This window comes from Centrocercus urophasianus, unplaced genomic scaffold (assembly GCF_019232065.1).
Source record: "Centrocercus urophasianus isolate 14NV4802_14NV808 unplaced genomic scaffold, USGS_Curo_1.0 seq_11, whole genome shotgun sequence".
In the NCBI taxonomy this organism is placed as follows: Eukaryota; Metazoa; Chordata; class Aves; order Galliformes; family Phasianidae; genus Centrocercus; species Centrocercus urophasianus.
The window spans coordinates 82,326,058-82,470,044 of NW_024884253.1; the positions used below are offsets into that span (position 1 = coordinate 82,326,058).

The following is a 143,987-nucleotide window of genomic DNA, read 5'->3' on the forward strand; positions in this document are numbered from 1 at the left end:
TGCTTGGAACTGCACAGTTTCTCTCGTACATTTAGGATTATCATAGTGTACAGAAGTCCCAGCTGGGGATCATTGCCCAGCTGTGTTGAGACCTACATTAGGAACCACGTCCTTCTTCAAGGAGCTTATAGAATGAGGTAATGCAGAGGGAAAGTGGTGCACCCAAGCTCTTCTCTGTCTCCTTCCCTGGGAAATAGTACTGTATAATGTCAAAAGTCAGGGCATTCTGGGTAGAAGAAAGGGCTGCATTTTGCACTTTCTGCATGACCTATTACTACTCAGCCACCTTCTTGGGTAACTGGGTCAAATTTGCATTTGGTGTGGTTGCCAGTTACCTTTAAATACATTTCTTTTGCCAAGACAAGGATTTAAAAAATAGGACATGGTAGAACAAAAATTGCCTGGATTACTTTAGCTTGCTCATCTTGTGCATATTCATTTAAATAAGCCTTATTTACTTCAGTAGCCTTTGGCAAGACTCCTCCTTCATTAATGCACACAGTGTATGATAAATGAAAAGCAGGCTGTGAACGATGCAAGGGTGTTGAAAAGGAGAAAAGATAATCTCATTAAGTGTCTGAAATTCTTTAGGAGGACTAGAATACACTGATTATATAACATAATTTTCATATGATTATGGGTCAATCATTTAAATATTTTTATTTTCTAGAGCTAGTTAATGATTTTTTCTTCCTTCTGCTGTTGCCTTAGGGTAATTCAATGTAGATTTGTCAAAGTGCTGAGCACTTACAGCTGCAACTGACATCAGTGAAAGCTGTGCTACAAATAAATTAAATGCAAGCAAAACATAAAATTTTCCCCATATGTGAGCTGAAAAGAAGGCCAAAAGGGGCAAGTCCAAAAGCAGTTGATACTTAGAACATAAGTTTCATTCAACCTGATGAATGACAGGTGAGAACATCCCTCATCTTGTTTTGCAGCACAAACATAAGCACTGGTTAACTGATTGCTGTGAAGGAACTGGTTGGTCTGGGTGCATTGGCTTTCACACCCTTTAGATAAGAACTGTGCCTTCAGAAACTGGATTACAGCTAGTCTTTAGCTGGCTTATTTGCAACACTGCATGTCAGTGCTGCTCTGTGAAATCCATGCCAGATGCTGGGTTATTGTCAAGTTAGTTGTCCTGCCCCATGGTATATAATAAATACACACATACAATATTATTGGCTTGTTGTTGTTGTTGCTTGTTTGTTTTTCATTCAGATAGAAATCTTCATACGTGTTTCATTTGACACAAATGTGGCCCATAGGAAAGGCTTTATAGCCTTAGGTAAAAATCAGATAACTAAGATTCTATTCTCCAAATGATTGGAGGAGGAAGTGCTTCTCCTTTTATCTCGTGGCTTGGTTAAAATGTAACATCCACAGTTATCTCTTCTCTGTACCCATGGGGATTTGCTTGTTTAACCGTTTCAACCATAATGCCTTTTATACAGCCTTTTTTACTGGCTTGTTGTCAGTGCTGAGGACAACTTCAGTCCTACATCAGTATTGACCTCCAGCAACAACAGGCCACTGAAAGCAGAAAGTCTGGAGCACAGACTTGCTTCTAGTAAAGGAGGACCAACTTTGGGAGAGCATTTCTTGTAGTATAACTTGAGAAAGTTTTAATTGGCAGAAGATGAATGTTTCAGACCAGCTAGTACCAGCAACCAAAATGATATCAGCTTCAGTTTATGAGCTAGTTCTTTCAAACTAAGAGAATTTACTATTTGGAGCTGGCTTACGTTCAAGCCTGACACCCCTTCATTTTGTATGTTTGGCACGTTTAAATAAAGCCAAAGTTTTCCACACTGTAGACATGTTGATTAAAAAGCTGTCTGCCTGTGCAGTGTAATATGAAAAATGTAATTGTTATCTGCTTTCATCTTTATTTCCTAGCATACTGCCTTGGATGGTATCATTATGGTGTATATTTATCACTCCAGGATGACTTCATACCAGGATAATTTTTTTTCATCAGTCTGTGGGTGCTGAGGGGCTCTGTGATGTGGTTTGGGGACGTGATGTGAATTAATTAACTACTAATCATAAAACTGTTTGGAGCTGTATAACGATGTATACAGCATTTTTGAATAGCTCCAAAATGTGACAGCTGTTTTACAGGACAGAGAACATTCCAGTTCCATACCCATAGAATTTGCTCTAACCACTCATGAGAAGTAAGAAATTAGAGAAACAGAGCAGCGTAGCTAGGCGGGAACTTATTTGTTTCTTCAGAAGTTAATATGGTGGTAACTGTTACTGCCTTGTTTGTTTGCAATACAGAAGAAATCTTGCTTAAGCATGCGTGTAACAGTTTAGAATGAAAGATGAGGAGACATGTCACAGTATTGGGTTATTGAGACACATCAGGAAAGGTGTTTCAGGTAGGACAACGCTTGCAAGACATGACAGGTGGGTTTGGCAGGGCATTAACCAGGGCTGGGGCTGCTGGGAGAGAAAGGCTGAAATGGGAAGATGGAACTCAGGTGCTGAGCTGGTGAAGTGACAGCAGTTTGGGTAGCTGAGTGGGGGATTTCAAGGCCAGGCTGGATGTGGCTCTGGGCAGCCTGGTCTGCTGGTTGGTGACCCTGCACATAGCAGGGGGTTGGAACTGGATGAGCACTGTGGTCCTTTTCAACACAGGCTGTACTATGATTGCAAGGTATCCTGAAAGGGGGATGCAGGTGGGACACTCAATGGGCAGCAAAAGCACAAATTTTGGCTTCAGTTGGAAGGGGGGATTTTACGACAAACCATATAAGAAACACGAAGGGAAATGGACTGGCTTTCCTGTGACATCCCACTGCAGCAGTGACATCTTCACAGCATTGTACAGCAGTGGATTTAGCACACGTTTTATAAACGTTAGGAGTGCCTCCCGGGCTGGAAGGGAAGCTGATAACCGTACTGCGGTGCTAAGGGCGAGGTCAGAGCCGGCCAGGAGCACCGCCCTTATCGCAGGGCTCCTGGTAACCTGATTTCTCTGAGGGAAGGCAGCTGCAGCGTCAGCATTGGGCACAGGCACCAAGGTCACGCGGAACTGGAACCGCAGCGGGGTGGTGCGGGTGTAAAAACGCCCCGCTGTAACACCGCACACAAACGCCGCGCACCGAAGGCGGTGGCGATAACGCGGGCACACGCTCCGCCCGCGGGAGCTCGCTCGGCGTCGCGGGGCACGCTGGGAATTGTAGTCTGCCCTGCCTTCGGAGCCCGCCCGCCCCCGGGGAGCGGAACTACGTTTCCCGGCATGCTCCGCGCTCCGCGCGCGTCACCACGCCGCGCTCCAAAGCCCGCCCCGCCGCCGGCTCGGCTGGCGCTGGGCTCTGCCGGTTCTTCCTCCGGGGCGGCGGGCGGCCGTGTCAGGAGCTGCCTTCGGCCCGTATCCTTCGGGCTTTTGTCCGTGCCCAGCGGCGCCGCCGGTCCGGGTCGGGCCCTGCGTGAGGGGCGAGCGGGCCGCCGAGCCGCCGGCGTCGGGAGTCGGGCCCCGCTCGTGGCGGTGGGGAAGGGCCCGGCAGCATGTGGCAGAGCATCGGGCTGACCCTGCTGGTGATCGTGGCAACCCTGGCCTGCGTGCTGCTCTTCATGCTGTGCGGTGAGTGCCCAAAACGGGGCCGGCATCTCTGTGCGGCGTGGTCGGAGGCGTTGAAGAAATGTGTCGGTGTTGTACGGAGGGACGTGGTTCGGTGGGAAAATATCGATGAGCTGGGGGGGGACTTTTGCCAGCTCTGTGTTTCTGCGGCCTGTCTGCTGTGTTCTCAGCTCTCCTGGCTCATCTCTGTACCGTTGCGTGAGGGGATGAAAGGGTCTGATGGAGAGCTGCTGAGGGAATTGAGATTGTTTAGCTTGGAGAAGAAGAGGCTCAGGGGAGACCTTACTGCTCTCTACCGCTGAAAGGGCGTTGTGGCAAGGTGTGCCCTCTTCCCCCAGATAACTGGTGGTCAGACCGGTGGCGATGCACAATGCAGCAGAAGTTGTTCAGATTGGATATTAAGGAAGATTTCTTCTCGGAGAGAGCAATGAGGTTCTGAAGCAGATTGCCCAGGGAGGTGGTGGAGTCACCTGGAGGTGGTCAAAAGCTGTGTGGATGTGGCACTGCGGGGTATGGTTAGTGGGCATGGTGGGGTGGGTTGGCAGTTGAACTTAATGATCTCAGCAGTCTTTTCCAACCTTAACCATTCTGTGATTCTGTCTTGGCTGGTATAGGCTGAGAGCAATGCTTGGTTCCACTTATAGAAAATAAACAAAGAGGAAAAGAGGACTTTCTGGAACGTGTACTTTCTAGATGTAGAGAAAAAGGTTATTTAAATGGCAGGGACAACTTTTACAGGTCTTTTGGAGTTGTTGGAAGGAAGCATTGATGTAGTGTGGAGGTGATGTGATCAATGTGTTGAACATGGAATTCAAAAAGAAGTAAAAATGAAGGCCACCAACACTGAACCCAACTATGCTTCAATATGAAGCATTCCTGAGATTAAAAAAGTGACTGCTGGTGGATTTGTAAGTGATTTTTGAAAACAGAGTGAGGCAAATGAAGACTGCTGACACCTGATGCTTAAAAAAGTTGGTTGTACTCAAAGCTGTGAAGTACTGTGGAAAGATTTTGCAATATCAAGAGACTGGATAATGAAATGATAGGAGGAATGCAGTGTTAATATCTATGGCACTCTAAAAGTAATGCCTCTTATTTATTTCCATGGGAGCTACAACATAAACAAAGAGAACAATAACGCTATTTGATGGAGCAAATTCTTAGCTACAAACCACTGTTTTCTAATGTGGACACCACCATTAGCTGTGTGTTTTCACCAGTCATGAACAAGAGCCTGCGTGCTGCACTCACAAAGATCTACGTGGAAATCTGGAATGTGACTTGTCTTTCACATCACTGTTGGCAGTGCTGAAACTCATCACCCACCACCTCACTGTGCTCACATCCACTGTTCAGTCTCTAGGTGTGTTCAGCTAGCGTTGATGAGTGTCATGGGTGCCATGTTTCCTCTGCATGGAGGAATACAATGATGCACCTTTGCTTCATCTGCACTTCCGTGGTGTGAAGGTTAAACCACTGCTGCCACACCACCACCGTCTGCCTCTGATGTCAGGGGTCAACATCATAAAATAGGAGGCATTTCTTTTGGAACAGCGCTTGAACCTAAGCGTGCAGTACTTGCATCCATAAATTATGTGGGATAATTAATATAGCAGGTTCAAACAGAACAGTTACTATCCTGAAGAAAGGATTAGCAGGGGATTAATTTGTCACTGCAAGCATTCCTCTGAAATATGCTGATTCTTTGTAGAAAGAAAGTAGGGAAATCCAGTGTTAGATGTTCAGTGTAAAATAGGAAGTGCTGTTATACTGCTACAGGGATCTATCGTGTGCTTATGTCTCCACCAGTCTGTTTCACTATTTAAAGGAAAAAAAACAGGAGTTTTCTTATGGAGTTGTGAGAGCCATGTAATGATTTCTGCATGAAGGAGATTCTAAGTAGGTTAGACCTGTCTAGCCTGGTAAATACATGGCTGGGGGAGGATGACAGTAATAAAACCAAGGAGTGTGTAAAAGGTGATCGAGCAGCAGTTGTTCAGTTGCTTTATTACTGAGGAACTGGAGTGCATTATGTTAAATGATCAGCCAACGGGCTTAACTAAGGAAAAACAATTCTTTTACGCAAGGGGAAAATGGCAAGCTTGTTAACAAAGAGTATTTTGGAGGCCAAAACTTTCACCTTTGGAAGCTCATAGAAAAGAGGTTTATCAACTTATCTAAGCCATACTGTCAGTGTTACGATATCAGAGCTTCTTGCAGAGGCTGCCAAAACACACCTAGATGTTAAAGATACTAAGCACAGAAAGCTTTTAATGGTTTGGGGGTGGTGCACTTTGACTGTTGCCCTGTTAGAAGTGACTAGGTGGGGTTAGGTAGCAATTCATGCTGTGCTGCTGATGCTTTTTTTCCCGACAGTGTTACACTGCATTTACTAATTAGTAGTGGGATGCTTCTAGTTTTTGTGGCAAGACCATTAATGGGAAATATTTGAGCAGAGGTTGTGTCAAGGCTGCTGTTAGAATAACTGGAATATAAGCTACCTTCAAGCTAATTGTGGCTGTGATAGGTGGTTTCTTATTGCATTCTTAGCTATAGATCTCTGTTTTTTACAGCCTGCTGGTCTCCTGAGGAGATGAGTGCTCTGTGTGACAGGATATGAGTGCATGCCAGCCAGTGAGGCATAAAATTAGTTGACAAACCTGACACCACAGTGGTTGGATATAAGCTTGAGTAAACTTAAGCTGATAAGAATGTTTTATAGCCATCTGATGAGAGGTATTTCACAGTCTCAGAAAAGGGCTTACAGGTTCAAGAGACTGAAGAGCTGTCACTTGGGTTCTGAGTGGCCTATATAGAAGGACTTGAGGTGTGAATGCTTGCAGAGAGCAATGGACGGAAGCATCCAGGAGATGTCCCACGATGGTGTGAATTTGTTACGGATCACAAACGTGAAATCCTTCCCACTATTGAAGCTTTCACAGCACACATCCCATCGAGTTCCAAAGTTTTCTGAAGGTAAAAATTCAGTGCACAATATATTGGAAGTTATTAGGATCAGTTCATCAGCCACGTGAAAAGCAAATGTTTATGCCTGAATTAGGCTTTTGTCTCCAGAAATACTTTGAATAAGAGACTCGATTTCTTCTATTTAACGCTTCTGGATGCTTGCATTTGCCATTTTCCATGTGGATCTCAACTTGCTAAGGAAGCAGTGAGGGCTTGCAGCGAGTGGAATTTGTAAACTGAGCACATTTGACACAGAAACCATTCAGAGACTATAACCATAGCTGTTTTTCAGACGCTCTTCTGAAAGTGGGCCAAAGGTAAATTGCTTCTACTTGATTGCCATCCTGTCAGACTGCTTTGCTCTGGTTTCTCTCATGGTCTCATCAGTTCAGTGCTTTCCTTGCTCCTCTGCAGCTGCTAGGAGTTCATGCAGAGGGAAGGAGATGGGGTGAAACAGAAGACCAGCCGAGGTGAATTCCAGTACTGCTTACTGTGTGTTTGTTTTCCCAACGGATTAACATTAACACGTGGGGCCAGGTGAAAGCACACACATGCCTTCAGTGCAACAGACAGGTGTGCTGGTCTGGTCTGGGGAGCGAGACCAGAGGGGTGGTGTTGAAGAGATGCAGATGACCTTAAAACAAAGGTTGTGTGACTCAAATTGCAGGTACAGGAGTGCAACTTGGTTGCAAGTGGAAAAACATCAGTCTTAAATTCTGCCTCAGTAAGTTCAGTGCTTTTGTCTGGACAGTTTTGTGACGATGTGAAATGAGTCAATCTCAAAAGATGAGCAGAGCCGTGCCTGATTAGGCTAGCAATAGAGAGAAGGCATCTTTTTATTTCAAGCTGAGTTTTCAACCTGTTGAGAGTGGAAATGGGGCCAGAGCATGTTTCCTGGCTATCGGTCAGCAGAAGTGTGTTAGAGGATGCTAAACTAAGCAGGAGAGGGCTTAAGGAGCTGGGTGGACCAAGCACTAGATCAGCTGGCGTCTGCTGTGAGTGCTCTGAGCAGTGCATGCCTTCAATCTAATCAGCTTCATAGCTGAGTGCTCTGGGGCAGTGCATCTTTTTAAAAGGCACAGAATTAGCAACTTGGCTGTGTCACAGAGGATATTAAACACAGAGCATGAAGCAGAACTCTGCTTTCCTAAATGTCGTGTCAGCATCTAGAACTGTGCACTTTCTCTTCATGGATGTTAAGTTTTTCTGTCATGGACGTTTATGTATTTGAATGCAGGGCTCACTCAGCCTGATAACAGCACAGCCCTAAATTAGCCTTTGCTGCTGGAATAGTAGTATCCTATTTTTAAATCAGCGGGGACAGAGGTAAAACTATTTTGCAAGACTGCTCAGGAAGTTGATAGTGAAGGCAGAAATAGAAGCCAGACCTCTAAACTCATGCGCTGTTACCACATCACCTTTCTTGCCTTCTCAGCGAGCTGTATTTTGTCTGAGAAAGCAGAGGTTACTGCTCAGCAGTGCTCCATATCACTTGCTAGAATCATAGAATCATCGGAGTTGGAAGAGACCTTTAAAGATCACCTGGTCCAACTCCCTGCAATGAACAGGGACATCTACAGCTCAGTCAGGTGCTCAGAGCCCTGTGCAGCCTCACCTTGAATGTCTCAGGGATGGGACACCCCCACCTCTCTGGGCAATCTGTGCCAGTGCCTCACTACCTTTTTTTCTATTTTTTTTTTTTGTTTTTCCCAATTAGTATTACTCCTGTTCTGATCTTAGGCATCTCTTCTGTTTGAATCAGGAAGATGGGAATACACTCCAATAACGACATCCCTTTCCCTTCGAACTTCTGCTTACAGGCCCGCGTAAGGTGCATGAAATCAATGGGTCTGAGGCCAGTGCTCCTCACCTCCTGGGGAGAGTAGCTCAATATTTAGATCACATTGCTTCTCGCCTTTCTCCAACAAACTAGGAGTCATTGTGGGAAACACAGGAAAGGTGGCTTTATTGGTCAAATCATAAGATCTGTTCACATGGTTATACCACATAGATGCATACTTGGGAGCTGGGGACGGAGGTTTTGACTAGCAGTCCCAACTTTGCTAACAGAACACATTGCATCATGATTTACAGGAGGGGTTGATGTGCTGAGGGCATAGTGCCAAACGTGGCTTAAATGTCTTTGGGCAGCATCCAGCTGTGGCATTCAGAGCGAGACAGCTGCTCCCTGCTTAAAACTTGGCAGAGGCTGGGAGCTGCTGTTTTGCCTGAATGCAAAGTACCGGCTGTTGGCAGGGTGTCCAGGCTCTCTGGATTCAGATATGGGCTGTACCAAGAGTTGGAGCCCTGGCTTTGCATTGCGGTGATGTACGGTTGTCCTGGAGGACTGATTGTGATCAAGTATTTTGTGATGTAGTTAAATCACTTGGGCTTCTTGAAGCGGCCTGCCCAAACAGACCAGCAGTGTTGTATGTGCAAACTGCAGTGTCAGCCACTTGTCTTATGTCAGCTTTTTCATTTCTTTTTTTAAAAATACATCATGTAATTTACTAAGTGTGGAACGATGTCTGGTGTTACGATTCTGCTGCGTGCTTAAGAGACTGAAGAATCAATGCATTGTCATCAGATGTGGAAGTAATTTGGTACTTTGAATCTGCTTCCAGTCTTCAGTTCTTAGGGAGTCTCTTTATGTCTAAGAAGTTTCTGGTGTGCTGTGTTCAGTACCTCCCAGGCAGCAGGGTGTCGCAGCTGAATGGGCAGCTTTAACTGTGTTTTTCTTTTGGATGTAATTTTTTCTTTTAAACTTTCCGTGCAAGCTGGTACTGCAACGAGAACAAGTGAAAGAAAGGAATCTTTCTGCTTCGATTACCTTATACCTCCTCGTCTAGGAGATCTTGTGAGTCTTTGTGGAGGCAGTAGGTTGTTTTGGGGGGAGGGCCATGCCTTCATGGAGTGTAATGTTGGAAAGTTCAGAAAAGAAGATGGAGAAGCAACAGTGGATGGAGACATATAATCATAGAATGGCCTGGGTTGAAGAGGACCACAATGATCATAGAGTTTCAACCCCCTGCTGTGTGCGGGGTCACCAACCAGCAGACCAGGCTGCCCAGAGCCACATCCAGCCTGGCCTTGAATGCCTGCAGGGATGGGGCATCCACAGCCTCCTTGGGCAACCTGTTCCAGTGCCTCACCATCCTGTGAGTGGAAAAACTTCCTCCTAACATGGTGGAGATGGTAAACTGAACTTATTTAGCAATCTGGTCTAGTGAGAGGTGTCCCTGCCTGTGGCGGGGGGTTGGAACTTAAAGATGTGATATTAAAGGTCCCTTCCAGTCCCAGCCATTCTTTTCCAAGCCCAGCTGTCCTTCCTGCAGTCAGTGGAGAAGCCTCTTGTCCCTTTCTTTTCAGTGTGTGGCATCCAGGTTCAGTTCACTTGTCTCTTCCTGCTGGTCTGTTTGGTTGTTGGCTACAACCAGTTGTGCTGGCCGGTTGTCTGCAGTGTCCTGACTCTATCCTAAAGTAGCGAGCTCTGCAGTCTGTTTGTGATACTTGGTGCTTTGGGTTTCAGATGCTGTGACCTGTCTGAAACCAAACATGGGGGGGAAATGCTGCTGTTGTAAAGAGCCTGAAGAAAGAATACTTACCATCAGTGCTTCTTTTCTTCTGAGTTGTAATTCTGCATTTTAAATGGCTTGTTTGCAGTGATAAAGGAAGCATATAATGCACTTTAACCTGCCAAAGTTAAATGCCTTCCTTACTGGTGTATTTATTTACACCGACTATACTCAGGTCATGTTTCTGTACAGTGTCCTACAGCATCATTTTTGAAAGCTCCTGAGTATTTCTGCTTTGTTCCCCCGTTTTGTTCTCTGGCAGTAATGCATCTGTTTGACATCAATTCACCTTGCAGGTATCTTAGATAGGATTTTTTTGAAGTGGGCAGTTTGTGGCTGAGAGTTTCACCACTGCCGTAGGCTCAAATAGACTTGATAGGGCATCATGCTTTTCATTCACTTGTAATTGTAGCATCCCAGATCTGTCAGCAAGTTGTGGAGTCAGACACACTTGTGATGGTTTGTAATATTCTGCTTAGGTCTCACTTTCTTGTTTCTTGTGGTCATTTGTAGTAGTTTGTTTTGTTTTCTGTGTGGTCTGGAAATAAGTGTGGCTTTTGGGGATTTGATTCCTTCTTAATGAGTTCCAGAGCTATGAGAAAATGCATTGATTCTTCAGAATTTACAGAGCGCTGTGGATCCAAGAGACCTGAAATACATCTCAGTGAAAATGGTTTTCAAACAAACTATTTCAATTTTTACCCCTCGATGTGACACAAAGGCACCAGACCAGCCATTTGCTGCTTCTAGGTGCAGGGGTTTTTCATGCATTTGTCAGATATCAGATTTGGTTGAGTCAGAAATAATTTAAAGGATTGGATGTCAATGGAAAAGGAAGTACTTGGTGTAGGATTTGCAACTCCCCAATAGGAGAGAAGTTGAGGAAATGAAGTCTGCAGGATGTGAGTATTCTGGGGCAGAGGGAAAGGGTGGGATCTTGCTTTGTCCAAAGTAATGGCTGTTCGTGTTGGAATGACTCCGGCTGCAGAGGAAGAGGAGGAATCAGGGTGCTGTAGTTACACAAGTGCCACCTGTTAGTGCATCCCTTTGCTTTGTATGTTGCTGTTTGTCCACGCTCAGAAGACCTTGTGTTTGTGTAGATCAATAGCATAAGCTTGAACGGACCAACCTTCTGATAGGAAAATGAAGTATTAATTTACAGCTCAAAGATCAGTGGTTCCTGGTACTTCAAATTGTGCTTATGTATAGTGTACTTTTGGATCACAGCTTGAATCTTATCCCACTTGTCTGTGAAGGGACAGTTCATGTTAAGCGACATTTGAGGGCAGTTAAGGGACATTTATGTTGTTTAGATTATGAAAAGTTGACTTGCTAGCTAAAGGGGAAGGGATTAGCATTAGTTCTCAGTGTGGTGACACTTGAGCATCTCTATCAAAGAACTTAGATAAATGAGACTTTATTAGGAAGGTTCTGGGTTAGATTAAGATATAAATACATCTGCCTATGAACAGGAGGGGAATCAACTCTTTGAAAGGGTAGATAACAGCAGGACAAGGGGAAATGGTCTGAAATTGAAGGAGAGAAAATTTAGCTTGGATGACAAGGGAAGTTCTTTACTCTGAGAGTGGTGAGGTGCTGGAACAGCTGCCGAGAGAGGCTGTGGATGCCCTGTTCTTGGAGGTGTTCAAGGCCAGGTTGGATGGGGCCCTGGGCAGCCTGGTCTGGTATTAAATGGGGAGGTTGGTGGCCCTGCTTGTGGCAGTGGGGGTTAGAGATTCATGATCCTTGAGGTCCCTTCCAACCCTGGCCATTCTATGATTCTGTGTATTGAATCTAGCATCTGTATTTTAGATGTGTTCATGCAAGTTCGCTTCCTCCTAACAGTTGAGTCCTATGTGTATGCACTGGTGCAATTTCCTACTTGCTGTTTGCTGTGGCATTGCGTTTAAGTATATGTTCAGGTCCTAAGGGCTGGTCCTAACCTGGAGCTTAACCGTTTGCTTTGGGATGAGGGCACGATCATGGGATGAGAGACCTGATCAAACTGAATTGATGCTTATAGGACTGTAGGAAGGACTGTGTGTGTGTGTGTGCGTGTGCGTGTGTGTGTGTGGAGGGGCAGGACGCAAGGACTGTTGGGATGGAGAGTAATTAAGATGGCAGCCAATCTTTCTCTGTTTTTTCTTTTCCTCCTTGTGTTTCTGACACGCTCTGGCTGAGAGCTGACTCGGTGTGTGCGAAGTAACTGAGCGGTGCCTTCTTTCTTTGTTTCCTGCAGGCTGGTATGTGGTCTGGCAATTGTTTTTGTCTAAATTCAAGTTCCTGAGAGAATTGATAGGCGATACAGGTTCCCAGCAAGGGGACAACGAGCCTTCGGAGACAGAAGCTGAACAGGAGACTCCACCCTCACCACAGAGAGGTAGACAGAAATCTGCTCGGCAGCGAAGGGCACCTGCAGAAGAAACAACTTAAAATAGTCCTTCGAACTTCTGGCTAACTATGAATGGTTCAGCACCTCTGCACTGTGTTGTTCAGTGGTTTGCTCTTACTGAAAAACTGACGTAAGAGGTAATATTAATACCCGTGGACCTTTGTTCTGGGCTGTCAATACGTACTACTTTGGGTTCAGGGAGGGCTTCAGCAGCGAGTCAAAGAATACTGAAAGAAATGAGGTGGAGAGAAATCTCCTTCAGAAAAATGCTCAGCTGCTGTAGCTCTTGTCCCTGCACACAGATGAAAAACAGGTCCTGGACCATAGGCTTAGCCTCTGCAGTTGTCTGAACATAATATACATTTCAGACTTGAAACAGTTTCTAAATTATTTTTCTTTACAGCACTGCAACTACATATAGTGAAATTGAATTTTATTTCTTTAGGTATATATGAATATATATATTTTTTCAACCGTGAGAACACGTGATAACTTGAAAAGTGGTTGAAAGAATATCCTGCTTTAGAAAGTATTCTAAAGTGAAATTTTTTTACTTATATCTGTGTAAATGAAATATGAGAAAACAATGTTAGATTAACACAGTTAAGAAGTTTTGGCTATCTCCATTAAAAAAAGGAATTGGGTCAGGAGACCTGTTTTCTTGGTTTTGACACAAGAAGGGTTACAGGTAGAACATTTCTGATAGATTTCTTTGTTCCTCCTGAACCTTTTATTTGAAGTCCAACTTGTGCTGGAAAGGAGAAGGTGCCTAGATTATATACTTATTAGCGACCTGTAGTGTCATCCTTGGCTTTGGGATACGAAGTGTTTCTCTTTTGAACACTTTTACATCAGGTATCTGATACCAGGTGTAAGTCTTGCCCTGGAACCAATTAAGGCATTCTGACCAATTTAGTAGATATCACTTTAATGCTTTGGTAGTGTTACAGCAATGAATTTGGTACCTCATGTTTGGTGGAGGACTTACTGATGTTTATCAGTAACGAGCTGTTGCTCCTTTTTGAGAGTGAGTTCAACAGTGGTTCTGACATTGCACTTCAGGATTTGGAGATTTGGTTCTCTTCATCAACCTTGAAGACTGCATGAGATCTTTGGGAAGAGGACATGGAGGTCCCACCTCTCTGTGTGTGTGGAGGGGGAAAAACTACCAAAATGTCTGCTTCATTAACGGCTTCACTTCTCTCTCAAAACTAGATATTGCTTCACTGTGTAAAAACTACTGTTTATCAGGACAACAAAATTGTACTTTGAGCTGTTAAGGAGTTTAAACTATGTAACTTTCAAAGTTTGGTTTGCTTGCATAGCTAAAAGCAGCAACATTTAATCTTTCTCATTAAGTACACCTTTATTTGGCAAAAGACTATTTCTCTGGTGCCTTTGTTTTAATTTGTCGTCTGTGAATGAAAGTTAATGAGAGCATTCACTTTGCAAATGGTTTGGGTGTTTCAGCATTAAAGCACACAGAATTAGTCTGGACCTTCCTTGGAAGTCTAAAAGGTGTTGTTTTAGTTGCTAGCATGTATATATAAGCATGCTTTGTATTACAGGATTACACTTTCAAGCATGACTAGACAGTGCTACACTCACATCCTTGAAACACATGTAGAAATACAACAGTCTTATTCCTCTGTCCTCACTACTGACAAGGGAATTCCTAATAATGTTTCTTCACGACTAAAATTGCATCTGTTCAAACTGAACAGAAGCAATCCGACTCTTTTTTCCTGCTGCTTTCTGTTGTTTGCCCTGTGCAACTTAATGTCACTATATTCTTGTACCTGTTTATCTTCACACAATGAGGTTTTCAGCTCAGCAGTGATAACCAAGTTCTGGAGCACTTTTCTTAAGAAAAGTGTTTACCATTTCTGTCTTTGAGCTTTACTTATGTGGGCTTGCAAGTGAGATAGTTCTATTTTTGGTCTTGATGTGGAATGTTAACGCTCCACTGCACTTCTGCCTATATGTAAGTCCAGTGAAGATGGCAAAAGGCTCATGCTTTGAGTATCTTCAGCTGAGATAAGTAAGTTGACTCGGTCTCTGCTTCTCATAGCTGTGAAGAAATGTGAAGTTACAGCAATAAATATAGCTAGCCAGAGCAGCTCTAAGGGAATAAGAATCAAGACTCTGGAACAAGTTAATGAAGGAAAATCCATGCAGGTTTGAATGCTGACAATGATTAAATATGCAATTAGATAGTAGTTGAAAACAAATGGATGTGGAATCTTTGGATGGTTCATCTGCTCCAGCCAGACAAATCCCTTTGTGGTTTGTAAGTGTACATTTCATTCCCAAAAGCTATTTTCAGTCTTTTTTTTTTTTTTTTTTTAAACATCTGATGCTATTTTTTTAAAGCTGCTGTGACATAGCTGCCAATAATGGTATCTGCCTAGTGTATAACATTCACAATCTTATTAGTAGCAGCCCAAGGGCTTCTATTATGAGGTTAGGAAGGCTTTTGTAATACTGGTATTTTCTGTCAACACACAGTTTTTTTTTCTTTTTCTGGAGAGTCTGTAATAATATCTTTGTGCAGGGCACTTCATGCAAACCTGTAAAATGAAGCTGCGAGTGAAAGCACATTGTGATAAGACCTGGGTTGTGATTGCTGGCAGTCCAATATACTCATGTCTTTCAATATTTTTACTGGTGTACTTCTAAAATGTTACTGGTGAATAAGCACTTAACTTTGAATGGAACCATTCAAGTCCGAAACCTTATGAAGGCAGCAGGTTATGTATTTGAGCCTTTTTGTTTAGTAAAATCTATTTTTGAAACTGTTCATTGCCTTATTGTTGCAGCTGTTCTATTGAATGTACTTCGGGTTGATTATTTTAAATATATTCATATCACTTTTGTTGCAGGGGCTGTGTAACTATTGAATAAGCAGTGATTACTTGTATGTGGCAGTTAATTAAACAGTTAATGTCAGGAAGGCTGGAACAAATGCAGCTTGGACTGGTGGAACAAAGTAAGAAAAGTATTGTTAAAACATAAGAATGTAGACAATTGCTTCTGACTGAATTGCATAATTCAAACCTGTTAGTGAGCCACTATGGCTGTTATCATGGTGATCTGATGTTTGTTCATAAGGTTAATTCTGTGCAGTTCATCCACTTAGCACTGCTGCTGTAGCTATCTGCAGTAAACACCATATACTGTCCAGCAACTTGTGGGCAACTTGCTGCTTAACATCAGGTTTTACACTGAACTAGACCTCTGTATGTACTCCTGTCTTGTTTGGAAATGACCAGCATAAAAAAGGGTTCTATGTGGTCATTTGCTTCTTCAGTGTTAAGATACTGTACCTAAAGCTTCTGTGGTTATCTGTTTTCATCATGTTAACTGTTTTAACTGACTGTGCAAAGTAAAAAAAATAATAATAATAAAGTAACCAGACTTGATACAAGTACTTGATCAGAGTGACTTTCTGCCTTTTTTTTTAATAGCAGTTTTTCTTTAGACTGCAACACCACAAAAGAAGACTAGTCAGAAGCTGGATTTCAACTGGTGTGGCTCCTACAGTGACTTCATGATGAAAACCGGGTTAGTATGCATCTTTTTAGAGTGTGTGTGTTTGGAAGATGCTTATATGTAAGTGGGAATGTTCAGGGATTGATGACTGGTATCAGATGGTTGCAGAAAAGCAAGCAGGTGATTTAGTGGATGCTGATTGCAAGAAAGCATGGTGTAGCCTTTTCCAGAAGGATGGATCAAGCTGCTGCTGTGCAACTCTGCCCTGAATTCCACAGCAGGCTGTGCTAGCTGGTAGTGCTCCTTCCCCACAGGTACTGGTGTGCTGTCCTTGAGATTTTTGTGTGGCTCTTATCCTATACGATGAATACAGGTAGTTTCTGTAAAACAGGCTGTGCTTTATCTTGTTTGGGTTTCATATGAACATTTTGCCCTAGAATTAGGCTAGAAAAGAGTTGCATAAATATGCTGTGTTTTAATCCTTAAAGACATGTATTTTAGTCTATTCCTCATGAATCAGAAGCTCTTACGTTAGAATTGTAGAATCCTTAGAGTTGGAATGGGCCTTTAAAGATCACTTAGTCCAACTCTCCTGCAATGAACTGGGACATTCACAGCAACATTAGGTTGCCCAGGGCCTGATCCAGCCTGGCCTTGAAAGTCTCCTTGTTGTGAGTATATTATCTCTGGTATTTTTAATCACAAAACGAAATTTCATCATAGATTTCATAGTATGATTAAAATTTTTGAGTGGAATGGACAGACTGTATGTAGACTGTTTGTGAAAAGGAAGAGAAGGGCTTAGATCTAGTCTGGGGCTTCCATTGACAAGTAGCAGTGCTAGTCTTGCCCTGTAGGCAAAAAGAATTGTTAGAAGAACCTGTGGATGGAAAATCAGCATCATGGAGCAAATGGCAGAAAGTCAAGCTTCTTTAAACAACAGCTTTAAGCTTTAAACAACAGCTAGGAAAGCAGAGATGAAATAAAGGGGCCCTGCGATGAGGTCTTGACAAATTTTAGATCTGGGATGTTAACAACTGCATGAAGTTTAAGATGCAGTTAAACTGCACCTGAGATGTGACAGTTCTGACTGTACACACAGACTGGGGATGAGGCACAGCCCCACATAAGGGATCTGAAGGTTTTCTTTCACCAGTAGAACTCAAACCATTCGGAGGACAAACATCCAGTGGGTCTGTGCTTTGGTTTTGTCTGTTTTAGAAATGGGGACGTTGTGTTTGATGTCTTAGCTTTTATTCTCTTCCATCTCTGTTCACAAGGCTCTTCTGCTTTTGAAGTGGAAAATGGATCACAAGTACTCCTTTCTCTTAGTGTAGAGACCCTATTATCTAGAGGGGAATGACACCAATCATCTTGCTTTGGGGTCGTTGTCAAAGCACTGACCATCTATGCTGCTTGTGATGTACCTCTCTACTAGCATGGCTTATGCATACTGCCACCAGGGCTCTGGCAGTGTCCTTGAACAGAAGGAGGAGAGGACATGTCCTGTATCAGGGAGCTGTGGTTTGATAGCTGTTAGGTTTATTTAACAGTTGCAGCGTTTAATTACTAGAGATGACGTTCACTGCAACATCTGTTCTTACAGTTCCCAAAGGATTCAGATACAGAGAGCAGACTTAATTTTCCTTTTCCTTGTCTCTGGTTCCAGGGTGTACTTGTATTTCCCCTAAATGCTGCAGTAGCAGTGTGGATATCAGAGCTCATCCCTGGCTGGGCTTCTCAGGCAGGTGAATTGGTTGCAGGACGGGTTCTTGTTCAAAAGCCTGGCAGATTTTGTTTTTAGAGTTGGATGGAAAGGGAGCTCTGGGCCCAACTTTTCACCACTAGATGGCATGGGCCTTCAAGCTTTGCTCTAGTGGTCACACTGCAGGAGAACTATTGCGTGTGCCCATTGGGGCCAATGTAGTTGTGTTCCTTTTCATTTGCTGTGCCTGCTTTTAGCAATCCTCTTGGCTGGGAAGGATGAGGGAGTGGACGTTCTGATTTGGTTGCATACTTCGTGCCAAAAAAGCCATGAGCCACATGCAGAGCCCCAAGCCTAGGGAGGATCATGCTTTATTTGTGGCAGAGGACAAACACTGTGTTTGGTTTTGTCAAGGAAGGTGACCTTAAAAATGGATCATCTGCCTTGAAGGAGGAGATATCAAAGTACCCAGAGGTATCCGCTTTTCTTACCATTCACCACAAATAGAAGCAGCACTTCTTTACCTCTCAAGGTTATGAGCAATGTGTTGCATTGTGAAGACCAGCTTGAAGGAATGATCTTGTTCTGTTTTTTGGTTTTCTTTTTCTTATTTTCTGGCCTAATCGTAGGACCAAACTGTCTGCTATCCAGGTCCCTTCAGACACAGCCCACAGTTGCATCTCTCCCACTGCTCGCAGTTTCACTGCAGGGCTGTGAGGTGGAATGCTGGCCCACCAGGTCTGCCCTAAATCCTCCTTACTACTGAGCAGCTGCTCTCCAGCTGTAAAACAAAAGCTCACAATTAGCTCACTTAATGCTAACCTTGCAGGGAGGATTTTAATATTAGGCTTGGGGAGAGAGCCTTGTCATGTTTTGTTTGCATTGAAGACAGGAGTCCTTGAGAAGAGCGGTGAGATAAAGAGGTGGTGGGAGCTGTGCTGGCTGGTGAGTCATCCTGTTGGTTCAGGCTAGGGGAGAAGCAGGGAATGTTTTCTTGCAAAGAGTTTGGAGAAACCTGCATTTCCTTTGTGCCCTTTGTTTGTTAGACAGGAGTAATAACAAATCCCTTCTATCAAACGTAATGTTTACACTGAGAAACAGCCTCAAGCAGCTTATTGTAAGTAATTGTGCAGGGGTTTTGGCAATGGGACCTTGTGGTCAGCCTGGTACCAACAGCTGGGGGAGAGATGGGGGTGCTTATCTCATTAATGGATCACAGCAGGGCTGTGTTCACAGCTCTGGGACTCATTACAGCAATTCCTACAAAAGTGATGCCAGCTGCCAGTGGGGCTGTGCTCATCCCTTAGGTAGATCTGTGTATTGTGAGCAGTGACAATAGCTGCAGGTGAAGCACTGCGGTGCCATGTGCTTGTTCCTTATAAAAAATTAACTTTGACATACAGCATGATAAAAGCCAAGTGAGTTCTCCCTTTCTGGAATGCAGGTTAATTACAGGTACCAGTTTCCACCTCCTGAGATAAAAGGCTTTTATGTGGGTTGCTCCTACCATCCTTCCTAAAATCAAAGCGCAGGGTGGAAAAACAAGTCCATTCTTCTTATTCGTGGCTGCTCACTCTTGTGCCTTTTTATCTTTGAGCTCTCTGGCAATAAAGCCAGGCTAGAGGCACAGCATGGGGGTGTGCCCCAAAGCCTTATACCTGTACAAAAAGTTTTGATGTGTATTGCAGTTCCATTCTGTGAGACACTCTAGAACCAGAGCGGGCTCCTGCTCTCTTCCCCTCTCCTCCTCATCCCATCTCTTGCAGGTTTTTCTGCTTGCTGCTTCTGGCCTTGCACAAATACTGGGTGCTTCTGGGACATTGTTTGTGTGCCTTCCCAATCCCAAGTGGTTCAGGCAGTGCTGGCTGTGGGACTGAACAAGGCAAAGTCAGCTGAGCAGGGAGCTGTGAATGGCTGCTTGCTTTTCTGCTTCTGCATTAAAGAAACAGCTCCAATCATGTTTCTTGTTACTAAGAGAAATTGCAGTGAGCAATTAAAAAAAATAAATAGGCTGAGCTTTGTGTATCTCCTGACATGTTGTCTTCCCTTGTTCTGTGCTTGCTGCAGTCAGCTCTACATATCAAGTTGCTGCTTGCAGGGAAAGAAATAGGGTCCCTCTTTGAGCTCAGAAACCTTTGGCAGGGAGATGGTACATGTGCTGGATTCGCAGCAGCTGCAGCAGTGTTCTTTGTGCATGGGCTCTGCAGGTGCTGGGCTCTGCCCTCTGGGAAGTCATGGAGGCAGTAATAGAAGGAACACACCTCTAAAGGTAATGCTGGCTAGGAGGACTGAGCTTGGAGGAATGTAAGGGGACAGAGGAAAGCAAGCAAGCTGTGCTGGTTAAGGTAGAGCAGGCAGCCTGCATTTGAGGTTCAGCAGAGAGAACTGTGTGATCAGAGAATTTTTTAAGTTGGAAGGGACCCTTAAAGGTCATCTAGTCCAACTTCCCTGCAATGAACAGGGACAGCTACCCAGGGGACAACAGGGACAACTGCCCAGAGCCCTCTGGGCAGCCTGGTCTAGTGGTTGGTGACCCTGCACATTACAGGGGGGTTGAAACTAGATGATCCTTTTCAACCCAGGCCTTTCTATGATTCTATGAACTACAGCCATATCAGGTTGCTCAGAGCCCCATCCATCCTGACCTTGGATGTCTGCAGGTACAGGATCTTTCACCATCTCTTTGGATAAGTTGTTCCAGCCCCTCACTACCCTTACTGTAAAAAAAACCAAAACAAACAAATAAAAAACCAACAAACAAAACCCAAAAAAACTTATATCCTGTCTAAATCTCCCCTGGAGGCAGAATGGGCTCTGGCACTGTAGTGGGAACACTAAGTCACAGCTGGAATCAGTGATAGAACACCTGGTGGGAAGGCAGGGCCAACCCAGTGGAGCTCAGGTGCAAGCAATCACCTGAGTAAACAGAAGCTCCTGGCTCCACCCCTTCTCAGATCTCATTTAGGGGTTGGCAGTGGTGGTGAGGGTATCTCGTCTGGAGATCCCTGCCTGCTGGAGTACCTTCCAAAGGTAAGATTTCTTCATTTGTTTCTGTGGCTGTTGCATTTGGGCTCGTCCTCATTTACTGCAACCGCAGAGTGCCACCCCACTGTTATCACTGTACTTTCCATCACGTTATAGTGTTACAGGCACAGAGCAACTGCAGAGGCTTGGCTGTAAGCAGAAGGATGGTGCTTCTGGTGCAGGAATGCTCTGAAGTGTGCTGGCAGGAGATGTAGGAGGGATGTATCCCAGATGAACAGATCAGAGAATGCTCTGGAGTGTGAGGATGCTGGGGTGTGATCTGGTGAAAGTGTGAGAGCTTGACTCATATCTCCTGCGTTGTCTTTGCTAGAACGGCAGGCGGAAGATTTGCTGAAGCTGCAGCCATACAGTGCAGGCACAAATGTAGCAGCTGTGCAGTGGGAAATCCCAGAGGCAGCAGCAGGGCGTTGTTCAGGATGAGGTGCAGTGAAGTAGTTCCTGTGGGCCCTAAATATGGATATTATTATGGTGGACCAGAAAATGTCCTTGAAATCTGCTGTTTTCAAGAGTGACCTTTCTCCCTCAGACAGCTCTTTCTCATGGGCCATCACTTGGTTGCCAAACAGCAGCAGTTTGTTAGCAACAGCCCAGGGATGCCACGAACTTTTTGCCACAAGCATGCAGCCAATCCCTGCCAGTCATGAGCTTCATTGCTGTTTCTCTCACAGCTGTGGTGTTTGACAGGAGGGCAATGCCTCAACAGCAGGGAAATGGGGAAATAAGGTTTGGAAAAGATCATCATCCTTAGAGCCACATGGTTGTTTCAGGTGCTGTCTGGAACCTGGCATGCTCAACTCAGCACACATTAGGAGAAGTAAAAGCAAGAAAAAGACCAAATGTTGGCTTTTTTATTTAAAAAAACAAAACAAAACAAAAAAAAAAACCAACAACACCAAAACAACAACAAACCAACCTAGACATGTAATGATTTTAAAATGACTCTACAAAATAACAAACTGTACTACAGGCTTATGATTAATGTTCTCCTTTTGAAAGTACAAACTACTGACATAACAGGTATGCTTCAAAACGCCTTCTCAGTTTCTAAGAATATACAACGAAAAAATGAACAAGGAAAACCAAAGCAATCCCAAACAGCAAAAGTACAAAGTAGGTTCAGGCAGATGGTTTTTGGCAATTGGCTGTTGGTTACAGTAAGACAGCCAGCATGTGGCACTGGGGCTGACTTTGGTGCTGCTGCGACTGTACTACCTCCTATCTCCAGGCCTTGCTGGGGACCTTCTGCAGACTTGGGAAGGGATGGGATGGCAGTTAAGAGCAGTCTTCTCTCTGAGGCAACACATCAAGGCAGTAAAATATCACACACTGCTGGAATGGTTTTGTTTCAAGGCAACAAATCCCACTTGCAGTAAGGCACATGTTTAGATGCGGACAAGGAAGCTTGCGAAGTTAGACAGAAGTGCCTGTTCTCTTGGTGCTCTTGTGCAGTCTGAATGCATCAATGCAGGACTACCCTGACCTATCACAAGACAGTCGTGTTTCTCCTTCCAAGGTGCCAGAATCACCTGGCATTGATCTAAGCTAGTCTGTTCTGATTGCCTGCTTGGAAGAATGGCTTCTTCTACTTTGAGGACCAAGGACAGCTGGTGTTCCGGGACTTAGTTTTAGGGAATTCAAAAAGGAAAGCAAGAAAAAGGGTGATGCAAGTTTTGGAGCAGCCAGCATATATAGAATTTCTAAAGGAGCCTGTAACTCTGAATGGTTCTTTAAGGGTCTAAGTTAAAAGTTACAAGTTGGGATTGTGTACCCTACTGATGGAGTGGCCTCATTAAGACAGGAGGTAATTTCTGGCAACAGTGTAGTGCAGAAGGAACAGTAGCTCTGGAACAAGTTTTGGGGGAAGAAAGCCTAGTATTTGAATAGAAGACAAATCTGCAGTGGATGCAATTAATTAGCAAGAATGTCTTAGAAACTGTACTCTCTTTTTTTCCTTCATTAAACTCAGTTTGCTCTATACAGATGTTTAATTATTTAGTATTTCAAATTCAGTTATTTTCTTCCCATATGAATGACAATCCTTACTCTAATGCTTTTGGAGGGATTGGTATTTTAAGATGTTGCACATCTGCCACCTCAAAGATGAGCCCAAGTAATTTTCTCAGGATAACTGAGTCCACAATGAGCACAATGGCTACATTTAATTGCCAATGCAAGGATATGCAAGGTAAAAATGTAAGTTCATGTTGCTAAGACTCCGAGTTTTGAAAACTTATCTTGTATGATTATTAGAAACAGCAAAGTTTAAATGCCACGAGATAACAAAAATATACAATTCCTTCCTTTTTAGAAGGTTCTGCTTCTTACATGGCCTCGTATGGCCTTGAAATGCTTTTCTCCCAAATACCATACGCTTTGACTGTTGCTTGCTGCAGCTGTACATGTATGCTACTCAGAATGATTGTATCCTCTATATATAACAAAATAACAGCAAGAAGAGTTAATGAAATTAACCTAGTAATTTCTAACAAGGGAAAGGGGTTCTATGAGAACCATTATGATTCATGGATTGCTACAAGCAGGTTTCATAACTGAGTCCATGTGCCAAAATTAAGATGGAATGGATCTAGATGAGTGCAGCAGTTAAATATACTGAAGAAATAGCAGTATATACAAAAGATATGCACTGCTTACCCGACGCATACTTTTTAAGGTGCTTAATGATGTTTTGAAGAGTGTAGCAACATATACATATATGAAGGGTATACATAGCTAACTGTATGGTAGGAACATAATACAGAGCCAGATATTTTCCCAGATCCCTGATTTCATTAGATTCTCTAACTCATAAGAACGTATTTAAAGCATTTCATATAAAATATCTACACAATGTAAATGGGGATGTCCACATAAAAACACTCCAGTTTCTTTGATAGCTTGCCGTTCGCGGGTTGGGTTCAGCTTTGTTTCATAAAGATGCCATCTGGACGAGCGAGAGTTTGAACAGCTGTGCGTGGTAGGACAGCTCTGTCACTCGGTTCACCATCTCCTGCAGTGCTGCTGTGTGTGGGTAATGCAAGGCCGCCATCTTGGTAGCGGTCACGATGCTCTTCAGCAGTTCGCACAGCTGGTCGCTGGAGTTGCGCACCTTGTTGCGTATGTCCTGGGATGTCAGCTGCCTCGTGAGCGTGTCCCCGATGAACACCAGTTTGTGGGCGCTCAAAATGACAAGTTTGCTGTGAGCAACGAAGATCCGGGGGGGCTGCGAAGCGCTGACGCAACTGAAAAAGGCATCGATGGTGTTGAGGAGGGAATTGAAATGAGTCTCGTATTGGTCAGAATAGAACAAAAGCGGCTGTCTGTCGTGGGAGGCAATAGTGCTGTTGGCAGTCTGCAGGGCCTGCGGTGGCTTCCATTTTGAAATGTCGTTCTCCACAGGCTTTGTGATCTCCTGTTCCAGCCGCTGGAACTGATTGATCTGAAAGGTGAATAAGAAGTGTCTCTTTAAAGCCTGTTCCTGGAAGATGTTATGTATTGCAATTACATCTGCCTCAGAACAGCAGTGGGTACCCTAGGGTATCTTACGCTCCAAGAAAAATATCGTATGTCTTTTGAAACATACTGGAGAGTGAGGGGTGCTTTCATTAACAGAAGTCCAGGCAGAGGTCAGAAGACAAAAACGTCTACACCACTTCATCTGTGTTCAGAAGCCTACTGAATTTACAGGCTGCTGCTCATGTGGAGTATGCTGCAATCAGAAGTGAGAGCTGGATCGGAGCGGCACTGACACCTACGCAACCTTTAAAAGCCAGCCATCTCTGTGGGATTTTGAGATGACAAACCTTCAACTCTCAGCTCCTAATTACTTTTAATGGAAACAAAAACAAATGGGAAATTAAAGACAGAACGCTTAAAGTGATGATGAAGCTGAAGTTTAATATGCTCAGAAGGTAGGAGAAGTAGAACTGTCACTGTAGTCACTGTCCTCTCCTACAAAAGTGGGGGGAATGGCCATGTTCTCAGCTCTTTTGTTTCTTCCATGTAGAATTTTCTGCCGTGTGTGTGGCACTGCACGTTTTTGTTCTTTGCATTTCTAACTCCCTTAATTTTGGAGACTGATGGGCACAAATCTTGCTTGGAAAAAAACTAACCCAGGGCTACTTGTTAGCCAAGACCCAATACCTTCCATCTTCACAATATGGCACCTGGGACTTCCCAACTGTTTGTTCTGGCACTCATACACACCTCACAGCCACGCTGTTAACAGTCACACGCTGCTAAGGAAAGGGCCCCTCCTGCTTTATTTGACCAGTACTCCTTACGTGCAAGGAACATTACATTTCCATGTGATTATTGCACCTGAGCAAACATACCTGATGATGTTCTAGCTCCATTTTGCTCTGCTTGATGATATTTTCTTTTTCTAGTAGTTCTTTCTGTTGCCTTTCAAATTCTTCTTTCCCCTGTTTTGCATAATGTAAAAAGACAGTGTTAAATAAAAACCATTCCTGAGCTAAAAGACAACCTGTAGGCCAAACAGCAGGCTTCTTTGCGAGGGCTTTTTCACTGGGAGTACACCCCTGAGAGCTTAGAGGAATAAAAAGGATAGTGGGGCAAGGGCAAAAGGCTATTGCTATTGTCTGTGCAACAGATCTATTTGAGAACAAGTAATCACCCAGGTGATCTTACTCTTGAGTGTGTCTTAGTGTGACAATTTGATTGCAGCTTTCCTGCAAACAGCTCTTACTTGGTCTTGCACAGAATAAGTTGTTGGTTTTGCCTACCTGCAAGTGAACATAATCGTAGTCATCCATCCAGCTCTTTTCTGAGCTCTCGTTAACGATATTGTGAGGTTGTTGACCTTTACTCAGGATAGGAGGAAGAGAACTGAAGTGATTCTGTGTTTTTTCTCCATGACGCTGCACGTGAGGACTGTTGTATGCATACTCAGGAGTGTTCATATTCTCTGGGACGCTCCTGAAACGTGAGCTGCCTGACCCCTGTTTGAACAGGAGCTCTGCGTTGACGCTGATGGTGGTGGTCAGTTGCTTGGCGTCGTCTGGCACTGTCTTTGCCACCATAACAAACCGATCCAGGTCATCACACTTGTTCTGCAGTCTGTTGACAGCGAGAACGTTCAAAGACCAGTTGTAGCTGTTCAGGTCATGACTGGTTTGGGTAAGGATCTGGTGAGAGTCCTCCAACCTTTGCACCTCCCTTCTCATTTTGTTATGAAGGCTGATCTCGGAGAGAAAGGAAGCGTTGGCTGCTGATCCTTTTGCAAACTGAAGGTACTCCAGCAGTGACTGCTCTACCTTATCCACGGCAGCGTGAATTTCATTGATGTGTTTCTCCATGTAGCCGTAAGACCGCCAGTCTGCTGTAGTGAAGGCCATGAGGTTATTGACTGCTGTCTCCACCATCTGCTGAAGATGATAAAGCCTCTCTATAGCAGTGTCTGGATCAAGGATTAGTCTTTTGTCCTGTGCAGTTGTTGCTGAGAAAGAAGAATCCTTTGATGTTGTTGAAGATGTGGACATGTTACTCCTTGTGCTTCCCGTGCTAGAGAAAGACAACCTATTCATCCCATCAGTCACATCTTGTAAGCCTTTAGTGTCTTGGAGCATTGGTGGTGGCACATCATATACACCTTCTCTTCCCTCTGAGGCTAGACTTTCATTGAGTCCTGTCTGTTGTCCTGGGAAAGCAATTCCCCTGGGGGTATCATAAACATCTTTCTGAGGTGCAATCTGCTGTCCAAGAAAATGGTTTTGATGGTTTACGGGGATGTCATAAACACTCTGTTTGTGTGGCGCTCCATCAGTCAATACAAGACCCTCAGAAGTGTATTTCTTGATCAGTTCTTTCCCAGTTGTTTTGGTGATAGGAGGAGGAATATCATACACTCCTTCTTGTCTTGCACTGTTCCCCACTGGAGATGAAAAATCCTGCAAATTATCCCTCAGGCCTACGTCATCTCGGCATGCAGATGGGGGTGCAGCATACATCTGAAACACAAAAAGCAAACCATGAAAACTCTGGCTAGAACAGCAAAACAATTTTCCATTTTCCATGTGCCAAATAAAATGCCTGGATGGAAGATCTGCCATTGAATTCCATGGAGTCAGACACTTATCTCAAGTTTGAAGGAGCACCAGCTTTAATACTTCACATTTTAGGGTTGGTTTTTTTTTTTGATGCACGTTCTCACAAGCAGCAAAATCCAAGAAGGCAGGATGCTGCCACAAAGATAATCCAGGTCTAATGACCAAATCACATTACATAACACTAGAAGTTTTGATACAGTGCTTTGCTATATCAGTTTTAACGAGCACCTTAAAAGCTTAAGGAAATCTTTCAAGTTCTGAATCTCATTTTCCTTTGGGATCATACATAAACTTTGGTCACTCAAGGAAATACAGGATCTTGTGGAAACTTATGACACTTACTCCTTTGGCAGGTGGCACATCGTAGACTCCTAAAGCTTTTGCATCTCCGGTGGGAACTGGATGTGCAGTCCCTTTTGCTGATGTGGGGGGGATGTCATATATCTGAAGAAAAAATAAATTGGACAGTTAGGAAATACACTCTGCAACTGAGCGAATGGCAGGCTGGAGAGATGAAGTCACAACTGACTTCCATCCCAAAGGTTAAATCAAGGTCAGTTTATTACAGATGTCTGTTGGGGTAAAAAGGGAAGCAGTATGTTTGTGTGATTAGAACTGATGAGACTGATAGAGATCAGAGGGATGGAGGAATAAGCTTGTAGTAATACATGCTATTAAACTCTGAGATTAGGGCTGCCCATGCTAGGACCACATATCTGCTTCATCAGGTGTGGGTGCTCCTAACAGCAGGGGGTACAGCTGCTAGCTGTTTCAAGTATTCCACTTGGTGGCATGTCCTGCATTACAGTGGGTTCTCCGTGTGGTCCAAGGCTAACTAACACCTGAATGTCTCTCACTCAAGGTTTCTCAAAAGTTCCAGCCACTCAGTGCCAGGCTGTTATGTACTACTGGGCATCAGTGATGTTCCCTAGAGGAGCCGTGCTGTCAAAAGAGCCACAGAGAGTTGTGGAGCTGTTGAGTTACAGATCCTCCACGCGTTTACTTGGGATGTCCATGGTCTTGGGGACCATGTACCAAAGGTGTTCCCCAGAACGCAGATGTGTTTCAAGTTCAGTGACATGGTGCAGCAGACATATGATGAAAACAATTCCCTGCATGGTAGCTGTTCATCCAGGAGATAATTTTACCCTTACTGAGTGAATTACTGTCAACTATGCAACAACAAAGTAAGGGGAAAAAATGTTCCCAGGCATTAAGTTTATTCTGTTTAGATATTCTGTTTGATCAGAACACTGAAAACAAATGGGCTTTTTGTATTTGGTGTGCTGCCAGACCTTACTCAACATCAAATACGACTCTGAAACACTTTCTGCAATCTGTGAAAAAGCTAGTCAACCCAATTAAAACTTGTTTTCTCTCAGAGATAGCTCTGCTCATAAACTTCTGGTAGAAAATAATCATCTTTTGTGCCCTTTCAGTGTGCTTTATTGGTACTTACCCCTTGGAGAGGGCGAATAGGAGGGACATCGTAGGTATCCTTCTGGTATTTGGAAGGGAATTCATAAACATAACCTTGTCCTGACCTGACTGGAGTCACTACCTGTGAGATAGAAGAAGAGGAGGAAACATAAGCCTTTGAAGATGTTGGCATGTTCTCTCTGTAACTGCAAAGGGTTCTCAGTGTAAACATTCTAGTACTATTAACATTCACATTGTAGATGGCAGTGTTAGTAACACCAGTCTTCGTGTATGTCTGATAGCTGAACGCTGCAAAAAGCTACACCTGTACTGTTTTTTACTTTTAGGCCAGTTCTGACATGGCTGCTTGCTTATCTCCTATTTGTCAAGCATAGATTCTCCACCAGATCTAAGGGAACTTTGTCCCTTCGTCTCACTGACTGCCCTTTAGCACAGACCACACAATGTGATGGTCGCAGCACCCACTCACTGAGATCAGCACTTGGTACACCTTGCTAATCCTACTGAGGTGCCCTTCCATGCTGACAGAGGCTCAAAGTAACAAATCAGGCTCTGGAAGCATTCCTCCTTTGCTCATGGAAATGCTTCCCACCAACTCCAGCAGAATGTCCTGCATTACTGTGCCCCACAGGAGAACATCCCGGATGACAGAGTGTGAGCAATGGCTTTGAAAGTTCTTTACATAGAAAGGCTATGCTTTAGCTTACCAAAGTGAGACCTTCATTTATGCTGTCTCCATTTGGTTTGTCTTTATCAGTGGCTGAGAGGAAATGTTAAGTCATTCTTGAAGCATACAATGTAAGAACAGCCTCTGAAAAAAAGCTGAGAATTTACATTTTTGTCATTCTATAGACCATTAGCTCCCATAATGACTTCAAATAAAATTTGGTCAAAAATAAATGCCTTATGTTTTGGACAGCATCTGCGTGGCAGAATTTCAGTATAATGTGGTATATATAAAAAAAAAGATGTTACCTAACCTCTAGAAAGAGCTGGTTTTATAGTGGAAATGCTGACATCTTAACCTCTGCCACTGCTATTTAGCTCCAACAAGAACAAATATAAATACCATAACCTGGGGGCATAAAATGACAAATTACACAGGGCCATACAAGATGCGGTTTTGTGCTCAGCTGGGGAGAATTCTTTACCAGAGCTACTTAACTATCTTTAGAAACGTATGCAAGATGTGAAACTGAGTTTCTGACCACGTGCTCATAGCAGTTTTTGCTATAAGAGATCTTAGCATCCTGGCAAAATTTCAATGCGAGTATCTTTGCTACCTTAACAACGCAGGCTTTTCCTCTTTTCACTTGCTCTGCAAATATTGCTGTGTAGTTTTTGGCACTGTACCATGAAACAGTCACTGGATTTTTTTCCCCTTAGGGTGACTGTCGTTACCTGTTTGGAATATGGGTCCCATTCAATTGGGAGTAGCCCAAGGCAACGTTCTTCCCTGCAGTGCCAGCGCTGCACTGACTGTGAGGTTGTGGTAGGTGAGGGAGGAAGGACAGCTGTGGCAGGTGAGGAAATACAGCGCTTCACTGGAGCTGCTTCTCCTTGAATTAGCATCAGAGGACAGAGAAGACAGAACTGAAGCAATGCTGAGTAGGAGCGTCCCTGAGAGGAGTCCTGCTGAAGTGAGCGCGGGATTGATGGGGTTTAAAAAGAACCTAAAAATGCATTAAATTTACTGAGTTTATTTCTTCCCCTCAGACTTACTTACTGCATTGTAAGAGAGATGTAAGCACAAAACTTTAAAGCAAGTTCTCCCTTGTAGTACTGGAATTTTACCAAAATGGATCACTGCAGACACTGTCCCTCCCTGGCCTTCCTCATGTAATCCTGGGATTATGTTGTTTGCCTGAGAAACTTTTAGCTTATGTCAACACCTCTTCCTCATGATATTTCTGGCCTGTGAGGGCCAGAGATCAGACCAGCACAGCTTGCATCCCTTTTTCCTTCAGTTGGGTGCTGCCAGTCAAACACTTTCCACCCAAGTTAGGAACAGAAGGACTTGGCTTTAAGCAAAGTATACTGCAAAGATCCGAGGGTTTCAGAATTACAGCCGTGGCCTTACTTCAGTAATAAGCCACTGAACTCTTAAAGCAGGAAGCAATGTGCAGCACCTCTGTAGAAGCTTTATGGCACCTCAAGTTCTTCAACATTTACACAGCAGTATTACCATGCAGCTGCTGTTATTCTTGTTGATAGTCCTTGGAGATGATCCCATTTCTCAGAGAAGGCCGATGTACCAGATGCTGTATGAAAGGCTTCAACGGATACAAGGCTGCTGCTTTCATTTACTGTGCTAAAACAGCCTGAGAGCGGCCTTTCAGTATCTAAAAGGGGGCTGTAAGAAAGAAGGGAACAGACTCTTTAGCAGGGTCTGTGGTGACAGGATGAGGGGAAATGGTTTCAAACATACAGGGAAGATTTAGGTTGAATTTAAGGAATAAGCTGTTTGCAGTAAGGGTGGTGAGGCACTGGCACAGGTTGCCCAGAGAGGTGGTGGATGCCCCATTCCTGGAAGCATTTAAGGTCAGGCTGGACAGACCTGATGGAGCTGTAGGTGTCCGTGTTCATTGCAGGGGAGTTGGACTAGATGGCCTTTAAATGTCCCTTAGCTCAAACGATTCTATGATTCTTTGATCATGGAAGCCTAAATAACCACACTAAAGCTAGAGTGGTCAGATGAACACCAATTTCACTTAGATTTTTGACACTTTTGCATTTGCTCAGACTTGACTAAGCTGACACAGTAGTGCCCCAGGGCCACCCCTTTATTTGAGTGAAACAAGCCCCTGCTCTGGGTGTTTCTGGGTGACAACAGCAGTGAGAGTTATAAACATGACATACCTTATTTGGGGTATTCGTGAGCACAGCCTGCCTACGTGGGTGACTGTGAACACAAGACCTGAGCTGTCTGTAGAGCTGCGCTTAGCAGTGCACTGTACTTAAGGTGGCATTTATTTTCCAAATAAAATTGCCTGAGGCTTTTATGTCTGCTCATTTTTAGGCTTTTGAAATAGCAAAGACACAAAATACAGTTGTAAAAAAAAAACAGCAACACCCAGCAACAGCCAAGGTCTGTTGATAATATGAAAGACAACTCTGTTCTCCTAGTGACTCAGGTGTATTTTCCTGTGTGAGGATTATGATCTAGTAACAACATGTTCTGAGTGATTTCATCATAAAATTCCCCACAAATGCTGATATGTTCTGCGCTGAGTACAAGAACATTTCCTGTTGTACCCCCGCTCCTCTTCCCTCCCAACACTTTTAACTAGGTTAAACTTGCCTTCTGTTGGACTGCTTGTTCCCAGTCAGATCAGAACAGAAGCTGCTCATCACCAAAACATACCTTGAGGTAATGTTTTGTTACGCTAAGTAAAAGAATCATAGAATGACAGAATTGCTCAGGTTGGAAAAGACCTTCAAGATCCTCAAGTCCAACCACAACCTAACCATACTACCCTAACTCTAACAATCCTCCACTAAATCATGTCCCTGAGCACCACATCCAAACAGATTTTAAACACATTCAGGGATGGTGACTCAACCGCCTCCCTGGGGAGCCTGTTCCAGTGCTTAAAAGAATGCCCATGCTGCCTGATGAAATGAAAACATGGAACATTCCCTGCAACTCTCATGTTACCTGAAACACCAGTATCTCGTATGGGAAGCTGGGACATGGGGCTGTACTGCTTCTTCTGAAGGATGAAGAGGGAGGTAGCAGGGTGGATGAACTGAGAAAGCCATCAAACCCAGTATCTGCAGAAGCAACTTTTGATTTGGGGCTATTCACCCATAAATACGTTAAATGAACTTGCTGCTTCTGAATGGGATGCTCAAACCTTTCAGGGCATTGCTGAACTAGATAGCATGGTTTTGCATGTTTGATGGCACTTTAGTTTTGAAGATGGACTTCAGAAGGAAGGCTGTGGCTGCAAAAGGAAAGGTGCCCTTTCTCTCACTTGTGAAAAAGTACTAGCAGCCCTGCCTGGCATTTAGGGATTTGTTTCCCAACAAATGTCACTGAACTTCAGACCACAAGACAATTCCTTTTTGTCTTACCTCCTCTATTTTAAGAATGCCTGTGGTTATCTGAGTTTAAATAATCCTGCATTTCAAACCAGCAATTTTCCTTGTTTACGTGTTAAAGGAAACAGATGGTGTTCCCACAAACTATCCAGCCCAACATTCTCAAAACATTGTTAACCACTTAATCCATGCAGAGCAACTAACAGGGACCAGGTTTGGCTCTGGTGAAACATGTAATGGGCCCACTTTAAGCTTTCAGTACTGGAAAACAAAGGCAACTGAACAGAAAGTTTGTTCTGTTCTTGCTGTAGACCACACTCTTCCAAAGCAATTACTTGAGCCTTTTCCATGCCAACTGCATGCTTCTGACCAAGAAAAAGAGCTGAATGTGCAAGTACTTTGCAAAATATTGAGCCCTGTGGTTCACTATTAAAACCCTCTTCCTTAAACATAAGGAAAAAAAATAACATTCTATTTCTTCCGGAATTAAAATTGAAGTTAGGTTACAACAGAGAACATTCCTAACCAAAGCAGTAACAAAACAGTTCTTGTGTTTCCTGCAGGCACACAAAACTGTAGTTTACATTGTTTAAAGATTACATAGGACAAGTAAGCCTACTGAAGCCAGCTGAATTCCTCTGGATTTCAGCAGGACTGTGGAGGCAGAATGCAGCCTCTTCTCAAGAACTGCAGCACTCGATGTACAGAATGATGGGAAATGTGCTTTGCTGAGTTTCACAGGTAAGAAAACCAAAGCACAAGTATGCTGAACAACTTGCCCCAGAATCACCTGATTGCTTTTAAAATAGATGAGTGCTCTTCAGAGGTGAGGAACAGAAGGGATGTGTGGTAAGATGTTATAGTCATGCTTTCAATCTGGTGGTGGATAGTGATAGGACAAGGGGGAATGGTCTTAAACTGAGACAGAGGAGATTTAAATTAGATATTGGGAAGAAGTTTTTCACTCAGAGGGTGGTGAAGCACTGGAACAGGTTGCCCAAGGAGGCTGTGGATGCCCCATCCCTGGAGGCATTCACGGCCAGGCTGGATGTGTCTCTGGGCAGCCTGGTCTGGTGGTTGGTGACCCTGCATATAGCAGGGGGTTGGAACTAGGTGATCACTGTGGTCCTTTTCAACTCAGGCCATTCTGTGATTCATTCAAGACAATGTGTTACTTTTCAGCTCTTTCTGTTTTGCTTCACCTGTTTAGGAAGCCAGGTGTGTCTATTTAAGCTTTCTGGGGCAGGGGAACAGTTATATGGCTACATGGGACAGCAAGAATGTTGTGTTTCAAATGGTATCTGAACAAACTGGGAAGCAGGCGTAAGCTCTGTTCTTTCTGTTGAAAACACAGTGGTTTCCTCTCCTGGCTGTATCAGGATTTTCAGCAACTGATAATGCACTTCCTGTAAATAGCACCTGTCATATCACTCAGTATTGTCTGGTATTTTCAGTAAGCAATAGCTTTAACTTACTTACTTGCTATACATGATGATACCCAAACGTTTCCAGCTGTTTGTGAACAAAGGTTGTGTCTTCATTCTCACATGTGCTAAGTATGCTTGCACTTACTAGTGTTTGTTTCTGTGAGTTGCTATAGGTCTTACGATCAACAAACCGTAACACTTTAAGCTGGACAGTGAATAGCCACCAGGCCACTGTAAAATGTTGTGGTGAAGTATTTTCTGTCATCACCAAACTGCTGGAAAGCTTTTGATGAAAGCTAACAAGCCTTGAGAGGAGAGGATGCCTATAGAGACACTTCTAATGCGCTAGGTTTGTAGATACAGCTGTGAGTTGTTTTCTAGTGCTCTGAGCCCAACCATTTCTGCAAGGTGACATAAAATTGATAGCACTGACTGCGTTCTCCTTCCTGGGCTCTGCTAGGTAATGTGGTTATCAACACACACAGTGACACTGCAGCTTTTGTGCAGGCTGCCCACAAGTGGGTGCTTCCCAGTGAGTTTTCTAAGAAGTGAGATTGAGATGTGTGAAGATAAGGATGTGTGACAAACACAGCTCAAATACAGCTTTGATAGAGAATTTGTTTCTTGGTGTTGCATGCATCTTTACAATGCCTGCTTATGTCTCCTATCTTTTGTGTCTGTTTGTTGTCTATGAACCCTGCTTATGATGATCTCCTTTTCTGCTCTAACTGTATGGACTAAGGGCTAAAGCATGTCCAGATGTCACTGACTCACAGTGTGTGAAAATGCCTAACTTTACAGACTCAGGGCTTTAAATGGAAACTTTATGATGTGGCTTGGAGTGCCTCACCAGTAGATATCCAGTCTTAAAACAGTAAAAATAAAACTACTCCATGGTACTGTAATGCAAATAATAACAAGTTGAAGGAGGGAAGATTTAGGTTGGATGTTAGGGGGAAGTTCTATACAAGGAGAGTGGTTAGGCCCTGGAACGGGCTGCCCAGGGAGGTTGTGGATGCCCCGTCCTTGGATGTGTTTAAGGCCAGGTTGGACGGGGTCCTGGGCAACCTGATCTAAATGTGTATGTTTGGTGGCCCTGCTAGGCAGGGGGGTTGGAACTACATGATCCTTGAGGTCCCTTCCAAACCGGGTGATTCTGTGATTCTGTGATTCTGTGAAGTAACAAAAGTAGATGCTACTTTTTTTTTCTTTTGAGGTCACAGTGCTTCAACAGGGTTTAAGCAAGTTTTGGGTAGTGATTCCTGGCAATGTGAAACTGAAGTTGTGAAACCAATTTAAAAATAAAAAAAAAAGTGAAATCACAAGCTGGCCTTGATTCCAAGCATGAACTACTGGTGATATGGGTAGAGAAAACAGCTTTGCAGCTAGGCTGATTGTGACTTTTTAACTCCTGGTCTGAGCCTTTCCATAAACCAGCACACAGAAGTCCATTACGCTATTCTTCAGTTTTGTATTCTTTTCCTGTATCTGAAATACAGGTTTATTTAGTTTCCAAGTGACTTTGTTTTGGTTTTTGTTTGCTCTGTTTGTTTCTTAAGTTATGGAGTTACACAGATGACCTAAGTTTCCACTAGCATAAAATCACAGGGCTGCAGTAAGTGCAGTGGAATGGTGCTGATTTGCATCAGCTGTAGTTTTGGATCACAGCGCTGAATTTTCTGCTTGCCGCTGGTGTTCGTGATCACAAACTGAATGCAGTTGCAAAGCTCCATCTTTCTACAGACCCTACTGAGTTAGCAATAGAAGGCAGAATATAAGATCAGCAGTTTTATTTTTAATGATGCTTTCATGACTCAGTCCTGCCCTCACTCGCATCAGCTCTGGAGTTTTCTGCCAGTTGTGTTCTGAACAGCATTTCTGCTTGCTTCAGTGGAACAGGCTTGGTGCTGGCTGCCCTTGAACAGCAAAGCTGACTGGGAAGGGGTGATCCCAGCTTCTGAAGTCATTCTTGCTTACAAAATCTCATTAAAAAGAGCCAAACTAACACTTCTGGGGATATTCCACTTTAGAGAGGAGAGGAAGCACAGCATGTACCAGTTAGTAATAAACTATCAGCATTTTCAAGGGAACTGTGAAATAGGATACTTGTCCAAAGCTCTTAGCAAGAATTTTGCCAGTGCCATCCCCATGACATCTACTCACTTTAGACAGAGTGATGTAATTTCTGCATGTGATGGCCAACAAGGCCAAAGAGCTGATGTGTCACACCACTGGTGACACAACAACCGTGCGTTCTGGAGTGCTGAACTACTTGTTTGTGGAGAAAAAAGTCTGTCTAAATTATTGTGTAATAAGCTCTTCTGGTGGAGAAGTACACGTATTTGCTAAGGTGATCTTTGGAAACCTGTGATCAAATTTGAGCATGTGTTCTCATTAACAAAAAGCTCGTGGCGAAACTTGGCATCTCAGTGCTTCGGTAGCTTGCTCCTGCCAAATACCCGAAGCAGATTCTTGGTTTGTTCATCTCAATTTGTCTGGTCTTCTCATTTTATTGAGGTTCCAACATGAAGAACACTTCAGCAAATGCACGCTTGTTTCCTACGTTGGTGATACTTTCCCATCTCAAAGACAGAAGCCTAAATTTAGGGCAGGTTTGGAGGACAAGAAGGAACAAAGATGAAGCGCTGGGGCACCTTGGTGGAACAGAGAACAGTCTTGCTGTTGTGGATGACATGAAATCCTGAAGGCTTACAAACAATAAATCAGTTTGGTTAAGTCCAGACTATCTGTTTTAATTCTTTTGAGGACTTCCATCTCACAAGAAGGAGGAAATAATAGAAATATTAAATTTCTAGGTAGAAGGTAGGAGAAGGGGGAGAAAAACAGTCTTCATTTGGAATATGTTGAAATCAGATGTTTTAATGACATCGCTTCTCTTAAAATATTTCATTTCTTCATTTGAGACGTTTCTCAGAAAAGACTCTGTCAACAGTTTCAGTTTTGGCAAATTGGCATTTCCCAGTGGGAGGAAAAACTGGTTGTGATGAAGCCCTGTTGGTTTCAATTCCACAAGACCACTCTCAGGGGTACACATTAGCAGAATAGTGAAGTGTCCCTCCATCATTTAAACTGAGAATCATGCTTTTCTGAGAGAAGCAGGCAAATAAAAGCTCCCGTTAGGAAGAAGTTCAACGTAGTTCATTTGTAGATGTTCCCTGACTCATAATCTACATTCTGGCTCTATTTTTGTATTGGATTTCTTAGGGCAACTGTTCAGACAAGCTCTCCTACTGACTGGTTTTTACATTCACATAGGTTGTTTTGGCAAGTTAATGGGAAGTATAGACTCTTTGTAAACATACATTAATGCAACAGGCAATTAGGGATGTAGGTAATGCAGTGATTAGACTAGGCCTCAGACAGGTCTGACTGTGCATGTGAATAAAAAAGTTGTGATAAGACCCAACAGGAATATGTTAGTGCTCTTTAAGAAGTGAGGATGGACAGTTTTACGGAAGGGTTTTGTCTCGTAGGCCTAACTGCATTAATTTCACTTTAATTCTATTTTAGAGGTGTTTTGGTAGAAAGCTTCATTTAGATTTAGAGGTTTTTGAAGGAAAAAAAACCAAACACAATATTAACACTGCTATTTAAAAAACAAAAAATGCTAACATTTCATGCCAGATCTGGAACCATAATCAAGGATGATAATTATTTTCTGCCAAAACAAATACGTACAAAATCATGCAGGACCTGCAAAGCCTCCAGTTACCCATAGAACTGTATTTCCTGACCAAGATGAGTCTTCATCCATCCATTTCCCATCTCAGAAATAGTGCTTCCTCCTCATGATGACAGTTGCTTTTGGAATAATCAACTTTCCATTCAAGTTTTCCAAAATGCTCAACTGCTGTTCTGCTTGAGTGTTGGTATTTGCGGGGAAATGTTAATTACCCAGACATATTATTTGGCTAATCTGTTTTCAGATGTAACCAAAGATCCAGTTAGTTCTAACTATCAAGAGGGAACTCATAAGCCTATATTATTTACTTATTAAATTTAAGCTAAGGTTTGATCCTGTGCTTGTGCCTGTGCAGGCAGATTTGTGTCCCCAGGGAGCTCATCTGTTGGTTGAGGCAGCAGGACCGGCCTTGTTTCTGATGCTACAGGGAAAAAATGATGCCCTCTGGTCTACAAACAGAGCTGATTAAAAAGAGCCCTGTGCTTAGGGAGAAGCAGGGAGTAATGTTGAGCTCATATGTTTACTCAGCCTAATAAAATGCAGTTTTTTTCTTAACATAGTTCTCTAGAAATCACACTGGTGACTAACCACGGCTTACTCAGATGTGTGGATGAGGTTTTCTTCATTTGTTGCTTTGCATGGAGACTCCCACAGATAGATTACTGATACAGGGCCCGTGCAGTTAAAATGGCACTTCTCCTATTAATTCCACGTGGAAAGTTACAAGAGACATTCCCAAGTCTAAGGATGGAGCTGTGTGCTGCCTTTGCTGTTCAGTTTGCATTTAATCTGAGAGAATTTCATCCTTTAAAGCACACTTCATGAAAGAGAGCCGTGAGTGCCGAGGAATGCATTACAATTCTTGCAGCACTCAGCAATTCTGCTGTGCTCTCAGCACTTTAACACTGAAACAATATTTTGTTACGAAGGTTAAAAATCCCCAAAGTGGAATTTACAATGTGAAAGTAATAGGAAAAGAGAGATGGTAAGACGACTGCTTGGGCCCTTTGCAGGAACTGGATCACAGGACTTTTAGATTCAAGGGTAAATGGGGACATTATTCTGTCTTGGAATACAAAAACATTGTTTTTATGGGAGGAAGAAGAAAGCTTGTTGGCAAAATGTGTCTGCCACGCTTAAAGGCAGCCCTTTACTTTGCTAAATGGATGCATTTTCATGCTTTGTGAATGTGAAGCTAGGCAAGTAAAAGATGGTCAAGGAAAGGCAGGCTTATTTCTGGAGCACATTACACACAGCTGTTTGTACCCTCCCAGCTAAGACAGTACTTCTTTAACTGGAAGGAAAAACGTCATAGCACAGCTAACTGACTCTGCTACTGAAGTCTGTGCCAAAGCAGTCAGGGTGGTGCTACTTGTGGGGCTGCGTTTCCACTTTCTCATGGATCCATCCAGAGTGACTCTGATTTAAATAAAGACCATTGGGAAAGAAGGCCTATTCCCTCAGGCTGTGCTTTACCCAAACCTCCTGCTGAAGGCACTGAACTCTTGAAAAAGGTGAAGGACACAGGATGGTGGGGTGTGAAAGGGTCTGCCAAGGGTGTGTTTACATTTGGAAATAGGCCAGGGATGTTCATGTGTGAATATGAGCTCCTTCCTCGCCTGCTTCATCCACCTTTACAAAGGCGGATAAATCCAAGTGTTTCCTGAACTGTAGAGCTCTAGTTTAAAACAAACAAACAAAAGTACTGGAGAGTTCCAAGTTGGCATTTGTCTCCATTTATCTGAGTTACTCGGGTCCTTGTGGGAGCTGCACGTCAGGGCTGATGTCTGCTGCGGACCTGTCTCTCCCCCACTTGAGCAGCTGCGGTGTGTCAGCCTCGTGTTCTGTTTTACGCTGAATCCTGAAAGCTATTGGTTCCTACAGAAAACTTTCAGAATTTGTTGTAATGGCTTTCCAACGTGCAAAAAATTTCCCTGAAACTTTTGGCTAATGCTGTTTTCAGGATGGCTGGGACAGTAGAGTAGATCACTTAGGGAAACACTGAACTATGAAAAGAAAAACCCTGAGTTATGCTGGTGATGTCCTTTAATCATGACTTCTTGCAAGGACTTCAAACTAGGGAAAACTGTGTGTAATTGCAGATGCTAAAGACACTTGGTGCTTTGATAGCACCTTTCTCAAAGGATTTTTTGTACAGAATGAGTTCCCTTATAATTATAGCCACATGTTTTGTAGATGAGATCACTGAGGTGCAGAGATTCTCCAGACTATGTAGAACTCTGCAGCATGGATAAAACCCAGGTTTCCTGAATAGCAGGTGTGTCTGAAGGTTCCTTCTCCTTGCTTGCTGCAGTGAAAAGTGAGTAAGGCTGAGGGCTGAGCACAGATAGGAGAAATAAATTGCAAGATGCAGCTTTTGTATCCTTAAGCTCCCCAAATGCTTTTTATGCTTAAGGGTGTAACTGTTTTGTGACCGAACTTGCAGCAGAGCAACAGAAGTTTGCAGCTGAATAAGGCTAATTTTAAGTTACTCTTCCTTATCTGTGTCATTTGTAGAGTAAGTTTTAGAAGGTGGCATTTTTATTTGATAGAAGAAGCTGTTAAGAGCTGTGTTGTTATCAACTTGCTTGGCCAGAATCAATTCATCATTGTAATCACCTGCCTCAGGACTCCTTTTTGGTTTGCTTTGCCTTTCTGATTAACTAGATGTTTGTTACCTCAGTGCAGCTTTATAACATGCTTGCTGTTGATTTATTGTTACCTGAGGCTAGATAATTACTGCCTGACAGCAGTTCCTGAGCTTTGCCTATGAAAAACCCGTATGGCAGCCAAACCACACATTTGCACACACACACACAAAAAAAACAACAACAACAACAAAAATAACAGGCAAATGTGCACAGAAATGCATAGGATAGAAACTGCTTTTGGCCCTGCTTAGGGTGGTGTTTAGGACACAGTCTTCTTGAACTGCCACTGTGAGAAAGGAGAAGGCTTACATACGCAGTGAGTGTAAAGTAAAAGCCTTACAACTTCCATAGCCCTGCCAAGATGCACAGCTTGCTGACCAGCTGTTTCTGCTAATGGAAGAAAGCAGAGTGGCTCAATTACGCCGTTTGGGCATGTGTCACAAGTCTTGAGGAAAAACTATTAATCCCTGTGGAAGTCCAAGCAAAGTTTCCTTGAATCAAACGTTCAAGATTTTCCCTTTTCCTCAATACTACAGACTGTTCTTACAGATTCCTAGAGGAGGAGGATCAGGAGGACAGGCTGTTACCTTGTACATAGGAGGCAAGTGCTAAAGTGCTTCTCCTTGGTTAGATCTGCTTTCACAAAGGCATTAGCAGGGAGTTGCAGCAGCTGCTTTTGGTGAGCACAGCCGTAAACACAGCTTTGCAAGGTTAGGCTGATAAAGAATGGAGTATTTTCTTCTTTACTTTTTGCCTCGCTCTTCTGTTACTAATAAACCTACAGTTCTTTCTTGTTTATCATCATTTCAGTTCCAGTGGGCTCTTTTTAGTCTAAACCAGAGAATTCCAAGGGACTAGACAGATGTCTGCCTCTAATCAAAGCAGGACGCGGAATGAGGTTTGCCATCCAGCAAGCCTGCCACTACATACTGAGCACTGAGACTTGGGGCTCATACACCAAATTAACTGACTCAGGATCAAAGCAATCCCATCCTGAGCAACAAATGCTAGCCAGCACTAAGCACGTTGATAGCTGCTTTGCTCAGGGTAAACTGCTTTATAAATAGGCATTTAATTTATTCTAGAGTGGTCAATTCACTTGCTTTTGTGTAGCAGCTCACTTCTCATAGTTTGCAAAGAATTGAGTGAAACAAGTTGTAAGCCAGATAATTGGTCTTATTTTTCTATAGATAGTGACTTCAGAAAAATGCATATTCAGATTTTCTGAAAAGTTTCTAGGCATAAACTTAGAGAAAATAGGTGCGTTAGCATCTCTGATTTTTCATTTCCACTAAAAGTTTGCATGACTGCCATCTGTTTCAATTCTGTGTATCTAGGGTTTCAGCATGCTCCACGTTGCACCCAGGCTTATGCAGAATGCTGTAATAATTTTGGGGAGCTAGAGAAACAGAGGGAACATGGAACATGAAGAGATTTTTGTATGCAGAGTGACACAAACACATCCATTACACCATGTATGCTATGCCAGTGGTCATTTATATTTTCTAAAAGGAAAGTAGCTGGTCAGTACATAGCACTGCATGTGAGCTAGCATCCTGGGCTTCCCATCTTACTCTGCACAGCTCTGCAGTATGGTGCACCTTGTGTGGCCTGAGATAGCTAGCTGAGGTATCTCTGCACAGGACTGTGCTACTACATGCACACCAGCACTAAAATGCAAACTCTCCTTTGAGTCAGCTGACTGTTTGCTGGCTGTCTGGTGACTGCTTTGGTGGGTGTCTAAATACTAATGTGGATAGATAAACCACACTGCCCTGAGAAAGGTTTAACTGTGTCTAGCCTACAGAGAGAGGATGAGAGAGATGTGGATTTTCTTGGGTAATAATTGCTCCAACAAAGACGTCGCTTGCAGAAAGTGCAGTTTGCTCATCTTATTCTCCTGCATGTCCTACACAGCATAACTGTAGAAAAGCTGAGCAAACAAAACTCTCCTCTAACTTGATTTGGAATGATTCCATAGATTTTTTGCTCTTGCACAGGAGAAGGAAAACAGTCCATTTATTTTTATTAATGAAAATGAAATTATAACAAGGAAATAAAAGCATTAGAAGAACTCTTCCAAGTGCCTGACAGACCGAGTTTAGGGACTAAAAACAAACACAACAACCCAAAACAGACTGTCTTGCCAATATAAATCAGGAGTTGAAAATCTGAACTAGTCAACAAGTTGCTGACAGAGACATCCTCAGCTCATCTAACCTTAAGCTCTGTAGGTAAAGACGATGCTAATTGCCAGAGCTGCTGAGGAGGAAATGGAGGGCCAGTAGGGCAATTTCTTTTTGGCTGGAAGGAGCCTGGAAGGTTCCTCATACAGATTCCTCTGCTTCCTCATACAGACACACCTTCTCTAACACTTTCAGCCACCAACGCCCTGTTGCCACCTATGTAGGTGGCACTGTGTACCAATTTACCTGCAAAGGTAAAATGAGGTAAATACAGGAGATGAGGAGAGAGTGAGATGGACAACAAGCACAAGGAAGGGGCTCAAGTACTGGAAGGTCTCTCCTATGCTCACTGAAGCCTTTGGAGCTTTCTGCTGTTCCAGTAATAGCTGTACTGTGTAGCTGCTGCAGCTCCCACTTTTAGTGGAGAAATCTGCATTTTAGCTACAGATAAGCATCAAATTAATTTCTGTAAACTTCAGGCTCATTACTAAAACATCACTTGTTAACATCCTCATGCTCCTTCTCTCTTCCAAGTATCTCATCTCAGCAATCATTGCTCTATCTTTGAAGTTTAGGTCCACTGGGACTTCTCCAGCAAGGCAGTACATCATATTTAATTAAATAAAAATTACTGGGGCAGATGATGTTACTGTTCATTAACTTGTGGGAGAGTTAGTCTCATTGCAGCACCTCTCCTTTGAGTAGATAATGCAAGAGTGCCATATGCCAGAGGTGCTTCAGGCTCCTTAGAGAGAGCCTGTAAGGACATAGGATAACACACTTTCCTCACCTTCAGCAGCTGCATGCTTTACTGAGTTATGAAATAAGCAAGCCATTAAGAGCTGGGCCTTTTCCTCCCATAGCAGTAAAGTTACAAGCAGGGAGTGGGTAAGTAGTTCAATTTATTTATTTATCCTTCCTATGTCTTAAGTCCGTAGCCTAATCACTGTACAGTAACTACATCACTGGCAATCAGCACAAGCAACGCACCTTGGAGCTATGACATGAAAGTAAATGCACTCACCTTGTTAGTCAGAGGTGGACCATCAAGGCATCTCTGCGTGGAAGGTGGCACTTGGTAGATATCTTGCCCTGCTACACCGTGTCCAGTGGGTATTTGGTAAATTCCCTGATTCATATGGGAGGGAGGCACCTGGTAGACAGGGTCCCGTGCTGAGGCATGTGAGCTTGGCACTTGATAGATCTTCTGCTGGTTGAAGGATTGATGTGTCAGTCCTGAATTGGACATATCTTGGCTGGAAGGACTGTCCTGTACCACTGGACCTATCAAAAGCTTCACGCGGTTGCCTGGGACAATGCCTTGCCGGCCATGCAGGGAGCACAGCCACCATCCTTCGAGGCCTTCAGTGTTCTGCTCTATCACGGTCAAAATGTCTCCCTTGCGGAAGGCCAACTCTTCTGCACATTCGGGGACATTATCATAGAGAGCTCTTGCCATAAGATTCTGTGGAAAAAGATGGAGAAGAAGAACAAATGAACAAACATAGCAGACTCTCTCCAAAACTTCAAGCACGTTCCAGGTAGAGAGAAGAAAAGAACTGAATTTGACAAAGAAGTGTGTAGGAAACCAAAATAACAAAGAACATGATGCAACTTGACACAGGATTCCTCTTTCCAAAGTTGGAGAAGTGAGATGCTGATGTATTAGCAACTCTGCCAATTACAATCCAGTAATACAGTGTCCAGTGGAAGCTCTTCGAATGGTTTCTTTCTTGATTCTGTCCTTTCCAGCAGAGCACTGCTCTCAGCTCTGAGTGTTCTTGTTATTTGGGGCTTGCAGCCTCGCTTCCCTCCATGGATTTCCCTATTAATGTGTATGATCCATGTATTGCTACAGCTAGCTAGTTGATATTTTAAGTCCAACTTGAGCGAGACTCCAAGTGATATAAACTGTGGATCACATGATGAGGGGAAAAAAACAGCCTAAAATACAACAGAATCTACATCCACTTGAGGTCTGTGAGGTTCAGATGTCTTACTGAGAAGTGCCATGTCTTCTCATGGATTGAACTGGCTCCTTTCCACTCTTGCTGCAGGCCTGTATGGTGTGTTTCAGTTCCAAATTATTAGCCAAGCTTAGGTATTCAGTGGAAAGTAGGCAGGCAGTACATGCTGACATTCTTGGATTCCTCACAAAGGCTGCGAACATTTCATTTCTTGGCTCTGGTGATGTTTCCAAATGTCTTGGCAGGAACTGTTCTATGCCTGCCTGCTTTTTGGTGAAGGCAGTCAGCAGAGACAGTTATAAACTAATTGTAAGCACCTGAAAAAACACAGGGAGCCCCATATCTGGAGCGTTCCAGCTAAAGTATTTGGATGCAAGACACAAACCGAAATGGTGCTAATCCACTGTAAGATAGGATATGCAGCTGTCTTGAAAGTTTATCTATCATAGGGACAGTGGCAAGTACAGGTCAGTGTTTTATCTATCATATTTATCCTCCCTCTTGGACATAGCACTTTTATTTTCTTCTCCACTTGTTACATCTTTTCCTGTTGTTAAAAAATAGTTTAATGATTCCCCATCCTTTCTGTGCTTCATCCATTTGACCATGCTCAGTTCAGTGTTTCTTAAGTGTAGCATACACTTAAGCATACAAACAGGAGGCTGGACGATGGGGTGATTGGTGGGTGAAGAAAGGGAAGTTTGAGTATCACATAAAAGGTAGATGAGTATATTTTTCTCAAGACATGGTATTGAAACAGGGTGTATGAGATCAGTTTTTTCTTCTCTGACTGGGAGATCAGCTTTCAAACATATGAGAAACATTGGCTTTGCCTTTCACCAGCATCATTAAGGAGGTCAGTACAAATTAAGCTCTGGACTCTGGCAGGACTGCCGTTTTGAGCTCAGCACTACGAGCCACAATTCTGAGTGAAGTCTGCTCCATTCATCAATCAACAACACTGAGAAATACACATAGAGAAAAAAAGCACAAAGCAATTTTGCCCATGCCTTGGCAGAACTTCCTTAGCATGGTTAAAGACAGTCGTCCCACTCTTGCTCTCTTGCTGGGCTGAATTTGCTGCTCAGCTGAGCTTTTCAATACGGAAAAGCTCCTGTCTAGTCTGGATATTCAAGTTAATCTCTCATCTTCCTACATTTCTTTTGAATGCATCTTTCACACAAGAAAGCTACTAAGATGACTGGCTGTGTAACTGACCACTTTAAACAGGGCTTTTGCAGAGAATGGTGTTTAAAGGAGAACGAAAAACACAGCAGGTCCACAAAATGAGCAGGCTACACTTACGATAAATGCTTATTCTCCTATACTTTGTTGGTTTAGGGTATTAAAAATGCCCGATTAGCTTCTACATCACAGCAGTTCTCAGAACAAAGAATGGGACGGTGGTACAATTAGAGCAGATGAAAGTTCCCATGTGAATTTTTTTTTCCAGTTGCTCATTATCTCTGTCCCAGTGACCTTCTGGCCACCTGGCATACAGCATGTTAATACTTTCTGGATGCGTTTCAAGAACTTTGCTGCAAATAGCTTCAGATTCTTGTTGTCAGAGTTAACTTGGGCACCAGCATGTGAATTATACTAATTGGTTGCTGCTTGTTTCACAGCAATTTTCCCAAAGTCTTTTGAATGGTCATGTCACCAGCATCAGTCACTGATGGAGCAGAAAAGTAGGCTAAATATTTCTCCATGTAAGCACTGGGACCAAAAACAACACTGCTTCCTTGCCAATTACACAGTGCTCGTGCTAAGCAAACCTCCTGTGCTGAGTACTTCCCTGACTCTATTCTTTCTTCACACGATTTCTCAATGCAAGCTGCAGAAACAGTGTCACAAATGTTCTCATTGGTCGGCATAGTTGGCCTTCAGGAATAAAAAAGCAACACAAAACAGTGACCACAGAAGGTCATCAGGAAAGCTTCTGAAAACCACAAAGCTAACGTTAACCTGCTGTGGCAATCGAGCAGGTGGTCTCTGCTTCTCTACATGCAGAAAGAAGTTCCAATCAAAGACTCTCCTCAACACTTGCAGGCTTTATCTGCCCACTGATTTGACAGGCTTGACTAACCTTGGGATACTGCAGGCATCTGGTCACATCTCACAGCATACCATTTGGCTCAGACACTGCAGAGGGTGTCTTAGTTTCAGCTGGAACTGAATTGTTTCCTTCAGAGTGTCTGCTATGATGCTACATTTTTGGTTCTCAGAGAAAAACAACATTGATAGCATTGATAGCACACTGATGTTTATAGTTTCTGCAAAGCAGTGCTGTACAGAGCCAAGGCTGCTCTCAGCAAATGGCCCAAGGAGCTGAAAGGTTATAGGATTAGGACAGCTGACTTGAACTGGCCAAAGAGACAATCCATGCCATCTGACATTATGCAAAAGGAGTTCTGAAGGGGGTGGGAGCTCATCTTCTCTCTTCTACTGCTAGGGGAGTTAGCTGGGCACTGGTCAGGGGGTGGTAAGCAATTGCTTGTGCATCACTTGTTATATGCATTCATATATATATATATGTATATATATATATACACACACATATATAGTCATGTCTATTATGCTTTTCCCTTTCTCTGTCTTAGTGAATAGTTACAAATATCTGGAATTATCTGGACTTGCCCTTAGAGGCCTGGTTCTATTGCTCATTTATCTGTGAAGCACCAAATAAGCACTAACATGTAAGATGACAAGGCAAAGGCACAGCAGAGATCTTTCTTGCACGACCAAGTGCTAAAAGCCCTCAGCCATTTCCTAAAGAAACTGGCAACAGAGAAAGGGCTGATGAGAATCTTGTCCTGGAGCTTGTTTATGCAAATGTAAAATTGCACAACACACCCTTTATATTTTCAATATAAGAAGAAAAAGGGAAAAAAAAAAGAAAAAAGAAAAAAAAGGATGTCAGATTCAGAGCTACAGATTCAAGTTCTGTAATTTCAAGGGAGAAACAATCCGATCCTAGGTAAGGATAACCTAGGCTGTGCCACAGAAATCAGCCAAGCTTCATAAAATGAACTGAAGAGCTGTTACAGCCTTCTTCTAGGAAGATGAAGGATGGTCCACCTAATGAAATGCTGCATGCAGTTGTGCTCTCTTTGAAAACTGAAAGCACCTGTGGTCCAACTACAGTTTTGTTCCCCTGAGCCTTGTGTCACAGAAGCCACGCTTCAGTTCAATGACAGCTTTGACTTTCTTTGACTGGAAAGATTCAGTTTGACTTTTGAATCCTCGTGTCTTGTTAGTAATACTGCAATGTTTGAAAGCCTAACACAAGGTCAAGCTCCCTCTGTGTTAACATTCTGTACAGACAAAACAGACGCACAAAAATTCAACCTAATTTTTTTAATTCTATCCCTAGGTCCATTAGTTGGATCTAAAACCAATATGAGCCTACAGATCTGTTAGATGAGCCCTGGAAAGCATCCTCTCTCCCAAACTTACAGGAATCAATGGCTGTCATCCCTGCAGCTGAATAAAAACACATGAAAATACCCTGAAGAATACGATCTGCTTTGGCTAGCCTTCCCTGCAGCCAAGGGCACTGACAGAACTCTGTTCTTTGTGGTCTGAAGGATGAAAAAGCTGCTTGTTAATGAGGCTGAGCGGCAGAAGAGGGAACGGCTAAAGAGAGCGGTGGAAACATCTACACTTTCTCTTAGAGTAAACACAGCCAGTGACGTGGGTAACAAGAACGTGTGAGGTGCACGCAGCCATGCAAGTAAACACGGGAATAATAAATGACACGCCATGAGATTAAACACAATGGTCTCCTTAAGCCTGAGGGCTGCGGTGCCAAGCTCCTCGCGCAGGGCTGCCTCAGCCAGCACTGCCATCAATGAGCGCTCATTCATGGGAAAGGTTCGGCCGACCGTGAGCTCAAAGGAGTTCAGTCGCTTCCCTGAGAGGTGCAATCTGAGGACGTTCCATACAGGGCTGTGTGTTCTGACTTCTATTCTGGTGGTTGGTTGTTTTTTTTTTTTTTACTTTTTCTTTAAGTATTGCTTCTTAGGCATACAGTTTATGTGAAAATAGAACCAGGGAAGTCATCTTTTCTCTTATCTGAAAAGAGGTGGGACCCCTTATTTCTATTTTTGGACAAACAGCTTCTTAAAATTCCAAATGGCATCTCTTCTAAGTTAAGATAGCTTAGGAAAAGGAAGGAAGAGAGCAACAAAAGAAGGAAAGCTGGGAGAGACACCCTGAAGGAGCGGCTATGCACAAACCAGTATCTTTGTCTCGGCTGAATCACTCTGAATTCACCATCACAGAGTATTTTTGTACAGATTCTTGTCTCCTTTTGGTTTTCATTATCCCTTGCTTCTGCTTTAGGTTTCTTTAAAGCAGATCATAGCTATTAAAGCATTTATATATCCTTCTATGGTTGCAGGCCTAACAGTAATGATTTGCCCTTGAGAAGGAATGCGCTAAACATCCAATAGAGAGCTACATTCTGAGAGAAACCACTTGACTACAAGCAGTATTGGTGGAAGAGGGTGAAATTCATGCTCTATTGCACCTTCACATGAGAGAGCTTGACTGCAAGAGCCACTGGGCAGCTTAACATTTGTGCTTTTAAGTTCCTGTCTCCGTTCCTACTTCTTGTCTCCGACACCGAAATAAAGAATCTGCTGTTCTGTGTTAGCAAGGAAAGAACCTGTTCATGCATGGTAGGTTACAGGGCTAGCTCAGTAAGCAACCTTCCACAATGCTTATTTAATACAAATTGAGATAGGTCAGAATAAGCCACTCTGCCTTGGAAAATGTCTTTTGCTGGTCTCCTCAAATAGGGAACAAGACAGGTTTTACATTTACATGGGAAATGGACTGCAAAATGGTCCCTTGCTGCTTGCTGGTAGCAGCCCACAGGCTGGTAATAGCTGATTGTCAGCAGCAAGCTGGCTGCAGGTACTTTGTTTTATCTTAAGTCAATAGTTACACCACCGAGGAAGCAAGAAATGCTACCACAACTTGTATGAAACGGCTTGCTGCAGCACCGGGGTGCTGCTGTTACCACAGTTACAGGCAGGCAAGCAGAAGGGCTTTGAGAAGCCCTTAGCATCCAGTTCAGACTGTGGTTCTGAACTTCAAGGACTGAGCTTCCTTGGCTCATAGCTAAGGACCAAAGAGGGAGCCTGGTTGCAGATGCTCAGCGTCATAACATTTCAGACAAATGCCACGGTTGCAGTTTTTAGGCTCTCTCTTGCTTTTTTCCTCCTAAGAAAACAAGCTTGCTTTTAGGGCAGACACTTTTCTGGTTAAGTGTTACTAGCCAAAATAATTATGAGTCCTGTTGGCTGGAAATTAAGGCAGTTTTCCATGTACAGATTTGGAAGATTGACTTTACAGCTAATGAGAGAGCAAGCTAGGAGGCAACAGCCTGAGCAGAGCCCTAATAAGGACTGTTCTTCCACCCTGAATATACTCGTGGTCTGGTCCTGTGCATTTCTGGAATGGAGGCTGCCAGTCATGCTAGAGTATGCCAAGCTGTCTGGAAGTTGTGATGTGGAAAATCTTGGGTCTGCAGAAGGGAAAGGCAAGTGTCTTATTTCAGAGATCCACTGAGCTGTCCCAGCTCTTCTGTCTGGCCTGAACTGCAGAGTTTGCTCCAGGCTGCTTTTTGTAGTGCCATCAGTTACGCAGTAATGCTAAGAAGTGGGAATGTCCCCTCCTTAATGCTTCACAGTGGGGTAAACCAAAGAGGGTGTGATACCTGTCACACTTTGGCTACACACAGTTTATGCAGGCACAATATTGCAGCCAGGAGGGGTGGCAGGCAGCTAGGTCTTGGGCACTTCATTCTCCCCCTCAAAATGCTGAGGTAGTCGATCAGTTTTTCCAAGATAGGGATTCAAATGTTAAGTAAACACACGAGAGACCAAAAGCTCTCAGCTCCAAGGACATTTTTGTTTCACCATAGCTATTCCATTTTAAGCAAATAGGAGACATCGGTGTGTGCAGGTTTTTGCAGGCAGTCAGCAAAGTACTTTGCAAAACTTTGCTTCTCTGGGCAACCCATTCTTGTGCTTCCCCACCTTCTGAATGAAGAGTTTCTTCCTAACACCTAACCTAAATCTCCCCTCTTTTAGTTTAGAACTATTCTCCCTCTTGTTCTATTGCTATCAGACACCACAAAAAGACTGTAAGTTCTCCTCAAGCTTCAGAAGGCCACAATGAGGTTTTCCCAGAGACTTCTCCAAGCTGAACAAGCCCAGTTCCATCAACTTATTTTTTTTTTTTTTACAGGAGAGGTACTCCAGCCCTCTGATCATCTTAGTGGCCTTCCTCTAGATGTACCATAAATACCACTGTATCATATAAGACCTGTGCAGTGCATGGTGAGAATTCAGGGGGAGCTCAGCAGAGGCAGAGACTCCTCCTCACCTTCTGCTTACCCTCTTTGCAATGGGACCGAACAGGCCTTAGCTGGCCTAGAAAATGGCCTGCCTGAGGCAATGTACTTTGCTCAGCATCAGGGAACACCCATGAGATTCACAGACTGCCTCCGTACTGTCAGACCACCCACTCTGTTTTGGAGCTATCATAGAAGGCAGATCTGGTTAGTGACAGCACAATTTACAGTGAGGCGGAGCAGTGATCCACCGATCACGTATCCTGATGTTATTCCCCTGTCCTCTCGAGTTTCTGGAATGCTGAAATCCCATTTTCTTTGCTCTTTCTGGGAATGCAAAACACATCCCCTGACCTCTTACATTCAAGACCTGCTGATATTTTGGGAAACTCCACCACACCTAACTCACAGTTTTCTGTATGGTATAACCAGTTTCCTTTCCCCCCACCCAAGGAAGGGTGTGATCTAGCTCCATGACTTTAAAAAGCCTTTTCAAATCTGTCTGAGGGCTGTGTGCCTTCTGTGACATCAACGGGAAAAAAAATACAAGAAGAAGGGAAAAAATAAAGCATGCAAACAATAGACTCGGTGTAAATATGATCTCACTGTGATTAAACCACAGTACATCAAAATCAAAGAGCATGTGGAAAACCTAACCTCCTTCCCTCAGGCAAGCAATTAAAAACTTACTGAAAGGAGACTGGATGATGAATGTGTAAGAATTGAAGAAGCAAAGCAGAAGGGAAAAAAAAAAAAGAGAGAAAGAAAGAATGCAAAAACGTGTGTTTTGAGTTCTCAGTTTTACATTTTCTGGCGCTGGTGAGCAGCCTTCTCCCAGACAAATTTTCCTTAAAAGAAACCCCTGCTCCCAAGTTTAACCCTTCCATAGACAGTGCCTTGGGGAAACAATCACAGCTCAACTCTTGAGAAACCACAACTGCGTAGCAATGAGACTTCAGTGCTCTTGCAGGCTTTTGTCTGATGTCTTTGACTTTGGAAACTATGATTTATTCGTTTTACTGCTAAAACTGAACCAGGAGGTGCTCCTCCCATCTTTCTCCTAAAGTCTCCTCCGCAGAAGGGAAAGCCAGCCTTCCCTGTAACTTTACCATCACTCACCAAGGTCAGTACAGAGTAGCTGCAACTTGTGGTGATGCCCTGAGAGTCCAGGTTGCCAGCAACACAGCAGGGGACAGGAAAGCAAATCTGATTGCTGGTCAGAGGGAGGGCAGGAGGGCCTGGTTAGCAGATGAGGCACAGGTCCCACCTGGTCTTCACCGGACCACTTGCTAAAAGCCAACAAGATCCCAGTACAGCTCAATTTTTGGCAAGCTGACATTTTCTAGGGAAGCAGTTCCCTAGAGATGCAAGCAAGGGAGTGTGTTTTGGCTAGTAATAGTTACCATGCTTATTCTCAAATTGAAATAAAACTTCATCTGTGTTCTCAACTGCATGAGAGAACGGTTCATGTGAAGGGCTGCAAATGAGAGGAAGAAGGATAAGAAAGGAGAGAGGGAAAAAATGAGGCTATATCAGCTTGTAAACAGGCCTTTCTATAATAATAAAATGCTTAGGGTAATAAATCAACTTTTATCTGAATGTAAAGTCCCTAGGACAAGGGCATTCATCAACCTACTACTGCAAACTGCATGCTAAGCAGGCAATGTACACTTCTAGAAGCTTTGCACTTAACTCTTTGAATTAAAAATAATAATAATAATAAATCCTTGAAGAGAATCACAGAATTTTCATGAGCTGTGCTTTCTTCCCACTGCCTACAAGTAAGCCAGACTGGAGGAACTGAAATCCAGTCCTAAGATGGCTCAGCATTTTTTGAGATTAGTTGTGATCAAATGATTCACATTATTTCATCTGCTGAATTCTTCAGCTCTGGTGTAAGCAGTCCTGTTTAAGAAAGGGCTTCTGATGTGTTGACTGCATTTCTGTAGAGTTAAACCCACTCTAATTATTTTTCCTTTTCCAGGCAACATAATCCATTCTGACTGCCAACGTAGCACCTTTAGAACAAATATAAAAATGGAAAGGCAGGAATAGGCTTCATCCCTACAGAGGAAACAAATATGTACAGCTTTTGTCATGCTATGCACTTGAGTTACTAGGACTGCAAACTACAGCTTTAGCAGTTCTGGTTCTTGTCAAACACAAGCTGTGTCCAAATCTGCTGTGGAAAAATGAACTCCTTAAAATTAAGACAGTTTCCACTACTGTAATGTCTAGACCAATAGGCAAAAGAAAAAGGTCACTTGCCAAGAGTAGCCTGTGATAGGCAGCAAAACGCAACGGCTGTACTCTTTACTGCTGTAAAGAGACCCAGCTTCTCTGATATGAGAGCTGCAGCCATTTACAGGCAGCAAGGAATACCTTTAAATGCAGCTTTACTTAGCAGTAGTCTCACTTACAAATATTTATGGCGTGTGTTCAGCAATATTTGTTTGGCAGTACGGTCCCAGAGGACTGTCTGATTAATCCTGCTGCAGACCTACTAGAAAAGCATACTTTGGCAGTCAGAATACTCTTGTAACAGATGAATATTCACTGCTTTCCTGGGTATTCAGAGAGCTTGTATTCCATCAAGAAGCATCTTATAAATGGCTTTCAAATTTATAATTCCTAACACAACTGAAAGTGGGCTCTTAGAAAGACAGATCGTCTCTCCAGAAGTTCACCTAATATCTTTAGTAATGGCAATGAAACCCCATGCCTCAATCACGTTTTTCTACCCTACACAGGCAGATAGTTCACAGATAGGACACCTGACTTGCCCAAAGCTGGCCAAAGAAGCCAAACAGATACACCCCATTCCAGTAGTTGAGTGCAGAGGTTGTGTGCGAGTCAGAATTTCCTCATTTCAACTTTTACTCAGGTCACTCGCCACACCTGACCCTAATGCAATGACTCTGGTATTTGTAATGTTGAATTGCCTAGTGCCTGTTGCTTTACAACCAAATAAACTTTTCCTGAGACACCACACGTAGGAGGTTCAATGTTCAGTGATAAGATATCAGTACAAGTACAATCTTTTCTAACCCTGACTGTTACCGTGCTAAAGATTACGAGATTCCAAAGGTGATGCTTTACACAGCTCTAGGAACTGTGGTCCAGCTGTTAGTACTGAGGTCACTGTAAAACTTCCAGACTTCTCCAAACGCAAGCCTGCATAGTGCAAAGTGGTGGCTGTTGGCTTGGAAGGGCTGCAAAACTTTCCTTCTGCACTTGATTTTTTTTTCCTTTGCAGGCGATGTTTCCATGACACCTTGCCATTAGGCAGTTCTCCTGCTTTCTGACCTGGCAGAGCCTCCTCTGATCAAGTCTTTGGATGGCATGGCATTGTTTGGAGTAATTAATGTAGTGTCAACGCGTCTCAAAGCAAAGTAATAGTCCAATGTATCTGCATTCTTTAGTAGACACTTAAAAGTGAAGTGAAACCCCCAGATAAGCAAACACCCAATGCCTCTTATAACATCTAGGGTTACATTGATTTGGAACGACCGAAAAATACAAGGAAGACTGTTCACATGGCAGTTCTGCTTCCCATCTTGTACAAGGAACTACTGGACAGAGACAAACTGGACAACTAGTTCTTGATGAAACAGACTTACTAATGAGCAGCTGTTAGCGTAAAAACACAGAAGTTCAGAAAACATTCAAAAAAACCCAAACTGCATGCTGCTGTCATCTGTAATGCTTAGTCATGGCTCTTCTCCTTCCTCTAAAACAGGTCCTGTAACATCTCTAAGCCTCTTTCTCCACTTGTAAAATGGAATTAACAGCATCTTGCTACCCTATGAAGTCTTTGGGACTGCAAACAAATTCCGTCATGAGTTTCTCAAATATTCTGAGATATCAGGCCAAACACCTCTCTCAAGTATGCAAATACCTACCTGACCCTAAACTGGAGACATACAAAGCAGTCCATAAGTCAACTGGACAGCGAAGAGCAGCAATCTGAAAATGACAGTGATTTTCCATTCATCAGGAAGGAGCCATTCCTACTGCTACTTAGTGCTGCTGATGCTAAATGCCACCTGGCCTGATCCTGCCAAACTTTGTCCATCACCCTCTGTACACACACAGCAGAGAGAAAAATCATGAAGCTTGCATTGTAAATTCATGACTGTAACAAAGGCAGCTTTCAGTTTGCCGGTTTGTTTCTCTAATATGTTTTTTTTTCCGAGGTTTTACAGCTCCTATTTACTTCTAGGTTTGATTGTCACTCTGTGATTGCTGAGATACCAAGGAAAGGGAAAAAAAAAGAAAAAAAAAAAGGAAAACAAAGAGGACTGGTTAGTAAAGTACAGGCAGTTCTTTTCCCTTTACATGGCCCAATGCTTAAAGTCTTTCATTGCCAGGGTTACAAGCAGCTTTTCACAGGCATTTCTGGTTGGGAATATAGTATTTCTTCCCAGTGACACTATTTTGTTTGTCTTGGCATGCAAGCATTGTAATCAAGTCTATATATTACAGCACTGTGCCTAAGCACAAATGGCAGGCATTTCAAGCCCTATTTACTTAGGTTTCTTCCTTGCCCAACAAATTATCTAAAAATAGATAATCAAGACCTCATACTTTACATCTACGTCATTCCTTTTGGCTTAAGTGAGGTAGGAATGTAGTTGTTCTTTTTCTCTCCTCTTTCACCAACTGTTTGGAAATTTCAGTAAACAGATCAATCTTCCTTCCTCCTTTTCCCCCCTCTTTTTTGTCTCATTTGTGAACAGCCAGCAGGCCACAAAAGCCTTGTTATGATAATGCTCCCGTCCTTTTGCTTGTGTTACACTTGTATTACCAGAGACAGGACATAGAGTTACCAGGCAGAGAGAACCTCTCTCATCCATGAAATCTTTTCGATCACAGTTACCCACAGATATTTCTGTTCCTACAAGCTGCATTTCAGCTGTAACTGCTTCATCCTTGGAATCACAGTCAGGGTTTGGTTCCAGAAGGAGTGGATTCCACCTTCCAAATGCAAGAATTCTGGAATGGCATCCTGTGAGAACTCGATGGGATGCAACTTTGTGGTACATGGAGGCCATCATCAAATGAGGAAGAGCTCAGGTATTGCCATAGTAGAGCAGCACCCTACAGGAATTAGTTTCTGAAAGTAGCTTTCAGCCCAGTAGGACTAAGAAATGCCAACAACCAACCCGTATGTATTTGTTGTGCTCAACAGTTCCTATCTTCCCATGGCTCACTTAAAATAACTTTGTATTCTCCAGCATTTAATTTGAACAGCTGAACAGGCCCTAACTTGGGGTCAGTTATGTCCTTGGTTTACATTCACATCGTCAATGAATTTCACACAGTGTGCAGAAGATAGAAGCGTACAGACATCTAAGGTTAAATTCTGAACTTGCTGAAATCCACAGGAACGTCTCACACTGGCTTTCGGGGGACTTGGTCTTGAGTATTCTCTTAGAAGAAAGTTTAAAGAGTGGAATGAAGAATAAAAGAACTTTGGGTGAAAGAATCACAGAATTGTAGGGGTTGGAAGGGACCTCCAGAGATCATCAAGTCCAACTCCCCTGCCAAAGCAGGTTCCCTACACCACGTAGAACAAAGAGAAGGAACAAGTTTTCATAACATTTCTGAGTGAAAAAGGAGAGAAGATACAGACTTAATAGCAGAAAAGAACTGCAGACCAGAAATGACCCCCGGTTAGTCACACTGAAAGTAAAGACAGTAGTGCTGGAGAGATGCACTCAGGGTCTCCCACACAAGCCAGTTCCTGATCTGCCCAACTCTTACAGTAAGAACCTCAATCAGTTCAGTAAATACGGCCTTATCTCATAGATTATCACAATGAAAGTCAAGAATGACAGCTCCCAAAGTAGTGCCACCTGGAGAACACTCAATGCCGCACCTGGACGCTATGTCACCTCTGAAGTGCTGGCATGTTCCCAGGCACGACATGATGTGTTCTGTTCCTTTATTTTCTGAATAGAAAAGCGCAAGACTGTTGTTTTCCCATGGAAAAAATGAAGACAATAGAGAAAGAAAATAAGAGAGACTGAATGAGCAGGTATTTTGTTTATGTTACTCCAGGGGTAAGAAGTAGATCTAATGATGTTTGTCCTACTTAAGCAGAGTAAGGAGCTACTTCACATTTCCCAGGGAAAGTAAACACCCTTATCTGACAAGGTTTTTGAGGCCCAAACTCTTCCTGTATTTAAGGCTTGCTCTTTCTTTGCCCTGTCTTGAATTACGTAATCACTTCCTCAAACCAAAGTGTTCATTCCAACCAGACAGGGCAAGGGAATCATTGCATAGCGGGGAGGACTTGGACATTTTAAACCACTACCTTATTAATTCCTATTCCAGCAGTGTCACTGTGCTGTGTAAGAAGTGTGATCCTACAGCGTAGGAAGGATGGATGGTGACAAGACAAGTCAGAAAGCTGTTATGACTAAGTAGGACCATTATTTTGCCATTGAGACGCAAGTGTCACTCAGTCACTGACAGCTGGAACGCATCTCACGATGTCTGCACTGACAGCAACACGCTGCTCTATTAGTCCCAGTTGCCTGATGCTTTGTGGTAAAGCTTTCCTAACCAGGTACGGAGTCTGCCTGAAGCAATCTGAGGGGCAGAGGAATTCGATCTCAGCCTTGAAATGAATCGGCTGTCTGCATCTTATACAAATCCCCTTTCCTGATCATTCTTACCACTGAGCCGCCGGCAACTTTGAACACGACTTCTGAGCTTTCCAAGTTCGGGTCTGAGAGCTCTGGAAAGTTTGGGCTGAGCTCAGAGACCCAGGGCAGAGCTCCTACGAGATGCGTGTGCCTGCATCTCTTTAACCCAGCGTCGCAGGGATGCGAGCTCTGCCCAAGTTCAGCCAGAAGACGGGCTTTGCTTCCAAAATCTCCGAGTCTGTAACATGTGTGACACTGCTCCGCCACATCTTCATTGATGCCAGAGTTATTTTTGGCGGAGAAAGGAAGGTTTTTCCTCCCCTCCCCTTTTTTTTCCAATCGCATAAGATTACGGTATGTCTGCATGGTAATCTAATGCGATCTTGCCCAGACGGCTTCACGTAATTTTAGGGATAAACTCTCCACTTCTGCGTCTTCTGAAGAAAAGTCCAGGAAAAGGTCCAAATCCCGGCTTTTATTTAGCGGTGGAAAGAGGGAGAAGCTACCCGTTCGCCCAATTCTTTTCAAGTAACGAATTGTATCGTTTTCGTCAACGGACCACCCCGACAAAAGGGGATAACCAGCTCACAGAAAGGGAAGCAGCACCACCTGCCCCGGTCACCGCACACACAGCCCTATTCCAGCCAGCACCGCCGAAAGCAAAGCCCCTTCTCTCACCAGCCGAGCGCCCCCTCCTCTCCCCGCGCTCACCTTGTACTTCATGGCTGCGCTCCGGGACGCCCCACCGCTCCGCGCTCAGCGCCGCATCGCCAGCGCTTCTCCCCGCCGCGCCGTCCGCCCCGCCGCCAGGCTACCCCGCTCATTTGCATAGCGCTCTCCCGTTGGACGCTCTCGGAGAGGCGGCCCCGCCCTCTGCCGCTCCCCCGCGCTGCCCCCTGTCTTTCTCGCGCCGAGCGGAGCGGGTCGGGCCGGGGCTGCCCGCCTCGTGGACGGGGCCGTGTGGTCGTAAAGCCGAGGCGGCTCGTGCTGTGCGCGAACAAAAGGCCTCTGTCTGTGGCACCCGAGCCTCTGCCTGTCGCCGGCAGATCTCTGGTCTTTGCGAGGCTCAAAGTGCCCCGGAAGCGTCCCTCAGAATTGGTCTTGCTTGCCACTGGGGTCAAAACGTCCAGCGCTCGCTTTGCGCGAGAAGAGCCGCGTGTTTAAACTGCAGTCAGACGCCGGAGGACGGATGGCCTCAGCCGCTTCACTCATCTCGAGAAGGCCACTGGGAAATGAATTGTCTCCTTTTTGCCCGCGCTGGCCCTTAGCCAACATTTCTAGGTCGCAGATGGACTCAAGACTATTTCTAGTGGCCTAAGGACAAACAGCAAAGAATAATCTTCCACTACCGCACCGCAAACATAACTTCATTCCATAGCACAGTGATATCCTTAAATTCTTACGCGGCTAATCCTCTGGAGAGGGATCCTATTGCTGAAATGGCTTCAGAGCTTGCAAAGAATGCAATACTTTTATCTGTAATCTCCTTCTCCGCTCTGTCGTTCCACGATAAAATAAGCACTATACAAGTTCACTGATGTTTCTTTTTCGGTACTGTTTTCTTGCCTGCACATGCCCTGATAGTTCATCAAGTATGTGCTCTGTGACCATGGTCCCTATGCAGTGCCATGGCTTTGCTGGCTCCTTGGCCTCACATTGTCTGTTTACACTCTTCTGAGTGTATAAAAAAAAATGTCTCCTAGGGTATTTGTGCAAAGGGCAGAGAATGCAATGGCTAAAGTGGTGGCGCGGTGTTGGACTGGCACCCGAGTCCCATTCCCTGAATAAAGACTGTATAATGTGACAGCCACCCGTTCTGGCACCGTTATCACGAAAATGAATGCATTAAAGGATGTACGAGCGCATTAATAAGGACTGGGTAAGTAGTAGAGACAAAAGCAAGAAAAGTAGAATTATATTTCTGACTTCATCTATGTTTTTATGCAGAGTGCATGTGTTTTCCAGTCATCCCACCAGTGCTGATACTTTTCATGTAATTGGTGTTTTCCCTTTTTATGGAGGGCCTTACAATCAAACTACAAAACCTATGCACAATCGAGAAGCTGTGCCTCCTGCTTTTGTTTTAGCTTGTATTGCTTTTGATGTATTTGAAGTGTCCCTGACTGATTTTAATACGAGGTAACAGGTGTGTGAATGTAAAATTCCGGCTGGGTTGTTCCCTTGTATTTACTGTTTTGCGCGTATTGCTCTCCACAGCTCACATTGAAAACTTCTAATTAAATGGTATGGTACTGTAATGAAATTTTAGGCATCATATCCCAAAAGTGATTGATGCTGACAGCTATACATTATAATCGTAATTAGTATTTTACAGGGAGGAAACAAGATTGCCATCTCACACCGCCTCCGTGGTAAAGCCCCGCTGCTCGTTTGACTCACGCGTCCTCCCTCTCTCACCTCCTCCATTTACAACCACAGCTTTTCTTTGCTCTTTGAGTGGGTCTTCAATTTCCCCAAGGTGAAATACTCCCTCTGAGTTACATGTGGCAGAGCTCGCAGCATGGCAGAGCTCCCCGGTCTATCGTGAATATCAGGAATTAGATATACCTTGAAAGAGAGATTTGTAAATATGATCCTGTAACCTTGGCGTGTTACTATAGAAAGTGATGATTGTGGAAAGTACACGCCTGTGGTTAGTGCAAGCACTTTGCTTTCTGCGACGACCTTGTTGACGGTTGATGCTTTTACTATGTAATACTGTATTTCAGACACAGTCTTGGAAAGTTTCAAATTGGTTGCCTTGGATAATCAGCTAAATTATACAATGGAACATGCTGGCGAGGAAGCCAAGACCTGGCTCTGCTGATGTCTGTGTTGTAGAGGCAGCTTGAACGATGCTGCCAGGATTTATAACGATGGGGCCCTATTGAAGTTCTCAGGAGGGCAATTCATGTAATGTGTCTTTTTGCTTCACAGCCCAGCAGTGAATTGAATCACTGCCTCATATTTTATGCTGCTGCAGTTTCAGTGGAGTAGTAAATAGGTTCTGTGACTTTGCCTTGTGCCTGCATCAATGGCCTTTGTTTCTTTGCTTTTGCTGAGGGCAAATTAATATTACTCTCTACTCATTCGGGCAACCCAGTGTCCTCACACACCACCCTGGTGAGCTTATTACTTGCTTTATTGCTTGCTGTGCCACTGTTTGGAGTCCTCTCTGTGCCCTCCAAACTTCCAGCTGAGTGTATTTGAAGTGGCTGGGGATCGTCAGCAGGTGAAATGGCCCTGCAGCCAAAGGGGTGCTTGGCCAAGGTCTGTGCTTACCACAGCCCTCAGTGCACAACATGAAACAGAGCTGTGGGCCAGGCTGGGAGGGGAACAGCCACTGAAACGAATCAGCCAGCTATCACCCTGTGACAACTGATAGGAGATGAACACGAGACAGATATCCTGCTCTGAAAGGTTACTGAAACAAAACTCCCTTGTTCTGCTTTCCCCATGACACAACCTAGGAAAAGAGAGGCACAGCAGAGTGTCTCCCTCACAGTTGAGAGAGCCTTTTCAGGAAGGGTCTGTGAGCCTGGTGTTTTGGAAGAACTGAGTGATCTTTTTTTTTCCTGCACAAAGCCAAAGCTCTCCTTTGGTTCTTGTGCAGCATCTGCATCACTTCTTGCTGTGATACTTGGCCAGGGGATTAGGATTAAAATTAATTTAGTTGTAGTATCACTGCACTTCATGAACCAAGGAGAGCCTTGATAATCAATCTTGATTCTATCACCTGTATAATACTATGCAGAATGGTTCAGCTGGTATTCAGTGGACAGAATTCCTTCAGTATAGAACAGTTTTGTATACAGAATGGTGGAATTTGCTTGTTTGGAGAAATCTATGAAAAGAAGATGAAATGCTGTTTCCTGAAAAGAAAGTTGACAAAAATTCACCACTGATGTGGGCTGGGTTCTATGTCTGTGTGGACAGAAAGGCTACTGCTCCCATCTTAGGAGGAAATAATGAGAACAAGACTCAATTCTCATCCAAAGAAGGGAATATTTCGCATTTCAGTAGATCAAAATAAAATCTGCTCTGTTTTCCTCTGACTAATGAACGAAATCTTTTCAAGCAAGCGGTTTATTTCATGTAGCAGAAGTCTGTCTTACGGCACAAGGTTAGACAGTGATCCTTGCCATGATCAGATTTAAATGCAAAGCTCAGATTGTGGAAGAAAAAATGTTAGTAAAACATGTTAATTAAAAAACGTTAACTATCTTTTTAAATGGGACTGTACCATTCTGCTTAAGTTGCCTTTAAACTGCAGCATGAGTTCACTTGCCTTGGCTTATAATTCTACATTTCCTTTAACATTTATGAACTAATCCTACAGGCATCCCACATCTTTTTTATAATGAAGCACAAAAGCTGCTGACATTCTCAAGAAGGGCATTTTTTGTGGTGTTTCTTCAGGAATTGCTCGTTTAACTCTGTAAGTCAACCATCAAGGCCTTGCTTATTGAACCTCCTTCAGATAAAGAGAATAAATGCAGCCCCCTCTGTCCCCTCTATTTTGCTTCAAATGCCATCCAGAAAGAAACACATCGGTGTCCTCCCACCCAAAAGATTTAAAACTGAATCCAGCCTTTGTTAGCCTGAGAAATCATGGAAGGCAATTGTGGTTTAGATATTCTGGCACTGGGTTATCACTAAGCTACCAGCCTGATCCAGTGAACAAAAAAAATTCAAAATCTATTCCAGTTTAACATAAAGTATGAAAGTAAATACTGCTACAATTTCCACTTGTTATTTGAACCAGGCAGTCAGGTTCTCAGGAGGAAATGAACATGGGGAAGGGAAACAGAGGAATGGCTATTAAAACAGCATGAGGGACCCATCTCACTCTAGGGAAAGGAAAGGAGAGAATGTAAAATCAAAACAAAGGACATTAATGTCTGCTCTAAGGCCGAGTACTGACTGCAGATGAGGATGGAGGAAAAGAGGCCCGTGCAGCACAGCTAGCCCAGCAGAGCATGTGAGTCAGCCAAGGGGATTCACATCCTGAGCAGCATGGGCAGGAACTTCTGGAAGATGGCAGGAATTGGAGCTGAGCTGCCACCTGTACTGTGAGAAGCCAAAACAAGTAGGAGCCTTGGGAACATCAGTACCATTGGGTGTGAGAGATGGTAGAAGCTGGTGCCACCGTAGGCAATTTCTGCCCTTCACAAAAGCTGCAGCACAGTGGCAAACTGGGTTCCTGGCACCCTAGGACCTGGTGGTGTTGAGGAGGCAAGAGGAATGTAAGGTATTTAGGAAAGGCTGGGGACAGAAAAGAATGTCAGGATGCAGCGTGCACTGGCCTATTCCTTCCAGAGATACTGTAAAAGGCTTATTCATTTCCCAAACAAACAAAACAGTCTTAACAGTTGTGCTGGTAGAATACGCTCCTTTATTTTCCCTTCTGGCACTGAATGTTTTTAATACATGAGTTAAAATATACAGGCTTGCTTCCAGACGTGTGACATGCATGCCTTTCAACCTACTGATGCCCAAAGTGGCATTTTTTGTTTTTCTTAGAAAAGATGAGAAATAGCACAACTATGGAAGCTGCAAAAGACTTCTGTTCTCTCTAGTTCACTCTTGTGTCCGTGACATATGATAGGTATCATACAGGGAGATATGCTTAGACATCATAGCTAGCTTAAAATGAAAAGAATGGAGAACCAGAGTTGCCTCAGATGAGAAATTTCCCCGTAACTTAGGCATTAAGCTCTTCATGCAGTCAGTCAGTGGTGTTAGCATCAAAAAACTCAGATCTTTGCCTACACTTTCAATCTGAGCTTTACCCAGTTTGGGCGAAACTCTAGAGCTGAGTATTAAACGTGGAAGGTTTTCCTTCTCCCTCACTGGCAGAACACACACTATTTCAGCTTGGCAAAAATTCAGAACTGCCCCTAAAATGCAGTTCCTTCTGATTATAAATTATCCAATAGTTTTTACACATAATCCAAGTAATTGTCCTTTGACTGGACTAGGCAACTGTGTCCATTGCAAAGCCTGGGGGGTTTTTTGTTCTTTTCTTTTTTGTTTTTGGTCTCTGCTTTTAAGAACCTCCTATCAAACATTTCCCATGCTTATTTTAGCATAGGTGATCTGCTGTTGTTGTATTGTATATTCTCACTTTCTCTCTCCATCTCTCGTCAACCAGCCTTCCATAGCACCAAAAGCATTTTCTCTGGTAGTGCCCCTTACCAGCAACCAGTTCATTTCAATGGGAGGAAGGGAATCAAAAGTGAAAATCAAATCAAATGCAAATTGGGGATTTTTAAAAAATTCAGTCCAAAGGGGAAAGTCCTGTTTTGCCTTTATCACTAAGCTTCCCATGAAGTCCCGACCTGGAGGTGATTTAAGGGTTGAGGAATTGTAGGGAAATTTGCTTCTTTTGGATGTGTTTGGAGGGAAAATATGTAAGAGGAAAGTGAGCGTCTTTCCTTTCTTTTGCTTCAGCCAGATTTGTGGAGACTCGTTGATACCCATAACAGAGAAAAGCACGTGAAATATCTCACACTGACTTGTGTTTTTCTCCTCTTTGGGTGTTGGTGTTTAAACTCTCATCTCATCCTCAGTGCAAATTTTAATCTTCACAAAACTGCCAAAAATGGTTATCTTTGCTGCCATCTGTTTATGGTCTGCACTCCCAAAATCATTCCTTAAAGGAAAATGACTGATTTCCAAACCCCTCCTCCTCTTCTGTTATTTTTAACAAGCAATTCAGTCCAGTGTCATTTAAAGAAAAGCTCATTGCCTTACTTTGTGTTGCAGGATTCTCAGGAAACAATACTAGAAGAGGAGGAACGTGGGAACTCTGTTCCTTCTCTTTTCCATTGCTGTCGTTCATGCACTCCGAATGCTTCCAGCAATAGGGTAGCCAAAGATGGGGTGAAAAGGACAAAGTGTGTTCCCATTGGCAAAACTTCCTTTGACTTCATTGGGACCAGGATTTGGCTCACACTACTCATCACCCCAAGCTTTGGCTTGGACTTAATTGGCTCCTCTCAGCAGATTGTCTCTGCCGAGAGAAGCAGCACTGCAGATAACTCAGCCTGTTATTCTTTCACTGACTTCAGGCTGGATACTGACTGGCTGAGCTGATAGAAGCACCTGTATCCAGGCTCTGTGAAGGGAAGGCTGCACGTATCGATTTCCTGATCTCTCCTTCAGCATCTACGTTCTCTTTTCTGTCTTTGCCTCTGCATTTGTCTTTTCTCACACATCCTGATTGACTCATGTCTGCTCCTGAAGTCTAATGTGGGCTTGAGTCACGAGGCTGACGTGAAGATTTGACTCCCCACCTCCTCGCAGTTCAGCCCGTTCTGGGAGCTGTACGGCTTTTATGAAGCTACTTTCCAAGAAGAGGCATAGCTCATTTTTTGTGTCATAAAGCCCTGAAGTATGTATGTCTGGAAGCCATTGCTATAAAGCTCTTGGATATGTCAGGGTGTTAGTGAGGCTGTCCTTTTGCTTCACAGTTTTGAGACAGTGTGTTGGCTCTGCTTCTCTGGTCAGTAAATAGGCACTGTAAAAGGACCACTCTTTCTATGAAAAGCAAGGCTTTTGAAAGGGCTCCCAGCTACTGTGGAATGGTTCCACAATGGTGTTCCAGAAGCTATTGTTCCAATGAAGTTCATGCTATGGATGAGTATTCACGGAAAAAGAAGATTGAGAGGGCTGTGCAGACACAATCCCCTCTCCCCAGAACACAAGGAATGATCAAACATAAGTATCTAGCGGGGTAAATGCGGGCTCAGAAACACGAGAGTCAAAGATGTGCTGGGAGAGCAGTTTTCAGGTGTTTATGTGTAGTCAGGGTCAAAAGGTTTTGACTAAAGCTGTTGGACTTCTCATTTCTTTTTCCTCTGTTCTCAGAGATAGGTCTTCTGGTACAGACAGATCAAAAGTCAGAAAGCAGGAAGAAATGCAAAGATCTCATATGCTGAGTCTTAGCCTGAGCTGATGGGTGAAAGAAAAGTCTGTTGGACCAATCTGTATTTGAAGGAACAAGAACCACTGTTTGGAGGAATGGAGAAAAACATTTACTTGAATTTGTGGGATAAGGAAAGATGGGTAGAGAAACAAACTGTTATTAATCAACTTAATGGGAGAGGAATAGTCTCTTATTAGGATAGGAACATTAGGGATCCCAAAGTACCACACACCTCGTGAGGATCAGTACAGATGATACCATGATACCCTTTTCTGCCTTTTGAAAAATCTGTTACCTTCCTTACTTTGTTATTTGAAACATTTCACATTTGGTAAATAACAAAAAATGCGCTTCTAAAAGATCAAATTGCATTCTGGTAGCAGCCAGGATAACTTTATGAAGACAGACAAACTTTTGTTAAATCAAATAAATATATATATCACACCAGAAAGTTATGTAAGATTCTATTTTAAAATCATCTGGTCCTAATTTACTAAATTTACTGCCTCAGAGCTAATGCCAAGCTGCTACATTTGATTTATAGAAATACTTTAGCACATTTTTCCATCAGGCTATTGTATAATATATTTACTGCCTTTTTTACTATTGTGAAAAAAGTGCAGACTTTTTGAAGAGCTTACTGATAGTTTCTCTCAGGATGCCAGGAGATATGCAGATAGTAAACAATGCTGTGTGCTTAGGAACATTCCATTCGATTTTCAACTCTTTTTCCATCTTTCTTCTTTGCAATTGAACAAAGTGATCCATCTGGTAAATGGATGTTTGAAAATGTCCAGTGAGTGCCAAACCACTTTTCTTAAGCACAGACTACTTTTTTTTCTTCTTCAGAAAAACATTTAAACAGCAGCCATACTATGATGCATTACTAACCATTAAAAAAAACACATACAAAACCCAGACAGCGGGCGGGAGGCAGCTGGGGTGGAAGAAAGCTTAACAAATATTCCATTAAAAATCTATCTAAAAATATATTGCTAAACAACCTCTTTTTTTTTTTTTTTTTCTTTTTAAAATCCCTTTTCTTTCCCTGAAAACTATCCAAATGGGAAATGACTGCTAGGGATTAAAACCTAAGTCCTGTATTCAACAATTCCATTGGACATGTGCTTAACTTTACGCATGTGCTTTCATTTGCATGTGTGCTTCACTGAACTGGATCCTTGATGAGTCTTTGTCTACTTCCACAAGAACTCTGTGGTCAGGACAGTTGTTTTTTTGAAGGTTTTGAGAAGTTGTTAGCTTTTTTTTTTTCTTCATCCTGCATCCATCTCCCGTGGAACTCACCCCAAAGATGCAATGTGCTCTCAACAGTTTTGAATGGAGCTCTGGTTCGAGCCTTTCCGTAATTTTTTTCATCTCTGTACACTGAACCCAGAAGTGCCAAAATACCAAAAGCAAAAGGAATTTTTCTGGTATTTCCAGCTTGAGCAGAAGGAGGTAGTATTAGACATCTCTTCTATAGTAACTCAGACCAATTCAGATCTAGTCTAATGTCTAACCATACCAATACTAGATACTAGTCATACCCATACCTCTTCTTTGGAAGTCCCCAGATATCTAAACTACCTGGAAATTTTATTGCCTGCCTTCATTTTCATATCTTTCTTTCCTCATCCATCTCTACAACTACTCTATGTTGAGTCTCAGATTCAAACTCTGAGGTCTGCAAACCAACTCCCTATCTTTACCCCATTTTTGAGTCCATAAAATACATCCCATTTTAAAGCCTAAATATCTGAAAAATTTTGAAGATCAAGGGACTGGAATTTTTTTTGTGTTGATGCAGCAAAACATTGGGATCTGAAAATCAGCTTCAGAAAAGCATCAATGCTTTTGAATTCTCTGGTCTCGATGACAGTACGTCCTGAAGAGCTGGGTTTGCACGACAGAGCACTTCAGTAAAAGCATGAGGGCATTTGAGTAATCCTGATCCTAGCAAACCTGACTTGAATTTGGCTATGGCTCTGAGACTCCATCTGTTTAGTCTCAAGATGGAGAAGACTTTGTCACCTCTCCCAGTCATAAAGGCAAAACTGATGTCTAGCTGATATCCATGACGGTGTTGCACATTTGTTTGCTTCTGACATCCCAAGAATTGAGGGCATTTCAGTTTGGTTTTCAATAAACAGGTTACCAGGCTGTTGTAGTGTTTGTAGTTGTTACGGTTGTTGAAGAAGGACTGTCAGAAAGTGGGAACTGTGTTTTGCCTACTGTCAAAGGCTCCTGCTGTTCACCCAGTACAAATCTACTGAATCTTCTCAAATGCTTCTGCCATGTAGATGCTTGAGAGCCACTCATAAAGAAACAAAGTGACATGAAAGGGAAGTAGAAAGGTCACAGATGGGAAAATAAATGATTCAGCTCTCGTTTTTGTAGGCTGGCATTTGTGTTTGCAGGTCAAAGTCAGTGTGGAGTTGTAAATGTTCTGTGTTCTGCTCTAGAAAGGAGGTAAACGGCACATAAGAAGCAAAGTACTAAAGGCTAAATCTAATCTGACACCCCATGAAAATGAGACAATTGTGTACTAGCTGGTTGAGGTCCAGAGATGTCACCTCCCATTACTATCATTTGTTGAGTGGTTGCCAACATTTGTCCATTTTCACAGCCCCATCAGTGCTATAGAAGAGTAATTCTGGGAGTTCTCATCACTCTGAGGAAGAGTGGAGCTTTGTTTTTTCTGGAGCTAATCCCCTTAAACCACTTCCTCTTCCTATTGGAGTGAGGTTTTCTTAATGCCTTTTTGTATGTTTTGTTTTGTTTTAATGACCACTGCTCTTGGGGTTGTTTCCAGGTCTCCCTGAAAGGTCAAATCTGCTTTTCTCTTTGCTTGCCATTCATAGGATGAGTGGCAATTGCTCCTCCTGCCCCCATCCCTCAGGCTTTTAGGCTGCTCTGTTTGCTGACCTCAGTCCTATTCTTTGAGGTTATTTCACTATTTTAGTCTTCAGAGGGAAACAAACAAACAAACAAGAAGAGTTGAGTTCTGTAAAAACTTGTGAACTTATATCTGTTCCTGCTTTTATTGCTACTTCATCCAAATACCCGAGTAAGTAAAAAGTGTGTCTTCATCTGCTGATGCTGCTGATACAGTGAAAGACACCTGATGCAGACAAGCATTTTTCCCCCTGCAGCGCTGGACAGCTTTCAGCCACCCTTAATGTTTGTTTTTTTTTCTCTTGCAGAGCTTGTTCTGCATTTTAGAAAACAAAAACAAACATGTGACGTATTTATCTAGTTGTGGTTCTAGAGCTACAATGTATTATTAGTAATTACACGTCCCCAGATAATCTAAATTATATCGGGCATGTCATTTTTGTAGATACATGTGCTGTAACCACCGATTAAACTAGCCATACATGCTGAAGACCACATCTGTCTTTAATTTGTGCAAGACCTTGGTGGTGTTGAGGACCCACAAGCTGTACTGAAGCTGCTCAGTTTCGTGAGTGATTACTGCCGCTGGGACCAGTCCAAATGATAAAGCTTCTGTTGGAGTAGGTGACAGTTGCATTCATATGTGTAAGGTAATAATTCTAACGTCCTATGTGTAGATAAATTCAAATAGATGAACTCTAGATGCTTACCATGAATGATGTAGTTAGATATGGAAAAATCTGTCGGGACATGGAAGGACAATTTAAAAGTGAGTGTAGCCTTCAAGCAGGAGCTACTTCCTCTCTAATCAAGAATCTGTCTTTTTGTGACACTGTCAAGTTTCAGAATTCAGAGCTGAACAGAGTGATGAATTTTGCATCTCTCTTCATCACTTGCAAACGATTTGTGATATTCTTCAGGTTGGCTGATTTCCGTTTAATTAATTTGAAGGGTTTTTTGCTCATATCATGCTTTCCCTGTTAGAGGTTTTCTCTTGAAATCCTTTCCTGCTAGTCATGACTAAAAATTCCACTTCAAAATTTCATAAAAGAATTAATTTCAGAGCATGCCACTATTGTACCAGGTGAGGTTAGAAAACAAGCGTTCATATGTTGATATGAACTCCCTTCTGGACTACAGCTGTGACTGATGTGAGTAAAGAAGCACAGGAGAAGAAGCTGGGTTAGGTGTGCTTTTCAGAAGAGGAAAATGAAGGAAAGCTTACAGATTTTTCTCTGGTACATGCTGTATGATGGCAATTCTGTGTTGCTGGCTGTGGTAGAATCATCATCGGTATTTTGCAGGCAGGAGACCAAGGCACTTAGTGACTTATTGATGATGACACAAAAAGTTCATAGCAGCTGCAGTGCTGGCAGCCATGAGCTGAGCAGCAAGGATAGTTGGATACCCAGCTGTTACAGCATGGCCCAACAGGGAACATATATGATGCTTGAAGTAGTGCTGTGTCTCTTCTGGATCTCTCCCAGTATATCCTTGACTGTATTGTAACGCTACAAGTAGCAACTAGTGAAATTTTCCTTGCTCTTGGCTCCGTGTCCTTCTTTTCAAAAATCAAAGTGGTTTGGAGCTTCAGTTCACTTAAGCACATGAATATTTGAGGGATGGATTTTCAAAAGTAAATGTGGGTCCAGCAGGAATGGAACTGGGTTGCCTAGGTAAGGAACCTATGGACAGGTATCTTAGGCTGACATTTAGCTGCTACTCCAATAGATCCTGCCTCATGACGCCCACTCTCATGCAGCTTGCTGAGAGCTGGGTGCCTGAGCCTTCTGAATCCAAACTCTGAATATCTGTTGGGATTACAGCCAAGATATCTAAACAGCCTGGCTCGGTGAGCTGGAGTTTGAGGCCTGCATCTCCCTGTCCACAGCATTTCTTCTGGCAGAAATGAGATACGCAAAGGAGAAAACACACAAAATAATCATCATAATCTCTTCAAAATATGTTTGAGCCCTTTCCAGGTAAAATTTTGATTCAGAAATTCTGGGAGTGGGAGAGATTTGGTAGTCAGAGTAATAGCAGTAGAAAAATCCACGCCGGTTTTTGATTCCTAGGGTTCAGCCAAGTGAAAATTCATCCATTGAAAAATTGTCAAGGCCTACCCACTTACGCTGCCATGACCTCTGTCATTTCTATCCCATAAACAAAAAGTGGCCTCTTCCATGGTCCAGCAAGGAGCAGACAAAGATTCACTGCAGACAGGCATCTCAGTGCTCAAAGTAGCCAGTATGATTTCTCCCAGAACTTCTGAAAAGCCTGTTAATTTCATGCAAGACTTGAAGAAGACAAGGATATGGTAGAGGGAAATCACTTTTTAGCTGTTATTTGTTTCTTCTAATTTGTACCATGCTTAAAAGCAAAGACCCCCACTACATTACCGATTCAATAACCTCTGCATCAATACCTTTCTCTCTGCACTGACACTATTTTGCTAGCTACAGCTTCAAAATGTCTTTTCTAGCTTTTTTATTTTTTTGAGAGCGAAATCACACTTTACTCTGAGAGTTAGTAGGTCATACACTCACATTCTGAAAGGATGTGGTTTTTCTCTGTAGATTGTTAAGCAGAACTACATCAAAATGGACTCTGACAGTACCAGTGCCAGTGGTGACAAGCACAGACATTTTATGGGGGCTGAAGGGATGGTGATATTGAGAGCACCAAACCCTGCCTTACTTTTGAAACCTTATGTACACTGCCTGTGAGTGTGAAGTCTTAACCACGTGGCCAAAAGACAGCAGCTACAAGGCTGAAGAGCAGTGCAATGGCTCTCAGTGCAGTTGTTAGTACAGCTGGCCCTTACTCATACTGAATGTGTGTAGCAGAAATGCTAAGTCACGGCCTGAACCAGTGATTGAGCACCTGGTGGGAAGGCAGGGCCAAACCAAAAGAGCTCAGGTGCAAGCAATGCACTTGAGTGACCAGAAGGGGTGGAGACAGAATCCACCCCTTCACAGGCTTATTTAAGGGTTGGCAGTGGAGGTAAGGGTATCTTACTAGAGATTTCTCCCTAGGTGGGGCTTTCTGAAGGTGAGCAGCTTTTTTCCTTTGTTTTTGCATCTAGGGCTGCTGCATTTGAGCTTAGCTTTGCTTACTCTGTAGCCTGGGACTCTGCTATCCCCTTGTCATTGCTGTGTTTTCTGTCATGTTATAGTGTTACAATGTGCCACTTTGATAGATCTCTTTCCTCCTCTGTGGAAGGTACCTAATCAGACTTTGCTTCCTGGCTTGGCTCTATATCTGCAAAGCTATGCTGTACAAGGAATCCTTATACGGCACCTTTCTATTTGCCAAACATGTATTACATCTGTACTTGTGCCTGGGAGGTCTGTGTTCTGCAGCTTTGGAAGGCCTTACTGTGCTTACGGATGCTACTTTTCTGTAACCAGTTCTCACTGAGTTATGAGCTCCTTAGCAGACTCCTTAGGCATGTAGAAGAAATGCAGATGGGGGACACTAAACCAAATGTAGGTAAATCAGCTCACCTAAAGCTTCTTCCAAATTCACATTTCATAGTCCATGCCTCTTAATGGATGAGGACCAAAGGTTTTCTGCCTATTTTCCTGATAAGTTTTCAATGGTTTCACAAGTTGAGAAGAAGAAAGTGTTCACAATATTGATGCTGTTCTTCCACTTTGTAGCAAGGAGTTGGTGCCTCCTGTGCTAGGCAGTGGGGGTAGCCTTGATCTGACCAGTTGTGCACAGCTGTGCAATTAAAACATCCACCCATGCCCTAGGAGTATCTGCTGTACCCACTGCTGTTGGCTGGTTTAATACAAGATAGTGCCTTGGTAAATCTACAGCTTCACCACACTTGATGAAACCGGAATGCTGAATGTACTCAGCACAGATTTATTTCTTTAATACTACCACTGAAATGGCGTGTAATTTAGAGAATAAGTAGCTGTATGATCTACAAGTCCTTAAAGTCGTGGTTTGAAAATCTACCAAAGAGAGATTCTAGTGAGATATTTGACCACCAATTAGTAAACTCATCTTTAATGACAAGCTTTTGAGATTGTTGCATAATTCCCACTCTCCTACCGTGTAATGAGAGAAGTGTTCTTTCCCTAAAACCACCACCTAGCTAGAAATTGTGATTTCATGTCAAGGAAAAAAATGACAAATCAAGTGGAGCAGTTAAATATGTTAAATTTTAATAATCCTCAAAACCATATTGTTTATACTGAAGTGGCTTTTCTTTTTTTCCAGCAAAAATGTGTGAAGAACGGTCATTATGCATAGGGTTATTTCTTTTACCCATAAATCTGGTTTGTGTGTGAAGCAGAGGCTTCACAGTGATCTGCTTTTGGGCATCATTTTGTGTGGGTTTTTAATGGGATATACAACTGCATCAAAATGGCTTCTGACCTGAACAACTCATCATTTTTCTAGTAGGGCTGGAAGCCCTGTGTGACCCTCCTAACAGAAGGCTGTGTTTTACATAGAGGAGGTGTTGCTGCAGAATTTTGGTCCTTTCTGAAGATAAAAAGGTTGGGTCAGCACAGACTTAATACTTTGGGACTGCTAATTTAGATGGCAAGCTCAGGGAATGTTTGTAGTAACCCACTGAAAGAAACATGATGCTTTCTCCACCTATTTCTTGGAGTGCAACAGCAAGGCAGTTTGCTACACTGCTGTGTGTCTTGTTCCTATCCAGTATAACTTTCTAAACTCAAATAATCCCAAAAACAGTTTCCCTCACCTTTCCTCCAAGCTGGCAATAGTTGTGTTGCTCAACTTTTGCAGTTTTGTGTGCAGTTTCGACAATTTGAAACTCACCTGTGTGTGTTTCGCTGAGCTTTGTTACACTAATAGTGAAACTTAATGTGGAATAACATTATCAATATCTATTACCAGACTATTCTTCTCCCTAAATATTTTCTTAACACTGTTAAATTTCAAATAGTTTCTGTTAATCTAGCATTTAAATGGTGATAAGTGCAGCAGCTGTTACTGTATGGAAGTCCATAAGCAAGGTTAAGTCCTCTACTCTCTCTTCTTCATTTGTGAAGTATCATAACCAGTTTCAGTGGTACTACTCATCAGCTGAGGCATTTCCAGTAAGAATAACAAGATACTGGTTTTTTTTACTTTCAGATTCCTGCTTTTGGTAATCTAGTTTCTAATTGATAATGAATATTAAAATGCCTGCATGTGCACACGTTATGAGTTACTATACTCATTTTACAGTTTTCACAGAATCATTCTATTGAAATCATAGAATGGCCTGGGTTGCAAAGGACCACAGTGATCATAGAGTTCCAACCCCCTGCTGTGTGCAGGGTTGCCAACCACCAGACCAGGCTGCCCAGAGCCACATCCAGCCTGGCCTTGAATGCCTCCAGGGATGGGGCATCCACAACCTCCTTGGGCAACCTGTTCCAGGGCCTCACCACCCTTTGGGTGAAAAACTTCCTCTTAATATCTAACCTAAATCTCCCCTGTCTCAGTTTGAAACCGTTCCCCCTTGTTCTATTACTATCCACCCTTGAAAACAGTCATTCCCCCAGTTTTTCCTGCTTACAACTGATAGTTAAAACATTTTTCTGCTTTCTAAATACAGAGAATTTGTCTTAGCAGGGGAAGTAAATACTGTCTGTGCTTCACTGAAAGAACTGCTCTTTCCTTACTCATGTTGGTTAATCTCATTCATCTTAAATTGTCCATTTAGAATATTCTAATTGAGAAAGGCTGAGCAAGTCTGACCCAAGTGCCTGGATTGATCAGTACATTATGCAGTTTTGCTGCAAGACTTCAAAGGAAAAGGAATGTGAAATGCTTGATGTTTGTTCCCTACTTTATGCCACTTTTTACTGATTACTGAAAGCCTGAGTTGGATGTTGCAATTTAAAAGGTATTGTCCTGAGTGAGGGAAACAAATGGCTAAAAATTCTTATTGTTTTTCACTAATGACCCCTGAAACTTGATTTATATGGATATAAATAAAGCTCCATTTGATGTCAACTGCAGTCTGAAGGGTGAACATAAAAAGAAATATCAGGCTTGTCCTGAAAGGTAAGAGTTAACAACTAAAGTCAGTTCAATTTAGGAACGGCAAGCTTTCATTTCCCCTGGGATATGAGCAGCTCATATCCAAGCATTATGAAGTATGGGGAGCATATCTATGTTGTTTCCTTTCATGGATTTACAAATAACTGCTGTTTTAGGGCACAGAACTGTTTAATCTTGAATATTGTGTTATTTTTACGCAAGCCAAACTGACAGAAATCAGCTATTTCCTATTCCACTGTTAAAGGGAGCCTTTAAGACAATGGAGAAAAATACTTTCTTTTCCTTTCTGTTCATGCTGTATCTGTGAAAACTGTCTGTTTCTTGTTCTCAGATATTAAAAATGTGGGCAGACAGCATGGAAAACAGCATTCCTGCATCTTTTTAGGCCTGCCTGGCTAGTGAGGGTACCTGAGCAGATGTATGGTATGTGGAATCAAATGAATACAGTATCTTGAGGGCAGTGGTACAACAGTAATGAAAGTGAACACACGAAGCCATCTGTTTTCTGCAGGTAATGATACTGAGTCAGACTAAGAAACAAAAATATGTGCTTTTAGCATGGAATTGTTCAAGTTTTGCTGGCGGAGATTTAAAAATAAAAATGCCAGATGACCTTTTTCTATGTAATAGATTCTTTTCTGGGAAAAGAAACAACATGCTTGTATTTTGGGGGGTGTTTCCACCTAATTTCTCTCATTTTTCTCTTACCCATAAAAACCTGAGGAAGCAGTAGGGTTTCTAAGGTCTTAGGATGTACCTCATTCCCAGCTGTGAAAATAATATCAGTAGTGTTTTATTCTCTCTTCCTTCTGAGCTTCTAAAAGTATTTTCCAGCACTTCTAAATGAGAGAATAAAAGCTTTGAAGTAACAGGGAGGTGTTTTCTTTATGTTCCTACACCCCTGTAGAAAGGCAAGCTGTTGATACACTTCTCCCTCTTCCAGGGGATGTTTAGGCTGTTAGCACCATCCATTCCTTTAGCCTGATCCAGTGATCTCCATTCGTCTCCTATAAGTTTCTGTCACCATGAGCACAAGCCACTCGAAGACTGAAGCTTTATTACTCACCAAGCAGTTTATTAATGCAGATTAGCAAAACAAGATTAAGGCTCTTTCCCAACATCTAGAAAAAAACAGTTACTGAGCTCTTAAAGAAAGGCTTTAAAGACCTGTCCCTGATATTATGAATATGACCTCATCTAAAATACAGGCTGCCAAAAAGGAGGTAAATGGAAGCACTTACAGGATACTGTAAGATCTGGAACTCATCCACAGAAATGCAGTAAGGTATGTTTAAATACACAAGAATCTTCCAAATATTTGGAAATTTGAGTAGGTAGCTTTGGGAATGCCTGTAAGTTTAATACCTTCCAGACCTGCCCATCACATCTGTTGCCAAAGTTTAATCACAACAGGGCAGAAAGAAGCTGGCTCATGAAGTGTGTAGGGGTGTTCTTATGTGCAGACAGATCATCTCTTTTTTGCAGTGTCCCTTACAAATCCCCAATATTTTCAATGTGCAGAATCAGCTTGTATCTGGGTAACTCCTGTATAGGGAATTTCTGCATTACAAAGAGATGTTATAGGTAGTATTACTTTGTTATACATCAGTGACTTCACAGATAACTTGATATTTTGCTATACTGTGGATGAGCTACCAGCCCTGGTTCCCCAGAAGGCAATTGTGAGTTTCTTAAGTTCAGAAAAATGGTCATCAAGTTAAACCAGAGTAAGTTTAGGTTGGATATAGGGAGGAAAAACTTCTTTACACAAAGGTTTCTTAAGCACTGAACAGGCTCCCCAGGGAGGTGGTTGAATCACCATCCATGGATGTTTTTAAAAACAGTTGGGATGTGGTGCTTGGGGACATGATTTAGCAGAGGGTTGTTGGAGTTAGGATAGTATGGTTAGGTTGTGGTTGGACTGGAGGATCTTGAAGGTCTTTTCCAACCTGAGCAACTCTATGATTCTATGCACACAGTCAACTTTCCTAAGAAACACATGCAAGAATACAGTCTGTCATTCCTTAAGCTTTCACTTCCTTTGAAAACCGAGCGCTCGCACAGCACACACATGCAGATTGACAGTGTACTGCCTGGAGTGCTATTTTGTCCTGTTTCACTTCTATGTAGGTTGCATTGGTAATTGGCTTTAGGAAGGGAATTTGAGGGAGTGCAAGCAAATGTGTGCAGTTGCTCTAATGCCTTCAACATGCATATTGTTGCAAATCCTTGCTTCCCTACGTGGTGTTCTTTTGCTGCTGAAGTGCATGAGTTATTTATACAGTGCTAAAGTAGGACCAAGTTAGACTGCTTGGCTAATGTGTAGTTCACTGGATCCTTCCAGCAAGTGAGATGTGTAATTCATTGCAATTAATCAACTATTCAGTGTGATGGAGTAATGCAGTCTTTTTTACCAGACAGCAGATGAATGACAGCTCTTCCTGTGCCTGGAATGTTATTGTGGTGGACTCTTTAAAAAGTTTTGTCAGCTTAAGTATAACAAATACACTACCCGTTTGCCTTTGGTTACAGAATAACAGCTAGGCATTTACCCTTGTTATAGAGAACCATAATTACAATCAATTACTAAGTATGCAAACATATTTTGTATACCCGATGGATTTAGACCTATTTTCATTCCAGACTAATTAGAAAGCTACATGGTAATCTCCAGCCCCAGGCTTTTCCTACACACCCTTGAGTGACTACTTAACCTCTCCCTTGAAAATAAACAAAATACTGCCACATCCTCAGCTCCAGATGGAGGCCAGTTGATGTGTTGGGTTTTCTTTTTTGTTTGTTTTTAGTGATTCCCATTTCTTTCACTCTACAGCATTGTCTGCTAACTGCTGGCTTCAGTGGGAAGTTCTAACTTTGACTTTACATTTCAGTATTTCTAGATCAAGTTAATGTTTTTCATGTGATAGGAGAGGAAGAAAACAGCTATATTTGAAGCAAATACTAGTTAGCTGGCTTTAAGACAAAAAAAAGTCTAGGAGTTTAAAGTACTGAAGCAGGTATCTGAGTGCAGATAGAGACTACTTTCTTGTATGCTTTCCAGAGCATGGAGATTAACAACTACTGGACTTAGTCTAGGGATATCTGCCCTGCCTCTAGGCAATCACAAGGTCACTTTAAGCCCTAATTTTCTAAGATTAAGCTCAAGTTAGCTACAATGCTGAATTGATTTGTAGCAGTAGTGGATTAAGTTTGACACAGAGTGCTTGCCCACCTTGCTCTTCCTGTGTCCCAGAAATAAGCTTTGTGCCTTTTGATAGAAGGGAGGCTGAGTACTCATAGTCTCCTCTTGAGCATGGGTTTGGGGGGGGTTTCATGATGAAGCCTGCTGTAGGATCTGTGTTAGTGTGTGTTAGGCACCAAGCAGCTTTGAGCTGAGTGAGAGAAGGATGTTCAGTATCTCGGGCTGAGCTCTATGACAGAGGACAGTCACATCACCTGATATGCAGCCTCAGCCACCTGATGTGTTGGATGCCACAGCAGTAATGCTTCCATGAAAATGCAGGGAGTCTAGAATAGTTCTTTCTCGAGTTTAAGTGAAGGGCAGGTGGACACTTAGAATCTCAGCTGGTGTGTGGAATGGCACACATAGGTTGGTTGTAGGACAAATATGCTTTTGGGCCATTGGAGAGACCAGAACTGCTCATATCCATTTACAAAGTTAGGCAGCCTGCCCCAGCCAAATTACACTGCTGTAGTTCTCTGTATTATGTTCTTTTTTTTTCTTTCTGTTCTAGGATATAGAGAGATGTTGTGACCTCAGGAAGAGCTGTTTGTGCAAATTACCAGGCAGATCCTTGGTATATACATTCCAAGGATTCATAACTCAGGCAGAAAAAAAAATACATCATCAAACTGCTCAAAGGAACTTGTTTAGGGTGGCAATTTCCTTGCCGTATTTCAACTCTGTCTCTAGCTATTCAAGCTGTCTAAAATAAATCACTATTTTTTTTTCTTGTATTTTCCTAACAATGAGGGAAGTTAGATCAGTTTAACTTGTTTGAATTCTCTTTTCCATTAAAACCAAATAAACTGTCTGCTTTTGCTGGCAACTGTACCTTAAGTCCTGGACACACAAAATGTTTCAACGGGGTTGAAGAAGCATTTGAACTGGGAGAAGCCAAATAGCCAAACTGTCTATCTGCCACTGGAATGCAATGCAGGCTGTTTACACAAACCAAGCCTCACGTTAAAGAACTTGAGTAAGAGGTGAGAGCCATTCCTTCCTCTGGAAGCTTTCATCCCTCATCGGAGGGGTGCTCCTCATTCCGGACAATGGTGAATCCACCAAAAATCAACAGTTGTGCTTTTTCTTTTTGGCAGCAGCTAAATGTATTTGTTTTTGAAGTAGTGTTGGTGAGGAAGATGTTTTAGTATGCACGGTGTTGATGCTGTTTCAAAATTTCACCTCTGTATTCATGCTAAAGTAAGAAGTTGCATCCATGAGAGGTTGAGACTGGCTTTTTAATTACAAGCTCCAGTTGTTCTTCTTCCTCATGAGGCTTCTCAAATGAAATAAAGGCACTACTTAGGAGTGGGAGACCAAAGGATGTTTCTGAGCTAAAAGGCATGCAGAATAGAATTGGCTTGTCACCAACTTGCACTGAATTTGACAAATGAAATTTCATTAGAAGTGCAGGGGTTGTGAAACTGCCAGTAAATAACTGTCTCCCCAGAGTCTCACACATTTTCCAGAGTCTATTTTTTCTTTGGACTCCATTGTGTCAGCAACAGTATTTTAAAAGCAAGAAATGGAGTAAAAGGTTAGAGGTAAAATTTAGTAGATAGTAAAGGTCAAAAGCATTTTATTTTCCCAGGAGCTACTGGAACTTAAGCAATTATTTTATCTTCTCTTTCTCTCTCTTTCACTTTCTTTTGCAGTTGTTACCATAAATAGGCCCAAGCCAAGGCCATGAACCTAAACAAACTCAGAGATGGTTCCAGAATTTAGTTTTGTAGCTGATTGCTTTCTATGCAATGGACCACAGCAAAACCAAAACCTCGTTCCATCCTTGTTCTCCATCCCCATTCTCTGAACAGATGTGGAACTGTGTCAGACCCAGACCTGAACTTCAAGGCTGATGACCTTCTCTTATCATCATCATCATCATCCTTCAACAATTCAAAATATAATCTAAGCCCATGTTATAGCACCAAGATGGGAGGTCCAGTGATAGATGCAAAGTGAGAGAACACAGCTTCCCCTCAGTTGCAGGGTCTGTATCACCTGTGTCTGAAGTAAATAGCAGCATCTCCAAATGGAGAGTTGTGTTAGAGGAGATGGAGGTACTCATTTTCTGGTTTCCCTTTGAAGACTTCAAGAACGTGAGAGTGTGTGTTTTTGGCTAAATGCATACCTTCTGCTGTTAGAAGGACAGAGCTGGGATTTCAGCTCTGTAATTTCATGGAAAAAAAAACAAATAAAATTACTGGGAAACAAATCCAGCATATCGATGCGTCTGCTGGTAATATCAGCACACTACTTTGCTGCCTTCTCTTAACAGTCTGTATTCCATTCATTGCTGTTGTAAACAGAAGTCACTGCACTTGTATTTTACAGGAGCTTAATTTATGTTATAGGGAGAAGAGAGCCACACTTTGCTCTTCCAAGTTTCCTAAAGCTGCAAGTGCTTGCAGAACTGATGTAGAGTGTATTTCTAGTGTAGATGAAGTTGGACAACTCAGTTTCTTGGTATAATTTCTATTTTCTGGAATCTTAATTAGAACTTTCAAAGAACACTGATAACCCAGCTGTCTTGCCTCTGCTCTCAGTGTAAGGTAATCCTTGATGACCTTCTGCAAATCCCTCTTAATTAGCTTTTTTCCCAGGGTGTGCTATTCCATTTGATGATTAATGCATTAATCTTACTGTATTTGCAGCTGCTTCTTTTAAAGATGGAATTTTATTATGAAGTTTTAAGTCACAGAAATCTACAGTAAAATTTCACCCTTAGGAAAGTCTAGCCTTGCTTTTTTGGGGGGAAAGTGAATCTAAACTAAAAGCTTGCAGATAATATTGCACAAAACAGCACTCATACACAATGTGCTGCCAGCAGTTCTGCTGCTTAAAGGTAAGTCTCTCTCTCTCCTGCAGTCTGAATCAACAAGTTGATCACAATGCTATTGAACAAGTTGGCAATTGCCATACCACTGTACTGCTCACACTGGAGGCAGTGCCAATGTAATTAACATTACCAAGGTGTGGGGTTGTAGCATCAGATATATTCCTTATTATTGACGACTGAGAATTAATTTATGCTGTTTACAACTGAGAAATAATACAGAGCAATTAACACAAGAAAAAAATTTCCAATTATAGCACTCAATATTTATCATGATATTTGATAGAAAAGAGCTATGTGAATGTAAAATCAGGGTGATCTTGCTGAGTTTGCTATGTCCTGCTCGTTACCTGTTGTAAATTTGATCAGTATTTGGATCTCAAATGACGCTGGGGAGAATTCAGAGTATGAGACTTAGTTAAAATATTGCAATCCTTACCAGGCACTAACTATATCAGCTGCTATGCGTGCTACTAAATGAAGTCTTCTGCAACTGGTATCAAAATATTTTTCCTGAATCTTCTGTTTGAGGGGAAAAAAAAAAACAAACAGGAAAATGCACTTTTGCTATCATCAGCATTCTGAATGACCCGAGGGCTGATGGTGGGAAAGATGGCAAGGGTCAGGGTGAGCAACTGGTCACAGGGTGCCTGGGGATCCTAAAAAGAGGAGCTATCAATGGGTTTATCTGCCCTGGTGGTAATGTGGGCACCAGCAAGTGTCTGAGGGCTTATAGCTATCCATTCCTAGGTGGAGGTTAGGGACAAACTTTCCCTCTGGAGAAACTGATGGGTTATTTGTGACTGAGTTGGGCAGCTGGTTTTGATGGAAAACTCCGGACTAGATTTTGGAAGAAGTACAGTGATTCCTGTGTGCTTCAGCTGCCGCGCTGCATAGAGAAGCTCTGTCAGATGGTGAAAACACTGGGTGAAAGATCTACCAGTACTTTCTTATGATAGCTGTATATATACCATACAGTTAAATGCAGACAATTGGTTCCTAGGAGGCTCTACAAGCACTGTCATTTGCAGATATCATTGTAAACTCAGGATGCTTTGCAGCATGGCAACCTGGGCCCTTGAGCTGGGAGGACACCTTTGCTTGGAACCAAAGGGAAAAAATTAGAGGGCTGTGGAATCGGATGGCAGAGAGATCTGAGAGAGTGGTTGCAGAGAAGAGTTCAGCAGTGGAGTTTTGTACTGTGGCCCACGATGTTCTGGGAGCCAGTAAAGATTTCTGAAGATGTTTGCTTGGTAGAACAGCCGCTGCTTGTTTCAGTTAGCTTGGTCTCATTTTTAATAAGCACCAGATGGAAGTTTGGGGCAGGATCTTGCACATGTCTTGGTATTAAGGCAGAAAGATAGGCCTGGCAGACTGAGCTTGCATCTCCAGGTCTATCCTGGCAATGAAGGGAGAGTGGCATTACCCACCAAATCTGTTGTTCTGTTTTGAGCACCCTTTTGTGTTTTGCTTGGGAGACTTGAAACATAAAATGTCCCTCTAGATGCCTTGCTGTTGGTCTCTGTTCAGTGTTGCTGAGGTCTTCTTTTGAAAGCAGTTGAGAATAATCAAATATCCATTGCCAGTAGCGGGTAGCTTTTCTACTAAGTGATAGTTAAAACATGTCAGCAGTCCTTGATTGATAGCAGACAAACCAAGCTGCTCTCGTGTTCTCTCCACAAGTCTTTTAAGTCTTGCTGACATGCCCGGGATTTGAAAAAGCCCGAGATGAGAAGTGATAACTGCTTGTAAACACCCAGTGCTGCCACACCTTGCAGTGCCTGCAGCTTGAGGGAGCAGATCTGCCGATCTGTATCTGCCCTTAAATTCCAGGAAGCAAGTCACTGGTAATACAACACAATGACTGTTCTCCCTCTGCAACCAATTGCTGTTTAACTAATGATTTTAAGTAGAAAATAGCCACAGTCACCTCTTATTATGTCTTTGAATAAACAGTGGCTGTTCCTGAATGCTTCGTTATCAAGGAGGATGTAGTCACTACTTTTTTTTTTCTAGGTGTTTGCAACTGCTAAGGATGGCGTAGCTCTGGGCAGGCAGGTGGGACCCATTGGGTTATGGCCATTGACCTTTGCTTCTGTGATGGAGGGGCATGTGCCTCTGCTGCCCAGTATGGACCAATGCACTGAGCTGACATCAGTGAGGTAAGATGTGCAACTTAGTGAAGGAACTCTTTAAACCGGTGGCAAATAGCTGTGGTGTCAACTCGTGGACAAGGAGGTCATTCACCCTGTCTGTAGATGCCACCCTTAGTTGGTGTGGCATCTACAAACTCCAAAACCCTGCTCTACTTAAGTGGAAAGTCTATGCCCCATATGCAAACAGGGCTCGGCTGGTCTCTTAAAGCAGAATGTTATGCCAAATAAGTAATAGTAAGCATAAGGAAATCTCATGAGTGAGAGGGGAGGAATAAAATTAAATAAGACTCCTTATAAAAGTATTCTGGAAAATGAGCAGGAAAACAAAGCTATTAATATTTGTATACAGGTTTGGTGGATCTGTGCTCTTTAATGGCATTCTAGTGCTGCTGCTAAGAAATGTGTTTATTCATGGGACTTCAGTAGCTGATAGTTACCCTTGTTTTAAGATTAAAGTAAATAAATTGTAAAGGTATTTTCAGAGAGCTACTTCACTTCTAGTGTGCTTTTTGTTAGTTTAAAAAACAAAACAAAACAAGAATTCCTAGAAGAAAATATTTATGCTCATTTACGGAAACCGAAGCCTTACATTTATTTTTGTTTTGAAAGGCAAATATTTACGTGCAGCTTGAGCCTGCCCTGCAGGTGTTGTGGCTGGCCCTGCTCACCTGAATAGACCTGCTCCTGCATGCATAAGGGTTGCAGGTGGCTTACCTTACTGCATTTATCTTAGTTTCATTCTTTATTGGAGGTGTTATAGGTTGGTCTTTCTTATGAAAATGTGTTTCTGGCTTGAATTAATCTAGAGGAACTGTGAAAGAAAGGGGGGCTGTTTTGTTCTGTTCTTGCCTTTCATCCTATTCCCTGCTAATTGCTTCCGGCAGATTCTTTGTATTTACCTGTATTCAGCTTGCTGTTCTGGATTCCCCCTCCTCCAACAGAATATTAGCACTGATTATGCATTTCGAGTGTGTTTTATGTAAAATGGCTCCTTACTGCTATAAAAATGTTCAACTTTGGCTGTGACAAAAGTGTTGTAGCTGCTGCATTTGTGAATCCTAGTGAGCAACCCTACACCGCAGTAAAACATTGAGCAGAGGCTCTCTTTAGTTGTGTGAGGCACTATTAACGACTGTATGAGCAGTCAGTGCAGCTGGAGCAGCCTAACCCTTAACACCCCAGTTACTCAATGGTTGATGATCACAGCAGTTGTGCCCCTGGTTCTCCCTTCTGTCCTTGGCCTTGTTAGTTGCTGATACTTTCTCTGTTTGATCAGGGATCATAATGACAGCTTCTCCTTCATCTGCATCTCCTGTTCTCGTTGCTCTCCAGGAGCTTGAGATGCACCCAACATGTGCAGTGTTGTACTGGGAAAGAGAGACCTGAGCCACGTGGGGTCTGGGAGCTGCTGGCTTAGGCAAAGGCACAAAGCAGAGCAGCTGAGGCTTTTTCCTCACTCTTGTCTGCCAGCACCTTCTGAGGATGAATCTGACATGACTTCTGCACTGAAGAACAGCAAATGCAGGAGCTGCTCCCAGAGCCTTCCTTGAAGCATTTCTTTAGACAAACCACGGGTGCCCAATGTGCACTGCTGAGTTGCTTTGTTCAAACTACTTAGAAGTTTGTATTTTGTAAGAAAATCAAAGCACTTGGTATTTTTCCTCAAGATCTGTTAGGAGATACTCTGTTTTCCATGCTGCTTCACTGGACACAAATCCCAAATTTCTCCATGGCAATTTTAATCACCTAAAACTTGGAACACAATGTTCCTGTCACGAGGTGTGTTTCAGGCAGTTGCTACTTCAGGCCTTATTTTGCTAACTTTCAGTGGAGGGGAACACAAACGATCCATGTTAACTGGCAGTAGAGGCTAGAGATGGGAAACTTTGGCCCCCATGAATGAAAGTATTATTCATGGAGAGAGGTGTAATCCCCAAAATCCAGGCTGGGAGAGCTGCTGCTCAACTGAGGCCACTTTTCAAGCCTGTAAGGCAGCTGCTTTCCTTGTAAACTGAGGACCTGGGTATAAATACATTTTACTGCACCTTTAAAGTACAAAAGAAAACAGATGGCTGAAAGTACTGTGCTCTCTTGTCAGCTCTCACCCTCTTTATGTGGACTTGTTCCAGCCCTCCCAGTCTTTGTAGGTTTTAAGATGGTTATTAATCTTTATTTCCATCCCCCTCTTTTCAAGGGGCCTTTGCCTATCTCTGTCCAGACAATGCTACTGCAACCTGACTCAAAACCTGATGATGATGCTGACCTGAGATTAGCTATTGTTTGGAAACCCTCGTAATTAGTCAGGGTGTATCTATTCAACTGGAAGCCACAGATCTCATGCAGGAGCTGAGGGGCTGAACAGTTCACTGGGCAGGCAGTGCAGAGCAGCTCAGGTGGCTGTAGGAAAAAGCATCAGGAGATGCACGTCAAAAACCTGTCACTTGTGGAGGATGTCCTCGGGAAAGGCATGTTGTCATGCCCTGGCATCTGTCTGCATGGACCAGGGTGCTTAGCTGTAGTATCTCGAATTGCAGAAGCAGATAAAACAGTGGGGGCTGAGTTAAAAATCAAAAGCTTTAAGTGAAATAAAATGCTGGTTGGTTGTATCTGTTTTCTTTTTCTACAAAATGTGGGAGCTGGCAGGGTGCTGTAGAAACCTTACATATGTTTCAAGTCCTGTGCTTCAGAAAATGTATTGTGCTGGCAAAATAGGACAGCAGAAGGAAGGCCAAGAAAGGTGAAATATTGATGCTGTGTGCTGCAGCTTGTGGAAGTAGAGGAGGAGGTGTTTGATTTGAATATAACTTGTTTGCAGGATGTCTGAGCCTGCAGATCAGTTCCAGCTAGGGAAGAGGGAAAATTTCTGCTGAATGGAAGGAATAAAGTGAGTCCAGCTGAAACCTCCCTGAACTTAGGGAGTTACTTGCTACCTTTCAGCTCCTGTGATTTGGCAATATTCCATTCTGCCTGCAGTTTCTTCAGTGTCACTGGGTTTTGTAAAATCCTCCTTAATCCAACACAGAAATATTTTATGCGACTGCATCCAGTGCAGTTCTGTTTTGCTTGATTTAAATGAGTAAGTTAAATCTCAGTCTAGACGGAGTGCTCTCTAGCTCTAGTGAGTCTTGCACCTGAGGAGATGCATCATCTATGGGTATGTTTCTCATTTTCCCGATGAGCCCAGGGGGATCTGCACCCCCAGTAAAATTCCTATCTGCACGGAACTGCCTTCCACTCCTGATTTATTCCTCAATAAAACACATAACGAGAAGGAGAAAATGTTTAATTGTATAACTGCTGTGACTTTTGTGAGGTACATTTCTGGTGGTTATTTATGCACTTGTCTTCTTTTAAAGAAGTATAAAGACCCATTACTTTCATTTACAGAGGGAAGAGCGAAAGAAGAGGGAAAATCAAAATTGGTGAAGGACAAGAAGTAAACCTTGAACTAGTGTGGTTTCTGAAGAAGGTCTTTGGTTAAAAGATCCACTAAAATTATGAAGAATTTCAGACTGAATTTCAGATCTTAAGGGCTCCCCAGAAAAAGATCCCTTCTGCCTCCTAGCAGACCAAGCCAGAAAACAACCTCCAATTGGGGCTGTTTGATTTTGAATGTTGGAAAGCACTTTTTTCAAAGCAGTAGCAAGTGAAATATTCTTTTATGTTGCCTGTGAAATATCTGATTCTGACTACTTCTTTAATTTATTTCACCTTTTCAAAATTGCACTGTGGTTTTCCTTTAAGATAGCTTAGGGGCTGAACATAGTGCTGGATCCAAGGCATGCAGGCCTGTCTTCAGGTTTCTGCTGTAAGGTTTCTACTTGCTACCTTGTTCTAGTGGCGACAGGCATTTTGGCAGCATCTTAAATGCTCAAGTGGTGCATGCAAGATAAGAAGACTCCAGGATAATTAGAAGGAGTGGGCTATTGGGAAGTTGGCATTATTTACTTAATTACATCATAAGCACGCTTCCTTATCTTTTCTATTGCCTGTGTAATGATGTAGCTCTGAAGCTTGTTCTTTAGGGGTGAAAACTGAGGAGCAAAGTTAAGCTTGTTGTTGAGCTCCAATTTAGTCTCATTACTGATAAAGTGTTTATTACAGAATGGGAGTCAGTGCTGACATGTGCTTTGTTCTGCACAGGGCTCTTGCCTCAGGGGCTATCTAGGCTTCAAAAGAGCGGGTGTGTGGTAATGCAAAGACGTGCCTACATATCTGCACACAGGGTTGATAGAAGAGCACCGTGCTCAGTAGAGCTGTAGAGCTGTACTTACTACCAAGGCTTACAGCACTGCTGCCTGCCCATTCGGTTGCAACCAAACCTTATGATGAAAGCCCAGCCTGACTTCTAAACAATGCGGGTGTTCAGTCAGTCTCAAGAAAGAAAGCATTTTTTTGTTGAACTCCATGAATAGAAAAGCAGTTACACTTCTATTAAAATGGCTTTTGACTTTGTAGAAAGTGAAACTTACCATTATCCGACGTTTGGCCTCCACCTACGGTATGTTAATCAAAGAAACATAGAAGCTTTGTGCATCGTTGATAGCTATCTCTATAGGAAATCCAGTGTTGTAGTAAACCATCTGGTTCTTGCTTTTCCCAATTGTTCCATTTCTCTTTCAATTCCAGGATTTCCTTGTTCCAAATACTTCTTCACAGACCCAAGCGCCTTTTTCTTTTTTTCCCTGTGAAAGAAAATTTCAATGAAACAGAGATGAACCAAGGAGGAAAATGACTTTCCATTTACTTTTTATGGGTTTTAATAGCTTGCTTTCCTTTAATATTTCTGTTGCTTTGTTGTTGCTTTTAATTGAGACAGTGCCTAGGAGCCAGACCACCATTTGGATTATGCAAACATAAAGCAAAGGCTGATCTCTATGCTGCAGATCATTAATCTGAATTTAACTGACCGATCACGCTTTCAGAGGTCATTTTGGTTTGTTTTTCAAACCTGCCTGTTGTCTCAAATTACCCAAACGTCACACTGTTGGGGCCCTGTCCTTATTCTGATGGGGAACACGCGAGCTGCTACCGCGCTTTCAGATGCTGAGGTGACTGCCTGCTGACAACCGGTTCCTCAGTGAAAATGTTCTGAGATGCATACTTTTCCAGCGAGATCTTGGCTGCACGAGAAGAAAGCATAGGAGTTGTCAGCAAGTAGCTGTGGGAAAATTCTGAGCTAAGAGGGCTTCTGCCATGTGTGCAGGGAGTGAAGTTCTAGATGGGCTTACGGTAGGGCTGCGGGAGCTGAGAGGAGCTGTTCAGCTTTGGGATCTTCTCCTTTTTCCCAGGGAGTCAGACAGAAGGAAACTTTAGAAATGGAGTACATTTACTTTTTGTGTCTTTATTTTTGAAGCTCTCAGTAACGTTCATCACTTCAAAATGCAGAAAAATGATCATCACAAACGACCATTTCTCTTGAATTGTTGAAATCTCTAAGATGCGGCAGTGGCTCCCGACCTTCCGCTATCCTCTGTAGTGTACAGAGAACCCAGGAGTTCTGTGTGACCACTCCATCAGCATTTTTCTAGAGAATGCAAATGCCTTGTCCAAAACCTATGGAGGACAGAAGCTCAGAATGAGGTAGAAATGATCACCGTCTTAAAACAGTGCTGCTGACACCTCCCCCTCCCATACAAAGCAGACAAATAATGGCGCTGAGTAAGCTGACTGCGAGACTGCCAGTAAAGGTTGCACAGCAGTCGCCTTTCTCTGCTCCCAACAAATGAGGAAAACGGATGTCTTGGCAAGGATTTTTCCCATCTGTCTGGGTCTCAAGTGCAGAAGCAGCACTTCTCAAGGAAGAAAAAGATTGCATATTTTTCTATGTGAGTAGCAGCCGCCTGCAGGGTGGCTGGTTTGTTTGTTCCCTCTGTCCCCTGACTTCTGAAACATGTTCAGCATGTTGAACTCAGTTTCTCACCTCTCATCCAACATGGAGTGGAGTTAAAGAACAAGATCAAATTAACATGTTGGGGTTACTGCCGTGCATTTCAATTAATAAGTTCACTCCTTTAGTCCACTCTGAGGCATACAGTTTGGCTATATGTTTGTTTTGCCAAACGATACTACGAGCAAAATGATCCTTCTGTGATGTGTGTGGCTTACCAGAGTAAATTGTGGTAGTAAAGATGATGGAAAGACAAATCCAATTAAAATCCTTCTTAAAATAAAAATGCTAAAGAGATCCTTGTCAGCTGTGTTTAAGGAAGAAAAGCAAACACAGAGTCTTAATCCCCTCTCCTCTGAAGGACAACATTGTGCTGAAAGGGCTGACTGCTGTTCTACATACTGCGTGTTTTTATTTTGTGCCCTTTCCTAGCAGTGAGGAAAGAAAATAAGGTGCAACCTACATGCTGTCCAGATCTGCTGTAAGGCATTTTCCTCCTTTTGCTGCATAATGAACAGGCGCTCTATGTCACTGCTTCAAAACAGGTTATTTATTCTTCATGTTGAATTCCCCTTTCATTTGCTGAAGGACACAATCCTTGCAACCTGAACAGGCAACAGTGAGAGCAAGCACTGCTATTGGAATGTGAAATCACTTGCACTAAGCCTGGCAAAAAATCAGGGGTGGTACTAGGAACCAAGTTTTTAGCTGGAAAGACCCATCCAACTTGCTCTGCTCAAGGAGGAGCTGGTCAGAGGAGTCATGGTGGTCAGATGCTTACATGGTGAGGAAAGTGTTAGTACATGAATGTGAAGAGAGCTGAGTGAACTTGGAGAAGAGCAGGGGTAGGTGGCTGACTTGTCAACCTTGATGAATTGGCTTCACTGTTCAGAAGGTGCATGGAAGGAAGCTGAAAGGCTGCAACAATCATGGAAAAAGTGTGCTTAAGTTATAGAAACACACTCAAATTGTTATGGCAGCTGTAGAGCAGCAGGCAGTCAGAGTTGCCTGGTTCTTCGGGCTGGAAAATGTTTGTACCAGACTTTGAGCAGGTAGGTGGATGTTCTTGGGGTCAAACTGCAGGCACAGATCCTGTAATTGGTGCCCGCTCATCAGATGAGGGCCACTCCTGTTGTCACATGAAACCAACCTCGCCTGATGGTTGCTTCTGAACTGCAAGTAGGGAAAGGGGCGCTTGAACCACCCCACTTAAACCATAAATGTCTTACAGTCTGCTTAGCAGGCTGGAAGATGAGTGGTTGAGCATTACTCCAAAGGTCATTCCCCTTCGGGGCCTGGAGGAGCAGTCTGGGCCATGTGTCCTTGCTCTGTAAACTACCTCACCTTCCGTAGGAGTGTGAAGGATCTTGCTTTGCTATGGGTTCTTGAATTGGCTCAAGTAGAATGGTGCAAGCATTCCTTTCAGAAATCCATTTCACAACTAGAAATCTGTTATTCCAGTGTATTCTAGAGTATTTGGAAAGTGAAGTTAGAGGCATCCTATTAAGGTTTGGTTGGAGATATTGATGGTACTGATGGTGCTTGTTAAAAAACTGATGCCAAAGTTGAGGTGATCTGTATGACCTTTATTTGAGGTCCAATCACTTAAACAATAAAAGCTTTTCTCCCTGCTACTTCTTCTATAGTCACACCCTTTGTGTTTCCATTTCATGCTGCGTGGTCTCAGGCCTTACTTTGTGCAGTCTGTCCTCTTCAGCCCTGAGTTGCATGTTTACTTTTCTGTATGGCTCCCTGATGGTGCTGTTATGTAGGTGCCCACACCACGTTCATCTCTCTAGTGAGGAGAGGCTGTGTTCTACAAGGAGCAGAGAGGGATGAAATTCGTTCAGCATTGTTCAGGGCAGGAATTGGTTTGCTTGCCAACAAGCATCTCATTTGAGCCTCCTTTTTTTATTGCTGTTGTTCATGCTTGCTATTTCAGCAAAGTAAGCAAAAAAAAATGTTCAGTGTAATTCATTGGAATTGGTGGAAGATGAAGTGATCTGTTTGTGAAGCTTAGGGTTAAATAAGGCGATAAGCATTTTGTGGGAACTGCAGTGCTTTCAGGTGCATTCTGAAGTTATGGGAACTTTTTGATTTTTTTTTTTTAAACAGAAGGCTGTGATTTTTCTTTCCACTAGCTGCATTCACTATGTCAGCAGTGTGTTATGACTTCTGCAACAAATACAGCAGGGCCGTTTGAGATTTATTAGAGTAAAACCCCTGACTAATACTTAATTTACTGGCAATGAATGAGGCAGTGGGTTTGTGTGGAGAAAAAAAGTGATGAAATGCACGTGGGTGAAGGCTAAAGCTAAGAAATTCAGGTATAAAGGCTGTTTGTACAGGCTTAATTCAGGCTACTTGACTTTGTAACTGAAATGTTCTTTTAAGCTGTAATCATTTTTGGTGCCCCAAGTGCTGGAGTGAGATGTGCCAGAGAAGGTCTGGAGTGTGTGTTTGTGTACATACATACCTATATACACATACGCTCAAAATGTATATGTTATTCTTAATCCCATGTGTAGTGGTTCTTCTTCTTCAATCAAATTGTGTCCGTGCTTAGAGATCTGAGGTGAGAGGGACCTGGGCTACCTTTGTATTCCCAAGAGCTGCAAGCAAGCAGACTGATGCTTCTTGATATCATTTGTTATCTTCTCCAAGCAGCATGTGTGATAGCAGACAATATAGCTGGGTCAACAAGATCTGTCACCGAAACATCACTTCTTCAAAGCAGAAAAGCAGTTTTGGTGGCTGCTTGTGTTATTTCATCTCATTCAATCTCAAAGAAGCAGCTGTCAGCATGTGAACTGCTGATGCATGATGCTTAGTTCTGGTGGTAACTACTTTGCCCAAGGTGAGGAGAGGAAATTGAAGATTCATTTTCTGAGTCTTCTGCTTAGAAGCATGAAGTTCGTGTTTCCAAGTCGGGTACGTATGGGCACTTCAGGCTTGTCCCACGTGCCTTGCAGTGCAGTAAGTATTGCTGATGCTCTGCAAGTAGCATGCAGATCCCAGGCCATGCTGTGAGCTCCCAGAGCAAGCTGTTGCTGAGTACTGCTAGTTTGGTGCTCAGCAGAGAAGCTGGCTTGAATATTGGCAGCATTTGGCAGCGTCTTTACTGCCTGTTACAGAGCAGCCCACATTATAACACAGGCAATTAGAACAAACAGATGCAGGCTCTGAAATAAGCTTCTGTACCATGCCATTGCTTGAAACTTTCTGTTGTGAGCTGTTGCTTTGGGCCTCTCTCAACATATTTGCAAATAGTGAGCAATTTTAGAGAGTCTGATTGGGATTGAGTAGTTCAGCAATCAGAGCTCAGTATGCATTGGGCCATGACCACACTCTTTGACACATCACTTTGGGTGGCAGTGCAAAAGCTGGAGGCATGTGTCATCACTTGGGTTCCAACTATATTCTGCTGAATGAGCTGCCTAGGGATAATTACCACACAAATCTTGTAGAAAAATTTGCAGCCTCGTGTTATCTGCAGCACTGCGGATGGGACATTTGCCACCCACCAAGCCTTTAGCAGTGCCATGGGTTAGAAGGAGGTAAGTTGTGAGCTGTAAGAGGTCATAAAGAACCTAAGGAACAGCAGATGTGAGTTAATGTTAAAGTAAAATAAGCAGAAAAGTTAAAAGCTAAAGAGAAATAAAGCTTTGGCTCTGTGTTGGATTTGCATGTATTAGCAGGAGCCCTCACGTTCTGATGTAAGTGAAGATTTAGCCATGGGTGGCAAAGCAGAGCCTGGGGGAGGTAACAGCTCCTGGAGCCACTCATCCCATGTGTGCCAGGAGCCCCCTGGGTTCTGCCAGTGGGCAGACAGATGTCAGCCCACTCCTGCATTAGCACATGGGCTCAACTGAGCAGGGCCAGCTTGGTCCTGCAATAAATATTTTCACATTTGGCAATAAATGAGCTATAGAAGTTGGCACGTAACCAGAGAGCAGCTTCAGGCACCAACAGGGCTCTACTTGGATAGTCTATAGGAGAATGGTGCTCCAGCTAGTGCGAGCACTGTAGTTGTACACAGGATGGAATCACTTGATGATGGCAGTAATGATCAGAAAATCATCGTCAGAAGCTTCTGCTGCCTATGTAAACATAGCCCACAGCTGTGACTGTGTCTTTTGCCTCATGATACACTAGTTCACACTTGCTCTATCCCATACCAAGGGCAGAAAAAAAGATTACAGATTGTGAGCTTTCTTCTTTGCACCAGCTTTGAAGCCAAATATGTGACATTTCCTCCTTGAGATAAGCATTATGAACAAGCTTTTTGGAGATAAGGCACGACAGGCACCAAACATTTAAATTTATTCCACTTACAGTGTGAGGAAAAGCTTACAATTCCTCTCAGGGATTTGAAATGATGATTAGATGATGTTGGTAAGGCATATTTCTACAGTTCTAATTGAAAGCTCACTGCAACTTGTATTTTGTTTTTGGCAATGATGCGTCTGCTCTTTGAATTAGAAGTTGTAAATGTCACTTGGATTTGAGGGAGGAGGACAAATAATCTAAATAGTTTGGTTGTAAGATGCTTGGGTGCACAGTCATCTAGATATGAAATTCCTAGGAGAAGGAGCACGAACTTAGAGATGTAGAGGGATATAAAAACTGTCAGAGTCAGCAGGACAGTGACTGATCTCATCACTTGCCCTCCTGACTGTTGATGCCTGTGTTCCCTCTACTGCAAGAGGTGAGCTGGGAACCCTGAATGATTCTCAGTGTAAGCAGTGATTTGCACTGGTCTTGAGCATTAGGGCACATATGCATCAAGAAGCAAAAGCTCATTCTGGAGGGCAAAAACCACAAGCTCCTCCAGTTTTGTCTTATGCAAACATGTGAGTAACAGCTCTAGCTCTTTACCAAACTGGACCTCTTGGACCAAGTAGGCAATCGAAGACTTAAGTCTCTAAATCTCAAATTGAGTAAACCAGTTTGGACTTCAGTGGCCAGGATGTTTGCTACCCCTGCTCTGTGCAAAAATGTATGCCATGGCTGAGGTGGGTAAGGGCCTTAGCCAGCAAACTCCATCATTCAAACACCATGTGTGACAGTGGGGTAGCTGCCTTCAGCCACTCACTCCTGGTTCTGTTTCTCCCAGCTGCCACAAATGATTTTCCATGTGATATTAAGAGGTTGAAGTGCTTAAACATTAGTGGAGGGGACTTCTGTCCAAGGTGATAGTAGATTTTTAGTGCCCAGTCTCATGAGATGAATGACCACTGATGAAGTAAATCGTGGTTTCAACTGTCAGGGCTGTAACTGCAGACAAAAGGACTAGTTCAGACTTGTGTTTGAAAAGAAAAAACAAAATCCCAACTATAAGCTTTTATTGAAACCAAATGTGCTTGTAAAAGGCAGGAGTTACTTAAGAAGATGCATACTTAAGTGTGCATAGTTAAGTGCCAGTTGTCAGCTCTTCATTTGAAACCCTATAAATAACTCCTCATCCATTTCTGTGTTGCGAGACGTGCATGTGATAGTAAGAGATTATCTTGGACATGCCTTCCTCTCAGCACCCATCCAATTCTGCTTCAGGAGGATCAATTCATTCCCTTTCTAGTTTGTTTTCCCCTGGCTTACTGCAGTGCTATCAAATAGTCAGAATTCTTCCTGCTGACGATTTGCCAAAGGATAATTGCTTTCAGCACTGGGATAAACATGAAAACACTACTTGTAATGTCCTAAGCCGTTCATTGGCATGTGAGTTTTTGTTTTTGTTGGTTTAGTTTTCAGTCCACCAATCACAGCAAGTTACATCCCTCAATAAACATCTCACCAGTATACCAATTACAGTCATCCAAGTAGAAATGTGTACGTGCTGTTTGCTAACAAAAGAAGAGCACGCCATTTGGCAGCAAAAGCTTTCAAAGCTCAACAAGCTTCTGACATATAGTTGTATACATATATGATTTGGAAAAAAAAAAAAAAAAAAGTTCTGTAAACTATTTTCTTTAATCTTGACCAATAATGAAAACCATTTGTTTACAGAAACTCCTGTGCTGCAGCACGAGAGGCTCGCCTGGAATGCTGTGGCTTGGGAGGAGGATGAGCTCATGGCACAGACGGGGAGGTGAGCACCAGACAGCATGCTGCAGCCAAACAGTGCAAGCAAGTAATGGTGGTATTTGGTTTTCTCACATGCAGAAACAGCTTTTGAGAGCTTCGTGCTCCAGCAGCTCTGCTGCAGAGTGTGCCACCCATGGGAGATGGTATGAGGAACTGACACCTGGCCTTGACATGGACCAGTTCCAGGGGAATTCAGCTTGTGAGAGCACTAATTGCTGCACAGATTGGGCCCAGGGCTTGTACCAGTTCAGCTTGGGGTCTGGGATTCCAAAGAGTATTTCCCTTGCTGGGTCAATGAATGTTTGTCATGTTTATGTCAGTACAAGGCAGAACGTGGTGCTAGGGGCTCTCTCCAGTGGTATGCCCTGTGCAGTGCCTGGTTTTCTGCTCCTCCATCTCGCCTCAGATATGTAGGGCCATGCATGGCCATCTGATTTCAAGAATGGGAACAAGAGCTGTTGTGTATATTGCTCTGAGCCATTCGGTCTTGATTAGAACAGCAGTTAATGTGAAATTGATGCACTGTAGTTCATGGGTCCAAATAAACCTGCTTCACTGCTGTTTGGTTGCAGAAAGTTAATCTGGGCAGACGTTGAACAGAAGGTCATGTCTTTACTGCAAATATGAAAATGTCACCTATTGGAGCACTGTGGAGAGCTATGGCTCCCATTTTCCAGAGGTCTGTCACTGGAGACAATAATGTGTGCAGTTGCATCTGAGACCAATTTTAAAGGAAAAATGTTAGCAGCAGATAAAAGAAGAGGTGACAGTGTGTTGCCTTATCAGCCACCCTGGCTGCACCTGTATGAACTTGTGATTGCCCTTGCATGGAACAAATGAGAAATGAACCTGGAACGCTGCTTCCCAGTCTTTCCCTGGATCAGTCCCCTACTTCTGCAGGGACCACCTGCCTTAGGAGGAGTGAATCCACTACCTGTGCCAGATCTTCCTTCATATGTGCAAACAGACAGCCTGATAAGAGAAGCAAAAGGAAGGCAGAGGAGTTGGTAGCTTGTGCATCTCAGAGCTGTTATGCCACAAGCACTAGACTTTGCAAAAGGGCTGCTGGAAAGCACAATAATCTCAGCCTCTTCCTTTATGTCCTCACAAGGTAATGCAGCATGCAGTCTGGCTTCCTGGTTACTGACATGCCTGACAAGTGGGACCTGGCTTCTGACCCCACCTTCTCCTTCCTGTCCTGTGGCCATTTGCTGTGGAATTGGACAGGGCTTACAGGAGAGAAGCTGGGAGAAGTCTGCCAGGGAACCTAACAGCAGGTGCAAGCCTTGGGAGCGAGGATGAGAAGTTGCCCTTCGCCACACAGTGCATTTTTCAAATGTGCTAAGTGATTTACACTGGATGAGATTGGGATTTGTGACCCAGTGGCCCTGGCAGTGCTCTGACATGTGTGTATGGACAAAGAAGGCGGTTTCAGTACTTCTGCTTTAGTTTGCCAGCGGTGATAAACTCATAGTTGTGTATAAACACTTTTTTTTTCTTTGTTGGACAGATGACAGAGAAAAAGATTCTGCATTTGGAACAGCAGTGCAAGTCATTTTCTGGTGACACTGCTTTTCTAAGCGTGCTTTTCTAAGTGTGGAAACTGTGGAGGTCAGATGAGTGCCTTCCTGCTTTTGCAATACCAGGAGGTTTCAGTTTACTGAATCGTTTCCCTGGGAGACAACACAAGGCGTTTGACAGCTTTGTTACAGTAGTTGCTTGGAGGTGACTTTCTCCAAATCATTTTTGTAATAAACAAAAAATCCTGCTTTGTCTCAAATTAATCCTTTTGACAAGAATTGATTTTTTTTTTTTTTTGTAAATTTGTTGTAAATTTAGTTGTAAATTTTTTCTGAATTTGGAAGGAGACATTTTGATATTTTTGAGTGGAAAAACAATGGCCACAATTACTTTTGTTTTGATGCTTGACCTTATTATAAAGAACCCTGAAACAATTAAAAAAAATTTTTGTTATACTCAAAACTTAAATAATACAGTGTGGGGGAAAAGGGTTATGTTTTTCTCAGATTTCTTTATTTTTGCATTCTTTTTTTTCTTCAGACTCATTCTTTTGAAACCTCAAATATTTCTCCTACATAGTATGCAGCCCTATTATTCCCCTGTATGTATCTAGCCCAGTTTATAATGGACTCAGTAGAAAAACTTTCTTTAACAACAGATAATCTTAAAAATGTTTTCCAAGGAGGGAAGGAAATCTGACCCAGTCAGCCCTCCCATGGAATTACTCAAAGCAGAGGCCTTTTCTGCGTGATGTGAATTTCTGCCTTCTTGACGATCCTTTCCAGAAAGCATTCTTTAGAGAAATGGATGGTGCCTCTGATCAGAGGGATCTGGATATGTGAAGGCCGTGGGATGGTAGATGTGAAGGATAGAATGTGCATGTTAGTAGGCTGGTGCATCTTTGAGATCTTGTAGTGGACACAGGACATTCTAGGGCTTTCCATTGATTTAGGGTCACCAAGTGGGACTGAAATCTCCACCTGCCTGCTCTTTATCCTCAGCAATGCTAGGTGGTCTGAAGGCACCAGTGGGAGAGGAGTTTTTAGTAATCCTGATGAGATCTCAGCAGTGAGAATTTGTTGTTGGGAGAGAAAAGTGGTTGAACTCCTCTGCGCTCCCACCTCCTGCAGGATTTCAAGAGCTCTCCTTTCTCTCTGCTTTGGTGCTGTGTTCTCCTGCTTTCTTCCTTCACTGTTTTATCCTTCCTGTTCTTATCACCACCCCACAAATTCTGCTGCTTTTGTTTTGAGTGCCAGCAGTTAATGAGGACAGTCCCATAGCATAGGGCTTACTGTGAACAGAACCTCAGCAAATCTATTCCTAAAAGCATGGGCTAGTTTTGTTTTGTTTTTGATTACTGTTTGTTCAGCACTGAAGCTCTTAAATTTCCAGCTTAAACTTTTGGAGGTATGTCAGAGATGTGCACATGATGGTAGGACTGATGAGAGCATCTCAAAGGATTTGCGCTGGGAACACAGCACAGGCTGAGCTGAGAGAAGCTTTCCGTAGTGATGCTCTCATGCTTTCTCTAACTCTTCAGAGAGTGGTTCTCACCCTTTCTGTAATTGAAACAAGCTGACCAGAGAGGTGCCTTGAGGCAGGTCAGCATGCCTACTGTTATTTGAGGGATGTGCTTTGCCTGACCATTTAGCCCTGTACAGGTTTTCTCTGCTCTGTTATTGCCCTTCCTGCTGGGAGGAAGCAAGTTCATTCAAGAGAAAGCACCAGGGCGGGTTGTGGGAGAGGAAGCATGTTCCTGACAAGGAGGAAGAACGTAGGGTGGAGACCGAGGCTTTGTGCAAAGACCTCTTGGAAGTCCCTTGATCATCCTCTTTCACAATTCTTAGTGCCTCCTGCATGATTCCAGGAAGTCCTTAACTCTTACCTAGTTCCCTAACTACTGCCCTCAGTAAGAAAAATAACACTTAAACCAAGTGCTAGCAGGTCTGCAGAAACACTGAGTCTGTGCTGGCTTAACTCCAGCAGCCAAGGACCACCTCTTGAAGGCTGGCCATCACAGAGTAGCCCTGTAAGCTAAGCCAAGTGAGCAAATCCGTGTGGAATGGCTCCAGCGCTGCAAAGACTGCTTCATGTTTCTTTAAGCTCAAAAGCTGGAGAATTCAGAGCCAGTACTAAATATTTGTTCCACTTTCAAAGCTGAGCATCAGGGAGCCATTCCTTAAATAGTGAATGTCTGTTCTCTGAGCACAGATGTGCTTATAGCATAGCTCTTGCCAGCATTTTCCCTGCCTCATGCTTTCCACAAACGTGCATATAGATTTCTAGCCATCCATTTTTACCCTTTAAAGATGGTGTGAGGAGTAGTGGTTATTCCTTCTCTGATACAGGTGGCAATAATGTTGTACAAACTGCTTTCGGCCTTAACTGGTAAAGCTTGCCACACAAGCTATCCTATTTCTTGTCAGAAGTGATAAATTGGACACAGTTTTGGAGCAGATGAAAAGTTAGACAAAATACATTAGTCAAAGACACTTCAGCGTATCGGTTACTCTCCTGTGGTATGCGGGTAATAATTCAGTTCTTAAAACCTTCCATCTGGGTTTGGGAGGTCACCTGAGTTCCCATTGCAAGAATTTAGCACTGAGTCAGTGTGAGGTAGCAGTACTAACCTGCACGTGAATTGATAGATAGCTTTGCATTGCTGTCTGTGTAACTAGAAACAGCAGCTGGCTCCAGCCTGGAATTTGGGATCCTGGTCTCCACTAATCCATCTTCCTGGAACATTCACATCTTGCACTATCACTTCACGCAGGCAGTCAGTCCCAACTTAACTCAGCTCTATCCCTTCTTTAAATAGCGTGAGCTGGGCAAACCCAAGGTATTACCTTGGGACAGGTCACAGAGATGCAACAAGTACAAGCTGACATGTCCCAAAGGTCTGTTGTCCACTCCTGCCACCTTTGGTGGCTGTGACTTCCCAGTTTATGCAATGGGCAGGTTGTCCTGGAGCTTCATCTCTTCAAGGAAATACAATAAGACCTCGATGTAAGGAGTCAAGTCTTTCTATACCTCCTGCATCAACTTCCTTCCCCAACCAAGGGTTGGGGAAAGGCAAGGGTGAAAGTTTTCAGTGTTTTGACCAGATTTTCTACTACCAGTTTTTTGTTCATTTGCTTTCAGCAACTCTGCTTTTGCTTCTGAGTAGAAATTTTATTTCTAGCCCAGGAGAGAGGACAGTATGTAGAGGAAGTCAGAACGGCCAAGACAAAACTACAGAAATTCCTACTGCTGAGATCTCTACTTCGTGCCCGTTTACCAAACTTTTATATCCATCATAGTTCAGACAGCAATAATAAGGTCAGGCATCAAGATGTTGAAGCCAATAGCAGCCAGCTGAGTCAAATAAAGAAGGATGGAAGGAGCGACTCAAATGGTTGAAGAGCATGAGATAAGCTGATAAATTCTGGGGTAAAATGCAGGATAGGTGATATATAGGGGTTAAAAGAAGATAATAAAATTAATGGTGATCAATATAGTTTTTGAAAAGTGTATCATGTCAAAAATCAATGTGCTTTTTGTAAGTTGTCACCTGTTTATTTGATAATGGTAATGGTTTTTATATTTACTTAAATACACATTTCTATATGAATTTCTATAAAGCAAGTATTTGGTTCCAGATGATATTTGGAGTCACAACAAGGCAAGAAATATAGAAGATGAATTCAAGACATTAATTGAATTGCAATCTGGCAGATAGTCAAAAGTGCTAAAGAGATTGCAAAGGGGGAATCATTCAGAAAGGACACTTTTGACAGATGCACCAAAAGTCTCAATCCTTGGCTCAGAGCTGCTCAGTCCCTTGGTTTTTGGCATGAGAACAAATACTGTATTTCATTAGGCAAAGAACATGATGATACAACCAGTAATGAAGTGATTTTAGGACAGCGTCAAGTACAAAACTGTTTTGTCTGATAAACTCATCTCATAGAAACAATGTGCATTTAAACTGCCGGTCAAATTCGAGGTACTTTCAGACTATAAGTGTGCTTTTAGTCATACTATATAGACAGTGTTTTGCAAACCAGAGACTTAGCCAGGCCCGTTGTTATGATGGGCAATCAGCTAAACACGCGCTCCCTTTGTGATACAGTACACCTGAAAGCAAATGCTTACTGTCTTGTTGAGTAAAGGTCAAGGAGGTGATATTTCCATGTGCACCACGTCAATATTGAAATACCAAGTCTGCTTTTGGTGTTTACACATTTTAAAGGGATATTGACAGATGGACGGAGAACAGAGCATGAGCATAGGTTGAACCGTGCTGTCTAAAGAGAGGTGAAAGAGGCTAAGTCTGTTTAGTTCGTGAAAGATGAGGTTTGATATTCTGCCACCGGTACCAAAAAGCAAAGGGGTTTATTTAATTAGATGTTGAGGGTGGACAGATTCAGATTAGAAAACAGGCGACTAAAAATGTCTTTTGTTTTCAGTGTCAGCAGCCAACCACTTACTTTGGGATGTTGGGTTTGTCTGTCAGGTTAAGTCTATCAGCAGCAAGAACGGAGTCTTTTTGAAAAAAGATAGGATGCTGGTAAGCAAATTTGTGTGAGGTGCATGTGTTATGATGAAATGGTTTTAACAATTTTGAGTAAAGACAGTGAATGTCTGGAAACAATCCCAGTGTTACAGGCAGTAGCGCAGTGAAACTTGGTTTGATCTGAGCACTGCAGGTAGAGATGGCAGAGCAGGCAGCAAGAGTCGTCTTTCAGCTTGCAAACTGAGGGTGAAGCTCCGTGGAGATGCTGCTGCTAACTAGAGCAAGCTGCCTGGTATACCATGTTTGGCTCAGTCCTCTTGCTAACTTGGAGCCTTTCAGGATCTAACGAGCCCTGAAGCTCTTTCACTGTGGCTGTTGATCTGAAGACAGTCTTTCAAAATGATGGTGAAAGAATAAAGTTCTTTAATACAAAGGGAATTAACAGTGTGTCTCTTGCATGGGTTTATGACACACTGATTATTTGATGTCGATTTACAGTTGATTTTCAAATCTGGCATGTCATTCAGTATATAAATCTTGTATAATGTAATAGCTGCCAAATTAAAATCAGAACAAAGCACGAGATGAAAATTCTGTCTAGGTAGACATTTTATAGGTGATAATATAGCAGTAAGTGCATTGCAGTCATTGAAGAAAGATAGAAAGGGAAACTCTTGGCTCCCTTTCTGCTACTCTGTGGGAAAGAGAAGTTCTGATAAAGACTGAGAAGTAACCAAGATGCTGTACATGTATACATAAGGATCAGAATAAACTTCCTGGTCCACAGTGGATTGTGAATCCTAGTTTTGGGAGTAGCAGTTGGTCAGTGACTAAGAATACTGGCTTATATGCATGCAAAGCAAAAATCATCTTCAGTCTGAAGCTTTCTTCTCACTTGAATGTGTTAGCAGTTCAATCATTAGATGTCTGTCTGCACTGAGATGCAAGATGTGGCATCTATACGTTAGGCAGTATTTACAGCCTGAAAATCTATTCCTTGCTGGCTTAGTGAAATATTCTGTGGGCTGGAAGAAGTGTGGTAGCAGGCATACCTATCTTTACAATATGTTTTAAATGAAGCAATTGCATTTTGAAGAATGTGCTATGTGGTGGGGATAAAGTAGGAGTGAGAGTCAGGGGGTCACTGACCTCTCTGATAGAGAGATAGAAACTGAAAGAGGGGAGTAGAGAGTTGTTAATCAACATAGAAATAACTGCCTTTTTCATAAATAGCCTGCCCCCACCACCACTGAGATCAGTGTGGGCAATTTATGAGGCCCGTCGGGCATATGAGAAGCATAAAGATGTAATATTGTATAAATATCTGTCCTGTATGTGAGTGACTTGTACCTGCTGAGGCATCATGGGCCAGAAATGAGTACCAGCAGCCACTGGTACCACTAACTCAAAAAGCCTCTGGATCCCTTTTGAAGGCCTTCCTGTTACTTCCAACAAAAGCAACAGAGAACAAGCTTTTCTCTTACAGGTAGCATGTAATATATCTCATCTTAGTTGTGACTGTTTGGAGGCTGGAAGAAGCTTGACTTTACATCTATTTTTTGCTCAGATAAATTTCCAAAATTGGATAAATTTTACCTGTAGAAGGACTTCTGAAGTCAGTATGATTGTGCCTATGCTAGGATCGAAATTTTGATGGGGTCATTTTCTTTTGCCATGTGTTTGTCTTTGCAGCTGTGCTAGCCAAAGTATAGAGAAGGTTTAAGGGCTGTGGTCATGCATCTTTCTTTCATAGCACTTGCATTAACATTTAGAAGTTGTCTAAGAGGCATGGTTTCCCAGGGAAATACTGGTGGAAGGTGGATGGTTGATCTTGATGAACTTGGAGATCTTTTCCAACCTTGGTGATTCTATGATTGCCCATATGCTTGATCTGATTAATGGGACCTATTGATAAAAGCTTGTTTTGTCAAAATTGCTTGCTTGTGTTGGCATTCCCAACCACTGTATCAGCATCTCACAGAGAAAACTCCAGTGCTGACTTGTTTGGGTCAGCTGGGGAATTCAGCACTCTGCTTGCCCACACTCATAGGCTGACACTGACTCTTCATGTGACCAAGGCAAGTGGCATGGCTCAGAGATGGAGGGATCAGCCACGATAAAACTAAGTAAAAGAAGTGGAAACGTGGACAGAAGGAGGTGAGATCTTCAAACAGCACCAAAATGAGTGCTGAATGGGGCGGTCAGCAATAGCCAATAGGTTGGCATATTCACTGAGAGGATACAGGAGGTGGACATGCAGCATTTCTTCAGACTTATGTACTCAAAAAGCTGTCTGTTATTTCACTTTCCCTCATGAAAGCTAATGTTTATCTCCAAGACCTGCTTGTCACTTAAATCTCTATACTACTACGCCTCGATCACTGAGGCAATGAGAGAGAGGTTGTTTTACAAGAAAGGCTTAGGGTGGATTGACACCGATTGTTTTATTTGTGGAGGCAAAAAGTGCTGAAGATTGAAGGAAATAACTGAAAGAAGAGGAAATGAAAGCTTATTCTAATTTCCAGCCTCAGCACACTACAACCCAGGCTACACCCGTTTTCAGAGTGTGGGAACAATGCTGTCTGTCATCTGAAGTCCTTCGCCCTTTTCTGTATGATGTTTCCCCAATGAGGGTGTGTGTGGGGGTCACCCAGCCTTCCGTGGCTCAGGCTCAGCTCAGGGACTGCACTGCAGCAGGGTCCTGGCCAGGGTGAGCTGGTAGCAGCTGAGAAGAGCAATCCCACCCTTCCTCCCACTTTGTCGGCATCGCCTGCTGGGAGCAGCCGGCTGCTGTGCTGCTCTCTGTCCAGCCTCCCACATGGCTATTTTTAACATGGATCAGCATCTCGATTCCCTTCATGTGGCCTCACGCTCTTGCCAGGAAAAACGGACTATGAAGCTACAGAGTTAACCTCAGCATCTTCAGTGAGAGCAGGCTCCCTGCCTGCCGCCCATCTCCATCTGCTCTGCATGGCAGCACCCCCTGCATGGACAATGTCCCGAGGTCAGTGCCTGGCACGCATTTCTTTACCTGTGCTGGAAGCCCTTCCCAAAGTAATGTGAAAGGCTTTTCTCATTTTTGTGGTGCATGAGTACAAGCTTATACTGCTCAGCACAGCATGTGTAGGCCTGGGATCACTGAAAAGCTATTCTATCCCACAATACATGCATTACTTGTAATGTCTGCTAGTAGAGTCAGGTATTTTCCTTTTCATGAGAAAATCATGCTTTTCATTGTGAAATTTCACTCAGTTTCTTCCTATAACCCTCAAGCCTGTAGTACCCAAGACAAGAAAGAATTTCTGCTTGTAAATAATTAAGATTTACAGAACTGTGGGAATAGAACTCTAAATGGGAGACTGCACCAGAAGTGCATTTCTGTGTGGAGTTTGAATACGTTATTCCTGAGTCTGACTGTGCTGACCACAACAGACTCCAAGCATAATCCATCCCCCAGCTGAAGTTAGTAGGGGTAGGATCCATCCCATCTCACTTGAAAGGTCAGCACTATACATGGCTGTATCCAGAGCAGTCAGACAGACTCCCTTTGTAGTCAGGAGAGTAAATGTGTTTTGGCACGCAGTCAGAACTATTTTAGATTTCTGTCTAAAGATGTGGACAGACTTCTCTTGGTGGGCGGTCAATCAGTTGCCAATAATGAGTTCAGGTTTGGATATCTACATCCCAAGGCAGCTGATATGTACCTTCAAACTTTCCACTTACTGGCTCCAGATCAGATCTTGGTAGATCAGCATTTAGTCCTGACTGCTCACGTCATTGTGACGATGACCTTTTGAGTTGTTGCTTCATTACATCTTGAACTAAGTGAATATGATGCTAGTGGAGATGCATAATTTACCAACTCTCTGCATTCTTGCCAACTGTTCAGTGACGTCTGCCAGCTCTTCTGTGACTTTCATGACAAATTACAGATTACAGTACAAGATTCACAGAATAATTCAGGTAGGAAGGGGCCTCTTGAGCTCACCCAGCGGCACCTAGCCAAACTCCTGCTCAAAGCAGGAGTCAGAACAAGTCACTCAGGGCTTTGTGCAGTTGATCTTTGAAGTCATCAAGGGTGAAGACTGCATGACCTGTTGCTGCTACTTGCTCCACTCTCTGCTTGGCTGTGCATATGGGGAAAATTACTTTCCTCACATCATGTCAGAACATCTTCTATTGCAGCACACAGCAGGCACTGCTGGCTCTTCCAGGGCTCCCAGGTCCCTTGCAGCAGGCAGTTGGTCCCCCACCTGTGCTGTTTGGTATGATTTTTGGCAAAAAGCATCAGAGGGACTGGGAGTTGTGGTGAGAGTTAGCAGTCATTATTATTATTAGTTATCATTAAGCCACGTATTTAGAATAACGTCAGAGATCAAAAGTTCATTGGTATTTTTTGGGAATATTTTCCTAAAACAAAATGCTCACTGGCATTTATTATTTAGTTGAATCCTGGAAAAAAAGAATAAGGAGCCTGATGTGGAAACTTTAATAGCTCAAATAAAAAGAACAGTTAATTATATTTTGGGAGATGTTGGTCTTTTCTTTTTGGCATGAAAGCTGTGAAGTGCTGAGGTGCTCAGGCTTGTTGTGTGCAGGCTTTTCTTGTCTTTCTGGCACTCAGCAGTGCAGCATATGAACAACCTGCTGCTGCTGTTGTATTCAGCCTTGTGACTCCCTTGCAAAGCAGGAATGAATTGTACTCACTGTTTGAAAGGGAGAAGCTCTGGTGCAGAAACTCAGACACTTCTTGCCTAATTTTAGCTGCCAGAAAATCAAGCCTCCAAACCCAGGCTGGCAAACCACAATCCCTCCAGAAAGGGAGAAACAAGTTTCTCAATTGATTCCTTCACTTAATCTCTTTCCTACCTATTTCAGAATAATTAGTCTTAATTACTAGTTTTTAATCAAGGCCTGAGGCTAAAAATCTCAGCTTGGGTTAAGTTTGGATATTACCAGGTAAGTGCTTCTCCCTCCAACTAGCCACGGGGAACATAGAATCATTCTAGGATTTTCTCCAAATTAAGCAATCCTTCAGACCATCCCTTGTGTTTCCTGAAAAATACCTTGGAGACACTGGGGGCTGAGGGAGGTGGTGAGCAGACAGTTGTCCCTCTTTTCCATCAGTCTTGCTTTTGGCAGGACATTTGCTCTCTGCTAATGTAGATTCATGGTTGCTGTGGAGTTGGGCTTGATATTTCCATTCCTACTACCTTGCATCTGTGAGTGGTCTGGGCAGTGGGGCAAAAAACACTCCCATTGTAAAGGACACTGTCCTATGTCAATGGAGAAATATTGCTCTTTAGCTGATAGGGTGCTTGGAATTTCTTTCAGTAGAAACAGTACTAAAATACTCCTCATTTCCACTTCTTTGCTGCTGATCTTGACTACTAATTTCAGTGATACACCTCTGCGGGCTTCTAGGTGAAACCCAACTGCAGGCAACTTTTGCTGGAGGTTAGGGCTTTGGGTTTTTGCTTTATGTGGTTCTCAAGAGACGAGCTGAATTCTCACACTGGGAGTAAAAATTACCAGTGTGTGTGCAGTACAAAGCAAACTGTTGGCATCCTGGGACACGAGCTATCAGTTTTATATCTAGCCTGTGGGGGTCCTGGCTGGGTTGCACTATTCACAGGTTTGACTAAGAGAGCACTTCAAACAAAGAAACTTCAATACGGAACAGAATCTTTGATCTCGTTTTCCTGCATATTGAAAAGCTCTCTTGCACAATCAGCTCATAGCAGCAAAAAGTGCTACAGGCTCCTATTCCAAGAGCCAGCCCCTGCCCCAGCTTTTCCTCAAAGGCGCCTCAGTGTTTTGGGTAGAAGAGTTGTGCGGTAACCTAAATGACAGCAAGTCTCAATTAAGATTTAGTTTGGAGGTTAAAACTATTCAATGATTTAGTCTCAGGGATTAAGGAAAACAAAACCTTACCGACGGCTGGATAAAATTCGCATTCCTTTCAATTGTGATCATCCTACATCAAGGAAATGTTTGAAATGCTGGCAGTCTCCTACGATATGCCTGTGAAAGTTATTATATTGCTTTGAGTAATTTCAGAAAAAGGAACCAAAAGCTACAGCACGAATGCGTTGTATAAATCTTCGTTGGGTTCACTGCTGTTTTTATAAAAATAGTTTGATCAGTGCTGGGTCCCAGTGGGTGACCTTTAAAGAGACCACATCAAATGGAGGGGCAGAGCTGTAGATCTCCACCTCCATGCTGGCTCTTGACAAGTGTGCCTCTAGACAGCTATGTCATCTCTAGCCATAAAATAAACTGAAGAATGTCTGTGTTGCTAAAGAGTGAAAAAAAAAGGAACCCTTTCCTCCTCTCTGCTGGAGTAACCACGTCCCTAGGCTGCAGGGTGAGCTGCTCACCTGCATGGGGGAGTAAGGGAGCATGAAACCTCCCTCTTCCTCACTTTGAGTGAAAGGGTCCTGGGACAGAAGTCATAGTTACATGGCACCTTTAGTTGGCTGTTTAATTAGTGTGAGAACAGTATTATTTGCTAGTTACATCTATCAGCAGCAAACTCTTAATCCTGGAGGAAGGGGAATGATTTTCAGAGGGGCCTTCTGAAGCATAGAAACTCCTAGGATATGTATATGGGATAGTACATCCCCAGAGATGCTCCTTATTCTGAGTATTTATGCTTAAAGGAGTAGTTCAGCACGACATTAATGGTGAGGGGCTTTTTTGGTGAGACTGCACATCCAATACTTAAACTAGGTAAATTATGCATTGATTATTGTGGTGGAAAATCTGCTTAGGCATTTTCTTTCCTTTGTCTTCAATGTTTCTTGTTGTTGTTGCAGCTTAGAAAATCTTGTTCTTGCCGCTTTTAATCAGGAAGCTGAGCAGAAATAATCAACACTGTAGTTACACAATGGTGACTTATTTTTAGAAATATATGCCAGGGAAATATGAGACAAAACAAAATTCTGCAGGGGTGTCCTGTGTTGAGTCACTCAGAGGTTTGTTTTGGCAAATAAGAGTTCATCTGATGGCACATGTGGAACAAGCCATTACTTGAAGGAAGATGAAGTGTTAATGAAAGTGGATGTGTTTCCTTTTAGCTGCATTTTGGATTCATGTCTATGACAAGGAGCAGCCAAGGCTCTTTCTGTACTTGTCAATCGCATGCTGCTACGTGGTGGCCAGTTGCTCAAATCAGATTGCTCAGAATGGTTTCATGGCAATCGTTTGCTGTCAAAAATGTACGTTTCCAATCAAGAGCTTTTCCCACTATTTTTCTTTGGGACTTTTATCCTAAGGCTATTAAAATGTCTGTGTGAGTTCAGGAAAGCTCTGTGATGAAGGTACAGAGTCTGAGTGGCAAAGGGAGGTTCAGAGATGAGGATGCTTTGTGGCCACATCCTCCCCTGTGAGCAAATTCCTGCACCGTCACAATATGTCTCAAGACATGACGTGAAACTGATGAAGAAGTGACAGGCTGATGCATCACAAGCAGTCAGGCCAGACAAGGCAGCCTCTTTCAACTTAACAACCAGAGTAACTGAGTTCATTTTTTGCAATTTGGATGATTTTGTAAAATAAGATCCCTTTCCCCTTCTTTAATTCTCTTCATGATCACATGAAAATATACTCTCTTCAGCTATTTTAGTCCTTAATACTGCTTTTCATTATCTAGAAGAACCCTTCAGTTCTTTTCTAGTAGCAAATGATAAGAGGGAAAAAACTACCATGGGGAAGGGGAAAAGAGCACAGACCAGCTCTGGTTTAAGCATCCATTAAAAACCACAAAATCCTCCAGAGTTTTTACTGTCCTAACTGAGCGCATAGATACTGCAGTCATTTCCATACAACAGGTGATGTCTAGAAAGCAAGGTTAGGCTTTCTATGACAGGTAAGTAAAAGATAAAGCAGCAGGCATGCACTTGTTGGAATGCCCAATTGGGCAGTGCAACCCCCAGACAGCTCGAGCACTGGATAGAAAGATCTCCATCAGTGGTTGGAGGAAAAAAAAGCAGATATTTATCTGATTTTTCCCCAGCAAAACTTACTAGCAGCTGGGTTTCATCTAAGCATCTGCTGAGGTGTTGAAGGAGATGGATTTGCAGCTGAGCTGTGACGAGTGTGTCACTTGTGTCTTCCTTGTTATCCCGGGGTCTGTGCTCTATCTCAGCAGTCTTTCCAACAGGAATCCTGGATGGATCATTTACAGAGCATGCTGTGCTTACAGCTTTTTTTCTGAACTGCTCTCAAGCGCCATGCAGAAACAATCACTGTGTTTTAATCAAAGGGATTGTGAAGATAAATTGAAGATTTATTTTTTTTCCCCTGTTGTACAATGGTCTGTCTATATCTCCTAGGAATCTTGTTATTCAGACTTCTTTTATTACTGCTGAGAGTGGAGAATTGTTGGCCTGGCCTTAGGTGGGTTGTCACAGGGTCTGAGAACAGCTTACCAGATGCTTCAAACCAAATAATGGCAAATGAAGTCCTTGTTATGCCATTCACAGACAAAGAATAGTCTCTGCTTTTCAGTTTGTTCCCCAGATGCTGTTGGGAATGTTTTAAATATTTGGTATTCATGATATACTGTTTGGTTAGTGTTTGATTCATTCAAATAGTTTTCCGCTGAGTAGCAAGAACAATAGTTTCCAGTTTCAATTCTTGAAAGTGCAAATGTAATATTTCTTTGAAATGCTGATATTTGCTTAAAAGATGCTGCTTCTGGTAAAATGCCTGCCATTAAGCTTGTATGTTAGTGAACTCAGAAAGTAGTTTGTTCTAAAAGAGCAAATACAGGTGAAAGAAAGCCAGCAAAAATGATTTTGTGAAAAATAACATCTAAACACACACAAGCAACAACAAAATGCTGTAACCTACAACCAAAGATATTTTGAGTAGATGTGGAATATTAACTATTCTTATCAATTCGCCCACCGTGGTTACGTGGGACAAGCTCTACCACGTGCAGATAAAACCCATAGGTTTGGATTTAGCAGAAGGTAGACTCGATGTTTTAGTGCCTTGGGAGGTGTTAGGGCAGCCAGCAGATGCATTTTCAGCAATAGTCCCTTCAGGTCTGTGGTTCTCTGTGGAGTACCACATAGATTGGAGCTGTGGTAGGAAAAAAACTTGCTTTGGGGTTGATTAGAATGACTGGCAGAAGGAGCTGATGGGATTGTTAGGAGAGTGAGACACCTTCCCCAAATTACTTCACACTTCCTCATCCCCTTTCCCTCTTGAAACACCAGATTCTCCCTTCCCTATTTACACTCCTCTCCCCTCTTGTTGCAGGCTTGAATTTTGAATGTTCCTGCTGCAAGCTGCTGTGTTTCACTAACCATCCAAGCTTGGTCCCAGCCCATTCATTCATCTCCAGTACCAGAAGCAGACAAGCCAACAGCACCTGGTTTGGAGGGAGTGTCAAAGCTGTTCCTAGGAGGAGGCAGTGTGGCTTGTCTGGTGAAGCACAAGCTGTTGTTATCTGCCTTACTTTGTTTTTCTTAGTAGCAGACCAAAAAAAAAATCCATATTCCAGACATTTAGCTTCAGCACAACACTCCCTTGACCATCCTTGGTCAAGCTTAGGCTCCTGTTTATATGACATTCTTAACAGCACATGCAGCTTTAATTGACCCTGTGAAGATCATAGAACCATAGAATCATAGAATGGCCTGGGTTGAAAAGGACCGCAATGATCATCAAGTTTCAACCCCCCGCTATGTGCAGGGTCACCAGCCACCAGACCAGGCTGCCCAGAGCCACATCCAGCCTGGCTTTGAATGCCTGCAAGGATGGGACATCCACAGCCTCCTTGGGCAACCTGTTCCAGTTCATCACCACCTCTGTGTGAAAAAATGTTGCTTCACAGGAAGCCTTGGCACCGTAAGTTGAATTTTCTATCTTTCTGTTATTTTCTAGAGAGGAGTGGTTGATACAGACTTCAGCAACTTCAGCAACCTACAGTGAGGTTGCCGAGGGTTGCTTTTTGTGAAGCTTGACCACTGTGCAGGTGTTTCCATCCTTATGTTTTCCTCCTGACTGTGTAGGGACAGGACAGTAAAAGGACTGGGCCCTTCTTTAGTAATTCATGGGGTGTTGCTCAGCTGAATTACACTCTATGAGCATTTTATCCAAGTATAGCTTTTTTACTGAGGCAATGATTCCTTGAAATAAGGTGAAAGCAGACAGAATGATTCACTTTCTGCTTACAATACGCAGTGTCACCCAAGGCATATCCTATTGCCGTATCCCATCGCCCCAACTGGTGTTTCTCAGAGGCTGGCTGGGTGGTGCAGGAGGCCATGTCATATTTCCTGAGTGTTTGTGTGCAATCACAGATGAGCAGTGAACATCTGCAGAAAGTGAAAGAGCTGTGCACCGCTGACACAGCTTTGCAGTCGTTATTCAAATAATGCTCGCAGATGCTTCTTAGCTCGGTTTTTTTTCTGCTTCTTAAATCCCAGCAGCATTAGAAAACACCTTGTCCAACACCACAGGCTAGCAAAGCAGTGATCGTTTTCTCTCAGAGTGGTCAGGCACTGGAATGGCCTGCCTAGGGAGGCGGTGGAGTTGCCCTCCCTGGCAGTGTTCAAGAGGTGCCTGGATGAGGAGCTACGAGAGATGGTTTAGTGCTTGTGGTAGTGGTGGTGATGGGAGGACAGTTGTACTAAATGATCTTGTAGGTCCTTTCCAACCTTGTGATTCTGTGATTCTATGTTATGTTCCTCAGCCATTATGAATCGTATATTAAGCACACACACACACAAAAGCATGATTGAAATTCAGCCACATGAAAATCTCTAGGCTAGAAAGCCTAGGATTGAACAGGAATGTTGAAACAGGCCTATCTACCTTTTTGCAAAGACCAATCTCTTCTGTCTTGAAGACTCCATTTTAAAATTATCTTTGAGCTTTCTCACATGCTAAGGCTCTGTTTAGAGAACTGCCACTATGCCTTGATGTATCCACAAGTGCCTGAACTAGACTTCACTGTATATTCAGCAGTAAAAAGGAAATGAGAAACTTCCTGTCTGATAAATACAATAGATGAGATAATTAAATGCTGATGATCTGTTTGGTTACATGTAGCTTTCTTGGAGTAAGGATGGCCTTCTCCAGAACAGTTAATAGTGTTTCCTCTCAGCACAGCAGGTGGATGGGCTTTGGCCACTCAAACAGCTCTGCAAATAAATCCACTGCTGTCAGGCAGCTTCCTGGTTCACCTTTGGAAATGATTACAAGCGAAACAAGTCTCTGTATAGAACTTAGCAGTAGCAGAAGAGTGGCAAGAGGTAAATTGCAGCAGTCGGTTGTCAGTCAGAAGATATTCCTCCAGTAAAACAGCCTGTGGCAGTAAAATGGCAAATAATGCAGCCTTCACAGAGCTTGCATGAGCTGACAGGGTTACTCAAACCCCACTGTGCTGGTGCTCAGCTAAGCCCAGAGGGACCCAGCTGAGCTCGGGCCATGTGGTATTGCCTCTCAAAGCAAGGGGAGCAGATGGGGTCACTTACCTGGCCGGGGATGCTCCAAAATCTCTCTGCAGACCCTTCCCAACTCGTTCCTTGGGTTGGTAGCCTGAGAAGGCTGTGTCCTCCCAGTGGTTTGTTGGGCAAGAGTTGGTTGTAAGAGTATGCTTGTACTCGGTCTCCCCTCTTTCTTGTAAAAGAGAGAAACCGCAAATGTTGTTCTTCCGGTTTTAGTCACTTCCTTTCAGCTTGGAAACCTTGTTTTTTGACAAGATCTCACAGACATTTAGGCTGAGTGCGCCTTGAATAAAGCAGCTCATGTGTAGAGTTCTGCAGTCTCCTTTAGGTACCGTGTTTGGTGTAGCTACCCCATGAAATCATTTCCAGATATTTTCTCATTTGGCAGCCATAATTCCTGAGAACGTTGCTTCAGTGCTACAAATTTTGAATTGTATACTTCTGCAGAGTCACACTGAGGGCTTTAGCAGAAGGATGGCTACAGGCTGCCTACCTTTGTGCAGCCCAGCACCAATCTGGGCAGTAGTCACAGGCTACAAAATCTCCTGAAGCACCAAAGTACGCTCCTTTCCATTCTTGCAAATGAGTAAGAAGTCAAGAACCTGAATTACTTTTAAAAAGTGAAGGTAAGGGGTATTGGAATTGCTGAGGACCAAGGTTTCTTTCCCATGCAGGGAGGGATGGAGGCTTCCTGTGCACCTCATCACCAGCACGGAGATGGGACAGGACCCCATCTAAATCAACAGTGGGAAAGTGGGGTTAGGTGTCTTCAATGACAAAATTCCTGTAAATCACAAAGCAAAAGAATATTCAGTGGAGAAGAGAGCAAGAGATGATGAGGATAGGTTCACACCTCCTCATACCTCTTGTGAAGCCTTTTCTTCAATCCCCAGCCCAACAAAAGTAATGCAGGCTCTTCAGGGGCTGTTTGCAGGGTCTGAAGGGAACAAGATATCAAGAAGAGGCCATACATCCATACTGCCCTTCTTCAAGCAGGAGAAAAGTTAATTAATTCAGGAGAATGATGCTAATATCCATCACTGGAACAATACAGAAAAACATTAGATTGGATATAAGGAAGAAGTTTTTTACAAGAGTAGTGAAGCACTGGAACAGGTTGTCCAGAGAGGTGGTGGATGCCTTCTCCCTGGAGGCATTCAAGGCCAGCTGGACGGGGCTCTGAGCAACCTGTAGCTGTGGGTGTCCCTGACTGTATGAATCCTATGATTCTATGATTCTATGAATATTGAGTGCTTGTGATGGAGCATAGATGAAGGGGGGAGAAGGTGGTGTGGAAAGGCAAGATCCAGAGGGCTCTTGCCACGGAGTGGAAAAATTGAGCCAGACCTCCGAGGTCAAAAGAAGTGGACTGAGGGGAGAGGGAAGCAGCAGGTCATCAGCAGGAAACTGGAGATAGCAAGGGGAAAAGGAGTGGGAGAGAGAGGGGTTGATTTATTGCACTTCACTTTTTCAGTCTCAGTGCACATGGCTTCAGAGTGGGATACTCACTGAAGTGCTTCCTGATGGAAGGTTTAATTTATTAATTTAAGGGACCCCCCTCAGTCTGTCCCCAGCTTTGTTCCCTCTGAAAGGGATAAGCAGCCGCAGCTGATTAATCACCTTACAAAGCTGTTTATGTTTTTGCCTTTATTTAAACTGCTTGTTTGCTAGCGCTAGCCATTTCCATCCGTGACATGTTTTTAACATCATCAAATATTCCTAATCTCCAGACTAATCAGCTGCTCCCTTAGGTAAACATGACTGTTAAGTTGCTTGTGGAACATTTTGCTGAAGACTGGTGTTTGCATCAGAGACAGGAGGAACCAGGCCTGCAGCTGGTCATGCCAATATCTTTTTTGAAGTCGCATTTCCCTTGTGCTTCATGGGCCAAGTTGGCTGCAGCTCCTAGTCCAATCAAAGATAATTTATTTTGAAGATGGCAAAATCGAGATTTCAATTTTGGACACAAAGAAATGGTTTGGGCACCCTATTTCCCCCTTGAACAAATCTTCTGTTGCACAGTGTTCTCTCCAGTTGCCTGCCTTGCCCTTGGTCCCGACACTGTCCTCTCTGCTGGTGCAGCAGGCTGGCACCGTGGCTGCTCCTGCACATGGCTGTGTGTACCAGAGTGACTTGATCAGCTTCATCTTGCATGCATACATGAGCCTCTTGGTGTTAATGTCTGTTGCCTCTGCTGATTTTTCCTTGTTTTGATGAACATGCCATCTGGATTGTCCTCAAGGTCTCGTTACAGGTTTTTAAACAATTTGCAGTAATTTCAAATAGGAAATATTGTCTGAGATGTGGTAATTGCTCCTAGAGAGATACTAAATATTATAGTAAATGCAAGGAAACGTATCTAAAGACCCTCCTCTGTGTGGAAATGAAAGGTTATCTTTAGATAAGAGAGAGGAACCGTATGCTTTTGCCACTGTGTTTGGAGCATATCGTTTTCCTATTCAGTACTGGCCCAACAGATCATTCTTCCAATGAGTGGCTTGTACCCCTGTTGCAGTTGTCTGTAATCATTTTCCCCAAGTCTAGTAGCTCTATTTTTCTGAGGATATTTATTTCCCCAAATCCTCTTCCTCTATTGAAAGATTTCCAACTGAGATACTGAAAACAGCTACAAGCTGTCTGCCTTGGGTCTCATTCGTCCTTCTCCATCTCTCACACCAGGTTCATCTCTCTGCTGAGAAAGAAGTTATCCTGATGCATCTGCAGGCATTAGAACCTTTCATCCAGCTTTGGCTGAGCTCGTGTTGAGATTAGGTGAAATGCTCTTCTCACTGGGCTGTAGGGTGAAGCTACAAAAACCACTTAAAGCTGCGTTCCCAGCATGGAATCATAGAATCACAGAATGGTTTGAGTTAGAAGAGACCCTTAGAGATTATTTAGTCCAACATCCCTGCAATAAACAGGGACACCTACAGCACATCAGGTTGCTCTGAGCCCCGTCTGGCCTGACCTTGAATGTCTCCAGTGATGGGGCATTCACCACCTCTCTGGGCAACCTGTGCCAGTGCCTCACCACCCTCACTGTACACAAACTTGTTCCTCATATCCAAACTATGTCTCCCCTCTTTTAGTTTGAAACCATTTCCCTTTGTTCTATCACAGCAGACCCCACTCAAGAGTGTGACCCCCTCTTTCTTCCAGCCCCCTGTTAGATACTGAAAGGCTGCTCTCCAGTCTCCCAAGAGCCTTCTCTTCTCCAGGCTGAACAGCCCCAGCATCAGGGGTTTGCAGGAAGAGTTGTGGGCCAGAAGGAGCCTTTTACAGTAAATCCGGTCCCACGCCTGGTTTGACGTCCCAGTCTGAAAATGGGTACATTTTAAGGAGTTTTGTGTTCTGCCAGAAAGGCTGCAGTACAAAGCGCTCGGTATGTTTTTCTGGCAGTGGGACAGACCAGCCCAGACGGCCTCTGGTTTGGATGAGGACTAAAGTAAGAGAAAAGACAACAGTGGCTTCTGGGTTGTTGTTTTTTCTTTGCTAAATTGAAAATACGTGTCCAAGGGACACGCTGTATGCACAGCCGTGGAGAATGACACACTGCCTAGTTACAGCAGTGTACAGAGTCCTTGTTGCCATACCCCAGTGCACGAGGCTGTGCTGGGCAGGGAGAGGGGCCAGCCTGTAGCTGGCCTGATGGAGTCATTTTGGGGTTCTGGTTCACCTCCTGGCTATGGGATGCCAGGTACCAGAAGAAATAATAGGAAGAAGTCACTGTGAAATGGGAAAAATGCAATCGGATCCACAATTTATACCAGCTGCACTTTAAATCCCCTTTCGTCTGCTTTGTAACTGAGAGCTTTGGAGGCAGGCTTTCTCTCAGAGCAGATAGATTACTGCATTAAGATGTTCTCTGGATATTTTGTTTATCTGTGCTAAGGTTGAATTGCTCAACATGCACTTAAGTCAATAACAAGCAAACCCAAGGTCTATCTTTAACCACTCCAAATTGTTTTCCCTTAAAATAACGGAATGCATAATTGCTATGGCTTGAGCAATTGTTTACAAGTGTGTTTTGGTATTTTTGGTGTAGGGAAAAGAGGGCAGAATGGCAGGGGGAAGTGGGAGCAAGGCACTTGTCCTTTCCCATGGGACCAGGAAAGTTGGGGCTGCCCTGCAACCATGGGGTGACATCATTCTAGGAAAGGGCTGAGTGGGGGTGGGAGGCTGCAAGTGTCAAATGCTGATGTGCGGGCTCCTGCTTCCCAGGAAAATACATTTAAACTGGGATAGGTGCAGAGATGGGTAATTAGGTTCATGAAGTGATTAGGGTTTGTTTTTATTTAGGGTGAAGTATTACAAAAGCTTGCTTGTTGTTTAGCTTTGCATAAAAAACTTCAAGGGAATACAGCTGTCCATAGATACTTCAGCAAATACACAGCAGTCGAAGAAGAGACCTGTTTATGCTGAGAGAACACACTGACCTGAGAAAAATGGATATTGAGTGATTCTGGGAGTGCTGGGAAAAGACCTCTGCAAGTGGGAGAGCAAGAAGGAAGCATTTCATTCCAGAGGAAAGCAATGAAGATGCTGAAGGGACAAGAAAACAAAAGTATGTGGAGTGATGGAGGAGCTGGGGCTGTTTAGTCTGCAGAAGAGGAAACTGAAGGGAGACCTCATCACTCTCTACAGCTACATGAAAGGAGATGGCAGGCAGGTGTGTGTTGGTCTCTTTTCTCAAGTGACAAGTGATAGGACATGAGGAAATTTGCAACTCCCAAGTTGCACCAGAGGAGGCTTTGATTGGGTATTGGGAAGAATTTCTTCACAGAAAGGATGATCAAGAGTTTAAATGAGCTGCCCAGGGAAGTGAGGGTAATTTACCATTGAGGTAATTGAGAAAAGTGGATGTGGCATTAAGGGATATTGTTTAGTGATGGTACTTGGTGGTGTTGCATGATGGTTGGATTTGATGATCTTAAGGGTTTTTTTCCAACATAAAATTGTTCTATACTTGTATAATTAGTGGAACAAGAGCAAACCCAGTTTGAAGACGCAGGTTGAGAGACATGGTATGAACGATGAGAGGGACATCATTTTCAATCTTGCTGCAGTGGTTACAGCAGGGTTCACAATATCTAATGACAAGAAGAGAAGCTTTTTAGTTGATGGGCAGTTTAACATGGGGAATATTTAAGATCACCCCAAATATTTCTAATGCCTCGTGCTTGCAAAGCTTTGTGAACAGTACAGTGATGCTGTTTTGACTTTGCTTTGCTTTGGGTTTATGTAGACAGCAGTAAAATTCTGCAACAGGATTGAGAAAAGTAGCTGTGAAGAAACAGAGCTTTTGTGAAGGGCTGGAGCATGAGTGAGGACACTTTCAGCAGTGCTGTGCATTGCGTGCCTTGCTTGTCCTCGTGTTTATTACCCTGTTGTTTAAAATTAATGGGGGTTGTATGTATCTTGTAAATGAACATATAGGATCATTTCCAAAGTTTCCATCCATTTATTTCTCTCCTAAGAAGAAGCTAATGAGATCTGCAGAAATTGTTCATCGTAAATAAACTCCTTGACAAATATTTGAATGTCTTTGTTTAATAAGTCAGTTGTAAATATTTTTACCATAGCTCAATTGTTACCAGAAATAAGTCAGTCCTGGAATTTACTCCCTAATATGTCAGATCTTCCTGGAATAACTGCATTCCAGAGGTCACATTCTGTGAATTTCTTTCCTCACTTAAATCACTCGCCAGTCTGAAGGGTCCTATATGCCTGCTGTTGTGAAACCCAGTAGCCATCTGCATTTAATCACTTCCAGGGAAAAGAGCTGTATGTAGTGCTTCTGGATCTGTTCTTTGCCTTTGAGAGCAAGCATCATCATTATTCACATTTTATGTGCACATGAAGGATGGCCTCACCTTCCGTTCCCAGAAAAGCACAGTGGGGTACTGCTGTGATCCTAACGATCATTCTTCAGTGCGAAGCGGTAACGTTACGCTTTAATATCATTGCTACGGTACTATTTTGATATGAAGAAAGGAGAAATGCGCAGCACTTGGGCTTCAGTGAGAACAGAATGCTGTGGTTTCATGCATCGTATTGTTTTCTGTAATTTAAGAACTTCCAGTCTGGCTAAAAGTTAGAAATTGGCCGAGAGTCTGGAAAGGGCACAGAGAGGAAAAGGAGAAGTAATTCCTTCAACCAGAAATGTCCAACCCACAGCCTGCACAGCAGCCCAGCTGGCAGCATGGCATCTCCTGGCACTGTGATGTGCAGGCAGTGGCTCTTCTCAGCAGAGCGGCCCCTGACAAGCACCCATCATTCACAGCAACCCAACCATCGAGCCAGCCTCATGTGTTGGTTTCACAAAAAACAAACTCAAATATCCACTTGTTGTACGGTTTTGTTTCTCTCTTTTTTTTTGATGTTTCAAGAAAAATATGCTGACTATGCTGAGAGATGTGTTTTATGGCTGAGAATTTTCTCTATCAAATAGTGTTATTGTGCTCTTTGTAGTGGTTGTAGCTATGCTAGAAATAAATAGCAGGCATTACTTTTGGAGCAACTTGTGTGTATGAGGCCCTAGACGATTCCTTTTTACTCACTGTGGCCAAAAGTTTGGACACCTATACCTTAAACCAAACTGAAATTGTCACTGTCCTCGGGGCACGACACGACCCAGTTGGTTGGGAGAAGGATGAGGGAGGGAAAAGGGACAGATGGGGCGTGCAGGTGGTGGGATGTTCTTCACAAGACATCACCTGAATCTACAAGAACTGTTTCACCCTATGTCTTCAGCATGAAAGATATTCAAGTTGCTAAAATGGGACAGAACTGAAGGCCAAACTCCCTTTTGCTTGTTTATGCCACCTCATTTTTCATTAGGCAAGTAAATAGACTAGTTTCAGGATCAGAGGGAAGCAATCACCTTTATTTTCTTCTAGATGAAAAAAACCCAACAATTCCACAATCATGTATTTTCCTTCTTCTTCAAAGTGTAATTTATCATGAATGTGCAAGCAGAAAAAAGTGCTCATTCTGAACAGCCTACATATATATATATATATATATATTTTTCCAGGCTAACAGTGAGACAGTGATCCTGGTCATTTGATGAGAAAATAGGAAAGTGGAGGGTCCCTCTAGAACAGACCCCACTTCTTCTCTTTTTAGTATTTTGCATGGAAAGATGCCGAGTTTGGCAACCTTTCAAAGCTTGCAGTCTTTTGGCTGAACTATTTTGAGTCTGGGAGCATTTGGTTATTCTTTGCCCAAATGTCAGCACTTTGCTCTCTATTAGACGTGTGCAACAAATGATTTCACTTAACCAAAGCCCTGGTTTTCCCCAGGAAACCATTTGCAGTGGATGAAGGCTTGGCTTTACCTTGAACAGCATCGTGGCAGAGCCAGGTGCCTGCAGCAGCCTCAGAGAATGCATTTTCACACAAGCTTCTCAGCAATGCTTCTGACAGCAAGCAGAGCAGCCACCAAGAGCCACAGGGAGGGCAGGGAGAACTTTTACTTAAGGAACCAGAAAATGCTGCCTGTGAGGTTATTTTGTTATTCAACAACTTACCTTGTGAGGAGGGAGTACAATGTTCTCCAGATGAGGAATGAGGATTTTCTGTGTTTTGGACTGATTCAGAGAGGCCCCTCACAAAATACTTGAGAACAACCTAAAAATAGCCTGCTCCACTAATACCAAGGAAACACTTCTTTTTGCCAAGAAACTGCAATCCTATTTTTCATGCCCACTGATTTTGGAAGGCAGACTTACAAGTCCCTTTGTGTTGGGCCCCTTTCTGAGTAAAGAGCATTAGGAAGATCAAGGTTGCTTTGTGCTTTGTTTGAAGAGCTATCAAACAGCAGCAGTATCAGATAATGTGGATTATAATGCTACAGCTCTCCACAATTTTATGCGTTTTAATTACTGGTACAAAATGAATTCCGCAAGATATCTGAGGCTCAGAAACAGGCACTAATTAAACAAAGTGTGGTGATATCTCTGTTTTCCTGAACTGCATCAACCACAGAATTCTCTAACAGGTCAACACAACCTCCTCCTCCCCCTCTGTACTGCTGGTGCTGAGCAGCGCAGCATTTTCATAATCATCTGGTTTATGTAATGGCAGATAAACTCAAAAAGCAAGAAGAAATTGGGCCAGGAAATCCAGTGGCCTTTCCAGCGGCTTTTCACAACCTCTAACACTCTTTACCTCAAATACCCAGCTGAAGTTTTACACAAAGAGCCCATTTTTCTCTTCACAGGACCAACAATGCTACAAAGACACGTTAATATATGGAAAGTAAATGCACAATTGGCATCCCCTGCTCATGGAAGACCTCAACCCAGCCAGCAGTTTGCAGAGCTTGACAGTGAGATAACTCAGTTTCAGAAACCTGCCCTGCTATCCTCTCAGTGCCTTTTTGGGAGCCCAGCTGTGCAGGAGCACTCTGATTCTCTACCTTGAGCAAACATGAGTAGGTCTGATCACTGAAGAAGATGCAACTTTGAAGGATATGTTCTCTTTGAGAAAAAACATTTGTTGGGGTGGCAGGAGGAGGGATGATCCACAGGATGTGTCAGGACTAATAGATAAGAGCTGGATGCCCCTCTACCCATCCACATGCTTCAGCCCAGTTTGAAACTGAATGGGATTTCAAGCCACTCATGAAGAGTTAAAATTACTGGTTGCTTCATGCAACTCAGCATGGACATAAGAAACCAAAGGGAAAATCTTCCGAATGGCATACACACCTTGTGGAGCAGCCAGAACAAAACAAAGTCCTATGCAGACTCTGCCTGTCACCTTCCTTCCTTCCATCTCCCTTCTTTCCATGATCCTTAGGGACTTGAAGATCATGGACTATGTACTGAGGTAATTGGGAGACTAAAAGTTGACCCTAGAAGAGTGGAGAAGGGACACAGTATGATGATAAAGAAAATGCACAGATTAGGGAAATGTAGGCTACAGGTTAGTAAGTTATTCCAACAGCCTTCTTCTTCTGTCAAAATGATGGTATTTTAGCTCGTGTCCAGACTGCTGGCTCTGGGCTGGTGAACAGGGTCGTGTTCATTGGCTGCAGTCTGTTAATCAGCTATGTCCAATATGGAAACTACAGTGCTATATAGATGTGCTGAACCCAAAGCAGCTCTCGTCTAATTCATTCCCTTCCTATGTAGAGTCATGCTCATGGGTAAGAGGCACACCACTGTGATCCACATTTACAGGACACCGTGATATTTCTAGGAGGAGAGTGCTCAGAGGCCGACAGTTCCCAGTGTGCATGTATGTGCCTGTACTGGTGTGCGTGCCGACTGTGCTGTTCTACAGAGCAGGAGATAAGAATGGGATTATCCTGTGTCTGGCAGCCATAGGCTCTTCAGACCACTCTTTGAAGCATCTGGTGCTGGCTAGTGTCAGAGCTGGGGTATTGACCCCTGTATCTCAGCCAGTCTGGCAATTCCCCTGTTTCCAAGCACTGGACAGAAGCAGACTGTTTTCTAGCCTTGGGTGGCTCGTATTTCTCACCAACACTGACAGCCAAATGTCACTTTCACATTCCCTCTTGCTCCTAGCGCACAACCTCAGGCTGAAGGTCAGGGGGTAGATCCTGGATGTTCCCATGCAAGGAAAATCAATTTCAGTTCACAAAAGACAGAGAAGTCAGTGCAGGAGGTCACAGCATGGTTTCAGTTGCTCTTTGGGTTTAGAAGTTTGAATGAGGAGGTGGAAGGGGGATGAACAAGGAGCTATTGATGGAACAGGGCTGTCTCTAGGCTGGCAGAATGAGAGCGTGAGGAGAGGTGTAGGCAGAGGGGCCATCTGCACTGAAGGGGGACCTACCCCACTGTGCCAGAACCCCAGCCATCCCCAAATCTCACCACTTGCTCTACTTTGTCCTTACTTCATCTCAGTGTATAATGGGATCCCTACCGAGTTGGGATATCAGATATGACTGGAGGCTTTTTTGACTTTGTGGAACATTTTGATGCCTGTTTGTCTTTCTCCTTGCTGATGGGCACATGGAGCTGTGCAGGGCTTCAGGGCTGTGGTGCCAAACCTCTGCAAACATAGATGATGTTACAGCTGTAAGGTACACAGCAAAACACAGTGGTTCCCGAGGCCTGGAGCAGTGCTGTTGTCTTCATCTGGTGACAGATTCACTCTGTCCAGTGCTTCGCTGAATTCAGTGAGTTACATCAGGAGCAGAAAATGAATCAGGATCTTAGCTTGCGTTGCCAGGATCTTGGCATTTAGTTCATATTTGGTGCTGCTATAAATACATTATTTGCCTGTGATTTTTATTTACAGATTTTTTTAAGCTCAGCCTCACTTTTTTTTTTTTTTTTTTTCCTCCAAGAAAACAAGATGAGTCCCAAAGCACCCACCAACACTTGGGAAGGCAAAATAGCTCAGGCAGGGCTCTTTCTGTCCCCACACTGCCTGCTGCCTTCTCACCATGCACAGAAAAAGCCCAAATGCTCCATTCAACCCAGAGTTGTTTGGAGTTCCCAGGAATTTCACCCCATGACTTTGACCTTTGACAAGAACACTTAATTATTTCCAGCTCTCAAGCCAGGTCATAAACCGGCCCTTTGAAGAAGTTTCCTGCTATCCATAAAGGAGAGCTCCGGGCTCCACTCATTGTGGAGTTTACATTCCTTGAATGGAGGGACTTCTTGAACTGATGGGGCCCTGGGTCAAAGAGTTCAGTGCTTGGGTTTGTTTTTAGAAGAGATGGATCCCTGTTCCAAAATTTGTTCCTCTGTCCAGACTTTATACCTCAAAAAATTTCCCTTTTTTATTTCTGCGCCTTCCCTTTCCTTCCCCTGATTCTGGAATTTGAGATTGCTTCATCATAAAGGCAGAATTTGTCTGCATGATCACGGAACTATTGGTGGAATAAAAACTATTCTTGTTTTCTTGTCGGCAGGGTCACGCTTGGAGACTAACCAGTATTTTATTCATCCACATATTCTGCAGCAGCTGCTTCGTGCTCCTGAGCCTTGGATTTTTGGCAGCAGCTTTTGGACGTCTCTCTTTTCCCGGCTGACGTGCGGCACACATTCTGTGTACAGCAAGATAAACTTTTCTCCTTTTCTTCTAAGGCTCTTTGTGCACTCCAGTTGGTTAGGGTGACATTTCCCCTTCAGCCAAAAAACGACCCGTGCAAAGCATGAGCTATGCTGGGCTGTGCAGTGAGCTGAAGGCAAGGCATCACCATGGGATGGGACCAGGTGGAGCATCGGGCCAAGCTCTGCTGGCAGTGAGGTCTGGCAGGAGCACGGCTCTGCCTTCCCCTGGTCGCAACATTACCAGTAATTGCTTCTTTTTCCTTACATGGGGATGTGGTTGGTGGGGACATTCTTTGGAAATGAAAAGGCAGCTCTTGCTACCAGACAAACGCTTGCCCACATTTCTAGCATGATGCACTGTAACGCAGCAAAACAGAGCTGAAAAAAAAACAAAAACAGGTTTTTACTGAAATGCTTATTTTTAGAGCAGTTTCACAGCTTTTGCAGTTGTGGGCAGAGACACGGTGCCTGGAGCCAGGGTGAGAGCAGGTTAGGGGCTGAGGGTTCAATTTAAGCATGCGAGATCATAGAATCAAAGAATGGTTTGGGTTGGAAGGGACCTGTAAGATCATCTAGTTCCAGCCTCCTGCTATAGGCAGGGATTCCTCCCACTATACCCAGGTTGCTCAAAGCCCCATCCAGCCTGGATGCTTCCAGGGAGTAGCATTCATAACCTCACTGGGCAGTCTGTTCCAGTGTCTCACCACTCTCACAGTAAATAATTTCTCCCTAACATCTAGTCTAAATCTACCCTCTTCCAGTTTAAGCCATTTCCCCTCATCCTGTTGCTACCTGCCCTATAAAAAGTTCCTCTCCAGATGCCTGCCGGTGTCCTCTGCTGTACACCATGTCTAGAGAATGCCTTCTGCATTGCCCTTGGCAGTGGCCTTTGCAGCCTATGAATGAATTGTGGTTTTCATCTGTCCTTTCCTCTAACTCCATTCTTCCATTCAGATTTGCAAACAATTGACTTTTTAATTGCAATTCCACACTACCTGAGCAGAATCCTTATCCAAAGGCTGCTCTGTGCTCCTCTAGCAATGCCAAGCTGTTAAACTGCCAGCATGGTACAGAGAAACATGTTAAAAAACATGTTAAAAAAATCCTCTAATGTCTTTAGAATGAAAACCATCCCCTTACGTCCTTGGAATATTTTCCACATCCTACAGAATCACCAAGTACTTCTGTTTTCTAAAAAGAAAGGAAACCAAACAGCCATTGAATGTTCCTACTCCCTGTAGTTCACTTGGTATTTTAAATGCCATCTTTCAGAGCCCTTCTTTTTTAAAAAGAAGGAAGTTTTATGGCATAAATATTTCACTGTGAGGTTAGGAAACCAATGTGTCGGACACTATATTTTCTGACAGTTGTGGTGTATTAAGTCATGGTGCTTTGTGGTTAGCTACAACATCAGGCTGCTGCAGAGCTGCGTTTGGAGAATCATGGCTTTCATCCTCTAATTGGGAGGATGAAAAGCATTTCATTATCAGCAACAAGAATATTATTATTCTTAACTTGCTTTACTGTGCTCAGGAAATATATATATATATATATATATAGCTTTTTTGTTGTGTTGGGGTTTTGCGGACTTCTCTGGTCAAAACCTCTGATCTGGTTTTAAAGCTGCTTTACTCCCTGCTCTGCTGTTCTGCTTAATGAAGGGACACAGGGGCAAATATTGTGTTGGAGGAGGAGGGAGGCTCAAAAAAAGAGGGATCTCATTTTCTTCTCCAAATGACAGAGACATACACAAGGTTGATCTCGCAGGCACACCATTGGATAATGCACCAAACTGGCCTCCAGTGGCTTAATCCCAGGTTTTCAAGATGCTTTCCTGAGTAGGGCTTGTGAGGACGCCCTTGGAGCCTCATATGTTGTTGCCAGCAGTTTGTGTGCTGTGCACATCTTTTGTTCACCTGAGGTAGCCCTCAATACGAGCCAGGAGGTACACCTTGTGAACATCTCAATGCTCCATCATGCTGCACGTGTGCATTCCCCATCTTTTGGAGCAGCAGGAGAAGCCTTATTGGAAATATGCATATCAGTAGACCCTCCAACAAGTGCAAGATTCTCAGAGTTTTCTTGGTGTTGAGTTGGACCAGCAATGGCTGCGCTTCTAAGACCTCAAGGACAGGGGAATGCTCTGCCTTTGCTTTGGGTTGTTGCAAAACATAATTATCGATGGTTTACAGGCATGTATGAGAGGATAAACAAGGAACTTCTTGACTTTTCAGGGAAGCATGTAGCGTGCCTTTCCTAAACCACCGAGTAATTATTATGCTCGTGGTTTTACAAAGAAAACCCTCAGCTGAGCGGTGAACAGAGGCGTGGTTTCTAAGAGCCACAGCACAGCTCCTCTTACAAGTGCAGGGGATTAGCCAGGAGGCTGCTGGAAGGGAGGCTGCTTTGTGTGTTATCTGCAGATACTGTTGAGAATAGTACTGCCCTGGGATGGCCTAAAGGAAGAATTTGTCCCGGTTGCAGCAGAAGCTTTGGAAATTAGTGGAGTGATACAGCTTGTTTATCTAGCAGCAAAATCCTCTCTGTGCTCTGTGACAATGATAAATATTCTGGGTTGGAAGCTCTACAAAAGGAGCCCTTACAAGTTTTGCAGTCCTTGATTTCAGTCCCCTAGCAAGCAATTGCTTTGAGCTGTAAAAAAAATAGGAGTCTAAACTCTCCTTAGTTAACCTTTCTTCTCTGTCTGTAGTTCTCTGATGCCCCGAGCTGCATTTTCATGTACTTCCTCAATGGAAAGGGAACAGGTGGTGAGAGAGCAAGGCTGTGTACAGCAGAGACTTAACTCTTACAGAGTTTGGAAAGCAGAGAGAATGTCACAGAGGCAGCAGTGGTTACTTGGGCTATTTCACCCTTCTAGTATGTTTTTACCCCAGTGGTTGATAATTGCTAGCATAAGCAAAATATTTATCACTGTCATATTACATCCTTCTCTCTAAATTTGAGAGATATGGATGTGATGGATGGACCACTCAGTGGATAAATAGTTGGTTGGATAGTCTCACTCGAAGAGTTGTGGTCAGTAACTTATGTCTAAGTGGAGAACTGTGACAAGTGGAGTTCCTCAGGGCTTGGTATTGAGGCTTGCACTGTTTCATACCTTTGTTGGCAACATGGACAGTGAGACTGAATGCACTCTCAGCAAATTTGCCAATGAAACTAAGCCACGTGGTGCAGTCAATATACTGGAGGGACAGGATGCCATCCAGGACATGGATAAGGACAAGTGCAAGTTCAATTGGGCTGGAATAATCCTGAGCACAAATACAGGCTGGGTAGAGAATGGATTGAAAGCGGCTGAGAAAAGTGGAGAAGGAGTTGTGGGTGATGGTAGATCAGGTGGCAAGGCACTGACACAGCTGCCCAGAGGGGATGTGGATGCCCCATCTGTGGAGACATTCAAGGCCAGGTTGGAAGGGGCTTGATTTGATGGGAGGTGTCTTAACCTATGGCAGTGGAGTTGGAACTGGATGGACTTCAGTGTTCTTTCCAATCTGTTATAGGTTAACCTGGCAGGAGGCTAAGCACCACAGTCATTTGTTTATTCCTCCCTGTCCCAGTGGAATGGGGGAAAGAATCAGAAGAAGAAAAAAGAAAGCAGAATTTGTGAGTCAAGATAAAAACTATTGACTAAGACAGAAAAAAAAGAAGTGGAAAAAGGTGGAAATTTTGTGTATATACACAAAATGAGTGATGCACAAGAAGTTGCTCACCACCCACTGACCAATGCCCAGCTGGTCCCCAGGCAGTGGCAGCCTGTCCTACCACCTCCCCCCATTTTGATTTTTTTTTCACATGATGCCATATGGTATAGGATATCCCTTTGGCCAGTTTAGCTCAGCTGTCCCAGTTCTGCCCCCTATCAACTCCTTGTACCTCCCCAGCCCATTGCTGGCAGGGCAGTATGAGAAGCTGAAATGTCCTTGGCTCTGTACAGCACTGCTCAGCAACAACTGAAACATCGGTGTGTTATCAACATTGTTTTTCTATTAAAGCCAAAACATGGTATCATACCACACGATGTGAAGGAAGAATCAACTCAGTCCCAGCTGAAACCAGGACACAGCCCATGATTCTATGACAAGGGTTTCCATGCTGGTGGTTTTGGGTGTAGTTAATCATGACTGTCAATACAAGAAAGTGTCAAAGGTGAAGCCCTTGAACTCTGTGTTGGCTAAGACCCAAGTATTGCATCTACTCGTTCTGTGTGCTACAACATATCATAAAGCTCTTATCACATACAGAGGCTAGACAAATGCTCCTGAGACAACTGAGTCATGTGATAGCGGCCATGGGGAAGAAAAGTGTTTTGTTGCTAGGATAGTGTTTGTCTTCTGCAGGAAGAAGTGTTGTCTTTTTTCTGATGCTAACATCTTTCCCTGGCAGAACAGCTGGCCTTCCTAAAAGGAGAAATGTTACTCTCACTGTAAAATCCAGTGTAGTCCCTGTTTGCTGTATCAATCTACATATAAAAGACCGTTAATTCATATATCATACAAACATGCTGAATCCTTTCAAGCTTAGTTATGCACAAGAAGGATTTTTTGGGAGTTAGTTTTCAGACAACGTTTGGTAAATGTTTCCCTAAGATCCATATAAAGCCTTAAGATCTTTCCTCTCCTCCCTTGCTTGTGAGGACGGTACACTCAGTGTTGTAAAAGCCATGTTTTCATTCTGTAAGGAAGCTCTGGTGCTACTGACACCAGCAAGACTTAGAAAAGCAAGTGTCACTCACTCTTTGATGGTGCTTAACTGTGAGGGGCTCATGAACTTTGGTTTTCTGTCCCAAGAAAACCTGTTTCTCTCCTTATAATGAAAGGAACTGAGTAATGTACCCAGTACTGGGCTGGATATTGTACTGTCTGCTGCTTTTCAGCAGATTCAGAATAAAGCCATTGATAAGACTAGTGACCAAGCCAGAACTTTCCATTAAAGGCAGTATGCTGGGCTTTTTCCACCTGCATAACCAGTGCTTGTCAGGCAACTTGTTGAATGTGCTACAAATCTGAACTGGAAGAAATGGAAAAAGTAAACTAAAATAGGCAACTCTTGGGATGATGTAGTGACAGTAATTTACCTAAAATAGCACCTACTGCAGTGCCACTTACATTCACAGAATCACAGAATGTTGTGGGTTGGAAGGGACCTTAATGATCATCATCAAGCTCCTGGGTTGCCACCCACCAGATCAGGCTGCCCATGGCCTCTTCCAATCTGGCCTCCAATGCCTCCAGGGATTGGGCATCCACAGCTTCGCTAAGCAACCTGTTCCAGTTTCTCACCATCTTCTGAATAAAAAAATGTTCTTCTAATATCTTATCTAAATCTCCCCTCTTCTAGTTTAAGACCATTCTCTCTTGTCCAGTCACTATCTATCTGCGTAAAAAGTCAGTCCCCCTCCTACTTGTAAGCTCCCTTTAAGTACTGGAAGGCTGCAATGAGGTCTCCCTGAAGCCTTCTCTTCACCAGGCTAAACAAGCCCAACTCCCTCAGTCTGTCTTCATAGGAGATGCTCCAGCCCGCTGATCATCTTCATGGCCCTACTCTGGACCCACTCCGATAACTCCACATCTTTCCTGAGGTGGAGATCCCAGGCTTGGATGCTGTACTCCAAATGGGGACTCATGAGGACAAAGTAGAGAGGGCAATCACTTCCCTCTTCCTGCTGGCCACCTCTCTTTTGATGCAGCCTAGGGTACAGTTGTCCTTCCAGGTCACACACACATACTCACATCATCCAGCTTTTCATTCACCAGGACCCTCCCGGTCCTTTTTTGCAGGGCTGCTCTCAATGAGTTCTTCCAGTCTGTACACATATCTAGGATTGCCCCAACTCAATTGCAGCACTTTGCACTTATCTTTTTTGAACCTCATTAGGTTCGTGTGGGTCCTCTTCTCAAGCTCATCCAGGCCCTTTTGAACAGCATCCCTTCCTTCTGTTCTATCAACTGCACCACTCAGCTTAACAAATGGAGTATGTTGTCGGGAAAGTAGAAATCTCCATCATCATCACTGTGAGCTTCAGTATTGTGTTCGGTTACAGAAAGCAATGTCTCTTAAAAACTTTACTAGCAGACCTGACAGGGTTGCTTCAGTTATTCTGCTTATGCTCTCAGCAGCCATGTAGGACAAATAATCTCATCTTTCTCCTTCACCTCTCAAGCATTTTGCCTGATCACACTGTTCTCCATTTTCCTTGGTGACATGGATCACAGAGGACTCTGCACTAGAGAAGAGATCTGAGTGAGCACAGAGGAGTTGCTGGCAGGTCATGTTGCACTGCCTGGGATATTTTATTCTCTGCAGCTGAGGATGTGGTAACTTGCCTTGTCCCTCAAAACTCTGTTGCATGTTACTGTGCTCCCATTACCCCCAAGGACCACTGCACAGCCTTTTGCTGGGGAATGGCCCTGAATGCATACTCCTAGTGTCTTCTTTGACCTCTGTGAGGTCTTGTGTCAACTCTGTTGTGGGGCTTAGCCATAGGATCATATAAACTTGTGTCTTCATAACTCTGGTAAGAGGGAAGATAGAACCATTTAAGCATTAACTGTGGTGTGATGGGCCTAAAGGCTAATTACAGAGAATCACATAATTGCATGGGTTGGAAGGGACTTCTAGAGATCACTGAGTCCAACCCCCTGCTAAAGCAGATTCCTTACAGCAGGCCACACAGGAAAGAGACCAGAGGGGTCTTTAATACCTCCAAAAAATGAGACTCCACAGCCTCTCTGGGCAGCCTGTTCCAGTGCCCTGTTACCCTCACTTCTGCATATTTGTGTGGAACTTCCTATGTTCCATTTTGTGATCACTGCTCCTTGTCCTATCACTGCACACTACTGAAAAAAAAGTCTGGCTTCATTCAATTGCCTTTTGCATTTTAGAATTTTATAAACATTGATCAGATCCCCTCTCAGTCTTCTCCAGGCTGAACAGACCTGGATTCCTCTGCCTTTCCTTCTTTGTTGCTCTCCATCCTGCCCTTTCTAGGTGATCTCTGTCTTTTTTGAACCGAGGAGCCCAGAACTGGACACAATATTCCAGATGTGGTCTTACCAGGGCAAAGCATCCCACACTTTCTAAGCTTCATTACAGGGATGCTGTGGGAGATAGTGTCAAACGCCTTGCTGAAGTCAAGGTACACAACACACTGCTCTCCCCCATCTACCCAACCAGTGATGGCATGGTAGAAGGCTAACAGGTCGGTCAAGCACGATTTCCCCTTGGTGAATCCATGATTATTTTTGATTTAAACAGATTATCTTACGGACTTTTTTTCTATGTATTCTTTGAGGGGAGAATGCTTTAAAATTTGAAAAATTAATTACGTTTAAAAGCACAGATTTAAATTTGGAGTGCTCCCCTTCCCTAGCCCAGCAAAATAGAGTTATCTGGATTTTTAAACTGGATGATGACTGGGGACAAGGAGACCTTTGTTCTTTCTTGGCAGCACCTCTGGCTGGTGGGCTGTCTTTCTGTAAGCCAGCGTCTGAGACTTTCACCTCTTTAAAAGGGTGTTCTGTGCTACCAACCTGCTTGGCAAAGTGCTTTGATATGTATCTGTAAAAAAGTGCTGGGAGTGGAGGGGTGCGATGCCTTCACAAATTTTGCGTGTTTCAGGCTGGTACACTGCTACATCTTGGAAAATGGGCAGGTTTTGATATCTGTGATTCATTCAGAGGGAATTCTTATCTTCTTTAAATTCTTCCCTTATTTGTAGGTATTTGCTGTCTGGCTCACTAAGTGGGCCGTTCTCAGACTGTTTGCCACACTCCAGTTGCTCACTCTCCATGGGATGCGTCACGCTCCACCAGCTCTCACACTCCCAAGGCAGATAAGGCAGACGGAAGCACAGCCCTTGGTTGGAGCAGAGCCCACGGTTCAGTGGGGTGTGGTAGGCAGCAGCTCCCCTTCCCATGTGGGATGATGCCTGTCTATGACTCAGGTCAGATAACAGGGCAAGGAGGAGCTGTTGTCTGGGGCAAACATTCCAGCACTCCCAGTGCAGATGTGGTATTCGGCACGCAAATCTTGAGCAGAGCACTACACGTGGAAGGAAGGTAACTGCAGTGGGAGCATATGGAGATCGTTTTATCCATAGCTACTTCCTTGAAGAAATGATCAGCAAGCTGTGACAACACTTCCTCTTTTTTCCCACAGCTCCACTGTATGAACATTTCTATTCAGTGTCCTGAAAAATGCTGTGCTACTTTGAAACCTCCTGCAGGGTACAAAACCACAACCATGTCCTGCTCGTGCTTTCTAATGAATTGGTTTGGAATGTTATATTTGGGCACATCGGCCTCAGTTTGGTACTCAGACTGAAATCTTCCATGAAAGCACGCAGCTGCCACTTGAAGGGAGATAAGTGATTCAATAAGTCATCTCACTGTTGTTTCTATTTTACTAATGAAACAGACTTGTATTATATGTCATCACAATTTCTTTGTTTTTTTTTAGTTCAAATTAGAGCTATGCCTTTTTCAGTATCTAAACTTCGGTATCTGCACCAGTATCAAGAGGGGAGCTGTAAGAAAGAAGGGGACGGACTGTTTAGCAGGGTCTGACAGGACAGGGAAATGGTTTCAAACTAAGAGAGGGGAGTCTTCAATTGGATATAAGGAATAAGTGTTTTACAGTGAGGGTGGCAAGGCACTGGAACAGGTTGCCCAGAGAGGTGGTGAAAGCCCCAGTGGAAAAATTCAAGGTCAGGCTGGAGGGGGCTCTGAGCAACCTGATGTGCTGTAGGTGTCCCTGTTCATTGCAGGGGAATTGGACTAGATGGCCTTTAAGGCTTCCTTTCAACTCAAATGATTCTATGATCCTTCAATCTTGTTATCATCTCCTGGCATCAGAATTTTGTCCCAGTTCCTTATTACTGCAGCTATAGATAAAGACTTGAAAGTCCTGATCTCCCAGTGCTCAGGATCGTGGCAGAAAATATCACTCTAAGTGTTACACATGGATTCTCTTGTGGGAGAGGAGGAGAGAAATACTGACATGGGATGTTTGCAGCTAATACTGCTGCTGGTGTGATGCTGGCAGCCTGTGGCTCCTGGGGCCTATGCAAGCTGTACTCTCTGTTTAGCCTCTGAGCCTGAATTCCTCCATCCCTGTTCAGTCCCTCTGGACTCTCTTAAAAGCCAGCTGGGAGAAGACAAGGACAGGATTCTCAGGCTTTCTCCCCATCTGGCAATGCCAGGAGAGTCTGGATGGCTGTGTCTGAAGAACAGTGGTGTGAGAGAAATTTCCTCTTTCGTCTCTTCCTTCCCGTATAGTAAGTTTTGTTCCCTGAATACATAAATCAGACTTAGTAACAATTTTATTCTCAACACTCCTTGATATTCATCCTAAACTCCAAGCCCACTCATATCCCTCATAGCCCACAGCTTTTTCTGGAGCTGAGGAAAAAACAGAGCTGTTGTCATGGGTTATTTTTACGCAGGATGATAGTGATGGAACAAGGGGAAATGTTTTAAACTAAAAGAGGGGAGATTTAGATTTGACGTTAAGAGGAAATTCTTCACTCTGAGTGTGGTGAGGCGGTGGCACAGCTGACCAGAGAAGCTGTGGTTCCCCATCCCTGGAGGTGCTCAAGGCCAGGTTGGATGGGGCCCTGGGCAGCTGAGCTGGTGGGGGGCAGCCCTGTCTAGGGCAGGGGGTTGGAACTGGATGGGCTTTAAGGTCCTTCCAACTCAAACTATTCTATTTCATTTTTGTACAGCAACATTTAAAATACTTCATTTTTGTAGTACTGAATGACTGCACTGTATTTGTAAATGAGTTCAATTTTATCTTTCCTTCTTCAGTGAATTGGCAAATGTGTTATATGAACTCAAATAGAGCGTCTCTATTAATTTGTTGTTGTTTTGTTTGTTTGCTTATTTTTGTTACTTCCAAGATCTTAAGCCTCACTACTAGCCTTGCTCTCTTCCCATAAATCTCATCCAACAGAAAACACCGAGGCAATTCCTGCCTGTGATGGAGGACAGTGGCCTTTGATCTCAGCATAAGAGCAGGTGAGTGATCGCAACACCTTCATCCATAACCCTGGGGACAAATACCACCATCATGCTGAGGTAAACCGCTGAGGCTTTGTAACAGAGTGGCAGTGACCTGGTGGAAAGACAGCAAGTACCCAGATGCCTGTTTTCTGATGCACAGCAAAGAGTTGTCATTAGCTGTGCTGGAGGTTGGCTGGATGTTTTTCCAGGTTCTGGTTATCTTCCCCTTCAATGCTGCTGAACTATTTGGACAGCCAGTCTGTTCCCTGTTTACTCCCATTGCTGCTTTTCTTCTCTAAAAGCAATACTAACTGTGCTTGTGTCTGAGTAATAGCAAGCAGCCCAGCGTACAGCCTCTTGCCTGTACAGCCTCTAGGTTTAAATTTCTGCCAGCAAAGACTGCTCCTGCTGTGCCCTTGGCATCCTCCAGCTGCTCATGAGCAACCCCAGTGAGCACAGCACAGCCTTTGACTGGGAGATGTCCAGTAGAGTGCAGTTTTCCTTTTTTCCCCCCTTTTCCCTTTTTGTTCCCATGCAATTAAGTATCTAAAATCAGAAGTTCACTAAATGGAGCACAGGATGCTGCTGAGCGCAGAGCTGTTTCAAAAAAGAAACATTTATGACAGTGGTACAGGTGCTCTTCATCTCTGCTTTCTAAAAGACAAACCAAGGAAATTAAAATGTTTCAGGTTTTATTCAGGCCCTCATTTAGGAAGCACCCTGCTGCCCTTGGGCGTGAGTAAGGTGATGGACTTCCAAAAGGATTCAGGCAGCTGATGCCCATTTTAGATGCTCTTGTCTGAATGCAGACCCCCAAAGCCTCTCTTCTGTCCTAGGGGACCTGGCAGCCCAAGTCTTAGCCTCAGAAATGAGCCGTTCTTAGGAGTCCCACATTTCTGTCCCTTTTTGGTTTCTCATCTGTGGGGTACGATGCAAGCATCTGTATCATGTCAGAGCTCAGCATGAAATGATGGAAGCTGCTTCTTATCGCCTTATTTTCCTAAGGGGAGATAAAAGCATTCACATCTTCCCTGTCCAGGGACATTTATTTAAATTTGTCCCTCTTCGTTCTCCAGAGAGTGCCCTGAATAGAGAACTGGAGGCTGCCCTAACACAGTGCATTCTATTACAATTTATTTGGCCTTAAGTAATTAAATGGTTAATGATGAAAGTACACACACTCATGAAACCAGAAAGCCTGACTCTGTGTGGTGGTTAAACAGCCATTCTAGGCCCCAGCTCTTACTCCAGGATGTTAGGATTTATTTATACATTAATTTATGTAAGGCAGTGAATTGTTCAATTCAGAAGAGAACAAAGACAGCTTATTGAGCCTTCACAAAAGATTGCATTAATTCAGCTCCAACGTTTGGGGTTGTTATATGTACACAAACACAGGCCCTAAAGGCCAGGCTTCAGATATTTTTAACTGAGCAAAACATGTTGCAGGCAGCCCTGTCCTGCTGCAAAGCAAGCTGGCAGTGGCAGCAGCCCGTGTAGTGGAAAAGAAATGCTCCTCTTGCCTGTTCATAGCAGGTGTGACATCAGATGGGTGCTTTTGTAAATGTGGGATCGTGCCGCTGTGTTACATGTGTGTCATTTAAAGAAAGATAGAAGGGTAATTAGTTGCTATTTCCTCTGCTTCCTGCTTTCTGAGATACTTGAGATGCTGATCTCAAGGCAGGACATTCTGATCTTGTACATGTAGCCCAGATTGGAATAGGAATTGCATTCTAAATATTCAAGGTAAAACATACTCCCAGAATTTCTTACTGCCAAAAAGGACAATGCCAATTTCTTCATAAGTATCTTCTGCAAAGCTTTTTCAAACTGGTTTTGTCTAATATGCTTTTCCCTGTATCATTTTGTGTGTCTGTATCATTTTGTGTGACCGCTATTACAGCATCTAGCGTGCAGTGCATTACTGTGCCATTCTTGCACATCCGTAGCAAAGCAGTCATAGAATCACAGAATCATTCTGGTTGGAAAAAACCATGAAGACCATTTAGTCCAATCACCAACCCATTCCCACCATGCCCACTAACCCTGTCCCTCAGCTCTTAACATCTCCAGGGACAGTGACTCCACCACCCCCTAGCAGCCCATTCCAGTGCTTCACTACTCTCTGAGAAGAAGCTTTTCTTAGCATCCAACCTGAACCTCCCCTGGTGCAACTTGAGGCCATTCCCTCTCATCCTATCGTTGTTCCCTGCGAGAAAAGGCTGCCTCCCATCTCACCACAACCTCCCTTCAAGTAATTGTAGAGAGCAACAAGGTCTCCCCTGAGCCTCCTCCACACTGAACAATTCCAGTTCACTCAGCTGCTCCCCATAAGACTTGTGCTCCAGACCCCTCACAGCTTCATTGCCCTTTCATTGGAAATGAAAGCAGTCACTGAAAGCAGCTGCTGAAAGCCATATCTGCCAGGACAAGGGTGCTGAATCCTAGAAATCTTCCTTCAGACTGTTCATAGCCCCTAGAAAGGTGGTTTTTGAACCTCTTGTTGGACTGGCTAAGAAACAGCAGTCAGACAGGTTGGTGCATCCTAAAGAGCCAGGACAGATGAAGGGTAAATCACGTCATTTCAGACCAGTGCAGCTTCACTCTGGAGACATTAACATCCCTGTCAGGATCCTGGGTTGCCCAAACACACCCACTGAATTTCTTTCATGAGCCACTTACAGCCAAGATCTACTTCCTCTGTATTTAATGTTTTATGGAGCAGAAAATAAGCCCGCGTGCTTCATTTCTCCCTCCTTGTGAGATTCAGCAGCCGCTCTTTACAGAGCCAGCCTTTCCTTCTCCTCCCTCCAGCCCTCTGCCCAGAGCTGTGCCACCTTCCTCAGAGTGCACTCTCCCCAGGAAACAATTACAGATTGTATCTCGTGCATTTTTAAAAGCACACAAGCTCTTCCTCGGCTGTTTTTCACTAAAGCAGCAGGTGAGCTCATTCACTCCATCTGCTGCTCTTTGCACGGAGCTTACGCTTTTTAAACAAACCTTAATATCCCCTTCTAAATTAAAGAAGCGATGTTTTCAGCAGGAATACCCTCAGTATGATCATGATATACGTATGTGCCCATTTAGAAAAAAAACAACAAGCAGTAATGAACATCTGTCGCTTCCTTAGTAAACACTGTGATATTATGTCACAAACTCAATTACGCTCATCACCAGGGCATGGACAGCAGTTGCTGCTTTTTTAAGATACGTGTTGAAATAAAGCTTTGCTTCAGGTGCTGCAAACCCATTACTGGATGTTCATCAAAGAGAAAGGGCTCATTTCAGCCGGCTGTGCGTGCTCCCTTACGTCAGTGGGACATTGCCTGGGCACAGCAGCTCACTTCTTATTGACTCGTGTATTTATAGGCAGGGTCAATAAGCAGCACCAGTCGCTGCAAAGTCCGCCACCATTCTCTTTTCCTCAGTAAGCGCTTGCATCCCGATGTCTGCATTTGGCTAGGCCTGTTGGGAAATGATAATGACTTTCATCAGCTCTACTTACTGCCCTAAAATCGCTTCTGGGGGCTGCAGGCCATAGGATTGGTTTTAGGAAAATAATCATTTATTTAGAAAGGAAGCGTTGAGTGAGCACAGAGGAGGAGGCAAAAGAGAGTTTTTTTTACATGAGGAGAAAAACCTGGTGACGCTTTGAAACCCGAGGTTTGAAGATTCTAGGGGAAGTCAGAATGAAAGTAGGACTTGGAACTGTTGGAGAAGTGCTTAAATTCATTAAGCAAAGGCAGTGGTCCGAGATGGAGAACAAGTGAGAAGAAAGGCAGAAAACCAGCAATAAGATTCAGCAAGCATTTAAAGAACAGGTTGAAGGAGGTTGTGTTTCTCCTCCCTCTCCCAAGAAATCCCTTGTATTCATTAAAGAGCGGCAGAAGCTTAAAAAAAAAACAAAACAAAACGCCAAAAACCCCCAAAGTTAAGAGATGCTTGTTTTAAGTGGACTCTTTTGGATATAAATAATCTGAAGCAGTTCTTAATTACACACTAGGTGTGATAATGCAGCAAGCAGCACCTGCTGAGGAAAGCATCGCTCAGGAGGGGAAACAAGTTCCAAGTTTGTAGGCAATCTGTATTACAAATCTAAGAGGAGAATCATGGCTTAGAGCTTGCAGGTGACTTTCAGCCTGGCACTTCAAGTATCTTTAAATGTGTGTGCAATTGGCTTGTTCTACATGCATAGAGCATATGAGGCACATTCCTCTCATTCTGCTTTAGCACTGGTAAGTTGATTTTGGGATGATATACCTGGAATAACAGCAGCTGATGTGGGAGGAAGGACAGCCCTCTGCATTAGCTGGGCACAGCAAAACTTTTGATGATCAGGCTGCCATTAGAGGAAGAAGGATTCGTCCACTTTCTCTCACAGGTTGGTTTTTGTTGGTTTGGTAGGTTTTTCAGTTGTTTCTTTTTCATTTTTGGCAAAAATGCAATAGCACATGAATCTTTTGCATTGAATAAGGCACAGCCAGAGAGCTTTTAGAGGTTCCCATGGTCTGTTTACTATTCAGGAGGTGCCTGTGTTTGATGTGGGGGGCACATTGTGCCTGATTTGTTACACCTGTTTGGTTCTCAGCTGAAACCCACTGGTGCAAAACTGCAGCCCATTGTACTCAGCAGACTCGGCTCTTGGCAGGTTCATTATGAGAAATGATACGTATCCCTGCGGCTGAGCTAGACCTTGATGAACTTGTATCAAAGGACTTTGTGAACTCGTTTCGAGAGCGTGATGTGAATTATATGGGGCAGGTGTGAGTGCCAGAGGAAGGCGGAGGCTGGTGTCACACTTCACAGCTGAAAGCCACCCACCATCAAGGCCGCTTTTCATGTGCTTGGCTGGAGAAAACTCTGCTGTGAACAGAAAGCTCTCTGAGGCAATGGTAAGCCTGAAAGGACAGAGCAGGCTTTTGAGGGAGGAAATCAAAAGACATTGGAAAAATTTCTGCTTTGAGTCAAGGTAACTTTTAATGACTTGTAAGTCAAAACTAGACTGAAGAAAAAACATTACGCTTTGGAGAAATCTTCTCCCTGCCTTCAAAGCAAGTACAACACTTTTCGATCAGATCAGCTGCACTACTCCATTGCAGTTGACCAGAAGAAGGCTTTGTAGAGGAAGCAGGTTACAATCCTAGCATTATGGGGGTGCTTTCTGTTAGGAGGGAGTGTGTGGCTTCACGTCAGACTGCACCACGTTATGTGTGAGGATAGAGTCCGTTGGACAACCCATTGCCCAGACATTATGGGGCAATATCCGTTGGACATAACCCATTGCCTGGGCAACCCATTGCCCAGACTATAAAGCAGTAATGTGCTGCATGCCTTTACTTTTTTTTGCCCAAGGAAGTGGCAATTTGTATCCTTTTGTGCTATAGGTGTTTGCTTGGAGCCACCAATGCTCAGACTCCTTCCTCTTGGTGATGCAGCACTGATGATGACCTAAGGGTAGCTGCAGAACGCCTTTGGCCTGCAGTTCTTATTCCAGCAAAGGTCACCGCCTGCTACAGCTGACAGAGTTTTGTTGGCATGGGGAAAATGGAGTTCATCAAACTTCTCGTTTGCAGAACATTTTTGGCTTGCTCCTAGTGGTTAGGAAATACCTAACCACTGTACCAATGTTGTACACAGCCAATAACATGAACTGCAAGTTCTTTTTGTCATTCTGTCTTCTAAGGCACTGATATCTTAATTGTTCTTCTGATAATGCCCCTGTGCTTCAGTCTTAGATGCTCCAGAAGGCATCTGAACTGAGAGGAAGCTGAAAATCCCAGTAGGCTTGGTGGAGACTGTATATCTGGTCCAATATGGGATAAACCTGAGTCATGAAGCGACAGAGATTTGGATACCCATTCTCTATGAGTTGCTTGTGTTAAACATTTAAATTCCATAGTTTTTGCTTTTCTGCTTTGTTTTCTGGGTTGACTCTCCTGTGTTGATCTTCCCTGGAGGAAAGGATGCCCTCCACTTGCAAAACTCTGCCATGGAAGCCTTCTCCATGGTAGTGATATTAAACTAAAATGGAGGCCATCTGCCATGAATGTGCTGTGCCAGGTTTCACTAAATACCTCTGTCCATACCAGCATTTTTAGGTGTGCGGGTCTTTACCCTCTGCCTTGAAGGGAGTCAGGAATAGCTGTTCCTTTAGTAATTCTAATACAATGTTTTGTTTTCAGCAATTGGAATTGGGAGGAATAAAAAATTACATTATTGCGAACACAGCAAGTTACCCAGAGAGGCAATAAGTTTGATGGACTGTCACAGAAAGGAGGCTTCCTTCAAAGCCAGACTATTTCTTCACTATGTTAGGACATATCTGAAAAAATATGTAAGCTTCAATATGTATTTGTGATTATTTAAAAAAAAAAAAAAGGGGGAAGATGGATGGATTACAGTGTTACCCCATGTTGGCATATCTTACTTATTTCTAAGGCAATAAAGTTACACAATTATTGTGTGACTGTAGTATGCAATTATGAATAGAAGATATTGAATACCAGTGTGTAATGATAGCCTTTACTTCTAGAGGAGAGGAACACTTTCTGCTAGCTCTTAAGGGTTATGTTTGCAGAAGTAACCTTGGTTAGGGATTTGCATTTCAAGGCCATAATCTTCTGAAGTCGTGTTCTTAGTAGAGGTATGTTCTGTTGGTATGAACTGTGGTACCTATGCATAACCTCATATGCAACAGTTAATGTTTGAAGCAAAGGCTTCTGGCTAGGTTGGAACCTCTTGTAAATAGATTGTCATGTTAAATAGACTTTTTTTTTTCCTATTTCTCAAAGCCAGCTTAACACATCATCCTTCCAACCCTATTGCTTAAATGATACAAGAGAAGATGTATGTCAGGTGATGCATTAACATCTGCTAGCTTGAGTTGTCACAATGTACTTTTGAGAAATAAACTCCATTTGTGGTGAGTGGGACTGCGGATAACATCTGCTACCAGAATGGATGGGGATGGCATGTGATCAAGTAGTGCACAGGTAGCAGAGTAGTACAAGAAGCAGAGCTGGCTTATTCTAACAGTTTTCCTTCTCTATAGTCTTGATTTGGCAGCTTGCCTTACCTGTTGACTAGAGCCCACTCTGCCATACATCATCCTCTTACTTGCTCTTTTCAGTCTCAGAATAATGAAAAATACACTGAGTCTTCTGATGAAAATCCTCCCAGCACAATGTCATAGCAGGGGAGTTGGAACTGGGTGGTCTTCAAGAGACTTTCCAACCCAAGCCATTCCTTGATGGTAGGAATAGGAGCAGGCAAAGGAAATTTTTCTGAACCAGTCTGTTGCATTCTGATGTTCTTTCCATTTCATGGTGGTCTTCTTACCTCCTTGCTTTCTTTTCCCTTTAAGTGTTGAGTGATGTTGTCCATGATGGAAATTGCAGATGTAGGTTGGTTTAACACCCCCTCCCTCCTGCCTCCACCCATGGTTTATGGTTACTCTAGTCAGGCTGTTTTGCCTCTTTTAATATAACAGGTGGCAGGTGCTGATGGCCTAGACTAAGGAAGTGTGATGTAACATTAAACATAACTTAGTTCTTCTAGCTATTTCTTAGATTAGAAACGTGTATTCCCCCCTACAGCAAACTAAAAAATAGTTGAAAACCACAGTTAGAGACTAAGCATAGGAAAACTAAACAATAATTTGTTGCTTTTCTTCTTTATCCTCCAATAAGTTTTTTTTTCCTTTTTTTTCTTTTTTCTTCCCCTGCTGGATGTTTTAGTTGTGCTTAGATTGCTCTTCTGGAGTAGATATCATGGGTATTGCCCTCCTAAATCCTGTTTGGAAAGCAGCTCCAGTGCTGTTACAGCATTGCCATGTTAGCCTAGTAAAGGACTGCTTGGAATAAGCATGTATGACAGAAGTGAAGTTGTCTACATTTGGAATACCTGCATCAATGTGCATCTTGCTGATGTTTCAACAGAAACAGTGACAGAATCAAAACATTCAAGGTGAAAAATAATACCAGACAGTATAATAATACCAAACTACCAGAGCCCACCTTTTCTGAGTGTGTAATGGAGTCCCCTTCGCTTCTTCAAAACCCTTTGAATTCAGCTGGATTAAAGCAGTGAACAAATGCTGTACAATGTGTTACCAGAATGATGACAACTTGTGACAAATGTAGTATAGGAGAAATGTATTCTGAAATGCTCAGTAGCTTCTGCAGCATCTGGAATCCTGGTACAGCATAATAAAGCTGCTAATTAAGTAATTGTACAGGTTTTTTTTTCCTGCTTTTCTAATGGTCAGTATAATGGGTTCCCTATAAAATGCAAGTGTAGAAAATGACACTTTCCACTTAATCTTAGCTCCCTCTTCCCTTTCTTTTTATCAGTGATGTTTCCTTTAGTGTGCACAATTAACAAAGGTTAATCCCCTTCTTTATGTCTGCCTTGTTTCACTTTTTCCTGTTTAACTTAATGCTTCTCTCAATTAAGCAATTGAAGGTGAATTCTGCTCCCATCTAATACTAGCAAAATGGGGAGTATGGAGAATTCCAATGCCACGTAAACCTTAAGTACAGTCCCAATATCAAAAGGTATCTGTGCTTCTGCTGGCATTCAGCTAATAGTTTGCTGAGTGAAACTAAGAGGTGAAAGGCAGCTATCGAAGGATGCAGGGAGGATAAACCTGCCTTCGCTCAGAGAGGTTGGCTGCTGACAGGGTAAGTGGCTGGTGCTTTCTTTGCAGCATAACAGCACCCATGGGACAGCTTTGTTATGAGAGAGGCTCCTATGGCCTTCTAGCTTAGGTAGCATTCTTAAGCACTAGTGACACAGAGAGGAGTCTGTGGGAATAAAGAGGAAATAGGCTAGGCAGGGGGGTTGGAACTACATGATCCTTGAGGTCCCTTCCAACCCGGGTGATTCTGTGAAATCTACAGAAAAGAGGCTAGACATCTGAGCATGGAGTCCATACTTGAATCTAACCAAATATTTTTCCTTTTCTTTCCCAAAAATGTGTCAGTTAGAGGGTGTAGTTATAGAAGCATGTTATTTACTGGCAAGGCTGATCTAAGGAGGCTGATGCATTCTCATTCCTGCAACTGTGCTGCCATATGCCAGCCTCTCAGCTCTGTCAGCAAAATGATGCTGCGCATTGAGTGGTTTCTCCTGCCAAAGGACAGAGTGCTCTGACCACTCGTGCAACAGCTACGTGGCATGCTGAAGGCTTGACAGACCTTACTGGATAATATCATGAGGAACCAGCAGGTGATAATGCAGCGATATCCCTTTCAAAAAAGCTAAAAGCACCTCTCACAAGACTCCTAAAGAAGACTTTAGGAGGTCATTGAGCTATGATTTCAACTTATAGCTGTGTTGTGCATGTCAAAAAGATCATTTCACTTCCCAAAATACATTCCAGGAGACTGTCCTGGAATGGATATGGTCTTCCCTACCATATATTCAGAAATGCAAAATAACACACATTTCTCCATTTCCTATCTTCCCAGTAAGATCTCCTATGATTTGTGCTTTCCTCTTCTCTTCCTCTTTTCAAGAGGTTGAAACTATGCTGCACTGTCTTCTGTAGATGTGAAGGAAAATTCAGATATATAGGCAATGCTCAGCAAATTTCAGATGTTCTATAGGAAGAGAGCCAGCCTGGTTGTCCTAAAATTCTAGATTCTGTGCAGGGTAGTCCTTTAAAACTTCAGTGTGCTTTTCATAGTTACAGTATTGATTGAAAGACAGCCATTTACTAATAGATATTCTAGTAGTTTAGAAGTGTAGGCCTTTGGGAGGGGGAGAAAACTGCAGATCATACCTTATGGAACTGTCATGGGATATGCAGAGTCTGATGGCCGCCTGGATAATGAGAGAGAGACTTGCATTTTAATTAGAGTAACAGTCTGCTCCTGAGTAAAAGACAAAGCAGTTTGCCCTCAGGAAAGGTATGTGACAGAAGCCTGTGTTCTTTGAAAGCTACAGTAAGCAACGCCAGCAATATTCAGTATATAGGATCTAATGTTACTTGTCTGTGAAATCAAATTGAACCACTGGCTGCTAAGGGACTTATAACATTAGAAATGTTCCTAGCTGAAGTACTGCTTTATACACTCAAGTGCGCGCACTAGATGCTTGTTACGGCTCTTTCACCACTATTGCTAGGCATCCTAGCAGGCAATTGTTAATTACAGTTGCATTTGTTACAGGGCTTTTAGGCAGTGAAGCATTAACTCTCCAGTATCATTTGCTTTACTAGCCACAAAACAAATACTGAACTAGTCCCATTTCTAAGTTTGGTTACTCTACCCAAAGACGTTCTCTTGAATTCAAGAATGTCTTTGAATTCAAGAGAATGTCTTAACTAACTTAAATCAAAAAACAAAACAAAACTCTCATCTCTTCCTAGCTACTAATATAGGATGGATAAGGCAAAGCATGCGTGTTTCTGAACCTTGTGTATACCTCCAACTCAAGATATTTATAGCCTGCCTTGAAATTTGACCTTTATTTCCAAGTCATTTGTGGCATGTGGTTGAGTCAGCAGAGAAATCAAAATGAATTGCAGCTGGATGAGAAGGGGGCTGGAATAAAGAGAATGAATGGTCATGCCCACTGCTGTAGAAAGGAACTTCGTAAATTCCGAGGGCTGGCACTAAAATGTCAGTAGTTACAGATCATAGAAACTGACTGGAAAGCAGACTTTTGCTGGGCCTGTGGAGTTATTGTGTTAATGACATGAAGATGTGTTTTGAACTATTGACACTTCATTAGTGATGTTAATTCTGCAAAGAGCTCATTCTTCACTGTTGATGTACGTTTGGCAGCCTTTCAAAGGTAATGTTTTAATTCACCACACAGAAGGACATGATCTTGAGCTTGTTGAGACAAAGGCTGCAATAGAAAGACATGGAATTGATAAGATAAAAGGAGCAATTTCAGAAACGTACTTTTCCTTTGTTGCTGTTTTCAAGAAGGATGATATTTCAGCCCTACATGAAGAACCTATCTAAAGCCTAGGCAATGCCTATCTGGTTACATTCAAAGCTTGTGATGCTTTTACATAAAACTTACTAGTCCTGTATCTGAAGAGAAGACCAGATCTACTTAATTCTGTAGGAAGCAAACACAGCTGCTGGACTCA

General features: G+C 43.2%; 2 protein-coding genes and 1 long non-coding RNA gene across 5 annotated transcripts; 2 read left to right on the forward strand and 1 right to left on the reverse strand.

The window, feature by feature from the left end:
• Positions 1–3,468: 3,468 nt before the first annotated feature.
• Positions 3,469–15,964, forward strand: SMIM13 (small integral membrane protein 13). Its single transcript, XM_042808990.1, has 2 exons — positions 3,469–3,598; positions 12,377–15,964. Exons 1-2 carry the CDS (start codon positions 3,523–3,525, stop codon positions 12,568–12,570), a joined length of 270 nt encoding a protein of 89 aa, XP_042664924.1. The 5' UTR covers positions 3,469–3,522; the 3' UTR covers positions 12,571–15,964.
• A 65-nt stretch (positions 15,965–16,029) lies between these two features.
• Positions 16,030–94,346, forward strand: LOC122168567. Its single transcript, XR_006171287.1, has 3 exons — positions 16,030–16,093; positions 82,229–82,374; positions 94,265–94,346. It is a non-coding gene; the product is annotated as an uncharacterized LOC122168567 (long non-coding RNA).
• On the reverse strand, positions 21,653–111,973 carry NEDD9 (neural precursor cell expressed, developmentally down-regulated 9). Of its 3 annotated transcripts, XM_042833999.1 has the most exons (8): positions 111,851–111,973; positions 86,841–87,053; positions 43,312–43,752; positions 28,296–28,397; positions 27,179–27,280; positions 25,514–26,737; positions 25,103–25,192; positions 21,653–24,207 (listed from the first exon to the last, which is right to left on the reverse strand). In XM_042833999.1, exons 2-8 carry the CDS (start codon positions 86,841–86,843, stop codon positions 23,698–23,700), a joined length of 2,472 nt encoding a protein of 823 aa, XP_042689933.1. In that variant the 5' UTR covers positions 86,844–87,053; positions 111,851–111,973; the 3' UTR covers positions 21,653–23,697. The 3 variants fall into 3 exon arrangements, with proteins under 3 accessions (XP_042689933.1, XP_042689923.1, XP_042689942.1); XM_042833989.1 differs by lacking the exons at positions 86,841–87,053; positions 111,851–111,973 and adding an exon at positions 57,983–58,057; XM_042834008.1 differs by lacking the exons at positions 43,312–43,752; positions 86,841–87,053; positions 111,851–111,973 and adding an exon at positions 57,983–58,009.
• Between the last annotated feature and the right edge of the window lie 32,014 nt (positions 111,974–143,987).

What these genes read in the sequence shown, in the direction of transcription:
- SMIM13 (XM_042808990.1), top strand. Translation starts at nt 3,523, where the DNA reads ATGTGGCAGAGCATCGGGCTGACCCTGCTGGTGATCGTGGCAACCCTG. An exon ending in GCTGCTCTTCATGCTGTGCG is followed by an intron (nt 3,599 to 12,376) that starts GTGAGTGCCCAA and finishes TGTTTCCTGCAG; the next exon opens with GCTGGTATGTGGTCTGGCAA.
- NEDD9 (XM_042833989.1), bottom strand. An exon ending in ATGTGCCACCTGCCAAAGGA is followed by an intron (nt 26,738 to 27,178) that starts GTAAGTGTCATA and finishes TTTGTGTTTCAG; the next exon opens with ATGTATGCTGCACCCCCATC. An exon ending in TGGAGCTAGAACATCATCAG is followed by an intron (nt 24,208 to 25,102) that starts GTATGTTTGCTC and finishes TTCACCTTTCAG; the next exon opens with ATCAATCAGTTCCAGCGGCT.